Source organism: Amphibalanus amphitrite, unplaced genomic scaffold (genome assembly GCF_019059575.1).
Source record: "Amphibalanus amphitrite isolate SeventyFive unplaced genomic scaffold, NRLGWU_Aamphi_draft 000020F_arrow, whole genome shotgun sequence".
Lineage (NCBI taxonomy): Eukaryota > Metazoa > Arthropoda > Thecostraca > Balanomorpha > Balanidae > Amphibalanus > Amphibalanus amphitrite.
The window spans coordinates 261,977-404,120 of record NW_024881516.1 but is presented as its reverse complement, the minus strand read 5'-3'; the positions used below and the strand labels follow the sequence as shown (position 1 = coordinate 404,120).

The 142,144-nt window shown below is 53.1% G+C and overlaps 6 protein-coding genes across 7 annotated transcripts; 3 read left to right on the top strand and 3 right to left on the bottom strand.

The window, feature by feature from the left end:
• Nucleotides 1-10,862: 10,862 nt before the first annotated feature.
• On the top strand, nt 10,863-18,105 carry LOC122390120 (drebrin-like protein B). Its single transcript, XM_043382787.1, has 10 exons — nt 10,863-11,315; nt 11,708-11,876; nt 12,838-13,053; nt 13,358-13,522; nt 14,356-14,502; nt 14,757-14,921; nt 15,125-15,331; nt 15,646-15,796; nt 16,459-17,097; nt 17,559-18,105. Exons 1-10 carry the CDS (start codon nt 11,233-11,235, stop codon nt 17,699-17,701), a joined length of 2,085 nt encoding a protein of 694 aa, XP_043238722.1. The 5' UTR covers nt 10,863-11,232; the 3' UTR covers nt 17,702-18,105.
• Nucleotides 18,106-18,285: 180 nt separating this feature from the next.
• LOC122390098 (FYVE, RhoGEF and PH domain-containing protein 4-like) lies at nt 18,286-68,148 on the bottom strand. Its single transcript, XM_043382759.1, has 11 exons — nt 66,625-68,148; nt 49,745-50,081; nt 47,460-47,628; nt 36,274-36,410; nt 35,571-35,709; nt 34,405-34,610; nt 23,211-23,395; nt 20,265-20,484; nt 19,775-19,972; nt 19,225-19,520; nt 18,286-18,949 (listed from the first exon to the last, which is right to left on the bottom strand). Exons 1-11 carry the CDS (start codon nt 67,983-67,985, stop codon nt 18,883-18,885), a joined length of 3,315 nt encoding a protein of 1,104 aa, XP_043238694.1. The 5' UTR covers nt 67,986-68,148; the 3' UTR covers nt 18,286-18,882.
• A 2,240-nt stretch (nt 68,149-70,388) lies between these two features.
• Nucleotides 70,389-97,977, top strand: LOC122390086 (mitochondrial carnitine/acylcarnitine carrier protein-like). Of its 2 annotated transcripts, none has more exons than XM_043382747.1 (6): nt 70,389-70,929; nt 82,289-82,403; nt 83,600-83,796; nt 84,023-84,143; nt 95,555-95,737; nt 96,075-97,977. In XM_043382747.1, exons 1-6 carry the CDS (start codon nt 70,831-70,833, stop codon nt 96,260-96,262), a joined length of 903 nt encoding a protein of 300 aa, XP_043238682.1. In that variant the 5' UTR covers nt 70,389-70,830; the 3' UTR covers nt 96,263-97,977. The 2 variants fall into 2 exon arrangements, with proteins under 2 accessions (XP_043238682.1, XP_043238686.1); XM_043382751.1 differs by lacking the exon at nt 70,389-70,929 and adding an exon at nt 79,534-80,003.
• LOC122390083 (protein artichoke-like) lies at nt 84,678-92,043 on the bottom strand. The gene is made up of 5 exons (XM_043382735.1): nt 91,923-92,043; nt 91,555-91,719; nt 88,519-88,659; nt 86,409-87,770; nt 84,678-85,661 (listed from the first exon to the last, which is right to left on the bottom strand). The coding sequence occupies exons 1-5, from the start codon at nt 91,989-91,991 to the stop codon at nt 85,086-85,088; spliced, it is 2,313 nt and encodes a 770-aa protein (XP_043238670.1). The 5' UTR covers nt 91,992-92,043; the 3' UTR covers nt 84,678-85,085.
• Nucleotides 97,978-100,985: 3,008 nt separating the features above from the next.
• On the top strand, nt 100,986-103,871 carry LOC122390079. The gene is made up of 2 exons (XM_043382724.1): nt 100,986-102,934; nt 103,215-103,871. Exons 1-2 carry the CDS (start codon nt 102,129-102,131, stop codon nt 103,681-103,683), a joined length of 1,275 nt encoding a protein of 424 aa, XP_043238659.1. The 5' UTR covers nt 100,986-102,128; the 3' UTR covers nt 103,684-103,871.
• On the bottom strand, nt 103,762-141,817 carry LOC122390076 (semaphorin-5B-like). Its single transcript, XM_043382710.1, has 12 exons — nt 141,611-141,817; nt 131,569-131,800; nt 118,796-118,895; nt 117,679-118,195; nt 115,787-115,977; nt 111,117-111,389; nt 108,744-108,939; nt 107,668-108,583; nt 106,602-106,769; nt 106,120-106,309; nt 105,326-105,456; nt 103,762-105,026 (listed from the first exon to the last, which is right to left on the bottom strand). Exons 2-12 carry the CDS (start codon nt 131,660-131,662, stop codon nt 104,551-104,553), a joined length of 3,252 nt encoding a protein of 1,083 aa, XP_043238645.1. The 5' UTR covers nt 131,663-131,800; nt 141,611-141,817; the 3' UTR covers nt 103,762-104,550.
• Nucleotides 141,818-142,144: the final 327 nt, after the last annotated feature.

The window sequence follows — 142,144 nt, the reverse complement described above, 5'->3', positions numbered from 1 at the left end:
TTTATGTATGACACATTTTTCTGTATCTCTAAAGCTGTAGGCCTGACAGCTCTTCCCGCGAAACCTTTTTTTGGGTCGAAAATGGCAAAAATGACGTCACTGTGACGTCATTAGCGGCCAACCTATCATAGCCTTTGGAAAATTTTTGGTCACCATGTGCGCTAGCTGCTCCCGGGAGGGTACTGAAAGTTTGGTGACGATCGGCGCAGCGGTTCTCGAGATATATCGAAAAAACTAAAGGGGGGGGGGGCAAAAAAATGCCCCCCCTCACCGCCTGCCGGGTTAAGAGACGGCTGTTTCATATCAATGATTTTACATAAAATCATATTTCAAACCATAAATTAATGTTCGACAGCCAAATTAAAGAAACAATACCAATACAGGCTTACAGTTAAAGTTCGACATTGTGTTGTCTACGATTAGACAGCTGATAACTCATTCCCGTACGTCGTAACCGTAACTCTATAATGACCTTTGCTTATTGTCACATGTGCGCCGCATTCGCGATTGTTGCCGGCGCCTGTTTGCAGGTCAGCCCACTACAGTTGTTATACATATCGAAAAACCGATAAACTTTTAGGCGAAAAAGGCACTATTCCAGGCCCATTTTTGATTTTTTTGCGATATTAGGTAAAAACAGAAGCTTCTTATCCTAGGAAAAATAAAATGGGAAATCATTGGAAGGTGGCACACTACCTTTAAGTTTCAAAGCAATCGGTCACTCGGTGAAGCTATGTCAGAGATTGAAACTTTTTATGAGGTGCGGTCACTTGAAGTGACCTAGTGACCTGACCTTGAACGACCTTGGTCTGAACTTTTCACATGTGTGGAATTGATGTAGGTACAGGTCTCGCGGGTTTTAGCGGTAGGTCGCTCGGCGAGCGGGAGGGCAACCAGTTCCGCCTCTGTATCGGTGACCATTTGCTCCGCCCAGTTACTCGCGAGCGCGTACTACGGCACATAGTAAAGTGGGGAGGGAATGGTTAGAGTGGCAGCCTGCGTAGAGGCTAAAACCGGTTTCTATCGCCTGGGCCGGCGACACGGCATGCCGTCAGGGGACGGGGAAAGGTCAGAGGTCACTCACAATGTGCAGTACCGCGTCCCGTCCTCTCGATCTGCCTGCTGACCAGCGCACGACCTCGGCCGTTGGCCAATCGGCATTGAACGGTCAAGGCCACCCGTAGGGGCGGGGTGAGCCGGCAGCGTGCCGATTCATAGGTAGTCGTCCAAAGTTTTAGCGGAAGCCGGGAGACGACTGTAATGTTATTTCTTGGGAACAGTTCTGTCATTTAACCCGCGCCCCGTTATGGTCTCCCGAGCATCGGTCCCATGGGGGGGAGCATTTTGCCCCCCCCCCCAAGATCTCGAGAACCACGCAAAATAACGACAAGCAGCAAACGGTGTTGGATGGCTTTTTGGCTCAATTTCATTGACCTAGGTCAAACCGATGACGTCACAGTTCAGGTCAAATGTCGAATTTTCACCGTTTACAGGCATTTCAAGAAATGTGTTGTAAAATCGAGTAAAATGCATGTCATTCATCGATAAGGAATCGATGAATAACAATTATTTTCGATGGGGAACAATTGATTTCGTTCGTCAAACACATATTTTGCTATTTGGGGTCACTGATACCAGGTCAGGTCACAGAGGCCAGGTCACTGAGAGTCACAATATGAAGATAACTATTATGTGATGCATGTTGTCTGGTCCATTTTACATGAAAAATGCGATTATGTGGGTCAGGCAACCCTTGGGGGCCAGTTTGGGTTATGTTCTGGTGAAGGTCAGGTAAAGGTCAGGTCAAATCAGGGCAAATTTCTAATTTGACATTTTTGCTTAAGAAGGGTGTCGTTTCGATGCAGCTCGTCACGGGGAGTCTAATGCTGGTCTTTGTTTTGCGCTACGTAGTCTAGAATTGTTAAAATTGAGTTAAAAATTGACGTCATCAATTTTGAACAGTTTTTCGCTATAACTTGGCCAAAAAAAGGAGGCATCGATCTACAATTTTGTTATGTAGATCACCGAGAGCAGGGACTATCATATATATTCCGTTTTTTTAAACTCGAAAAAAAACTTTTTTTAAATTTTATAACAGACCAATTTTTCAATTTGGGGGTCAAAAGCTCAAAAGTTTTAAAATCACAGATAGCGGTTTTGTAGCGCCGTTTTTTCTCTACACGACCAGATATAGAGCTTCGAAATTGCTTGTTAACTGTAGCTTTTGTCATGTGAGCGTTTCAAGATTTAATGTTTTTTGCTCATTTTTGCTCGAACATGACCTCAGTTTGACCTCAATAACCCCTGACCTTGGGTAACCTAAGACTTGAAGTTTTGTGTGAAGGTGTCAAATTGATGCCCGGGTAGCTATTGAAAATTTGGCGGGGCTGCGCGCAGCCGTTTTCTTGCTATTCAGGAAAATACACGCTATATTGCGCTATATTGCCCACCCCCCAACGGGGCGAGGGTTAACCGTGACCTGCTGAGGCTGGAGGTCGTTTCACAACAAAGTTTTGCTTTCTGCCGCACTATATTTCCAAAACTTTGTCACAAAACTGACCAAGAAATATGTTGCATGAATGCAATCGCAGCATTATTAAAAAGGAAACTAGGCGTAAAAGTTTAAGTAACATCACTGTATGCTGATTTTTTTGCGTTATTTTTAGAACAAAATGGATGTAAGCCACTAAAAAAGCAAAACATAACATTGTTTATATAGGAATATGCCATAACTTGCACCCATCGTCGTTTTCGCAGGCGCTAACGTTTGGGCGGGGATGGATCAGACCTCACAGTTGATCGGCTTTTGATCAAACCAGAGCTTCTTGAAAAGAAGGAGCATGTTGCACGTGACGAGAGGAAACCGATGATACCCAATTTATAGATTATATAGGCCAATCGTTGATCATAGGTCATACGTTGACCTTCCAAGTCAGTTTAATGACCCAATAGTCGGAAGAGTCTAGACCTGCCTAGAAGTTATTGTCGTTTGTCGTGAGAGAGAGAGAGAGAGAGAGAGAGAGAGAGAGAGAGAGAGAGAGAGAGAGAGAGAGAGAGAGAGAGAGAGAGAAATTAGCCTTTTTAGAAAACGGTCGGTATAGGTATTAAGCGACAATGCACGGATTTAAAATGAACGTTAATCCTTCTCACAGCTAGCCTGCCCAACGTGTTTCCATTTCCATCGCTAGTGACTTAGGCCATGTGACCGGAAACCGGCAGCTAAACAGCAGATATTTTAGGGGCGCGGAAAGCTTGAAGATTGGCTGTGCTACAATGCTATTCCTAGTGGTTTTGATGCTTTTAAACCTGGCTAGATTGGCTCCATACGCTCCGCAGATCGGCAAATTTGTAGTTAAGCAGCCCTGAAGGCACCGCCCAAGTTCCACCGCTGGTCCCGGCTAAATAAGACACAAGGGACCAAACACAATTTCACATGTTGGAACGTTTCTAATCTTAAGTCTAGAAACGAACGGTTAATGAGACATGACACGCCGAATTCTGGCCTATAATGGGCTCTAGAAACTGGTCACAGACCAGAGGTCATTTTGGTCAGGTTCATGAAATTTTCAGGGTAGGTGTGAGCTTTCAATTGCAGATGGCCTGAAGTCCAAACTTATCCTGACTCCTGACCGCATGGGCATTTATTTACTTATGGGGAGAAAAATAACTTACGGCACAGAAAGCTTCGCTGCTATCCGCCACTATTTACAAGAGTTACTCAGGAAAAAACAAGGAGAGGGGTTCATTTTATCACCCCTAATAAAAAGTAGGGTTTCCATTAAAAGTAAACGGTAACATCGATAAATAACATCTGTATGTTTCTCAATTCAATATGGTGAGTTCTTTCGTAAGGTTAATAAATGCATATTAGGTAAACAATATTGTAAGTTGACATTAGCACGAAATTTCCATTCTATTTTATCCCGTTCGTTCTAGCCCCTCTCGCCTGCCCCCCCCCCCCACACCACCACCACTACCACCAAACCGGCTGAGTTGGCTGAGGCGAGGCTGGCTAAGGCGAGCGCCTCCCCTCCCTTCATGCCAAACAGCGCCTGGCTGTCGTGACCTCTGGCCTCACCGCCCGAAGGCTCGCCCGCTGTCCAAGGACGCCCTGCGCGGGCCGCAGTGATAGCCTCTGCCGAGTCCCGCCTCTATCCACCGTTCACCACGCGCTGGATTCATTCATGCCTCTGTGTTTCAGCGTCCTACCCGTTGGGTGGCACCACTGTAGTCATAGGCGACTGCAGGGAAGCCGCGGTCAGAATGCCCCAAACGGCGGATTTTGAGGTTTTCTTTTAATTTCTCCGAAACTAGCCGGCATACGATCAAACCTTTTTCCATGCTCATGGGAGGGAGCCATACGAATAAATCGGTCACATCTTCAAGCCTACAAAGCGGAAGACGAAAAAGATATAGCCGGAAAGGCAAAACCTACGCTTAAAACCCGCGGGACCTGTACCTATCAGGGGCGGATCCAGCCATTTTCAAAGGGAGGGGCCAAAACCGGCCACTTTCCGAGTCCATTCAAAACTCCATACTGAGGCTTAGGGTGCACCGATTACCCACCCCACCCCGAAAAACATGCTACATGGTAAGTTTAACCCGCGCCCTGCTGGAGCGCGGGTTATTTCTGGCATTCCTGGTATTTCTGGCAAATTTGATCATACATCTTGTCTGCATATGTGTAAACTTCAGATCGAGGGCACTCAGGTCAGGTCGCCAAGTCACGTGAAGTGACCTCACCTCATAAAAAGTTTCGATGTCTGCTATAGCTACACCGAGTGAAAGATCGCTTTGAAACTTTCAGCGATTGATAAGAGCAGCCGTATGTACCAAATTTTCATCTCGAAATTCTGACATCGGTGACCTAAGGTCAGGTCAATTTTGCGACCTCTCCATTATAAGTCCATGGAAGAAAATGAAAGGCGCCTCTTTTGGACGAACGCCATTCAAAATACTTTAAAACACCGAATTACAAGTAAACATGCCACGATGAACTGGAAAATGGCTCCCATGACCCCTCTTTATGTCCCATAGGTCATCTCACGTCACGAAAGGTATCTAACAGTTCTTCGCGAATAACTTTTCATAGAGGCATACTAGAGCGATGAAAACGCCTTAGGTGTATTCAGCTCGACGATACGGATCGACTGAAGGCAGCATGACCTTCTCCGGTCAGGTCATGGCCTTAACCTGAGGTCAAATTTTCAGGTTGGCTTTACGAGGTCAAATTATAGTTCATTCGATGTTTCTTGACGAGAGGAACACGATGCCGGTAAAAGTGGTGGACGGTAAAAACAGGGCGCCTGGGGCGATTTGATCAAGACTATTGAAATTCACTTGGATAGAGCACGTGACAAGTGGCGTGTGGAAGGAATAGGGAGGGGGAGAACTTCTTGATGGTCAATTGACTGTAGGTATATACCCTACGGCGTCCTGTTTTCACCGTCCACCGTAAAAGTGACCTCGTGCAAAGTTTGAGTCAAAAGTTATTGCAGAAAAACTGTTTCCGCAAAAATCGTCTATTTTACCAGTTTTTTCCCCTGCAGGTAAAACCGTTGTCCTTGGGTCAAATCTGAAAGAATTTTCCAGAAAGAGCGCCAATAGGGCTTTAAAATACGCTTTTCCGGGGCACTGTAACTCTATTGGTTTCCGAGTTATGCGCCGGTTTGTTGAAACTTGTTGACGTTCAGCCTGAAAATTTGGCCTTCGATGACCTCTTGGCTCTAGTGATCTGACCTTTGACCTGACCAAAATGTGACCAGATTAATTTCGTCATTATTTTGACACTCCTTCGAACGCTGCCTTCCCCGTATCGCTACATGGCCCAGGAGCCGAGTTAGAAGGGGGGGGGGGGGTGTTCAAACACCCCCGCCCCCCAGCATGGCGTGGAAATCCAGGAGCCCCAGCAGGGCGCGGGTTGATATTCGCCCTGATGGAAAGGGCCGGGTGGGATCTGCTGGCTACACTCCAGGTTTTTGCGTGAGTCAAGAAAACAACGACATGCAGCGCCGCGAAACTTAGCACAGCTAATTATATATTTTGCATCGGGCATAAGATTTTGACCCTAGGTCACCCAAGGGCAGGTCACCAGATCAAGTATAAGTAATCACGCCTCTAAGAAATTTGTGATTCTGTCATTCCTACCGAAACGTCCACCTCTTGACTCAACCGTCAACGTGCTACGATAGGGCCACCACCCTATTTGTCACATGTTGCCGATCGCGTCCCAGATGCGATTTTACAGGGGTGAAATCAGTTGCAGAAAGGGGGGGGGGCAAATCCCATTTTGGCCCCCCCTAAACCTGATTTTGGCCCGGTTGCCTCCCCCCCCTTGGATCCGCCAGTGGTACCTATATGCTAAGGTGTACAAAAACGGCGGCGCTCCGCGCCTATTCGCGAAAAAAAAACACAGGAGGAGGGGGTGTTTAGAGTGACCATCCCACCTTAACATTAGTTTTGAGTTGAGATAGCCAAATTGGTGGCCATGGCCTGAAAATACCGGTTTGGGCACTCACAACATCGAAAAATGCTTTAATTCGGAGATACGGAATTTCAAAATTGCAGTTTTCGGATTCTAAGGGGTTAATGCATTGGTATGCCCCCTTAGAATTTGTGACGTCAGCGGAGGTCTAACGATTTTGAAATCTTTTACTAAAACGTTTGGTAGCACGCGGTGGTATATGCTGCTTTGCGCGCAACAAATGCCGCACTTTCAAATAAAGTCGCTAGGAACAGCGGATATCCCAAAAAGTAAACAATAGTAAAAGTCTAATACCTATCTTGAAAACCGGTGAATATTTTTCGATGAAATTTGGTAGATATTCGTTTTCGCTCTTCCTGAACCGAGCGACATCACTTTCATGCCAATTCATTAACTTTTTTGAAGGTGGGAGGGCCCCTTTAAACACCCCCGCCCCCCCCCCCCCCCCCCCCCCAGCAGGGCGTGGGCTAACAAATTCGTCAGATTCGGGCTGATTAGTTTTTTAGGGATTATGTTATGTTTGATACTTTTGGTAAACCGTAGGAAAATTCTAAAAGAACGTCAATAGCTGCAGCACGATGTTAGTGGCCGTGGAGAGGTATCGTGTCCCTGGTAGCTAATGCAGCTGAAATGTGTCGACACCCGGCGTCCGCACCATTCGGTGGTTCTGGCACGTCAGTGCTGTCTCACATTCATTAACCATGAGCATCTGTCTCATACGGGATTCGGGAACGAGGGGGGGGGGGGGATTAGCTCGCGCAGCATCTCTCACACATGGCCGGCCATTTCTCTCTGGACTCCGGAGCACTTTTCCTATGGGTGGATTCACTCGTGAATAGCATGATGTGAAAAATGAAGCGGGAGTCCCAGGGACTTGTAAACTCCTGCAGAGATCAGTTAGAGGTGTCGCACTCCCATCTCTGCAGGCACGTGCCCGAATACAGGGCCCAGGGGACCATTTCTTGCGCCGAGCCATGAGTCGCCCAGTAAACATGCCGACGTCGGCCCGACGTCGATCCAACCTCGGCACGACGTCGGCTGGATGTCGGATATGCCCGCATGTACCGACGTCCAGCCGAGGTCCAGCCGACGTCGGGGCGACGTCGGACCGACATCGGCCGCTGTTTTGACCGTTAAAATAATATAAAATACATGTTTCATGTTTCATAAAGAGCTTCTGTATTCAAAATATCCTCAGGAAACTCAAATCTTCCTCCACGCCGCAACCCCCTGATCCGGACTGGACGGGAAACTTTATCCCATTTGGGATTGCCCGTAAGCTGAGCTCGCCCGTAGCCGGGTGCGGTGAGTGCTTGGGGGCTGCTCGGCCTATCCTTTGGTCAGGCTCAGCCCCGGCAACTCACCAGGGCCGGGCCCAGTTCATATAGAAAGGCCAGTCGACAAGTGTCACTTTGCCAAAGTGCCACTTATCAAAGGGACACTTTGGGAAACGTTGGTGCAGGTGTGTAAGAGTGGCTATATGAATCCATTGTGGGGTCGCTCTTTCCAATGAGTGTCACGTAACAGCAGTGGGACTCTATATGAACTGGACCGAGGGTGCTCGCCAAGAAGACCAATGTCTCCATCCTATCATCCTTCCGGCTCTGAAATGGTCTTGTCAGACCGAAAGGGCATAACCCAACAAAACAAACTAAATTCGATATCTGGCTGCGTGGTGTAGTGGTTAGCATGGGTGGAGAACCTGCCCCGGCCACCCCGGCCGTGGCCGGGGTAACTTTCAGCCGACCCCGGCGCGGCCGGGGTAACTTTTTCCACTTTTGTAAATCCTAAAAGCTGTCTCCATACGAAAAAAACTGCCATCTATAAAAGCGTCGCTCATTATTCTCATCTACCTTGAAAAGTTCTTGAAAATTTACTTTATTTTCATTTTGGAGCTTCTATATTTTTAAGTCTTTTCATCGCGGAGCCCGACGTGTTTCATCAAACAGAAAAAACATCATATTTAACGGCAGTTATCGTAAGATGGCACTGTAATAACATCACAAGACAGGACGAGGGTAATATCAGTGAGATAGAAGAACGAGCTGCTGGGGCTCGGGGCTCCCCCAACTTAACCCGCGCCAGGGCGGTGGCCTTATCGTAACACGTTGAGTCGAGAGGTGGGCTTTTCACGCTCCTTCTAACTCGGCTACTGGGCTACGAGGCGAGAAGCGGAACGACGTTTGAAAGAGCGACAAACGTGATCAGAAAAATCTGGTCATGTTTTAGGCAAGCTCAATAATAAAATCACCATAGATCATCAAAAGCCAAAGTTCTCTGATTTTAGCGTTCTCCGACAACTTTTCTCACAGTTCATGAACATAACGGAGCTTAAACACTGCAAACAAAACATTCGATTACTCGTTTAACCCTCGCCGGACCTATTGGTTTTCTACATACGCGCCGGCCGAGGGGGGGGGGGGGTACGACCCCCCCCCTCGCCGTTTCGCCCCTGGTGGAGCTAGCGCGTCGCGGAAAAAACGAGCGTGTGCGCCATTACGAGACGCAGAGATTGGTACCCGATTTTAAGGTCCTAGGTCAACCGGTGACCTCTGAGGTCAGGTCAAGTGCCCCAAGGTACGGTTCAGTTTTTGGTGAATAACTTCGCAAAAAACGGCCGCAGAGCCGCGATTTTGGCAGCATTGTGTTTGCCTCGCTCAGGCGCGTCGAATGATATACTTTTTGTTCGGGTCAGGTCAACTTGGGGTGTTGACCTCAGGTCAAGGTCAGGTCAGCACCCCCAGGTCACGAACTTGGTTGAAAGAGGCCATGTTGCATAACATTCGATTCGGCAGGTCTTCCTGAGTCCATTGGTGGCTTTCCCGACTCGCTAGCTCAATTTGATCAAGAGTTATTGACGAAAAACCAATATGACCTTGATGACGTCATAAATGACGTCACGCAAGGTCAACATTGCAAAAGTGACGCATCTAACCTTGCAAGGAGTGCATCAAATCACGATTCTGTGTGCTTGAGATAGTTGGAGATCGTTCCCGGCGCCAGAATAGCAGTTCTCATTTTTCCCCATTGACTTATAATGGTGAGGTCACGAAAATGACCTGACCTCATATGACCTTTAGGAAAAATCCGAGATATACAAGTTGTGGGACTCATAATGGATACTAGATCCTGCAAGTTTCATTTCCCTGTGACATCTACTCTGGCAGTGAGGGCGTTGCGAAGTTGTGACATCTGAAGACCGTGCAGAGGTTCACTTATGACGTCATAGGTCAGTGACCTGACCTGACCCAAAAATGCGGTTGGTGTCAAAAGATGCGGCTTGAATCAAAGGTCAGGTATGCCAAGTTTTAGCTCTCTATCGCCAGCGTGTTTGGAGCTATCGCGAAAAAACCTATGGGGGGGCGGCACCCGCCCCCCCCTCTCGGCCGGCGAGGGTTAAGGCTCGGTCGCGAATAATATTTTAGGTGCGAGCTCAAATCAATAAGAGGGTCAAAACGGTCAAATTTGACATTTTGTTTTATGTGGGAAGGTTGCAACTTCCACGGAATAAGCTTTGCAAAGGGCATGATGGCATTTTTAGCACGATCATCCAGCAAATTTGACCCTGACCTAGCACTAGGTGGCATGCGTCCGAAATTCTAAGGCGCGTTGCAAAATTGTTGTTACAATTACGAAATCTTCCGCACCTGTGTGCAGCAGTTTTCCTAAAAGCGTACAAACGGCAGACATCCATTATTCTATGCCACAGAATAGGGGTTTGTTGATAACCGTTGACAGATATTTGAGCATCATCGTCTTTCTGACTTTCGGTCGCCGGCCGGGGTAACTTTTTCAAACATTCTCCACCCGTGGTGGTTAGCGCACTACCCTCCCGTTCAAATGACACGGGGTTCGAATCCCATCGCCGGCTGATGCTTTTGGCGTGTTGTCCCAGTAAACATGCCGACGTCGGCGACTGGGGGGCTCGAATCCCGCCGCCGGTTGATATTTTTGGCGTGTTGTCCCAATAAACATGCCGACGTCGGCCCCGTCGGTCCAACGACAAACGATCTCGTCAACCTCGGCAAACGACCTCGGCCCGACGTCGGCTCGACGTCGAAACATGCGGGCATACCCGACGTCCAGCCGATGTCGGGCCGAGGTTGAACCGACGTTGGGCCGACGTCGGCATGTTTACTGGGCGGGCATTGCCCGAAAAAACTCACGTTTTGCAAAATACGCTGTGTTGCAAACAGAAAAGATATGTTCTCAAAATATGTCAATAGAAATATTTTGAAGAATCTTGAATAAAAACATAGGCTTCTCTAAGGCTGTACATAGAAACCTACTCATATAGGTAATCGTCGTGCTGGGGGGGGGGGTGGGCAATGAAGTTTTCTCGTAATTCGAAGCATAATATCAGTGTTTGTGAACATCCGTGAACATCCCATATAATTATAGGTAATGATAGGTACCACAATATTTTATTTAGTCACCGATCCGACCCTTTCCATCCTCACACAGTCAAATCCTTACGCCGGGTGCCACGTCAATGAGTGAAATATTTTTGACTTATTTATATGTCTGTAGTTTAGGCGATGCCGGTGAAATAATTTGAGCTACCTTGACAAGCTTGCCGTTTGTGAATTGTGATTATGGCGCGGTTGTTTGTGTTGGAGGGATAAATTCATGTTTTTTGAATTATTGTATTTTTGTTTCATTGTTAAGTGCTGAGTATAAAGCTAACATGTGAAAGACTGAATTTATCTGGTCTTAATTCTTTTCTGTCACAACCCAATTATCAAACAATGGCTGTTGATTTGAAGACTAATGAAACCAAGCTCCTCGCCGCGTGGAAAGATGTCACTGACGATAAAAGTGAAACAGACTGGTAAATGTATTTTTTGTTTACTGTGTTTGCATTTTTGTACTTCTCAAACATTCACTGTCATCGCGGTATTCAAGCTGATGTATAAATTAGTCATTTAGTTTGAGCAGCTAACATTTTTACCTTGTTCCCTAAATCGGACACCGGTGAAAACAGGGAGCCGAAGGGCATATTAGTCACGTGACATTTGGAACTTTTCCCCCTTTGTCGGCCTTCTACATGCTAAACGTCACGTGTGAATTTCACGAACCTTGATCAAATAGCCCCAGGCGCCCTGTTTTCACTGTTGTCCCCTAAATCCATTTTGTGGTAGTGGCATAATTGTGACAGGATAATGAGCATGTGACATCTGAATTTTAACCATGTTCACATTTTACAGCTATTTTTATTCACAGGGCATTATATGGCTATGATGGGAACACCAACACTTTGAAGGTGGTTTCATCTGGAGATGGTGGGCTCACAGAATTGAGTGAAGACCTGAACAGCAACAAAATAATGTATGCTTTCTGCAGACTGCTTGATCCGAAGACTAGCCTACCAAAATATGTGCTGATCAACTGGGTAGGTTGAAGATATTTACTTTTTATGTTTGTTATGAAGACAAAAAGTTAAAACACTTCATTTTTATCATAGACAAATTATGCACTTGTAACTGCAATTAGTAACAAATATACTACTAGTATATGCATTATGCATACCAAAAAGATTATTTGAGCAATATACAAGCCTTTAGCTCCCTCTTAGAACTGCAGGAATTCACAAAATAAAAACATGAGACACAGTACACATGAAGTACCCAATTCTTGACCCAATTACCAGAGATCAATTACCAGAGTACCTAAGTGATTGTATAAAGCTAATTGTGTGGACAACTTTCTAGGTTGATATTTGCTTTGTGGAAATATGGTATGGTTTTTATTCAATTTTAAGCCCAGGTAGCAAACAGATTTTCAACTGTGTGCCATTATAAATATTATATTGATGCTTTGTAGTGTAGGTATCTGACTAGGAAGGTAGTAGTACTGGTAGTATTGACAGTAGGTAGTGCTAGTATTGATGCCCTTTATTTTATATTTGTGGTCCACTCTGCCTCAACAGATTGAGATGTCCAACTTATTACCAATTCGATCTACAAATAAAATAAAGCAGTCAGCACGGTGACACAGTCGAGCAGATTGGTAATTCCAAAACAAATTTTTGTCGGCATCCGGACAAATCCTCTTATGGCATTTCTTCGTAGTGCATTCATTCGTCCGCAAATCTTCGCCGGCGCATTTATTCGTGTCGCATTACTTCGTGAACGCAAATAGTCGTAGCGCGTTTCTTTGTAACCTCATTTCTTCGTCGGCGTATTTCTTCGTCTCAGATAGACAAATATTGCAGTTATGAATAAATGTAGTGCACGGTGGGGGTGGGTGGGGGCGAATAAATGGGAATGGGGCTTGGCCTGGTATTGCACACAGCCCTCTGTTCCTATAGGCCATCGATAACTGATCCCCTGTATTGCCGGGCCATCCCACAGCAAGGCGAGGGCGCTCCGATGAGCCGGAAGGGCTCGTGCACGAACCACATGCGGGACGTGGCGGCGCTGCTGCACGGCCACCACCTGACGGTGCACGCGCGAGACGAGGACGAGGTCGACGAGCAGGCCATCCTGGAGAAACTGGTGCGCGCCGGCTCGTCGGCCTACAACTTCAAGCAGCGCTCCACAGAGACCAGCCCCCAGAGCAAGCCGGTGGTGAGTGCTGATGCTGAGGGGGGATGCTGCACTTATCTGGGCTTTGACCCAGGGGCGATCATTTCTTCTGTGGTCAACTTGGGAGGTTTTCGTAGGAACTGAAGTGGAGTAAAGCTTGAAATCAACCAGTACCCAATTTATATAGCTTCCTATGAAATAATATATTAGGGATTGAAACTGGGTAGGTTTTTTGTCATTTGTTGGTCTTAGTGAATTACATTTAAGCTATTAAAACGTCATTTTGCTAAGTGTTGAACCAGCGCGTCTTTCGTTACTATCAAGTGACGTGTTTTTTTTGTGGCAGGGCACCAACTACCACCGCATCGTTCCGACGGCGGAGATCAACCTGTCTGAGCGGGACAAGTTCTGGGAGCGTCAGGAGCAGGAGGAGAAACAGCGCCAGCAGGAGGAGCTCACACGGGTCGCCGAGGAGAAGGCGCGACTCGAGACAGAGAGGAACAGAAGAGAGGTGAGGGGAGGGGAGCGGAGAGGTTCTGGGGCGGATGAGCGAGGGAAGGGGGGGATGATGAAGGATGGGGATAGGCGAGGGAGGAGAAAAGATGCAGAAAGTGGTGGCAGAAAGATAAGGAATGGGGGAAGGACTGACGTGAGCTGTGAGGATGAAATGGTAGATGGTAGGCTAAATAAAGGTGTGCAGGATTGAAAGCCTGAAAACTGGAGAGATTAGAATAAATGCGTAGACAGTAAGTTACAGAAAAGGCAAGTGTAAGTGCACAAAAAGTTAAGTGTGGTATTACAAAGTTCGTGCATTTTTTATAGATAAACTGTGCCACGCATAGAAATAGTGCTTTTGTACCCGGCCCAACTCTTAACATCAGGCATGAAATAATGAATGGGCTGTCATGTGCCACCTTTTTGCAGTTTGACTTGAAGTGTTTCGTTACTATTCATATCATGGTTGATGACGATCTGAGGGCTTGTCGATGGTGCAATGTATTTGACGTCGACATTCCACAGTGACTGATTCTGAACACTGAAGCGTGCATTACTTTCTTATCTCGTCATACAGTGTGTGCCGGAACTGTGATAGCGGCATCGCTATCTTTATTACACACGGCATGTTTCTGAGGTCGTTTGTTGCCGCTGCGCGCTGCCTTTTTCACTGTGTATCTCACGCCATGTCGCTCTGATAGGAACCTGTTTCCGCAGGCTCTGATAGGGATCCGTTTCCGCGCTGATAATGGCCTGTTTCCGCCCCGGTAGGGTCCTGTTTCCGTCCCGATAGGGACCTGTTTCCGTCATGATAGGAACCTGTTTCTGACGCGGCGAGTTCTTACGCAGCTGGCCGACGCCAAAAGTCGAGCCAACCAGGAGCGGGAGCGGTCCAGGAACATCGCGGAGGTCCGGCAGGCTGAGCAGAAGGCGGAGCGGGCGGCGCCCAAACCGGCCGCCGCTTCCGCCGCCAGGAGCGCCGACAGCGCTCCAGTGGTACGTACGCTGACGCGACCGAGGGGCGGTGTGTGTGGGGGGAGCGGGAAGGGGAGGAGGAACGAGGGCAGCAGGAACCGGTCGTAGTAATTGTGTTGAAGGGGGACTAATTGACCAAATCATCATCGATAGTATTCATCAAAGCAATGTTCACTGATCTTTTGTCGGCTTTATGTATTGTTCCTATTACGATTGGGGCAATAATCTTGCTGAGTGTTTATGGGCTGACGCTGACCGGTTTCTGGTCGTGGCAGGGCACCAACTACCACCGCATCGTTCCGACGGCGGAGATCAACCTGTCTGAGCGGGACAAGTTCTGGGAGCGTCAGGAGCAGGAGGAGAAACAGCGCCAGCAGGAGGAGCTCACACGGGTCGCCGAGGAGAAGGCGCGACTCGAGACAGAGAGGAACAGGAGAGAGGTGAGGAAAGAAGAGAGATGGAAAAAGGGACGAGAATTGAGGCGAGTAAGGACGGAGGGCCATAATAGCATTGTTTGAAGGGTAAGGGAGACACAAAACATATTCTGGCTAAGCGCCACTGACCGTAGTAGTCTGCGTGCCATTTGAACTCTGACAGATCACGTCCCTGCCGCCGCTCATTCCCGGTCGTCGCCGCCGCGCAGGTGGAGGCGGCCAAGCTGCGAGAGCGACACGAGCTGGAGCGCAGCCGCACTATTAACGAGGCGCGCCAGGCCGAGCGCAAGGCCGATCGGGTGCTCTCCCAGGACGGCGAGCAGACGGCGCGCTGGCAGCAGAGTCTGGCTGAGGACCAGCGTGCTGAGGAGGAGCGGCGCCACCGCGCCGACCGGCTGCGGGCCGAGCGGAAACAGGTGCGGCACAGAGAGTCTCAGAGGGGTCTGAGGGGTCCTAGTGATAGTAGTTAGGATAGGGGCTTCGCCACCGCGCCGACCGGCTGCGGGCCGAGCGGAAACAGGTGCGGCACACTAGGGTCCCAGTCCAGGAGGAGGAATAGTTAGATAATGCAGCTGTAATAGTTCCTTGCATAATAGGTTAGGGCTGGACAGGTGGCTCTTATACATACCGTTAGCCCTGTTCGTGAGTTGGTCCGGCTGTCGTCCCGGGTGCAGCGTGGAGCACCCCGGGTACCGCCGTGGCCGACGTCCCTTCCGTCTGTTGCCCTCAGGAGGCGGAGAAGCTGATCGGCCACCGGACCGGCGAGGCGCGCGCCGTGTTCGCGCGCGGTACCGCCTCTGGCCAGCTCAGCTCGGGCCCCGCCAGCCCGGTGGGCCGGCCGGGCGGCGTGGCGAGACGCTGGCCGCCGGCAGCTGCACAACGTGAGTCAGCGCCCCAGCTGCCACGCGCCGCCACGCCGTGGCCGCTGCGCTGCGGCTGGGCGGAGGATCTAACTGCCGTGCTTTCGCTCTGATATATTTTTTCTTTCACGTGCTTTTTTGTTTTTTGGCGTAACAAAATATAATTATTAAGTGCAATTATAAAATACGCTTATATAAGCTTTGATTCTACTCGACAGATTGAAGCACTCGCTCTCTCCCATTCAAAAGAAGCCATGTTTTGATTTTATTACTTCGCCGTGTCAGACTTTAAACATTTTCTTAGGCAACTCATTTTCGTCTAACTCGCTCAGTGTTCCTCGGTTCGAGTTGGCACTCCTCCACTGCCAAATAAACAATATCCTGTCGAACCGTTGCCAGTTTTCCAATGCACAGCCGCTGCAGTCATGCTCTGAGAATGCCGGCTATTGTTTGTTTTCGTGGAATGTCGCGGGCGCTGTCGTGACTCAACCCGTTCGATGGATGTTTATTTGCGGCTCCTGTCGTGCTGAGCGGAGGCGAAGCTTGCTTTCCCTTCCCAGTCGAGCGTCCAGCGATAACATTGGTGTTGGCCGGTCTGGGGTCTGTCGAATGAATGGTGAGTGGGAGGGTTACCCCGGCCACCGCGTCTCACCTGTGTCCCCCGGGGTCGGCTCTGTCGGCAGATTCCACGGGTCAGCAGGAGCCGGCGGCGGCGGCCCGACCGGCGGGGCGGCTGAACGGATCGGCAGTGCCCGCAGGCGGCGCTCCGAACGGCCACAGAGACCCCGCTCCAGCCGCCCGGGAATCGGCCCCGGCGCCGACACCGGCTGCCGCTCCCAAGGAGCCGGCTCCCACGGCCACCTTCACCCAGCGGGAGCCGTCGCCCCCTCCGGTTCCTGCCCACGCACCTAAGGAGCCATCCCCGTCCCCCGGCCCGGTCAGCGCACAGCGGGAGCCGTCCCCTCCCCCCGTACCGGCTCACGCACAGGAGCCAGCCCCGGCGCCGGAGCCGGCCTCTGCCAGACAGCCGGAGCCGGCTCCCGCGGCGGCCTACAGTCAGCCGGAGCCGGCTCCCGCGGCGGCCTACACCCAGCCGGAGCCGGCTGCCGCCCCGGCGGCGGCCTACACAGCTCCGGAGCCGGCTGCCGCTGCAGCGTACACCCAGCCGGAGCCGGAGCCGGAGCGGGGCCACGCGGACGGCGCCGGCCCGGCGGTGATCACTGGCGAGGTGCAGATCACCACGGTGACCGGCGAGCTGGCCTCGGTCTCGATCGCGCCCGAGCACGGCCTGTGCGCCCAGGCGCTTTACGACTACCAGGCCGGTGAGTGCTGCGCCCCCAGTGCCACTTCGGGAGGGAGAACCGCGGGCTGCATCCGGGGGATGTGATCCGAGTGGTGCGGCCTAGGGGAGCGAGGCTAGTGGTCCGTCCGTTGGGACTATCGTCGTCTTGTCAGACTCTTGGTTTCAGATAGACACATCTGAGTCTCAACTTAAATTCAAGTTCTTTTGTAACTCACCGCTGGGTACCACTTTGCAGCAGCAGCTAGGGTTGGAAGACTTTTACTAACGTTGTCATTGCTGGCATTGGTTATGGCTCATCGCAATTACTTTAGTTGTCATTCACACTTTGTGCCGAATCTGAATGCCCGCGTCATCACCAGTTCTGACTGAGCGATGCTTGCTACGGAGGTCGAGTTTCTCGAGTTTATGCTGTGTAGCGCTGTGTTTGCCTGGCGTTCTGTGAAGTCTGTCGCTGAACCTGACCGCCAGTCTGCCCGGCAGTGGACGACACGGAGATCACGTTCGATCCGGGAGACATCATCACAAACATCGAGCAGATCGACGAGGGCTGGTGGCAGGGCGTGTCGCCGGCCGGCCAGTTCGGCCTCTTCCCGGCCAACTACGTGCAGCTCATCAACGCCTGACAGACCAGCAGCTGAGTGCCGACTGGGCGCGCCGCCGCTGCTCGCAACTCTCGACCTTAGCGCGTGCCACGTGCGCGGTACTTACGGGCCACTTCAGTACCCGCAATAGCTCTCCTAGTTTACTCGCGCGCTTGCGCACTAACCGTTACTGCTGAATCATGTGATAGAGTTTATATGTGTTTTCGGAAGCGCGCCGCGTTTCGGCTCCCCCTGCGCGCGCGAACGCCAAGCGTTCGGGGCGTCTCACCGCCTGCTGGGTGGCATGTGGATGTGGTGTTACGGGCGCCTCCGCGAGCTTGCCGCTGCATATCTGTCGTTTACGAAAAGCTTCCAGTTGTAAGTTTCCACATATTGTGAGCTGTTTCACCTATAACTCGTTGGAATAGAATGGCTGTTTCTTATAATGACCTGTTGATGGGGATAAAGTAAAAGAAACCATCAAATAAGCTAAGCGCACGCACCAGTGTTGTTCAAAGAGATACTGGCCCCATGATACTGCAGGTCGGCTTTGCAAAACCTGCTGGAATGCCTCGAAAAGTTGCAGCGCCAGCACAGAGTTGATGTTTTGTGTGTACACAACACCATCCAGCACGGCATCGGGCCAGGGCCTTCTTGTATTGGGTCTGTCGTGTACGACACCGCGCTAACAACTACTTGAAAGTCATCTCACGCCATCCGCGCCACACGGCGCCGGACCTAAAACATGTTTGTCACTTCTCACAACGCAATACACTCTTACCGAAAATCACAGAATAGCGTGTCAAACGCGACAGGGGAGCTGGCGGCAGCTGCCTCAGTGCTAGGCGGCGTCCGTCGTCATTCCGATCCCTGCACTTTCTGGGCGCACACCGGACCATACACTCGCCAGTCTTCAGAACAAACCAAAACGTCACAAGGGCCGCAGCCCCCAGTGTCACACTGCGCAGATCTCACACCATTTGTAACACAACACCGTAACGTAGACGTGCCTTCCTGAACGCGGGCCGACGCCTCCAGCCACAAACCCATTTCGCCTCCACAGAGTGAGGGGCGCGGCTCACTCGAATAACAGCAGCGGTCCGTCTCAGAGTCCTGGTGACCTGACCGGAGGTTACACATCACTGTCACGTGACCGCGGGTCACCGCTGCGCGCAGGCCGGCTGGGCCGGGAGGGAGGACGGCGGGCCCTCGGGAGCCGCGGGTCAGACTTCCGAGGGCGTCCGGGGCAGCGCCTCGGCGCGGGAGGCCTTCTGGAGCGCCGCCACCCACCTGCGGGAGGGGGAGGGGGATCAGTGAGCGGCCCGCCAGTGTGTGTGTGTGGTCCAAAAAGGCTGCCACTGCACTGCGATGAATAGACCAATGAATGAATGCTCTAATTCACCTTCAATATATGTCAAAATATCTCAAGTCAAGCAATTAATGAATGCCAACCAATGAAAGCCCTATGAACGGATAACGAAATGAATTTTCTGCAATGGCTTTAATAGTTGAGCTGACCGCCCCAGCCAGCTGTGTGACGGCTCGGCTGGGCAGTGGGCACCCACCTGGCCACGTCCTCCTTGCTCTCGCCGAGGAATACGTAGCTCTTGCGTGCGTGGCTGAGCTTGAAGGTGCGCTCGCGGTCCTTGTCGACCACGGCCTGTTCGGGTTTGCCGCCGGCGCCGCTCCAGGTGACGCAGAAGCCCGGCACCGGGGTGGCCGTCAGCGCCCGGTCCGACTCGCCGCTCGGGTACGAGTAGAGCACGAAGTCGGCGCGCAGGCAGAACCAGCGCCGCCACCAGGCCTTGCGGCCGCGCAGCAGCAGGAAGCCGCTCAGCAGGCTGTCGGCGCTGGCCGGCACCTGGGAGCGCGGGACGGCGCCGAGTCAGACGGGTCCGAGATGGCGGGACTGGGAGAGATGGTGTTGTGATGCACCGAGTCGAGAACAGTAGTGAATATCGTCATATTTGATTGGAATGAACACACTGTGAAGAGGCCTGGTTCGTTATCAACGGCCACAAGTTTAACAGTATCAGGCCGGCTTACAATCCATTGCTACCACATCGAGAGAACTCCTATTGCAATAACAGCCCAGAGTCGCAGCGCACCACTCACGTCGAGCACGCCCTTTCCGCGGGTGTAGGTGACGTCGAGCACACTGGCGCGCCGGTCGGCCACCTTGGGCGAGGCAGTGCCGCCGTCGCCGGACGCACGCTCCGTCAGGATGCCGTGGCACCGGTTACAGACGCGCGCCGGCTTGTTCTGTTCGCACGCCAGCGGCACTTTGTTGGGCGAGCACTTGCTGCAGACCACCTGTTGGAGAGGTCAGAGGGTTCAGTGGAGTGGTCAGGGAAACGGCCACGGACTGTGGTGGTAGGTGGCGCTGGTAGGCAATGTCAGACCGCGAGTCTGGTGCTGGCGTTAGGGGATAATGAATGAAGTTATGGGAGTTCGAAGCGGGTCTTCAATATATGATATGACGGCTCCGGATTATAAAGACATTTCGCCAAACAGCTAAGCCGTGATGCCCAAGCTGTGAGTTGCTAGCACACCCAGCCTCCTGAAGTGCCTAGCACCACCTCGGTTCCCCGCGTCCCGGACTCACAATGCCGCAGGCGTGGCAGCCGTGCTTGCGGCGCATCATGCCGAACTGGCTCTCGCAGTCCATGCAGCGCGAGACGCCCTCCTGACGCAGCATCACGGGCGCCTTGCGGCCCAGCTCCTCGAAGCCCTGTGGCTCGGCTTTGAGCGAGGCGCGCCGCTGATAGAAGCTGGTCACTACCGAGCAGAGCGCCTCCAGCCACTCGGCCTTCTCGTCTGCCGTCCTGCGCGAGGGAGGGGAGAGGTCAGCGCGGCGGTGACAGTGGGCAGTAGGCGGCCAGTCTGGACCGGTACCACGGCGGCTGGCCTGCTGCTGTTGCCACCGAGATGGTTAGGGTCATGTGTGACAACTGACACATTCGAGCCTGCCGCAATACGAGTCGCCTTAAATCCACCACGACTGACGCAGCATATTGATGTCACAGGAAAGACATTCACTGACAAAGCTCCCGACAGCTGAAAAATCGGGCATTTGGCTGCTGGACAGACGTCATTCGTCATCAGGGGACAGCTCGCGGGCGTGAGGCGAAGACCGATCGCTGGGTAAACACCGTTCACGACGGTTCGACACGGCTCCATCCATCGGGGAGCGATGACTCGACGGGCCGGTGCGCCCTGAGCCGCGCCCCTGCGGAGCGGCGGCCCGGCCTGGCGGCGCTCTCCGACAGGAGCTAGCCCGAGTCCCTGGGCGTGGGACGGGCGTGGGATGATGGAACGTGTGTGACGCGTGTCGCGCCCCGTCGGGTGATCAGTTATGTGGAGGGATTCTATGTCTCGTGCAGATGAATTCACGTGTTTGACAGACATCACACATGGATAGCCCAGTTCACGCACTCCGGCCAGGGAACCGTTATGGTGCGTGTCCTGTATTCATTTCACGGACGTGACCCCTTTGAATTCGGTTTCACAGTGCGTGCAGGCCTGCCAACGTGACTGAGCGCAGCGTACTCGACTCTAATAGAAACGTAAAGAACCATGCTTTGGTTCAGGTGGTAGGGGAAGTTATGGTTCCGCAATTAATGGATCACATGTGCAAGGGCCTGGAATTATTTGAAATGTTTTCGTGTCGACAATATTTTTCGAGGTTGAACCGTTCATCTGGTGATTATCTACAAACGTGCGGCTTATCCAGCTCATGAAGCCTGCTTTACGTGTTCTACAATTTCTACAATGAACAATTTCTAGCTCATGGATTTTTGTTCTGCAGAATAAAAAGGCGATAATAAGGGAGCTGACCGGCCGCGCTCGCCAGCTGGAGTCGATCAGTGGCCCGTTCCGGAGGCGGTGCCACTATCGGGGGCCGTCAGCACCTGTCCCCGCCTCTCACATCATCGGCGGCATGACGCCACAGTCCCACTGTCCCCTCATCCCCTCCCCCCCCCCCCCGCGGGTGACGACTAGCGGTTGACAGCCGGTGATAACGGGTGACAGCCGGCCACACCCTGGTTAAGGCCGCCCCACACTGGACCCCGCATGCGGGTTGCGAGTTTTTGGGTTTTGCGGTTTCTTCAAAATCAGATAATACAATCTAGGCTGAGTGACCCACACTACCATCTAACAAGCGAGTCTGCATGTTTTTTGCTTGCGAGCGAACTTGCATCGCGTTCCAAAAGTTAGTTTTGAGTCAACTTTCGAATTTCCTCGCTGCGAGGTCTGCGAGTTCTGCGAGGTTTGCGGGTTTTTCCTTGGAGTCGAATTTGGGTTCGTAGCGCTGGTATTGCGACTATATGTAAGTTTTTGAAGGTGCACCGGCTTCACTGCATTCATGAAGTTACCATAAGGGAACGGTCTAATCACTTTATGAATTAGTATTATGCCTGCAAACTCAAAACCCGCAAACTCGCAACCCGCATGCGAGTTCGAGTGTGGGGCGTTAGACGCGCGGCTACATAGGATAAAACGGGCAGCTGCTGCGGCACCTCACAGGACGGACGCCCACCGCAATGGTCACTGGTCAGGCCGGGTCAGGCTTCGAGTCAGCCGGGAACGTTTTGTTCATCCATTGTAGCGTTCCTGTGATATTCCGCCCTAGCCCACCCACTCCCTCCGTTTACGTGTCAGTGTGTGGATGGTACGGCGCGGCAGAGCTGATCGACACCAATTTCGCCCCCAGGCACACCGACAGGCGTATTGTCCATGCCAGGGGCCACTGGCGACACGCCCATTCTGTAGAACAGTGTGACTGAGAGCTGGTAAAACACGTCCCTGATGAACAGAGAGAGCGTGTAATCGGAACGGCGTTATGGGACTGGAAGTATGATAGGTACAGCAAATAACTGTCACCAGACTCTGCGTTGGCTCTCTCGGACATCATGACTGGACTGGACTCATTCCCAGCCTCTCCAGTGTGTCAGATATGTGCACATTGTGCAGCGCGGCGGCACGGTCGGCAAAAACGGACTGCGGGCGGTCCGCGGTCCGCGGTCCGTGGCGGGGAGGAGGGTGAGAGAGCGTCTGAAGGCGAGAGGAGGGTGGTGGGGAACGAGCCCGCGACGAGGGGAGAGGGTGGGAGGCCAGAGGGAGGCACGTGACCGGACTGGGAAGGAGGGGTGGACGGGGTGCTGGGGACAGGGGAGGGAGAAAAGCGAACGGAACGAGTAGACGGAGAGGGTGCCGGTGAGGACTGAGGGACTTTGTGGAACCCTCGGACATTACCGTTCAGCCTATGCTAAAACCAAGTAGTTCCGACACCGTACCTACTATCTGCCTTGACGTTACGGGCAATGAGGCATATTCACACCGCCAATGGAGAGGGTCTGGTGAACGGAGACCGCGACCACTCACTGTATGTACAGCTCGACGTTACAGGCACTGATTGGCTGGTACCAATGGAGAGGGTCTGGTGAACGGAGACCGCGACCACTCACTGTATGTACAGCTCGACGTTACAGGCACTGATTGGCTGGTACCAATGGAGAGGGTCTGGTGAACAGAGACCGCGACCACTCACTGTGTGTACAGCTCGACGTTCTTCTGGCCGCCGTGGACGTAGAAGGTGTTGCCCGTCTCCAGGTTGTCTCCCTCGAGCACCTCGAGTCCCTCGATGGCGAACTTGGCGCGCAGCCGGTACGCCGGTCCGGAGATGATGCGGTTGTTGATGAGACGCGGCGAGCAGAGCAGCAGCAGGTCCGAGAACTGGAGACACAGACAGGGCGGGGACGGGGGTGAGCTGGGGGACAACAGGGTCGGTCGGTGAGGGGAACGGTTCTGCCGAACAGCCGTATGTGGTTTCGACTAAATGTGTGAAGGGTATAAGTGCAGGCTGCAGCGCTTGGTAATCGCCATAGAATGGTGTAGTGATGCTCCGTGGTTTCACACCGGCCGCAACGGCTGTAAGAATGATGTGATGTGGTTACGAGACGTGAACCGGAAGCCATAGTTTATGCTCTATTTAGAGGCATAGCTCCATCAATTGTTATCGCAGTCTGCGGCAGCGGCAAATGGATTCAGCTTCCGTATGCCTGTTCAGCCGTGACACAGCGGCATTACTGATGCGTGGGTCATATAAGGGTATACCACCGAGGGAAAACCAGCGCGGTATGAATCAAAGTGACGTCGGAAAGCCGGAAATACGATGGGCGTTCAAAAAGTTCCGGGCTCGACCATGAAGGAACAGAGATGGACTTATTAGACCAAAAATGTTCATGTGGTTCATGTATTCAAATAACCACCGTTAACCCTATTAGTGGCAGGCTCCTGGCTACCCCTATTAGTGGCAGGGGGGGCTGTTTACGACCCCCCCTTGATATCTCGAGATCTAACGGGCCGATTTTCAAAATTCAAACGGTATTCGATTTGGCTCAACGTGATCTACATTTCTAAAAAATAAAAATTAAAAATGTCAATAGGGGGGTAGAGGGGGGTAAAAACGGGCAAATTGCAGATACATTTTAGACTGTTTATCGCGGCCAGGTTTCTGAACCAATCTTAACGCAACTTTTGCCGATCGATAGAGAATGAACCAGGAATTCACATGGATCCTAAAAATATGCATTTTCAAAAATCATAGGCGGATAAAGATCATTGAGATTGGGGGTACACAAAAAGTATAGTAAATAAGGTTTTTGTTGGTACTGTTTCTAAAAAGGGTGGTAATGGTCTTGTTATGTTACAATTTTCTTATGAGAGAACGACTACAATTGTATTGGTCATGCATAGGCGGTGTCAGGGCACCTATGTTGGGAGGTAAAACATAACCCCCCTTTTTGGACGCCTGGATCCGCCTATTATAGCAAAAACGTGTCAAAAGAGGATGCACAATAACTGTATATGTTATCACATGATACCTTTCATTCACTGTTCGTAAAACTGGTGCAGCATCGTGATCTTCGCCCAAATGACTCGCTTCACGAATAGGACCCCCCAATTCCCAGTGCTCTGGAGCCGCCCCTGGTAAAGTCATGAACTTGAAATTTTCAGGGAATGTGCCCAATTTAGTTTTAGGAAAAGTCAGAAAATTTCAGCATCGTAGCTTCAGCGGTTTCGGAGATATTCCCGAAAAACCTGAGGGGTGGATGAAAACAACCCCCCCCCCCCTGCCACTAATAGGGTCCAGACAAACACATTTCGCGCAGCGCTTCGTAAAAGCCCTCAGGGCCTCCATAACCAAGTAGGGTTTCGACCCATCCGGCACGTCTAAGACGGCTGCTTTCGTCTCCCTGCTGTCAGAGAAGTTACAATTGCTAAGCGATTTCCTTATGTTGGGAGGTGGCAAATGGCAAGAGTGTGCAAGGTTAAAAAAAAGTGGATGCGACACCAACTCGAAGCCACAGCTCAACGTTTCGCAAATCGTCATCCCGCTCATGGACGGCTATCGGCGTATGCACGGCTATCTGTCCGTACCTACGACCTTGCCTACGACTTTCTGTCCGAATTTACGTCCTCTATCCGTATCTACGGCTGCCTGTGGTCCGGCAGAAGTGGAGGGTAGACAGTGGACCGCGGCGGTGACCGGCCCTGTCTGTTTATATCCGCCGCCGGCCGGGTGAGGAGTAAACTGTGGTCGTGTCCGCTCGGAAGGCGACTCAGTTGACCTGATGGGATTTGAAACGCCGCCGCCAACGGCATGTCACAACACATGGCTCGTACTTCGAACCAGAACATGCAGGCTCATGACACACACGTTTTTACGAGTATGGATCACAAAATAGCAACAGCTACAGTAGATCACAATGCTGAAAAACTTCAGCCACGCTTGATCTAGGAATAACGAACCGTTGCTTTAGTTTTAATTGAAAGATCAGACACACCCAATGTCACTTTTTGCTCAACTTCGCGTAGTTTTGATGGTTTGATGCAGCCTAAATAAAGCATTGATGTTCGCCGTTTCGAGGGAACACGTAAATGTCGTACAGTTGACACTGAATAAAAATTAATAATCAACACTTGCGGACAATAAACATGCACTAATTTAGGCGTACATTGTATCCGGGTTTTCGAAATGTTCCCAAGACCCATTGTGTTGATTTACGGGCGATGTGTCAGGTTTATGGCAGTTGGAAAGCAAAATAAGCAGCCATGCATTTGAAAGATTTGTGATTCCGCCTTGAACTTTTTTTCTTGGCGCGGCTAAAAAACCTAAACAACAACACTGGCACAGCATCCGTTAAGATTCAACCGAACAGGCAGTTGATCTCACTGAGGTGTTGCAACACGAGTGAATGAGGGTACCGGTAACGACTATAGATATATATGGTGACTGGCTTAAATACGACGGTGGTTGAGCAGATTATGGTGTTCGGTCTCCACTCATCCGTTTAGAAGTACAAGATCTCACCCTAATGATATGTTCTTGCATCGATAATCGGGCAGATAAGAAGGAACTGCCTGCTCTCCGCCCAGCTGTGGCCCACATTTGCGTGCCGTATACCATAATTTACGGCCTTCCTGAAACGCCCTTCAGCCGGAGCTATAACAACAAGTCGTAAACCCGTCCCGACTCGGCCTCAGACTGCTCCGTCCCGACCCTCGGCCCATTAGCACCCGACTCGGAGGCTGCGGCGAGCTCGCCTTCCGCCGCGCGGCGACCTCCCCACCTTGACCTGACCCCGCCCGCGCGCGAGTCGCATCTCCCGCCCGCTCACCGCGCGCCGTCACTGAGCGGTGTTTTTAGTGGCCGTGTTCCTGACGTGCCGCGCCGCGACGGACGCCCAGTCAGTGCCGCCAGCGTTTTTACGCTGTCTGGCTCACGCCCCATTACACAGAGGCAATGGGTGCTGGTATGGAACGGACGAGCCCGTCCAATATACCGCAGAGAGCAGCCTGAGAGGCGCGATGGGACGCAATGGGTCGACCCGGGCAGTGGGCGGACATTGGGCACGGAAGGACGAGCAAAAACGGCGCGCTGCCTGCCTGCCAGGCGGCAGGACGGGTCAGCCTCGGGAAGCTGACAATGGGAGCCGCTCATCAAAGGAGCCGCCCAGCCCGACAGCGGGCGGCGCCGTGACCTGGGAGGGACGGAGGGCGCCGGGCCGATCTGCATGCGGAGAGAAGCTCGAGTGGCGGCGATATCGGACCACCAGGGCGAGAAGGGCAGACCGGCCGCTTTTGATGTCGGTGACGGCCGGTCCCGGCCGTTCTGAATCTAGTTCTGTCGGCGGGTTATTGATGTGTCCATTGTGGCCGTTGAACGTCAAGGAGGTCGAGTTAGTGATCAAAGCTGACTGTGTCAGCAGCCGAGTAACCCGTTTTGATGAATTGCTTCAGGTGAATGGAACGGTGCCTGGTTCCTAGGCTATTTTGGATTTGGATGGACCAGTTGCCTAATGTGGTGATCTAACAACGCCGCCAAACAGTATCAAGTGGCTGTCAGTCTCTTCAGTTTCCACTAATGTGACGCCGTCCCGCCTTGAACTTCCCGCAAGCAAACTGTCACTAGGTTATCTCTGGGAGATCACTCACTCTCCTCTCTCTCCTCTCTTCCGTCCCATCCTCAGTCCTCTGCTCTGCTCTCTTCGCGGCTACGCAGGGCGGCCACCGTGACCCGCTCTGCAGCGCTGCTCTGACGGACAGACAAAAAGCCTGATCGCTCGATAGGCCGGCGGCCCAGGGGTCACGGGCCGGAGAGGATGCCATCAGCCGGCGGCGCGTCAACGACCGCCGGCCACCCTGGCGATGTGTGCCCGGCGGCCAATCGTCGGCCGACGGCAAACACGGCGCGTCCGACTGAGCCGGATCCGCCGCCAGATTACCGGCAGACAATACAGACCGACCGAGCCGTGCGGGGATGGACTCCGGCACCAGACAGCCGCAATATAACGCAACGCAGGGCCAGGATCGGCCGCCGGCAGCAAATGGACGGGATGGCATAGAGAACGGTTCGGCGCCATGGCTGAAAACTTGGCTACAAGTTCATTGCCGCGAACCAGAATCATGGAGATTCGTTTTAGTGGAAGGAATTCGCGAATCACGTGTCAGAGAATTCTTCTTTGATATGAAAATTGTACCTATGGCCATAGATAACATAAGGTAGTTCATGCTACCAGTTCAGGTAGGTAGTCCATGTTATCTATGCTATGACGAATGCCCAGCTGTACAAAATGTACATTACTCTGATTTTATAATCAGACCTTTTTTGCTTATTAAACGAAATTCTGACCGTGTCCATTACTTCGGGGGTTTAACCCGGCAGTTGCTGGGGTATTTCGCCACCCACCGTTTGCTGGGGGGGGGGGGGCGTTAAACGCCCCCAGCCGATAACTCGAGAACCAATAGGCGCAGCGAAGCGCACGAGGCGGCAAACGAAAGAACGCGACGAGACGCTTCAGATGAGTACTTTAAAGTTGAATTTTGAGGTCACAGGTCGGGTCAAGGTCAGGTCAAACACCTGAAATCGGGCTTTCAGTAGCATGGACTTCAGGACTTCGCAATGGGCGCCTCTCGTCATAAACTCTGTCAAAACGGTGCACAATCCATCATATAAGGCCTACAAGAGTGTCAGCTCCATGTAGGGGTCAGTCAAGCATAGGTCAGGGTCAAGGTCAGGTCAACCGGGTAGGCACATATCCCCAAAAATCAAAACTGATATTCGCAGCCTGTGACACATGCTTTATGGGTAATTTGGGGCACATGCGGAACTTTATATACCGTGGCGGTTGTAGCTACAACCCCAATTTTTAAAAGTACAACCCCAATGGCAAAACTACAACCCCAACATTGGAAAATTAAGAATTAGCCTGAAACACATGAAAATGAACAAAATATGTATCCCTACAGAAGCAGATAATTGAGATATATCAAGAAAGTGAAGATATCAATAAATTAGGACATCTTTTTGAATTCCAGATGCTAAAAACATTGAAAGTGCTCTGTTAAGAACATATTATTCCGCTGAGACAGTGAGCAGAGCATGATATGAAAGTCAATCACTTCACACTTCTTAAGCATACTAAGTGAATCATATTGAAAGTGTTCCAAAAAATCTTAACATGTAACATGAAAGTGTGAAGCAAAAAAAAAATCATAACATTCATCATACTTTTGCAGTGGCGAATCCAGCTCAGAGTTTGGGGGGGGGGGGGCAAACCATAACAATTTATCGATTCTTTCCATGCCTCGTCCATAGGCGTAATATTAAAATTATGCCGTTTGGGAGGGGCAAATGCCCATTTTGCCCCCCCCCCCACCTGGATCCTGATCCGCCACTGTACTTTTGGGTTTTCTCACTAAATATTTCATACCTGTGGGCTGTGCTTATCAAAGAGATAAGCATAGATGAAAAGTTTGACACAAAACAGTAAGCTTCAGAAATAAATTAACCTAACCTAAGCCTCCACCCTATGTAGCATTCAATCACCATAATCATAATATCAAATACATTTCTTAACCCTATTAGTGGCAGGGGGGGGGTTGTTTTTATCCACCCCTCAGGTTTTTCGGGAATATCTCCGAAACCGCTGAAGCTACGATGCTGAAATTTTCTGAATTTTCCTAAAACTAAATTGGGCACATTCCCTGAAAATTTCAAGTTCATAACTTTACCAGGGGCGGCTCCAGAGCACTGGGAATTGGGGGGTCCTATTCGTGAAGCGAGTCATTTGGGCGAAGATCACGATGCTGCACCAGTTTTACGAACAGTGAATGAAAGGTATCATGTGATAACATATACAAAGTTATTGTGCATCCTCTTTTGACACGTTTTTGCTATAATAGGCGGATCCAGGCGTCCAAAAAGGGGGGTTATTTTTTACCTCCCAACATAGGTGCCCTGACACCGCCTATGCATGACCAATACAATTTTAGTCGTTCTCTCATAAGAAAATTGTAACATAACAAGACCATTGCCACCCTTTTTAGAAACAGTACCAACAAAAACCTTATTTACTATACTTTTTGTGTACCCCCAATCTCAATGATCTGTATCCGCCTATGATTTTTGAAAATGCATATTTTTAGGATCCATGTGAATTCCTGGTTCATTCTCTATCGATCGGCAAAAGTTGCGTTAAGATTGGTTCAGAAACCTGGCCGTGATAAACAGTCTAAAATGTATCTGCAATTTGCCCTTTTTTACCCCCCTCTACCCCCCTATTGACATTTTTTAATTTTATTTTTTTTAGAAATGTAGATCTCGTTGAGCCAAATCGAATGCCGTTTGAATTTTGAAAATCGGCCCATTAGATCTCGAGATATCAAGGGGGGTCGTAAACAGCCCCCCCTGCCACTAATATGGGGTAGCCAGGAGCCTGCCACTAATAGGGTTAAGTGAAATATCACTCTGTTCGCAATTTTGTCAGTTGGCACAATACCACCAATCAGCACGAATATTTGGCTAAAATGACGACACTTGAAATCAACGTTGACGACCATAAAAAGTAAAAACCAATCCTGTGCGATAATTAGTGCTGATAATCTTACTGACAGGTTCGCGAACAGAATGCAAACGATGCAAACTAAGTCACATGTAAGCCAGCATGACGCATTTGATACAAATGCAAGGTTTTGGCGACGTCTGTCAAATCAGCAGCAACGAATATCAGCCTCACAGCAGCATATTTCGGGGTCTTTCGATTTGGCTGAAAATCGGTATCCAGGGCCTCCTCGATGCGCTGATTCCGAAAATATGCCTCTTTGGGGTGGTATTTTGCACCGTTAACGAGTTAATGACCAATTAACATTTTAACGGGAAACGGCGGGGTCTTTCGATTTAGCTGAAAATCGGTGTACAGGGCCTCCTCGATGCGCTGATTCCGAAAATGTACCTTTTTGGGGTGGTATTTTGCACCGTAACCGAGTTAACGACCAATTAACATTTTAATGGGAAACGGCGGGTTCTTTCGATTTAGCTGAAAATCGGTATACAGGGCCTCCTTGATGCGCTGATTCCGAAAATGTACCTCTTTGGGGCAGTATTTTGCACCGTTAACGAGTTAACGGCTAATTAACATTTTAACCGGAAACGGCGGGGTCTTTCGATTTAGCTGAAAATTGGTATACAGGGCCTGTTTGATGCGCTGATTCCGAAAATGTACTTCTTTGAGGTAGTATTTTGCACCGTTAACGAGTTGACGACCGTTTCCCGTTTAACGGGAAACGGCGGCGTCTTTCGATTTGGCTGAAAATCGGTATACAGGGCCTCCTCGATGCGCTGATTCCGAAAATGTACCTCTTTGTGGTGGTATTTTGCACCGGAGTTAACGACCAATTAACATTTTAATGGGAAACGGCGGGGTCTTTCGATTTAGCTGAAAATCGGTATACAGGGCCTCCTCAATGCGCTGATTCCGAAAATGTACCTCTTTGGGGTGGTATTTTGCACCGTTAACGAGTAAACGGCCAATCAACATTTTAACGGGAAACGACGGGGTCTTTCGATTTGGCTGAAAATCGGTGTACAGGGCCTCCTCGATGCGCTTATTCCGAAAAAGTACCTCTTTGGGGTGGTATTTTGCACCGTTAACGAATTAACGGCCAACTAACATTTTAACGGTAGACGGCGGGGTCTTTCGATTTAGCTGAAAATCGGTGTACGTTCAGTGTCTCAGGGGCAGACAAACAAGCCGCTATGTGTTCCTAGCCATCGTGGCTGTGAAGAGTATGCGTTTTGTTTACGATTCGCCAAACAATGCATAGTACATTTGCTCGTTGAAAAAAAGAAGATCATCTAGTTAATTGAAGTATTCGGTGATATGAAAAGGCTGTGGCATTTCTTATTTAGTTTCCTCAGGTTGAGATAATTTAGATCCAGTGTTATGTTCCTTTGCGGCATTGTGTTCGGTATGTTGTCCTCGTTTGCAAAATATCTCATGTCTGATCAGTCACTATTCCGGTTTATATTACCCGTTGCCGTAATAGACGTATTCCAGACGACAGTGGCATTAATATACAAAGATGGACTCGTTTTAAGTTTTTTAGTCTAAAAATAACGTATTCCTGTTTAGGTCTTCGTTGTCAATTGCCACGAGTGGCTTAAATTGTTACTCGTAGGGAAAGAGCCCTGCTCCAATACTGAGTAATGTTTGTGTCAAATGTGGAAAGAAACAAGTATTCATAGGGACTGTGATTTTGGGCGTTTACCTACCGTTTCCGAATCGCCACGACCAGTACCTAGCGGCGGAACACCCTCAATTAAGGGGGGCACTGTCGACTTTTGATCCCATTCTTTCCATGCAACGCCCATAGGGCTAATGTTAAAATGCCAAAATCAAAGGGGGCACGGTTCCCCGGTGCCCTCCCCGTTCCGCCGCCTATGGCCACGACCATGGTGGCGACTGGCGATACCCGAGTGCCTACAACCAGGCACATAGCCAATGGAGGGACGACAGGGTCAGCCGTCTCTCCCTGGAGATGGACCACTTTTATTTTTTTTTATTTTTTTTTTTGTAAATGAAAATGTGGGCCCCTCCCGAAAAATAGTGGGCCGAATCCGGGGACTTTTCGGGTTTTGGTGGGGGTATACCCTGGGCTCCGGCAAACTACAACCCCAATGAAAAACAAAAAGTTCCACCTCTGATTTGGGGCGTAGAACACGATGGTGACATTCATTTTATCATCTGTGTACGTGTTTGGCTCAAAAAGTTCAATTTAAGAAATGCATGTATCATGGTCGTGAAGTAGTCACGAGAAATTGCCAAGATTCAGTTCAAGATTTTGGAAAATTCGGAACGATAATCAACAATCGAAGATAGCCATTTGATTGTTCATGGTATTGGCAGTCTAATGGCGTTTACCGCATGTCTGTATGTCTATTCTGTGATTTTATATGATTTTTTCAACAAATGCCGTTTTTGGTCGAAAACACAGAAATCATGACGTCACTAAAACCTCGATATCTCAAAAATTTTCCGACGGATTTTTTTGAAACTTTGTCACAATAAACTTCAATCAATTCCCTACAGGTACCCAGAATTTGGCGCGCCTGCGGCGCGCCGTTTTTATGCTATGGCCCGGCGAAAAAAGTGGGGGCGTTTAACGCTCCCCCCCAGCAACTCGCGGGTTAACCCGCGCCCCACTGGGGTCTGCGTATAACACGCCCTACTGGGGGGGGGGGGGGGGGGGCTATTCATAGCCCCCCCTCCTAACTCCGAAACTACTGGGCCGATCGTCAAAATTCAAACGGCGTCTGATAGCCCCGGAAAAACTGTCGAGCGAAACCTAATTTCATTGACCTCGAGGTCACCGATGACGTCACAGGTCAGGTCAAAGTGAAAATTATTAGCATTTTGGCTTCTTCACGTTTTGGGCTCTGGCCGCCGTCTTACAAGTCAGATCAGGCTCATTTTTGGTTCACACACTCGTGAACAGATGCTCTAGATACTCTGAGGGTACCAAACTTGTACTTTGATTTTCAGGTCAAGGTCAGGTCATCACAGGTCACGAAAATATTATATCATCCGTCGGTCACGTGACACATGTTTTATGGTCCATTTAGGCCAAGCATTTCGAATTTGATGTCGTCTGTGTCATTCGAGGTCATTTTGAGTCAAATTTAGCTTAGGTCAGGTCACTTTCAGGTCAAAAAAGGTCAAATTTTGAAGTTAAAATTTATCAACAAAAAATGTGTCTATTGGATGCAGTTTGAGCTCAGGAACACGATGGTGCTATTTATATTGGCGTACAATGTCAAATTCGTGCTGAAAAATTGATTTGAAAAATTAATAATTGTTAATTTTTTGCAATAATGCGTATAACTTGGCCATTTTTGAAGATATTTAGCTAAAACTTGCTAGAGATAGTCATAATAATGCGTTTTATCACATATATTCCGGTTTATTCGAAAAGTCAAAATTTTTTTGAAAAAAATGTAAAAATATAAATTTTGAATTTTATTATATAAAATTTTTGAAATTTTCAAAATTTCGAAAATCCGAGATAGCAGTTTTGATAGCACAGTCTATTCTGAGTCCTCTCATGCAAAGAAATTGGATCTAGCTTAAAAACTGAGCTCTTGGGAGCGATTGCCGTGGTTCAACGTTTTGCGTCGAAATCGGCCGAACATGACGTCACTCTGACGTCATTTCCGGCCGACCTATGGTAGGTACGAAGTTCAAATTTTGACACAAGGTGTCAAATTGATGCAGCCGAAGGTACTGAAAGTTTGGCGTCGATACGTCAAGCAGTTTGGAAGTTATTGCAGAAAAACGGGAGGGGGCTATAAATAGCCCCCCCCCCCCCCCCCAGTGGGGCGCGGGTTAAGGATGCTCTGATGGTACTGCGATGAAAATGCATTGAACGTGACAGGACATTAGGCCAAAATCGCAATAATTGAGATTTACGGTTTAACGGTACTCCAAGAATACACATTCTCGCGTGCAATGTTTTGTAAAAAAAAAGTATCAACAACTGTAAGCGGGGCCCACGCATCTGCTAATACGGAACACAGTCGCAATAAAACGGCCCGTTTCCCCGCAGCCAGCTGCAGAGAATGCTCGTGGGAGGCCACTAGAGGCGACTGGTGCGACAACACGCGATGCTGATAGCAATAACACGGTATACGTTCGTGACGTTGATGAACCATGTCCTGCAAATTGCTTTGACGCCATGCAAAATTGAACCACTAATTGGTGTAAAAGAATGGTCAGTGGTCACCCGGGAAATCTCCCCGTCGCGTCGACTAGCTACCGCTCCTGCAAGAAATAAATGTCCCCGAAACAGGTACATACAAAGCTGAGACATTGGAAATGAAAATAGATTTAAATCTCACTCACGAGGAAGAGGTAGCGCTCCTGGTGGTCGCCGCCGCGCGCAGAGATTTTGCTGATCTTGCCCTGTTTGACGAGCTGCCGGGTCGGCGAGACCAGGTCGGGCCCGCCGCTGATGTTCTCCTGAATCTCCAGCAGCTGCTTGAACTTGTCGACCCGCTTCATCGTCTCGTTACTGTGTGTGGCCGCGTGCGTCACCAGCTCCAGCGCCTCTGTGGAAGGGGATGCCCCGGTCAGGTCAAATCAGCGTGCCGGCCAGATCAGGTAGGTAGCGAGAGCGGAGGGTTGGCCACTGCCCGAGCTATGATACATGTCCGTGGTATTTACATGATAAATGTAAATGTGAAAGGACTGACACCGCGTTACAAACTGCCCTAGGCTCCGGAACGCATAAGGATCGGCCGAACTGATGCTCGGAATACCGCGTATCGCAAAGTGTGTAGTTACGATCGGATCATGACCGGACATCTATCTGTCGGACGTTCGTGCACCAGAGACGCATACCAAGACACGCACTGCACATACCAGAATTAATGGCCGTGCACCGGCAGCTCCTGACGACTATCCGCCCGCCCTCACTACGTGTGGCGCCCGGGGCTGTTGCTAAGTGGTCACCCGAGGGTGCGATGAAGGATTGGCACGCTGCCAACTGCCGCCGGCTAATTTCCGTGTCGGTGCGGTGCGCTGATCGGCGGTGATGGCGGCAGTAACAGAGCGGTGGAATAATCCGTCGGCCGGCCAGCACTCGCCGCCGCTCCGGCGAAAGCGTGTGATGAGCGGATGCATTGTGCAGGCAGGTGGAAAGTGCCAGTCACATCGTCCGCCGCTCTGCCGTGTGATTACGAGTGCTTATGTGGGAATCCCGAGCGAGCAAAGACTAGCAGTTGGACGGGTACGAACAGGGTCGGGTGTGAAGTGGGCAAACACCTGCCTCTGCTACTCAATATAACTGCTACGGGTGCCACGACCGAGGGCTGCAAGTGATCAACGCTGGTACAGCAGAGAAAACGCGAGTGTATTGAAATGCGAGAGTCGTGAAACATGTCACTACAAAATCACTATAAAATTGTAAAAGCACGGTGACCTCGACTCTCGTCCTCGTTTCGGTCGCATGCGTTACGCGGAAACCCACCACCGTTTTACCATTCACAGCTAGCGTCCCGTTCACGTACTTTTGGTGTCGTCGTAGTCGGGCGAGTCCTCAGGCAGCCGTTTCAGGTAGTCCTTGAGCAGCAGCTCGTAGCGCGGCACCCTCTGGATGGGCACGATCATGTGGTGCTGCAGGGGGAGGTTTCCGCACTCCTCCATCTCCTGTGAGACGAGGAGGACAGGTGCGGTCAGCTCCGGCCCCATCCGCTGCAGTATCCCCGGCGACCCATCAGTGTCGGCTGCTGACCCACTGACCCGGGAGACTGATGGAGTGACCCGCCAGCCCCGCCAGCTGGCCGGCAGAGACCGAGGGTATCGCCCATCGAGCGGGACGCACCGCCGATAGTGCGTGATCAGCGCGCGGGCTCCCTAAACCTGCCACCGACGAGTGCAGTGCACACCTCGGTAAGTGACAGAGGCACACACGCACTGGTCACTGTCTACCTCACTAGCCGTCGCAGGCACGCCATACGCAGACACACAGGTCCGGACAGTGATAGTTCAGAGAGGAGAAAGCCATCCAATGATGAGGTTACGTAAATGTGTTTGGTCCGTAATTTTTACAAACCAAGGTGATACAGCAGGTATCACGTTTCATCTTTGGCTTCATTCCATCGACCCAATCGTATGTAGATCGAGCAATTAAAACCATACTTAAATTTCTTATCTGCTCTGTCCATTGCCTAAGATTGAATAAAACATAACCGCAAACGCATAAGAACTCACGTGTATCTCGTTCATGATGGCCGCGAACCGTGAGGACTTGGCCGCGAACGCGTTGATCAGGTTCATGGCGTTGTCGAAGTTCTTAACGAACTCGGTGTACATCTTGAGGAACGGCGCGCACGACTTCATGATATCACCTGCAAACGGTCACACGGACATGTCAGTCGCCGTTTAAAAGCAGGCACAGGGACTGGTAACAAGTGAACAAGTAAACCAGCAATCTGCATCATTCCCTCGTCATGCCACAAGTCGAGACTCCCCTTCGATACGATAGCTACCGCCTCCCGACGCCGCTGCCGACTCATTGTTTGAGTTTCGACCGGTGCCGACTGTGACCGACCATTTATAAACGGTCCTGAGGCCAGTTTTACCAACAGAAAAATAGCAGCCCGGCGCAATTTTTCTGTCAAAAACCAGCCGACGAGTTTCACCAACCAGGCGAAAAAATATCCGCCGGCGTGAAAAAATATCAGCCAGAAAAATAGCCAATGAGTTTCACCAACGGCAAATGCGGCATTAATGGAGTGTTATTTTGCGCCATTATTTGTAGAAAAACAGCCCAAAAAATAGACGGGCGACCCCGTCTATTTTTTTTGATGTCGTGTTGGAACAATTGGCCTCATTTGTTACTTATTATCGTGATTTGCGCTTCCCAGTTGATATAATAATTTAGTATCATTCATGGCCAATTTGTAAAGCATCTGGGCTTCAAGATTAGAAGAGGAATACCAGATGATATTGCGTAAAGAAAGAGCCTTTGTCACCAGGCAGGAGTCAGGACCAAAAGGAACCAACAAGACTGGTGTTTGGTGTTGTGGTGTTAGTTTTTTCGTTTATATTATCTTTTTGCTACAAGCACCCAACAGCAAGATGATAGCGCATTAACTAGTGGTCAGCTTACAAGTTCATTGCTCGCACGGAAGTGGAAAATAATGATGGAAGGTCATTTTCGAAAATTGAAGGTGCTTGAAGAAATGCTGGAAGGAGAGGCAGAGAGGGTAGGCTCATTGGACTCAAGATTTTAAATAAATATGTCACTGTTTTCACATATTCAGCTTCATTTTACATGGCAAGGCGCCAGCTACTGATACCACTACTACTTTTGGGTGGAACTTACTTGAGCTGTGCGGAATAGGGAAGGTGCATTGACATTGCTAATGCTAAGACCGAAATGGCAAGATTTTCAAGATAAATGACAATAAATTTTTAAGAAGAAATTGAATAGCATGAAAGAAATGTATAAAGGCTTGTTTGTGAAGCAAAACGTGCAAAGTTTGCATGGTTGCGAACCCGAACAAACTTGCTGTCATAAGATTGTGCCACTGAACTCAGCAAGTCATGCTGCCAATATTGAAGGAAAAGAAAATAATAGTAATGTTGTAAAATGTAAATGAATCCATAACTGTTGTGTGTGCACTGTGCTGATATTGAATGCATGTGTATCTTGCATGCTTGAGTCATGCAGGGATCATGTTAAAACTGGCTGTAAGTATTGTGAGTTACCTAGTTTTGGAAAATTGTGGAGGCACCAGGCAAATTGCGGCCAAAATGTTATTTGATCACCTCAGCGCTGAAATTTCTGCACACAGAGTTTTCAGATCATGCGCCGAAATGTTCATGCAGCCCGTCCGTTACACTGGTCATGCTGACATTGACAAGGATTTTTTCCCAGTCTCATGTTGAAATACAATAATAATTCACTTAGCTTGATTTAGCTTATGTTTTTCATGCCAGTTCCTAGAATAAAGCAACAAATATTTTCTGTCATGTGAGAAATACAATGACAATATGCACAATTGCAGGCTGTGGCATGTTGTGAGGTTTTTCCTTGTTTATTGCTGAGGTTTTTCCAGTCTCTGCTGCAAAAACGGTGGTGAATCCACCGCCGTCCGACGGTTCCGATGACGCTAATCATCGGCGAGTGTTGCTGTGATGGCCGACCTGACTGAGCGCACAGCGGCAGCCGCCGTCGCCAATAACGACAGTGAGGACACCTCCGAGTCGGACGGAGACGCCGCCGCTGACGATTTCACCGTGCTGGACGAGGTGGAGCGCTCGAGCCGACAGGCCGTGCACCGCGTGCGCTGCCCGACTGGCTGGCGCACCCGCAGCCGATTGGCGACCGGCGGCCGGCGCCGGCCAATCTGCCGGCGCTCTGCCCCGAGATGCGCGCCCGGATGGCCGCCGAGGGCATCGAACAGGTGTTCCTGGTGCATGTGAACGTGCTGCCCGAGCTGCTGGCGGCCGCAGAGTCGCCGCTGCCACCGGCCGACCTCTGCATCTCGGCGCCGGCCGGCCGCGGTACGACGCTGGCGTTTGTGCTGCCGCTGGTGCAGGCGCGGCGCCGGCCGCCGGGTGCGCGCGCTAGCTGTGCTACCCACACAGGCGCTGCCCGCTCAGGTGCCCGCCGTGTTCCGCCAGTACGACGCCGACACGCCGCTCTGTGTCCGGCTGCTTGGTGGAGACACAGTGGCACGAGGGGGCGCCAACTGGTGGCGGTGGGGCCCCGCGGCCCGGTCTCCCTGGCTGATCGTGGTGAGCACTCCCGGCTGGCTGATGGATCACATAACCAGCGCCGAGGGCTTCTCGCTAGCGCACCTGCGCTACCTGGTGGAAGCCGACCGGGTGATCGAGATGGCCGAGACGGGCTGGCTGAAAGCGGTGGAGCGGGTGGCGGCGGCCACGTCCCGCCGCCCTGCATCGCCGGCCGGCTGACGGCCGCCGCCGTCTGCGCGCCTCACCTGCCGCTGCAGAAGCTGCCGTTCTTGGCCACCCTGTCACAGAACCCGGAGGCCGGAGAAGCTGGAGCGAATGTCGCTGTTCCAGCCGCGACTGCTGGCGGCCGACACGGCGGCCGCCGCCGTCGCACTGCCCGGTCAGTTCGTCGGCAGGTTCACCACGCCGGCCGAGCTGAGCGAGTCGTTCAACGTGGTGGCGCCGCAGCCGCTGAAGCCGCTGCTGATGCACCATTTGCTCCGACAGCCCGACTGGCGACGCTCGCTCGTGTTGGTCAACTGGAACGAGGTGGCGCACCAGCTGGAGCTACCGCTGTCTGTGCTGGGCGCGACGTGGACGTGGACGCCGTGGACGCGGTCGTGTCGTACGACATCCCGGCGCTGTTGAAGACGCACACTGCGTGCGTCGGACGGCGCGCATCTGCCGGGCCGGCCAGGCGGTCAAGCTAATGTTGGAGCGGCAGCGCAGCCATTTCCAGCGGCTGATGGTGCAGGCGGGCAAGGCGGGCGGCCGGATGCGGGAGACGCTGGCGCTGCTGGACGAGCTACGAGCTGCGCCAGTACGAGGCGACCTACGTCAGTGGATTTCCACACTAGCTTCTAGTGGATCGCTGTTGTTTTTTTATGCTCATTGCTCATGATTTGTGTACATTTTAGAAATATTGCAATGAATAGGTGTATGCCTTGTCATCAGCCTAGAAAAGTTAAAGTAAGTAAAGCGTTTTAGTTGCATAATGTATATTTGTTCATGAACACGGATTTAACATGCCCTAACTCCCAAACATTTCGATATTAGACCCGAGTTACAAACCAATCGAAAGGCTTAGACGATCATTTGGGGCGTAGCCAGACGGCTCGGCTGGGTGTGAAAGCCGGCGACCAAGGTGGTGACCACCCGATCATAATGCAGAGCGGTCTCCGTCGGACGATTGTGTCCGCGCAACGAATGATCTCGGCACACGCGGAGGAGTTCGGCAGGACTCTCCACTGAGCGGTACTGGGCGCAGTCGAACGGCGGTCGACGACGCTAGCGCAGGTATTGTTAATTTGTTACGACTTACGAGCCGGACCAGTGTAGCGGGCCCGGAGCGAATATTCTTTGCTGTGTGGCGTTCCTTCTTCTCGACCGGGCGCGGCAAACGGGGCCTGCATATCGGCTAAAACCACCTAGCCGGGCAGTCTGACCTCCACCTCGCCGAAGCGGAGCGAGCGACCACCCTCAGCTCTGCAATGACCGCGGTGCAGCAGTTAATCTGGGTAGGTATTTTCCTAAGGTAAGACACTCTCCTTGGCACAATGCTTTATATAGGCCTTGGCGAGTTCGTTAGCCCTCTTACTCCCGCTAGAAGGTGCTAATGCAGTGCACGCGAAGCCGCCTCGTAGCACCGCAGTTCAATCGCTCGGCTGCGGAACTGTCCGTCGTCCGTCCAGCTTCAGGTGGCGTCTCTGGGAGCAATGTTGGCCGCTTCTTTGCCGCTCTTTTGAAAGCTAGGAAAGAGGTGCGGCTCCCGGATCTGTCGGGAGCGGGACTCATAGGCGGCGGAACGGGTAGGGCACCGGAGCACCGTGCCCCCTTTGATTTTGACATTTTAATATTAGCCCTATGGGCGTTGCATGGAAAGAAAGGGACCAAAAGTCGGCAGTGCCCCCTTAATTGAAGGTGTTCCGCTGCCACTGGAGTGGGTCCCATCTAATCCCCACCTCATAGCTGGAGGTCCACACATTGCGTTCTCGGTCTACACGATGAATTTCTACAAGGTGCGACTAAAAACAGACAAAAAGGTACATAGCAAGTTCAAAGTTGAAGGTATTGTAAAAATTAATATAATAGGCTGACAGCAAAAAAGATCCATCTTAAATTTGCCTTAAATGCAAGCTTCCTTACGTCACCTTTATGAATGACGCACCTACGTTTACAATTTGGTAGTTTCGTATTGTATTGGCTTTTGCTGGTCACCAGAATGTTAATATAGATATGAAAGTTTATAATGCTCTACTTTGTTGTTTTTACTCTTGAAAATAATGTAATAATTTACGATAATAATATTTCGAAATGTATATAGCATTTGCATTAGAAATCACGCTTCAAATTGATTGAAAACATGCTTTAAATGATTTATTAACCTCCTTGACATATCGTAATTTGATATCGTAACAGAATATCAGCTGACTACCGGCGACAAATAATTTCCGTCCGAAGTCGGCTGGAATTTTTTTGTTGGTGAAACTCGTGGCTGTGTGGCGTCTATTTTTTCGGCTGGATATTTTATTTCGGCGGCCGGCTGGTATTTTTTGGTAAAACTGGCCTCTGATCGGCTGTAATGACAGCCTCCTCTTAACGGGCGGCGAATGAGAGCAGCGCTAACCGCTGAGCCCAGCCTTGGAGTCTACCCGGGACGCTACGTGGTTATTCGCCAGCAGCGACCCGGAATCGTTACAGACAGAAAAATAGTGTGCATAATAGCACAGTAGCATCATCAATGTGCCACCCAGAAAATCCCGCAGAGAACAGTAAGTAGGTACCCAACGTCAGGGATAGTGGCAAAAGGCTCCAGCTCGTAAATGCAATCAAAGGGCAAGAGTCAGGAACAATAGCAGCACAGCTCCCGTATGTATGTATGTATGTATGTATTTACGTCATGGGGCACATCCACATAGTTCAGTGGCTATTCCGCACCCTGCAGTCGTAAAGATAAAAAAAAAACGGTCATTTAGGTCAACATGCACACATGCACACGCACTAACCCACACACGCATGCTCTTTACAGCACACCTAGCCGACGCCGCCCCGCTGCTTCATAAGCAGGTGTCGCCTGAGTTCTTTCTTAAAGCCTCCAGTAAAGTTTCGCAACTCACGTGGCAAAGCATTATAGGCGGTAACGATCGAGTGCTTAAAACGACGCCTGCCCGACTCCGATCGACTCGCCGGCATGACTAAATGGTCGGCGTTCCGTGTGGTACGATGGTGAACATCACCACGAGTGACTAGGTCGCCGGCGATCGACTCGGGCTCCGATGTCATTAACATGCGCTTCAGTAGGATAAGACCGCGGTATAGGTACAGGTGCTCTGCAGTAAGCCAGTCACTTACTGCAGTCCGTACTGAACAGCCCACCTGTTCAACCCCCGCCCCCCTCCACCAGACGAGCTGCATGCCGCCAGAAGGCTGTGCATTGCCTGCACTGTACCGTGTGTACTGTGCCCCCCCCCCCCCCAGCTCAAACGCCTTCCTGCAGCCCCACCACCACCCACCCAGCCCCAGCCCATTGTGCACACACCCACACATACACCCGCCGCGCCGCGCCGCTGCTGTTGGTGGCAGCCCGTCGCCACTGTTTTCGGTCGGGGTCAAATATTTGCCCCGAGGCGGAGAGGTGGAGGAAAACGGCGCTGGTTATGTGAAGGGAGGCACAGAGAGCCACAACAGACTGCCTGGTGGCCGGTGGGATATCGTGGCGGCGGAGTTTCATTATAATCAGAGACTATAATAGAACCAGTATAACGCCCAGGGGGGCGACACGGCTATTCGCGCAATGTATTCATTTTTGGGCCTCGCGGGGCCTCGCGATGACGCGGCTGGAGGCAACCACTCAGCGCGCTAGGATCTTTCTGGCAGGGCCGGGCGCCGTACGGTGTGCACTGTGCACTGTGCAATGAATGGGCGGGCAGACAGAGATGAGGGATTGAATTTGAATTGACATCATGAGCGATCGGGTGGGGAGAGAGAACGTTTCTTACCGAGCTTGGGATGGGGAAAAACGAAGATGTCACGGTCGGCTCAGAGCTCCGACAGGGCCGGGCACCGTACGGTGTGTAGTAGGCATATTTAGGCGGGCAGACAGAGATAAGTTATCTGATTTGAATTGACCTTACCATCGGCTCTCTGGTGGGATTTTAAGACGTTTCTAGTTAAGCTCAGGGTGGGGCAGCCCACTGGCGGACCCAGGGAAAGGCATTTGAGGTGAATGAACCCCCCACAGGCCCACACCCGGTGCAGCGTCCGAAATCGGTTTTCGAGAATAAAACGAAAATTTTACAACTTAACTGAGGAAAAGTTTTTAATCAAACTGCACAGTGGTGCGCAAGGAATCGTAATCCGACTTTTTTAATATAGAGAAACCTTTTAAGGGTAGGTATGCCCCCCGCAGTGTCCAAAACGGCTTCCTGGATCCGCCAGTTAAGAATATGTCACGGCCGATTACCGAGCTCCCGCGGGACCGGGCGCTGTATACTAGAGATGCACCAAATTTGCAATTTCATTACCCGCCCCGCCCCGCAGCTACCCCTTGCCCAACCACAACTACCCGCAAGCTGATTTTGGCTGAGCCGAACCCGCAAAAAACCCGCAATTTTAAAAACCTGCCTTTGCAAGGAAAAAATACAGCTGGGTCAATGCTAGAGCTAAATAAACCTTACTTGCTTCATTGTTGTGCAGAAAAAGACAGCCAAACAAATAGTAAGGACTTGAAATTGCTATGCTAAGTCCTCAGGAAGTGCACACTGGATAATGGAAAACGAATAATGCATCAATACATTTGAAATTCCTTTCTGAAAAGAATTCAGTAAAATCTTTCTCTCACCTTACCCTTCAGCATTGGCTGAGGATCAAAATTTCACTCTGGTTCCTCTCAATGTTAGGCTTCTGGAATGATACTGTTATCAAAATGAATGTTGATATAAAAAGATATGCGATTTCCAGTTAAAAATAAATAGTGACACGGTGAATAATGCGTATCCAGTCGATCTACACATAAAACAAATCATGCAAAAGCCCAGCAAAAACCAACTAACCAATGAACATTATATAGTTCAGTGCCAAGGTTCAGTGCCAATGAACCACGCATTTTTGGAAACATGCGTCAGAAGCGTCACCAACAGCTGATTGCAAGGAATGTCACAGCGACTAAATTATTGCAGCCGTAGTTAGTGCGAACTTGTTGCGAAAACACCGTTGTATAATGCATATTAATGTGCCATACTGATAATATTATTTTACACAACAGCTAAAGTTTTACAATTCAGAGGTTAATCACCGGTTAGGAAATAAAGAGACAGTAAATACTAAATAAAATGTAATAATTTTATAGTTGGTCTTGGTAATGCTCTCCGACTGATCCTCTCTCGGCAATCGGCATACAAATGATAAGGACGTAAAAAGACAAAAGAAATAAATGCGACCAGCTACATGGTTTTGTAACATGTATAACTGCTATTTTGAGGTATTCAAAAACCATGACAGAAAAATTGATTGTAAAATTATTATTGCGTCATCAATGACAGATTTCCTTCGCCTCAGAGACCAAAATTGACGCAGTCAAATACCAATCCTTGTCAGAATGTCGAAAGTGCGCCAGTATTGTATTGCGTTATGTTTGGGCCGCATGCCAGTCAATATTTTGATTTTTTGTAAGGGTAATTGCAGGTAATTGGTGTGTTATTTTCGTAATATAGGGTGGGACAGAACATAGAGTAGGATAGGTAATCAATGAATTTGCATCAAATTTTGTTTAACTCTTTTTTATGCCGACCAGACGCAAATAAAGTAACATGTGGCATTTGCTCTGATTTTCAACATCAACATCTCATTTTAGTCTGGGTTCTTCCATAATGTATATCTAGTGCACACTGCACATAGACTTCAGTTCAGCTTCCTATAAGTTTGCTTTCAGGTTCTTTTATGTTTTATGGAATGCTTTCATCAGCATTTATTTATGCTTTGTAGTTTGTTGTTTGTACCTACCCTGGTTTGGTCATTGCTAGACTGTGGATGCTATTGCTGGTTGTTATCAGTTTTGCATTTGAAATGTGCTTCCTTGATATATTTTTATATTTGGTTCTGTTTTAAAAGTTGTTTTGATGAATATTGTATTGTTAACCTGAGCAAATCCACTTGGCATTGTGTTTTGCATCTAAAAAAAAAAAAAAAAATATAAAAATTATAGGTTCTGAAGTCTGACCGCCAAATACCCGCCACACGACAAGTTTTGCTTCTCGAACCCGCCAAAAACCCTGCGGGTTTTGAAAACCCGCAGAAAGCGGGTTTGCGGGTTCAAAAAGGGCATCTCTACTGTATACGTTGTAACAACGAAGAGGCATACAGACACCTTACCCCACATCCTACTGCTCTACCCGTGCGGCTTCGGTGAAGCACTGAAGAGTGAAGCATCACTGGAAGCCCACAGGACCTGCGAGTCGACGAGGTGGCCGCCGGGTACTGCAGCTCCCCGGAGTTGCCCGGGACCGAGGGTTTAAGTAGTAATTTAACTGGTGCAGTGAATCCTCGCAATGATTGCATATCCTCATGAAGGACCTCCAATACGATTTTATATTCCTAATCAATATGGCAGGCCAATTATGCTCGCCTACGTTCAGGCATTATCCCTGTTGGTTATCCGCCCACTGCATCATGTGTTGTCTGTCAAACAACCATCGCTCGACGACGTGATAAACTCGTAAACCATCGGTTGTCAATTCACTCACCCTGTTTCCATAAAAATAGATTCGGCCTGGGTCCTAACGACCCCTCTAGAATCGCCAGACGGGATCGGGTCGCTGTTGTTAGTTAATACACCCGTCTTAGCCTCTAAGTTTAAAGACAGCTTCAACCACGGACGTCGAACCGTTCTACGAATGTACGCACCATCCAGGCCTAAGATGCATCGAGGCTTATAAGAATGCAGGCTAGATCAACCAATATAACAATGGTGGTATGCAAACGCACTAAAATCGCTCACCGGCTCCCGCAACGATCCAAAGCTCCTTCGTTATGCGTTCGCGCCATGCGTCCACCGAGCCGGCTTGCCTCCGATGACGTCATCGGCCGGCCGGCGGCGTTCAAGGTCAAACGGCTGGTGTCCTTACCTGGAGTTCTATAGCCTTGATAACGCCTTTTGGGGCGACTAACGGAGCGAGCGAGAGGGTCGGCCTTGCACGTGCGAACTTGCGAGGGGGTACCTCCAACTGACTTGTGCACGGCACCCTACTAACCGGTCTCTAGCGATGTGCCAAATTTGAGCACAATCGGCCCAGCCGTTCTCGAGATCTGGAAGCGGCACCCTGCACGTGCGCACGTGCAAAATGGGTCCCGACTGACTTTTGCACGGCACCCTACTAACCGGTCCCTAACTGTGTACCAAATTTGAGCGCAATCGGTCGAGCCGTTCTCGAGATCTGGAAACGACCCCTGCACGTGCGCACGTGCAGCAGCACCCCAACTCTGGCACATGGATATGCAGTGCCTAGTGGGTGCCTACCTACATGCCAAATTTCAGCGCAATCGGCCAAGTAGTTACCGAGATATTGCAACAATTACAAAACTGACACCTCTTCGTTTTGCACGTGGCACGTGCATTAGGGGTCACTCACATGCATCGGGAATAGTCCAATACTTGGTAGAAGGAATGAAGCTACCCTACAAAAATTACCGCGTGCAAATCGGTCAAGTGGTTGCTGAGATATAAGCCTCGCAAAAGCGTCCGCACGGCCGGCCGGCCGGCCGCTCATACTCAGAAATTTCCGTTAATCTAAGGAAAGACTACGCTCGCTTCGCTCGCTCCGTACTAAACGTTAGTCAAAGTTGGTTAACGCGTATAACTGGCCAAGTGAATGAGCATGCATAAAGGTGAATTATCATATCCGGCTCTTCATTCAGCTAAAAACGATTTATCATACACTTCAGCCCATCCTCCCACCTCAGCCAGCCCATCCAGACCAGGTGGGCCCCGGGTCGGCGCGGCCGTTACGCTGGCCGAGCAGGGACAAAGGATGGCCGGGTCGGTGGCGACCACCACACGACTCCCGGCGCAGGACGGGACCCGGCTAGCTGTTCAGATCCTCGATCCGCGACACGAAACACCGATAGCGTTCGGGGCCTTTGGATTATATATTTTGAAGTGAACGCATATTCCCGGAGAGACAAAAAAGAATAAGGTCCAATAATCAGGTTGATCAGATCTTACCGAGATTTAGAGGCCGACCAAGAGTTATGGAGCTTTGTTTTTGAAACAAAGGTCTCACACGGGCGATTCAGAGCTTTGGGACGCTCCAGGTGCGAGCCCACGGGCGCCGGTTTGTTTAAACAGCTGCAGCTGTGAGCTGGCCAAGCCGGAGCTGCAGCCGTTATCTATGTTTGGCAAGCGCCGGCGCCGATCCGCCACCCGATTTATACAGCGCGGAGAAGAGACGTCACATTGTTTGGAACAGAGCGGAGGGGCCGGACGCCCACCTTTCACCAGCCGGGGCTTACACAGAATCTGCTGACTCGGTGAAATACCCCGCGGGCCAGTGTCATCTGTCATCTCCCTGTACTGATACCATCTGAGGCCGCCCATGATCGCGGACGGATGAAGGGCCGCAGTGGACAGTCGGGTGCCGCCCAGCTCAGTGAGGCGGCGCGCGCCGGTAACGAGCTGCCGTAAATTATCAGCCGCCACTTGGGCAGCGCGCCCTTACCGATCCGCGGGTCGTCCTCCCAGCTCTCCAGCCGCGCCTCCAGCTGCGGCAGCATGTGGTCCTTGTGGAACTGGTAGATGGACTTGACGTTGGAGAACATCTGCGCCGTGATCTCGTTGTTGAACATGTGGTGCGCCCGGTTCTCCTGGTCCACGCGGAAGTGGAAGATCTGGGCGGAGGAGCGGAGCGTGTCAGCGGGCCGTCGGCGACACGGATCGTTCTCAGAGGCAGTCATGACATATCTACTCGGTACTCAGAAACGATGACTGAACACCGTCTTTTTAAGGCGACAACAGAGGGCGTGGGCACAGCTAAACGGTCCAACTGGAATTATAGCGTTCAGCTAATGCGGTTCACATCACCACTAATTAGCTACGTAATACCGGTCTCGCCCGAATACTTATTACTAAGTCGCTTTCTAATAGCTGAATCAGTGCCTAAAACACCAATAACCGGCCGCGCTGTCCCCCTGTGTGACGGTGAGCCTGCCCCGGTGCAAAGTATCGGAGCAGGCCCAGCGCCGGTCTGACCGAACCCCAGCTGCACCAGTTGAGCGTACGGAGCCGAGTGCCGGTCCAGCCCAAACGTGCAGGGGCGGCACGCCTCAGCCCTCGCGGCGTGCACGGGTACCTACAGGAAGTTTGTCGGCACCGAGGTTCGCCGAACGGCACTGAATTCATTCAATTCATTTCAAACCGACTCGGCGGTGCCAGGGCCGTATTTCACACCGCTCAGAGATGCCGGGTTTTTCAACACTCCAGCATAGAAAACAACAGTCTCATTCTGCATCTAAAAAATATATATCGAAGTAGGTAGGCGGTAATTGTATTTGAGTACTGCAAAATCTTAATGCGATAGATTGCAAACAAGACGTTAGATGTAATCCGACTGGGGTTACGGAACATCTGCTTTTAAAAAGACTGAATGGAGCAAATTTCTCCAAATGATATAAATATTGTTGCTAAATACGAAGGGCAACTATATTGAGACACGAACAAAATCAAACAACGTCAGACATTGACAGCTACACGTGGCTTCAGGCGCGTAACCACGAGTCTGAAGTTACTGGGGACCACATGGAGGGCCGTGAAGACCAAATATTATATTTCAGGATCAGCATTCGCCTGAGGGGGAGAGGGGGGGGGGGGCGTTTTGGCCAGACCTGCCAGTTTTTTTGCGCGTGTAAGGAAAACCGCGACGCACACCGCCACGAAACTTGGTAGGTACCTATAGGTTATGATACCTCAATTTCGCATCATCTGTGAAAATTTTTACCCCAGGTCACCTATACGGTCAGGTCACCAGAGGTCAGCTATACCTACCAACAGAAAAATAGCCGCCTGACGCAATTTTTCTATAAAAAAAAACGCTGACGAGTTTCACCAATCAGGCGAAAAATATCCGCCGGCGTGAAAAAATATCAGCCAGAAAAATAGCCAACGAGTTTCACCAACGGCAAATGCGGCATTAATGAAACGCTAGCCTGGAAGCTAAGCCGTTGACCTTAGGTCAAAGCTAAGAGCATTACTCAGATAGGCATTTGAAAAAGCTATCGAATGCGCTTTCCCGCAGCACTGCAGCTCTATTGGTTCCTGACTTATGCGCCGATTTGTGTGAACAGTTGTCAAAGTTGGGAACAAAAGTTCGTGAAAATTTTACCTTTAGTGACCTCCAGTGACCTCAGCAATGACCTGATAAAACATGACATAGGTAATTCTGGAAAGATACTGTAGTGAGCTCTCTGTTGCTTTTTACCGCGTCTTTCTAGCTTGCTTACTTTCCGAGATAATCTGGTGTGGCCAAAAGCCCCCAAGCCCCATGGCGAAATTGGCTGAGGGGCCCACCCGGGCGTTGGCTAAACAAAGCATCCATTGTTCTGTCTTCCGTTGACTACATATTACTCTTCACGTCGATTTAGAGACAATATTTGGCTATTTAAACAAACTGAGGAGGTCATCGGTTTTACTGGGGACGGTCCCCAGTAACCCAAAAGTTACTGGGGACCGGTCCCCAGTGTCCCCAGTGGTGGTTACGCGCCTGCGTGGCTTTGGAGCGTGACGCGACGGTCTATTTCTGCAAACACTACAGATGCCTATCCAATCTCATATTCGTGGGATTACCTCAGCGATTACACGCCATTCCAAAGTGTAATCTTTTAAGCCTCCGAACAAACTTTCGACATAGCGTTGTTTGAGTGGTACACACCCAAGTTGTCAGAAGCACCTCACTGTCCCCTCCCTCCCCACTGACCCCCACTGCACCGCCAGCGGCGCCGACCGTCTCACCTGGTCGATGAGGTGCAGCTCCTGGACGTACTTCCGCTCCGTCACCATCAGCTCCTGGGCGATCTTGTGGAGCCGCTCGCGGCGCCGGCGGGCCTCCTCCTCGGCCTCGGCCACGTCGTCCCCGAGCTCGGCGAACCGCTCGGCGGCCGGCTCAGAGGCCGCCTCCGACGGCGCCTCGGACGCGCCGTCGTCGGCCGCCTCGAGCGTGAGCGCCGGCTTGTGCCGCCACTGCAGGTGGCGGCGGCGCGCCGGCGCCGGCAGGTAGAACTCGTCGTCATCCGACTCCGACTCGGAGACCTCGAACGTGTCGGCGAACGAGTACTGGGCGCCGCTGAACCTGCAGGAACGGACAGGGACGGGTCAGCAGGGGTGGACGGTCGGCGCACTGCAGGCGGAGAAAAGATCAGTCACGAACGGACGATGCTCGTCGGGTTGTTGTGTCAAAAGTACAACCGGCGAGGGTAATCTTAAGATATCCGCGCTTGGTGTAAATCCGCATATGTTTGGTTTGAGGGTAAACTGCCTGGAGCTTCGTGTCGATACCTCAGATTTTATCTCGCGTCGATAATCTCGTGTTTGCAAAAGCGGCCACCGGTGGCTGTTATTTTCCAGTTTGGTTTCATTCGACGATAAATTTATCCAATCGTAAGAAAGCACCTATACGCAACCTGAAATAAAGGTGTTGGCATAGTGAGGAAACGCTATATATGCGCAACACAAAAGAAAACGGAAGAACGAGTAAATGTATCAATGTACCGAGGTATGAGTGGATGAATTGATAAACCGAATGAACGGCGATGATGGTTCACGAAGTAGCCGTTTTCTTGCAGTGTGTCGACTGCGCCGTCCTTCCACAATCCACAGTCGGCTGCCATTGTCCCCGGGGTGTGAATCCGCTGCCGGTGCTGACTCGATGTTTGTTTACCAGTCCGGTAAGAACCGTCCGAACGACCCGGCCGACGCTCCGACCCGCCCCGCGCCCGACCGTGCTCGTGTGTCCCTGTGTGTATGTGAGTATTTGAGTGCGCAGGTGTGTTTTGGTCCGCGTCAGAACGTCGGCAAACACATTTATGGGTATTTGTTTTCCCTTTTGCGCGTGCTGAGAGGCTCCTTTGAAGACTTATTCGACTTTCTGGAGAGCCAGGCGCGGGCGGAGTGACAAACGTGCAGCGGGCGACCATTACGCCGGGCGGGGGCGGCACTCGGCACCATATGCATGCAGCATGCACATTGCACACTGCAGCTGCACAGTGACGTCATCTGCACTTCCTGTGTTCCTCGAACTGGCCACGCAGTGCCCGCACAGCGCGTGACGTCAGCCCCGTCCGATCAGCGCGGCGGCGGCCGCGGCGCAGTCAGCGGCGCCGACATTCAGCGCGCTCCGTGACCTCAGCGGTGAGCAGAGTGGGCGGCGGCGCCCGGCGGCCCCCGTCCGCAGGTCCTCCGCGCAGCGGCCGCCCCGGGAGCCGCCACCCCCGCGCCAGCGCGTCACAAGGCTCTTACGCGACCTCCACGTAACCGGCGCCGTCTGCCGCCGTCCGCCAGCTAGCGGGGAGCTGACTCAGCCGGGCGTTCTGGATCGCTCGGAGACGCGGAGAGCTGTGGCTGGCCGTATATAGGTAGCTGCCGCAGCCAGCCCGAGCGACGTCAGCCTATCAATGCAACAGTGAATGTGCTGCTCCCTCGCAATCAATGCATTGCTGAAGAGCCTCAGAACTCAGAAGGCCGAACTGGTCTGGAGACGAGAAAGAGACACATACGTAAGAGCCAGGGGAAGAGAGCTGTCCGTTGTGTTTGAGATGCTGCACAAGCACTTAATTGTGATCAACTGGAACTAAAGGAGGCATGGTCGAGACGAATCGTCGTTCCACGACGATCACCATTCGTTAGGTAGGTAAAACAATGTATCCATTGCAGCAAGAATAGTTGTGCCTCGCAATTCACATCTATGACGTTACTTCGGTGCGAAATATGAATTCTAACCACGGCGTATGATTTCTGTTTGCCCCAGTTCCACGTCCACATTAAGTGTTTATGAAACATAGCGGTGACACGGTAAAAATTGCTTCTTTCGCTCGATCCACATCACAGTCGGTATGTCCGGCCTGATGGGACTCGTTCCGTTTTGAGGAAACCATAAATCACTCCTCGAAACCTTATTACTGCGATACCACAACTGGCGTCAAGGAATACGAACCGTGGACTGGGCCTCTTCATGCCAATTTACCAGACTGGAATTCGCCTCAAGAGCGTGCAAGCAGCCTTATCAGTGTCGGCGCCCCGGGGTCGCACAATAGGTCAACCCGATACATTTGGTTTAATTTGAGCCGCACGTAGGTATTTTGTAGAGGGATAATTGCCCAAAGTTGTGTGCTTACATTCGTACACACTATTGAACTGTCTTGTGTTTATCGTCGACAGCTTTATCAACGTTGTCGTGAGCAATATCCCATACCTGCTACATTGCATGATTAAATCGAGACATCCAGGCATTTAAACGGCACGTGCACTGTACCACACTTTTCAAAGTTTAATGCAATGCTTTAATATTACAAGCCGTGTGGTTCAAGGGGTGTGGTTAAACACGTTGAACCACACGGCTGCTGACGTCACTATCATATAGTTGTGAGCTTTTTGGCAGGTATGGGAAACACCTTCCAGCCCTAAGGCCGGGAATTCAATAAATGTCACCTCGCTTTTTTTTAGCAAAATCACCTCGGGCCTAACGGCCCTCGGAGTTTTCGCTAAAAAACCTCGGTGACATTTATTGAATCATCCCGGCCCCGGGCAGGAATATATTAAGACGGGACATTATGCCGACATGGAGGGTTCTGTGTCTTAGGCGATTGTATCAGCCGCCTCTCCGTTCCGACTGAGTCTCATATTCGACCGTCGTTCTCAGTTATTCGGCCAAGTCGAAAAACTAGCGGTCCGTCAACTCGATATGTCTACCTATTTCATGGACTGGAACGTGTTTGATTGAGCGTCGTATAATAGATACCTATCGTGATCGTCATAGGCGTTTTATACACCTCTCATTAGCCGACAGATATGACCCACACACCTCAGCGCCGATCGCAGTTCAGTACGCCGGTCTCACCAACGTCCACCATGTGTCGCGTTGGACGCTCGACCGCCAGCAGTGGAGCTGCCTAGTGCCTAGCCCGGGACGCGCGGTGCCGTGCCTGCGGTGACATCACACCTCTGTGCCACCGCTGCACCTGACGGATCGGCCGCCCCGTCCGGCACGAAACAACAGCCGTCAACCAACACCTGCAGGCTGCCGAGTCCCCGACCCGCCCCGGACAGACCCAGCCTGGCAGCATTCATCTCAGTCCGCGCTTCCGGGATGGTCCACAGACGGCTCTTGGCGGGCCTCCGCGGCCCTCGGAACATTCCAGGCGGAGCGCTGAATGGCCCCGGGGCGCCATCGACGGCCCACGCAGGCCGCCGCGGTGGGCGGCGGCGGCCCGCGGCGCGGCTGGCGTCACCAGCGTGACGTCACACAGGGGGTCACCAGGGGGGGGGGGGTACGGCGGAGACAGGTCGGCTGAGCCGGCAGACACCGGCCGGCACGCCGAGCACGGCAAACGGGGCCGGCGCCGGGTTATTTCTGCCCGGCGCCGCACAGAGCGGCCAGGTGACTCAGCCGACGGGAGCCGGCACACCGCACAGTGGGCCGATATGCCATTCTAGCGCGACAGGGCCTGAATCTTCGAACGGAACCCTTGGTTTTTCGCGAGAAATTCGCGTAAAAAGCGGCCGATCGCAACGAAGCTTTCAGTACCCTCGCGATAACTACTTTTACAGCTAACCTGAAAATTTCATGACCCTGACTTTAATGATCTTTGACCTGTGACCTTCTTTCGAGACCATGTTTGGCCGGAATCGCAATTCAGCGTATGTTGGCTCACATTAGCCGCGGGTTTGCAGTCTTTTCTTGGTTTAAAGCGTCCAAACATGGGATATTATGTTGCTCCCATGCATTAGGGTGGGTGTCAAAGTCACCAGAAGGTCAGGTAAGGTCATTGACCTTTGATGACCTTGGTTCACTTTTTCGAGTTTTACATGTTTCTAGGCTAGTTTTTGGAGCTGAATTCGAATCTAGCAACCATTTGAACATTTACTATGTAGCTTTGGTGCCTTCGTAACATGTTACAAAGCTGTCAGAGGCGGTTGCCACCTACTGCAAATACCCGGCAAACCCCTTACTGGTTGACCTGACCTGACCTGACCCGACCTGGCCTAAATGTATGAAGACATCATCTATGATCGTAAATAACATTATATTCGTGATCAGCACCCAAAAAACCCATAGCAGCCACCCTTTACGACGTTCTAACAGGTCCCAATTTTCCCGACTTTTGGGTCATTGACCTGACCTGGAAGGTCAACCGATGACCTAGGACCTTACAATTGGGCATTATCAGCTTCCTCTTGTCACGGGCAACGCGCTCGTCTTTTCCGCGAAGCTCTAGCTCGATCAGGGGCGAAACGACGGGGGGGTCCAACGGACCCCTTCTATACGTTCGCGGCTAAAAAAAACACCACTAGGGGCGAGGGTTAAGCCAAATCTGAGGGCTCATTTCAGAAAGACCGCTAAAAGAGCAGTTGAATGCACTTTTCCGCGACGATGTAGCTCTATTGGTCCCCGAGGTAAGGGCCGGTTTTCGAGAAATGTTGATATATGCAACATTTTACCTTTGATGACCTCTGGTGACGTGACCTTTGACCTGACCTAGAAATGACTAATTACTCCATCTGGAATTTCGGGCGCTCTTTCGAATGCCACTTACTAGGTACGTGTCGCTATGTGGCCCAAGAGCCGAGTTAGAAGGGGAGTGTTCAATCAACACCTCCCGGCCCGGCGCGTTTGACGCCGAGCACCGGTCCGGCGCGGGTTGATGTTTGGCTGCTACATCCAAAGTCGCAAAAAGTCGCAAAAAATGACTGTTGGATCTTGTAGTGCAATGAATCATTGACATGTAGCGAGATTTTCGAAGCGGTACTCTGCGGTACTTTTTTTAAAAGTCTATTTGTGTGTGACATCAATTATGTGAAATTCTATTTTCGTCTTTAAATCTTTGCGGTGCCAATACATCATAACCAAGTAAGAGTTCGCCATTTTCATGTGGTTATGTGTGTTCTGCAGACCCGGAGCTATCGTTTGATGTATATAAATGTGGAATTCCTCCTCAAATTGTGATTGTTTTCGTGGATCAAAGATACGTTGTCGAAGAGTGCGGGGGACGAGTTCGGTCCAAACGATTCCGAAGTTCGTGTTTAAGCTGAGTTTTCGCCATGAAATAGCAATTGTGTTGGAAAACAAAGACCACAGCAATGTAGTATGATCATTTTTGAAGAAATTGGTATAGGTTTCATTGCACATCCACAAAGTTCGATTTTTTTACCCATGTCGTGCTAGACCTGGCGACCGGCCCAGTGTGCACCGGCGGGCCGTCTGACCACACCGGTCATCTGCCACAGGTCACCGCCGGCTACCGGTCGCCGGTCACTGGTTACAGGGCACCGGCCATGGCAGGTGCGCCGTCTGTCCTACCGGCCGAGACCCATAAAATCTCACGGTAAGTCCTTCTAATCTCCGTGCGGTTCCTCGTATACCGTCAGGAGCGAGCGCTGGGGCAGTCCGGTCTAGCCCGATCCGACGCCGCTCTGCATCTGTCCATCACTTAGCAGATCATGACGCGTCTCGTAGGTCGTCATATCAATATACGAGGGGGCGTGACACAGCAAAAAGCCGACTGAACCTCGTCATTTTCCGCCTCCTCACACCAGCCATACAGTAGCTTCTACAAGCACATGTAATTGGTTGGCAGCTCATTGTGCCGTTTTCACCGTGTTACACATGGATAGCTGTGTCCGTTCACTGTGCAGTGTGCAATGGATGGGTATCTCCACCCCCACCCCTGACCGGCGCGGGCGCTGCATTGTGACTGCGCGCTGAGCTGACGGCCGGTGTTTAGACGTGTTGCGGTTTGAACTGCTGACACCGTCCGTCCGCGGTGTAACGTTAGCCGCGATCAATGGTCTGCCAGCCGGCGTGCACCTCCACGGGGCCGGCCGGGTCCCGAGGGGAGCGTGGAGCACCCGCGCCGCCCCTCCGCGCGACCCTGCAGATCGATCGGAACACTTCCGGGAGCGGCCGACACCCGCCGCGCCGGCTGCCTAGTCGAAACGCTCAGGTAAAGGCGCCATAGGTGCATTCGTGAATGGTGATAGGCAGCCAGACGTGTTTTCCAGTAGCCATTTTGGCTTCAAACTTGCATGAAAACTGCATATGAAAAAGGAACTGCAGGAGAACGGGCAAAAGTCAGTGCAAACTGCAAGGTAACTCGGGCATGATGCTTTATCGTTGAATCTGCTAGGCTTCTATCGTCGACATTAATTCGATGTGCGGGGTGCACGCTAAAGGAGCAGATAATTTTTTTCAGATCGTGACAGCCAGGGCTGGTCCATTTCAAACTCCCTTATGACATGAATTCAAGTCGATACTCGATCAGTAGTCGATACTTGGAATACAAGACGAGGCAATGAATATGCCGTTTCAGGGATAGTGAGATGACAAGATTCATATATTCCGGTATAACGTGAATCACCATTCATTTATAAGGGCCCGTTGCTGCGGACAGCGGAATTCTAGAACCGGTCGGTGACAAAAACTGCCGACAGTTATCCGTCTGACCGCGCCGGCCGGCGGTCGGCGTCTCTCGACGACATTGTAATTCTCGACCAATCCTGGAGAGCGGACGGCATAGTTCTGGTTGTGTCCCAAGAACCGTTTAAATCATGCAAATCGTTCAAATCATAAAAGAATGTGTGCAAAGATCGGCATTGACATATATTCCTATCCGGGAATCGGGATTCGGTCGTCCGTGCCAATGCAAATATATGCAACTCCTGTCATGTCTGGTCAATGACCATTTTACTTCATTTCATCAAGGGGAACACCGCCGCTGTTTCGCTTTGCTCTAGTCGACGCCTCCAATGCGTCTAATGAAAGTCTGGAATAAATACCGCTACAAAGTTTTCATCAAACCTCAAAAAGACGCCTTTGTAAAGAATGTCTTATCCGATGCCACCGGATTAACTCATCCCGTTACTGGTCTATCCCGTCGTCTGAGCTAGCGTGGCTGGTGGAACACGACAGACTCCGAAATATCACTGAAATCGGTCCGTGCAGCTCTCTGCGCCACAATGCAGCGGATCAGGCGTGTTAACACCGCACTTGGGCCGGCGGCGGCGCTCTGACTGTGGTATTCCTTGGCCAGGGGCATCGATAGGTAGGTATGAGGTCCCCGTATCGAGGCATCGCACCGCGTCGTCCACCTGACTGAGATGCGACCGTCTGAAGCGCAAACAGCAGGCCCCGTTCGGAGAGACGGTGGCAACCGTCTCCGATGGGGGTAGAGAGGGTGAGGTGGTGTGGTGAGCGAGCACCGAGCGGGTCCGAGGGTTCCAAAGCCATGAACGGTTGGTGGGCCCAAATATCGGCTCACCTGACGGCGGACATGCGGCCTCATAGTTAGGTCCTGGGAAAGACGAAGTCTCTACGATGCACTGGCGAGATAAAGGGTATAAAAGGCACACAGTCGTGCAAAGGTCTGATAGAAAATGGGAGGCAACAATCACCGCGGACAACCCAAGAGGAAACTGATAACAATAATTGAAGATAACGGTGTAGAATGGAGGAAAAGGAAAATAAAGACGGTCGCATTCCTCCGATCAATGCAGACAATGCGGAGTCATCATTATTTGCGCCGTAATTCACATTCTGTCCGGATCCATAGCACCCTTGAATCCCAACATACGGCACGAAGTGTAACGAGGGCGAGACTTATTGACAGTGAGGCACCTCTAACACACTAGAAATCGTGAATCGACCTTTCTCAGAGCAGCCCGGCTCTCCATAAGTGTCTGAGAGGGCCACACCTCCCAAACAGAGCTGCACTACGTCACAGGCCCAGCGTTCCTGCGCCGCTGAGTCACAGCTGACAGCGCGCCGCGCTGACCGGCGCCGCCGCCGGCTATCGCTCCGAGACGGACCAGACCACTTCCCCGACCGGCACACCGACACGGCGCGAACGGGGTGGCTGCAGGCCGCCCCGGGAAACGGCTACAGGCGCTCCAAACATTCTGATGATAGGAGAATAAAAACATGTTTGCATTGAACGATGGCATCACGCATCAATATGGATTGATACATCGAGGCGAGCTCTAATTTTCGAACCGACGCAGTCGGTCAACCCGCTGGGTCCTAGTGTGAGTGCATACCCGTTACCGTCGGGGTGTGCCGTGGAACCTTGTGACACCAACGGTTCGTGGAAAGCTCCGACCCCGGGGTGCATACCCGAGACCGGACGGCGGTTCGAGCGGACGGTATGCAGGCCGACGCGGTAGCCGCCCCATTCGTACCCGGTGGCCCGCTCCAACAGCCGCGGTTCCGAGCGGCGACGGGCCGGCCTCCGGCCTGTCGTCGCCCACGACCCGTGACCGCTCGACCGACAGCGAGTCGAGCCGTCAGTCAGCGGCGCTGGCTGCTCAGTGCTCAGTACGGCAGATATCCGAGGGGCAGACGGCAGCGCAAGGATCGGCATGGTGCCACACAGAAGCCGGCTCTCGTTAGAGCCCGGGGTCTGGCAGACTGGGGTCAGACGAGCAGCAGATTCCGCTGTGGCGGCGGCTCCGGACAGGCTGGAGGTAAACACTGGCACTGTCTGTGCATTAGCCGGGGTAAATCACCGCACGTAACGGCCGGGTGCGGCCCTGCAGCGCGCCGCCCGGCCAACACAGCGCGGCGTGGCGGTAACAAGGCCCGTTTTACACACATCACTCGGCGGCGCCGGCCGCGCTGGCAGCCGTCAGAAGCTGTCAGAGCGCCTGTCGGACTGTCAGGGCCTCTGTCAGACTGTCAGAGGCTCAGGTAGCGGCTGTTGGACCGTGGAGTGTCCGACCGTCAGAGACTGCGGTCAGAGAGGCCCAGTTTCAGGAAGGCCTGCTAATTTAACCGTTCAAACGACCTGCTCCATTCTGGTACGGTATGTTGTGTGCCCTGTTGCACTATCCTCTCACCTGCTTTCTGGCCGTCGCACCACAACTACACAGACGTGCCGCAGCGACCACAGAAGGGCGTGACACACCGGCCACGGAATAACGTGACACGGCCCAGAACACGTGCTGCGCCACGGGCCCGGGGCGTCACGTGCGGACACGGGGCGTCGGACTCTCACCGTGCTGGTCTCGAGGCCACGCTGGCGGCGCTGAGTGGCTCGGTGAAAAGGAAAGCCAGCGGTGCGCCAGTTCGAGTACTGAGCGGGTCGACAGCGAATGGCACAGAGTCTTGGGAAGACCAGCACTGGGCGCAAGGTGCAGCGATATGTATTAGAGACGGCGGCATTGCATGACATGCACGCCTATCATTCGTAAAAGTACGAGGCAGAAACACAGGGAAATGGGGTCCATTAAAGATCATGACAACGATCCATAAAATGCACATACCAATCTTCCCGTTCAGGTATATAACTCGGTTATCATTTTAATCGGTTAAATCGGTTATCAGAAGCTTCATGATGCAATACGAAAACTGAAGATTGAGACATCAGCATTGTCATCCATAACTGGACAATACAAATGTATCGTGTATGCCGTGTAATTTTACAGATAAGCACACAGGTAAAACACAGCGCTCAATTCAAAAGCAATTGCTCATCGGTTATCGATAACCATTTCGATAACGATGAACCTAACGGATCCACTTAACTAGATTACCTCCAATCATCAGAAGATTACCTCTGATGTCTGCATTGCATACCGCTCGGTTCCACTCATTCTCTCACAACGTGTCCACTGAGTGGAGGCTCCCCGAGTGACGGTCCGGGTGGACTCACTGTTCCTTCCCGCCCGCCCACGACCCGTCCCAGCCCGTCACACTCAGGGTCGAGTCATCGCGGCAGCCTCACGGTCTCACGGGCCCATCCACACACAATGGTGCGCGGAATGGCGTCCGTCCACTCAGAACCGAGAACGGCGCGTCTGTCTCGCCCCAAGGGTGCTACGAGCCCCTTGATCGCGTAATCCTCCTCATGAAGAGGGGAAGAAATACCTTTGAGAGGATGACCGTTTATAAAATGGTTATCAATTTTAATTGGCTAGGACGCTCACACTTTGGGTGCATTTTCAGATAAGAGGCGACTTGAATGAATGAGAAATGATGCATGAAACAAATAGGTATGTACAAACCAAGCCACTGGTTACACCACGGCCAATCCGCAGCGGCACCTGTGCGGTTGAGCACGGCCGTCTCTGGGTACCCGGGAGGGGCGCATCCCCGGCCGCCTCCAATCATGAATCAGACCAGCGCCGTCTGCGGGGCGCCGACGGCCGGCAGACGGCGAATCATGGCCCGTTTACGGCCCCCGAGAGCCAGCTCTGGCCGCCCCGCTGACCGAGAGCTGACGCAAGGCTTCGGAGTCCGGACACAGCCGCCGCTGGAGCAACAGTCGGCAGCTGCGGGGTTCTCTATAGAGTCTGAGAAATATTCGTGAGGGCCAGTAAACGACGCTCGCCCTGTGGACACGTCAGGGCAGCAGCGAGCGACGGCCGTGACAGACGGCCACTGGCAGTCGCATAACTCAGGTTGGTGTCGAGAAAATCGTATCGATAAGAAGTATCTGATCAACGATCGGGGTTAGTTTTGACAGATTTGACAAGATTAGCAGTATGGCTTACAGTCAGCTACCAGCTGCCAATTGGGAGATTCAGGGAATTGAGCAGAGAGCGATCGACTGTCGACAGGAGGCGGAACGATAAAATATGAAAACCGTCCGGATAGGGATGCACTAGAGCGGTTGACAGTGGTAGGACAAGAGATGGGGCGGTCCATCCGTCCCCAGTGCATCTTGCACAAGCGCCGCGGCCCCCGTTCTGCAGCAGGGGCGGGGTCCGATGGGCCGGCGAAGGGGAGGCCCGATCGGCCGGTTGTGGTAACAAATGACGCGCTGCTGAGGTGCCGGTGGGCGCGCCCCGCCGCGCCGCTGACACCGTGCGCCTGCCAGCGGCCGGCGGGGGCCGACAGCGCGCTGGGGCGCCGCCAAACACAGCCCCGGCTGTGTACCGGACACCGGGCCGACGGTAAACTGCCCTCCCCCGAGCCGCCCTCCTCTGTGAGGAGACAATGGCCGGCAGAAGCTGTGTACTCGCCGCCACGGCAGTCCCTGTCAACAGTCCCAGAGCAGTGTATACGGGGTTTGGGACAACTTTGCTCATCCAGGGAAGTACGACGCAGGAACTTCCAGGGGTGTCTTTAAACCACTGTTATCAATGATGGCCCAGGAGATAGTGAAATACATCGATTCTCCATCAGAAATACTTCCGATACGTTGCAATGGAAAACCACTGACGGCACTGTGACGCAAGCGCTATCACATGGCCCCGATAAAGCGGCTCGCCGGCCGCCGGGGTGAGTGCACAGCCGTGTTCGCGGGGGTGTCCTGACAGACGGCCGGCGCGGCGGTCCGCCCCGGCAGACGGGCACCGAGAGGCCGGCGCGGGCTTCTGGCTGGTGGACGGACCACCCCGCGCTACATGCACCTCAGTGCGGCCCAGCGCGGCGCCGCGGAGCCGCCCTCACTGCGTCACAGTCTCAGGTGCGGAGTGCCCCGATCGCGACTGGCCTCGCCTTCCAGCAGCAGGAAACGTATACAGGGACTGCAGCGACTGGACGGGCCCACCAGTCTAGTCTCGCCGACTGGGCTGAGCACCAGCGGTGGAGAATTTGGGGCCTGGGGGTGCTCGAGCACCCCCTGAAATTCAAAGGTTGCCATGAAATAATGCTCCAGTGGTTGCTTGCATTTCATCGACACAATTCATTTGCGTAAGGCGCGAGGATAGTGAGGCCGTTGGAAAAGCGTGCCTATATAGCTTAGTACACGAGCGTTTCTAAATTTTCATTTTGTGACCGAGACGCAGTCGAGGTCTAATATCAATATGTGCTTTACTACGCAAGAATTTGACGCTGACACTCAACAAGTGCTGGAAAAGCACCCCCAGGGATTATAACAATTATCCACCTCCAGGCTGAGCACAAACGAGTGGGCCCGCTGCACAACTTGGGCGGAGTGGAGGATCACATCAGCGTCGCCCCAGGGCCCAGGGAGCACCTGCACCTCGGAGAGCTGCTCGGGCACGGGCGCGGTGCGGCTGTCACCCTCTGTGTCGGCCGAGGTCGCGCACGGATCGCTGTCCGTGTGACACCGGAGTTGAACAGTGCAACAGAGGCTCAGTACCGGGACAGTATAAAGAGTCCCTGTACTGGGCCGCAGCAGATCCAGAGGGAGCTCGACAGTCACTATCCATGGCGAAGGCAATGCAGCTAACCGACCAGGGGCTACGGAGGCCCCGTGCAGCGACTGGCCAGGCATCACACAATGGACTTCAGTGGAACCACAACAGAGAACATTGCTCATTGGCGCAGTGAGCAGAAAACGGGCACGATCCTGCGGCAGCGCTGCATGCAGTGTCGCTGCTAGCTGGGGCGGCCAGCCGTGGCCAGCCGGTGCGGAGAACGAGCACAGCTCCGCGGAGGTACCGCGAACACGATCCGTCGCAGTGGGAAGCACGACTCCCATGGGGAAGGTAATGATATCGACGATAGACGACCAGGAAGGTGAAACGCCATGATGGATCGGAGAGACGATAAGATAAACGGTGACCTAAGTCTCAGCTATACGTGGGCTCGGCATTTACATAGCAATTAGCGCGCGGCACGGACGGGGATCGCTTCAAGGTCGGTTCACAATAGGATTATTTGGGGAACTTAGCATGACAGTCTCCACCTGCACCAACTCTTCTTTGCTTATTGCGAGCTGCGAAGCTTGCATTGCAGACTGATGGAAGGGGTAAATGTGGGGTGAACCAAGAAGGCCCGCAAGTTGGAGGTCAAAGCTCGTTGTGACATGCCGACTTTTGCCTATCCTTCAAAGCCATAGGCAAGTCAGATAACCAACGTCAGTACAGAAATGTAGCGACGCGACCAGCGAGCTTACAAAGCGGAAGAAGCTGTCGACAGATTTACCAAAAAAGTGGAGAAACCTTAAAAAAACATGTCCCATTTTTATCTCAAAATGTCACCAAATCAGCATAAAGTCAACGAAAACAACCTCAAAGGGAACCATTTCACCCAATTAACGATATCAATCGAAGCCTACGGTATAAAGTTGCCCTGTTTGTTCCGTCTCCCTGCTCCCCCCCCCCCCCCCCCCCCACCACCACCACCACAATCCCACCCGGACGACGCCGTTGCAAGCTGCTAGGGGCACACGCGCGTGCAGCCGAGATACACGTAAACATGCGTGCAGCCGACATGCACCCTGCACGGTAGCGATGTAGCGGCGGCTTTGAAGTTGCCAGTGTGTCGCTGGCCCCAGTCATATTGATTGAAGCATGGCAAACGTTTATCAATATCTATGTGCGAGCGTGGGTAACGTTCTGATTGGTACCACATTTACGTTTCGCAGGCTACTGCTATGCGCGGTGTAATATGGCCTCGTTTGTTCGAATTACTCGCACTGCTACACATAATCGCACATGTTACGATTGATCGAAAAGTTATGTTGAATGCAAACGAATACATTATCAAATGCATTACATTATCATGAAGAATACAAATCATGCTGCGCGCGTGTTTACCTCTACTCATGTTTCTTAGCACAGCCAACATGGCAAAAAAAAAAAACGGTGCGGGAAAAAACGGTCCATTCAAATTTCAAGGTGACTTTTGAATCCAAACAGGTAGGTATGTGCGAATTCTGCACGTTTAGTCAGGCCTGCAGTCAGCCTCCTCACGGCAGACGGCCGGTAGGTAGCGGAGTAGGGCACGCGTGTGCACCGTATCACTGCCGGCCCACCGGAGCGGACCGGTTCGTTCGGCCGACGTATGAACCACGCTCAGACCCTCGCCGCCCATATGCCGACCTTCATTGTGGATCTGGAACTGATCCAGCCGCCCCGACAGGCGCGGAACGGGGGCGCCGCGCCCCAGACCTGTTCCAGTCTATTGTTACATGCACTGGCAGGAGCTGAACACCTCTGGCGCGCCGCTCGTCGTGTTGATCCAGTACACGAGCCGCGTATTAGCACAGCCCTGAACAGGAGAGACGCGTCGAGCTGTCGCCCCAATTCATCGAGAACAGCGCGGCCGACAGCGGCGGCCGGGAGCCAGACTGCGCCTCCGCGGCGGCTACCGCCCGCATCTGGCCGCTGTTTAATATGCTGATGAGCCGGGCGGCTGGGTGCTACATCCCTCCTGGGGAGCTGTGGGCTGCGGTGGGCCGGCGAGCGCACACCTGTCCGCTGGCAGTCCGATGGCCGCACCGCGGTCCGTCCGACGCTGCCTCGCTGACCACTCGCACCTGGCCGCCACCGGAACGCGGCGCTGGCGTCACCCCATGACGTCTGACGGCGGCACGTCAACCCAAATCAGCCGCCATCAGCCGAGACCGGCCGTCAGTTCCTTCGAGACTCGTCAGCCAGTCGTGTCTATCAGCACTCTGTCTTGCACCGGGCCAAACGCGATTACGAGTCATCGGTTTTTAATGGGCGCCATCGCTCTCCACTGGGCACGCGAGTCCGTGCCTCCAGGGGCGGCCGGAGACGGAGCGTCCCCAGTCCCTCTGAACTCGCGGCCGGCCTGGCGAGGAGCAACCAAGTCGGCCGCGATGCGCCGTCACGGAGGGCGACCCTGGCCGGTGAGGCGCGGACCGTGGGCGTCCGTCGTCACGCAACGTCTGTCCGGACACGAGTTACGCCACCGGGCACCTGTCCATAGCCGGCCGCCTGACAGCGACAGTGTCAGACAGGCGTCTGTCGGTCACAGGGCCGCTCAGCTGCCAGCGCCGCTCACCGTCTCCGCTGGCACGGACAATGGGACAGCGGGCTGTTTGTGTACGGACCGGACCCACTTTCAGAGGCAGCGAGAGCGAGCGAGCCTGTCAGACCTAATTGGACGGACACGTGTCATAATGCTGCTGTGACAATCAGCGAAGCACGAAACGCGATACAACCGAAACGAAATTCCTCAGACATGGCCACATGGCGAAAAGATTCGCTGTCGCCTATTGGAAACGTAACTCACAATAATTCCTTGAGTAGAACATAACAAAACAGACGACATGCCGTCACGCTTTGACGGCTTCGTACTGTTAGTGCTGGTGAGCGGTGGGTCTCAGCGATTCTGTGTGTAACCAAGGCGACTTCGAACGTCAGTGAGTCTATGACTCGGTTGGCCCGTGAGTCAGTTAGTCCGTGACTCTCATTTGACTCTCACTGTGATTCCAGGAATCGGTAGGTTCATGACTCGGTTAGCCGTGACTCAATTGGTCCGTGACTCGGTTGGCCGCGTCGGTTCTCCGTGAGTCGTGAGCAGCCAGTGCTCGCCGTTCCGCGGAGGCTGGGGTCGGTGGCCGCACGGGGAACGACCAGCGGCACTCGCGGCAATCAATATCGACCCAGCCGTGCACGGCAGTATACTGTGCCCGGGGGCTGGCGCGTGCATGAGGGGGACGGAGGGGATGTATGGGGGAGTGGGCTAGGGTACGGAGCCCGTCACGGGCGTCGTAGTTGGCTTACTATGCCATTTTGAATTACAATGGATGTCGATTGACGATTGATACGAGGAATTCGAATATACATAGCTAGGCGTACGACGCACATACATACATAAGTTAGAGATATAAGAAAATGTGGATAAGTGAATAAAATGGGAACATGTTATAGTATCTAAATGTGTAGATAATCGTCTTTACAAACGATTTAGGATATCTATATTATGATTTATAAGTCGTGTTACATAAAAGTAATGTCTATACAGCTGTCTGTAGTTTTAGTTCTGTAGTTTTCTGTCCAGAGACAGAAACATAACGCTAGCCGGTCAGGCACCTACTCCTTATCACGGTGACTATACTCCTTACAAGATCATTGACTGTTACAACCACGTAATTGAAGCCATGGAACACAAACTTTCTCATGGCTTTATGGACTGTTTATTTGCGGGAACAACGAGCCCAGCTTTACAACTATGCCTATGGAGGAGCATTTTCTGCCGTTCGGCGCGGCTGGGGAGCAGGGGAGACCGGACACAATGAGCCCTAATGGACCCGTGCCTCCGCTGATGCTCGTTCGCGGCTGCCTCCGGGCGTGAAAGCAGCGCCCAAATGCAATCATCGCAGACAGTGAGCCGATTCAATTAGCAGCCGCGGAAAAGGCCGTCCAACTCAATCTGCTTATGCCCTAATTCAAGCGGCGGTGACCCAATTTGATTCGCTGGGTGGTGAGAAACATGACGACTCAATTCGTTTTCAATTTCATTTACTTTATGCTGAGTATTGTCGAATACTTCGAAGCACTGTATAAATACGTGCTTATGTTTCGTTTATCTGACCCCATCCATAGGTACTATGTATTTTTATGCTCAAGACCGTACTGTATACCTACACATGAGACTTCGTTATAAGCGTGGCAAGTCCAGAGCTGATGTTTTAGATAACGACAAGGGACTCTATTCCATAGCGCCAAAACTGGTTGGCCCAATCGCAGCATGAGTAGCAAATACTGCTCCAATATGGTCCCATGCAAATCAAACCACAGCTGAGCCACAGTCAGAAGCGGCGACTATCCCTCTCCGGTGGAGTTCACTTCATGCTGAGCCCCACCAGGTCCCGACCGGCATACCGGCCGTTCCCTTTGAAATGGCCGACCAGCCGTCTATTTCAGCCCCGACAGCGCCGGTAGGGGCGCGCCCCAACGACAGGTGCGGGGCGTGAGAGAGCGCACGAGAGGGAGGGAGAGCGGAGAGAGCGGGCACTGACCTGGGCAGGGCGCCGGCCTGGCAGCTGAACATGCTGTGCGACGTCTGCATGGACACCTGGCCGCGGATCTTGCCGCTGGGCGGCTGGATCAGCGGCCCGAACGCCGAGAACCGCCAGAGCGGGGGCGGCCGGCCGGCGGGACCGTCCGCGCCGCCGCCGCCCGCCGCCGGGCCGCTATTGATCTTGAACTGGCCGCTGCCACCCTCGGCCGCCTCGTGCGTGTACTCGAGCTGGGCGCGCGCCTCAAAGTCCTTTCCGGAACTGGTGACGGGCTGGGCCACGCCGTCCTGGTCGTGCTCGAAGGTGGCCTGGCGGACGCCGCCGCGTGCCTCCATTTCCTCCTGGACCTCGGTGACGCCGTCGGCGCCCGTGTGCGCGGCCATCTTCTGGTCCAGCTCGGCGCGCTCGGCCTCCAGCCGCGTCTGGCCGTTGTGCGCCGTCAGAGTGGCCGCCTCGTGCTGCTGGCGCCGCTGCTGGGCCACGCTGGTGGCGCCGTTCTCGGTGGTCGAGTGCGTCTCCTGCTGCTCCGAGTGGCGCACCACGTTCGACTGCGCCGGACCGCCGTCCATCGACTGGCTGAACGTCGTGTTGGAGGCCGTGCGCGACTGCTGGAACGTCTGCTGACGCTTGGACGTGACGTTGGGCAGCGGCGCCACCGCGTCCGCGCCGGCGGCCATCACGGCCCGGCCGTCGCCGGACGAGCTCAGCAGCTCGCTGGACGAGGACGACTTGGACACGACGGCGCTGGACGAGTTCACCACAGAGCTGGACGAGCTGACCGCGGCGCACGAGGACGACGAGGACGAGTTGACGACGGCACTGGAGGAGGCCGAGCTGAGCACGCCGCCGGCCGCGGTACGTCCAGCCAGGCTGCCGTTCAGCCGGCCCGGCTGGCCGAGCAGCCCGCCCGACCTGCCGGCCAGCAGGGACCGATCGGCCAGCAGCGGCGAGCGGCTGGCCAGCAGCGAGGGCCGCGGCCTGCCCAGCAGCAGCTCGGGCTCCGGGGTGGCGTCCGCCGGCTCCCGGGGCGACTGGAGGCCGTCGGCGGGCGGGCCGCCCGGCCCGGGGCCCGTAGTACCCATCAGCTGTGCCAATCGATCGTCCCCCGAGCGTCGCCTCGCGCCCAGTTTGCCGCCGTCCAGCAGCTGCTGAAACCGCAGCCGGCTGTCGCCGAAAAAGTCCTCACCCGGCTCACCGTCCGCGGCGCTCCGGCGGTGGAGCTCGGAGCGCAACTGGTCCAAGTCCATGCTGGCACGGGCGGCGCCGAGCACGGTGCGGCTGCGCGGCGACGTCGGCAGCGCGCCAAAATCACCGCCATCCTCAGCGAACAGCGAGAAACGGCCGGCGCCGCGGCGAGACATAACGGACGCGCCGCACACGGTCACGGCTCGGCGGCGGCACACCTCCCCACTCACGAACCGCCGCGCACTGACTGGAGCGGCGGCGACGGCCGGCTGCCGAGCCGCCGGCGAACGGCGCGCCGCCCATAAACAGTGGCCGCCAGACGGCGCCGCGCGCAGCGGCACAGGTGGGCACCGCGGGCCGACCTTGGCCGCGCCGTGACGTCACCACAGAGTTTGTGTGACGTGACGTCACACTGTCACGGCCGTCCCCGTGAGCAGACCAGCGAGCCGGGGTCACGGGCCGGTGTCTGGCTCCTTCCCGCCCTGCTCAGACAGTCGTCCGTTACGGCGTCGGTTCCGCTCTGTTGTTGTTTCGTCGACGGTCTGGATCCGAGCCAAGAGATGCGGTCTCACTCAGGGTTACGCAACAGGACCACAGGATCTTCACTTCGCTGCATGCCGCTGCCAGTGCAGGTATATGAGCCCGGATCGCTTCTGACCCCCGGCCCTAAAAACAGAACCGTTTCAGTTACCTACTATCTCTGACTAAGCGTTCCATCATTTCGACGTTCCATCCTTGCTCAAGATGCTAAGGCCATAACTTCATATTCAAGATCTCGTAAGTGACGCCAGGTTTTTTAAAATTAGATTTGGTCATATGAAGTTGTAACGCGTGTTAAGTGTCTTATCTTTTGGGGATGCTGGCGATAGCGATCATGGTTATTCTCCCTTGTCCCTACTCCCTACACCTGAGTAAATGCCACCGACCTTTGTCACAAGGCAGCGCGGCGAGCTAAAATGCGGCACGGTGCCGAGAAGCACGGGTTGAAGCGGTGAGTCAAACGTGTCGTCTGAGTCATCTCAGAGAGATTGGCAAACATTGGCCATCTCAGTCAGCCAGCAGTGACTCAGACGCGTCAACACCGGGCTCCAGGTAACCCAGCCAATGCCGCTGGGCCGGCGTTGGCGCATGAAACATTGCGGCACAGTATACCTTCAGGCGTTGGCTACTGCTGCCATCTATTGAGAACATTTGCGGTAAACCAGCAGCACAGCGAAAACATGACAGGCAGGTGGCGGACAGAAATTAATGTGTTTGTTTCTGAGCTGATGGATCAGGGATGGCAACAGAAATAAATATGACCGCTGCTTGTTGGGGTGGCTGTGGCGCTTTGCAATGCAACATTTAGTGAAACCTACAGCCTTCAGCACACGCCAATAAACGAGGGCCTGCCACAAAGAGGGTCGTATTTATCGTAACAAACTCGTTTGGTCAAAGTGATACAATGATACTGATCAGCGGGACCAGCATCCAGCGGTCTGCTACACCGAAACCGTCTCCAATATTAACTGATAGAAGACACTTGTCACTCCGTCTCAGTTCCATTCTTCTCAACTATATAGCTCTCTGTCCGAGCCGATAGCCGACTATAGCCGTACAAGACACAGCATGGGCTTTTTGCAGTGGCCAAGCATGACACCCTGGAGGCTGGAGAGGCGGGGATCGGGGTACTCGGCGACACCAGCCTGTCATGTCACGTCCGTCGGACAACCGCAGCCGGTCAGGTCGAGCTAACGTGACGGCGACAGCCCCGTCGGCATTCGACAGACAGGCGGGCGACAATCAGCTATAAACAAAAGAATCGGCTACATACTCGCATACTCTTGCTCAAAACGAGTACAGCTGAACGCCTCGCTGTGGACCTCCACAAACCGAGCAGTAAATCCAGGCTATCTTCACACACTACCGCCGTCTCGTTGCAGCTCTCGTGCTGCCACCTTCCGAAGGAACATTCGACACTATAGTTCCAGCTCCGCCGCTGTGGCGCTGGACTTCGACCTCCCAAGGAGAAATGTAGCCCATACTCGTCTTCCTCCAATTGAGGCACTGACATATGTTTGAATGAGTGGCACTTTAAAAAACAATGCTGCCAGATGTTCGTTGATTTAGCACATTGACCGTGCAAAATGTACCAAGTTCAAAGCTCAAAAGCCTTCCGTTGTCCTCTACAGTTTGAGAACAATCGGTATTACGTGGGTTACGAAACGCCTCAGCTGGCATTTCAATGGCTTCGTTGTTCTAATGCTTCGCTGCGATCATCTTGAGTCAATAGTTTGCTGTCAAGTCAAGCGGATGTGAAGAATAATTACTTACACAAAGAAGTGGGCTAAAACGCTTAAACGTTCCAGGCGTGTCTACTGAACAGTTGTGATGAAGGCCACGTGGCCCCGTATATAACCCCGCGTTCGATGTCTCTCGGACGGCGAAGATTCTACGCCGTCCGGCCAATCACGTTCCATAACCGCAGCCGAGCCCCCGCTGACCTTGGACGGGATTGGCCGGACGACGTAGAATCTTTGTCGTCCGAGAGACATCGAACGCGGGGTAACATACACAATCACCCGGGCGGCCGGTAGGAAAGCGTGAGGGGAATTTCCATCTACCAGGCTCCGTGTCCAGCTGGCGCACTCAGCACCGGGCGTGTCTGGGGTCTGGGGCCACCAAACAAACTGGGGTGGGCGGCCCGGTGTCTGGCGGCGCCCGGCTGAGTTACAGTGTCATGCCCAGTGTCGTACAGTGGTCTGCCGCCGGTCGGGGAGGACTGCCGCTCCGCACACAGTGCCCGTCGCGACCCGCACCGCCCCACGGACCGAGGGACGACCCGCGGCACCGAGTGGCCCGACCGACCAGTGCAGCCTGCAGAGGACGGACGGCAGCGGCACACCGTGGTGTGGTGGACGCTCAGGGAGAGCGCACGGGCCCCAGGACGTCTCGGTCGTCAGAGCCGACTACGGCAGCGAGCGGAGACCTCAGCGGCGCGCAGTCTACTGACCGTCTCCGTCAGCCACACAGCCGGACAACATGACGAAGGAGCAGACAGGGTTCCTGTCCAACTTCCTGGCGGGCGGCGTGGGCGGCGCCTGCGCCATCGTCTCCGGCTTCCCGCTGGACACCATCAAGGTAGGAATGTGTGACTGTGACTGCTGAACGTCTGCCGGTCACTTCATGGTCCTCTATCATCAGTACGACCCCATCCTCCTCCCGGATCGCAGTGTGTACTGTCCAAGCTGACAGTCGAACCACCAGCCAGCCGGTGGAGGGCCAATCTGAGAGGGGCCTACGCCTCCGAGGTGACGGTTCGACTGTCCGCTGCTGGTCCAATACATATACCTACCCTGGCCGGCCCGTCCTGCACCGGAACGCTCCAGTCAAAACGGCAGATAAGACTGCTCTGCCACCGCGGTACGCTAGTCGGTCGATAGGTCCCTTATTATTTCAGGCATGCCGCTGAACTCACATGGCTAGTAAGATCGAAAGGGTTTACTACCCAATAAAACTGACAAAACAAACATCACTCGGCACTGTCAGGGGTCAGCGGCCTTTGATGTAGACAAACGTGGAGAGGACCTCGCCAGCAGGACCGCATCGGATGTGACATGTCCAATTCCATTGTCTATGGTAGCGAGAATCGAGATACAGGAAAACACCGTTGAGATGACGTAACCGACAGGCAAAATAGACGGTGATACAGACTCGTGGTATACGGCGACTGAAATATCGCTTTAACCTGCGCCGGGAACTCGTGGAAGTCGGCGCTGTTATTCGCAACCGTAGCCTCTGAAATCAAAGCCGGGCCCGCTGAAGTATAAGGTCAAAGTCGACAAAATAGAAATGAGCCGCTAGACCACAAAGGATCCGAGCCCAGTTCTGAGCCAGTTCACTGTGATGCGTCGACTACCACTGCTCGCGGAAGCAGGACATCCATAAGCTTCAAAGCCAGGCTGAAACGGGAGTGGGACTTCAAAGCTCCACGCAACCCGACTAAACTAACATCCTTCCCTTATTCCCTGCGCGGCCGGTAACCGAGCAAAAACACGGTTCAGTCACGATTTTACAGAGTTCGGACTCGGAGAGTAGTCCGTTGGGGAGTGGGGATGGGGTCCGGTTCGGCTCCGGGATCATATGGAACCGTCAGCGTCAATTCATCCTCTTTAGTCATTGAGATCACTGAGATGTCGGGGACATTTGACGCAGCCCCAGAACGCCTAACCTGACCTAACCTAATCTACAACCTACAAACCTTGACCTACAACCTATACCTAAAAACATACAAACCTACCCTGCAACCCAAGGCCCTAAATACATGCAACCTTCAAACCTACAGCGCCTCTCCTCGGTTGGAAAACCTTTGTGTGACGTCTGCTCTACTAATGCCAAAACTAATATGTTGGGTCAGGTCAGGTCATATTGGGTCAGAAGTTAGGTGACCCAACATAGTAGTTTTTGTCTTTGCACGGCAGCAAGCCTTGGCAGCATGGAACTTACTACTTAGCCGCCCTCTTACCTCCTGAACGCCGGACGACTGCCTCATTCTATTGAGATTTCATTATTCATTATTGTCTATCTGACTACGACACGGTAAATAAAACTCAATTTGCTCAAAATTGTAACAGTTTTCACTTTTCACCGTTTATTGACTTCAAGTACACTCTGCACTTACTCTGCACGTTTTAGGGCCTTGCTCTGCACTGGCACGGTCATAGGAATACTGGAGTTCTATCGGCCCCCGCCGAAGTTAGTTGGTAGCACTGCTGCTCCACGGCGTACATTTCCTACCAGCCCATAGGGTTTACATGTTAAATGGCCTGTTTTCGGCGAGCGATATCTCGGTCAACCTTTGAAGGAATCAATGGTTCTTAGTCTCAAATGATAGATCGATGAATTTTCTTTCGACAATTCCTCTACCATTTTTCACGAAACCCAGCCGATCTTCTACGGCGTACAGGGTAAAGATTTCTCTGCACGCCAGCACCCGCGATCCGCCTCTCCGATCATCGGAGCGCGATCCTCGGTAGCGCAGTCGGTAGCGTATCGGGCTACGGATCCGAGGGTCGTGAGTTCGAATCCTGGGAGCACCGCGTGATTTTGGCTAGAATTGAATGATGTAGATTCTTGAACGTTTGCATAATCAATTATTAATAGCTAATTGAATGTATCTGCCCACTAATCGACCCCTAAAACCTGTTATTTAAGAAATTTAAGAAATGAATGTCACGTGCGCGTCACGACTGCCAACCATAAGCGCTACCATATTCTAGTTTGAACTAACTTTTTGCTAGTCCCGACCACATATAGTAGGTTTTCTAGTAGTTATACTAGAAATTCCTACCAAAGTTCGTCCTACCCTTCACTCAATATACCCTGGAGTTCTATAGCCTTGACTGGCAATGCCAAGCAGTGTTGCCGTTGGGAATCTTCGACACGTACCAGATTCTGAATGAAAATGTACCAAAACGAACCTATTTCGTACCATATGGGGTATGCCAATGTACCAAGTTATGTACCATTGTATAAAATACACCAAAACGTCATAGATCAGCAAGATTATACATCAATTCCGGTCAATTCCTGTGTTTGGTGCTTATATTTGGATTTATGCGACATCTGCTGTCCGTATCCACTTCATAATATGATTTGCTTTAACCGCATTGATGTTACGTAAGTCAGGCTAACAATAATTGTAACTTCTCATACCTACTATATTGCTAAGGAATATAGTTATAGTTCGTTTTTTTCAACATCGGTTTGGCTCCAAGTTTATTATCGAAGCTCTCACGTTAGTTTTGGCAACTTCAGCGTCTGGCCAATAATTTATTACCGGTAAAATATTCAATTTCAAATTATGCTCGTCAAATACATGCAAACTGTATCTTCAAAAATTGTCATACTATGATGACGTCACTGGTGGCAGCTGGCAGCTAATATTCCTACGGTGGCTTTAAGTGACCATCCCACCTTAACATTAGTTTTGAGTTGAGATAGCCAAATTGGTGGCCATGGCCTGAAAATACCGGTTTGGGCACTCATAACATCGAAAAATGCTTTAATTCGGAGATATGGAATTTCAAAATTGCAGTTTTCGGATTCTAAGGGGCTAATGCATTGGTGTGCCCCCTTAGAATTTGTGACGTCAGCGGAGATATAACGATTTTTAAATCTTTTACTAAAACGTTTGGTAGCACGCGGTGGTATATGCTGCTTTGCGCGCAACAAATGCCGCACTTTCAAATAAAGTCGCTAGGAACAGCGGAGATCCCAAAAAGTAAACAATAGTAAAAGTCTAATATCTTGAAAACCGGTGAATATTTTGGGTGAGACTAAGTGCTTACTTCGAAATCTAAGCGGCGTTGCGGCATTGGCGGTTATGTGCGGCGTGTATGCCGCATGATTAGTAAGCGGCGACCACTAAATTAAAGACTCAAACGCTCCGACCGGTTTTCAATGAATAACACTGCATGCCAAAAATGTCGATCGCTCTCGTTATAAGATATTTACATGTAGATTTATGTAGATTTATGTAGATATTATGATGTAGATTTAAATAACTAAGTTATCTACATCAACATTTTGGACCAAATTAATACTTTCAATTTAACTCACTCATTCCTTCCTTTGTTGGCTCCAAAGTCCAAACAGTCTCTCGATTGTCTGGAAATCGTATGCTAAGTCCCGTACTTGTAGGTATACGACTGGTGCATATAAAGGCCGATGTAAGAATTTGAATAGGCTCTCGCATGCGATTTCCTGGCTACCCAAAAAAGTCTGTTTCAGTCATGCTATCAAAACATGGTATGTCAGCCCGGTCACCGGCTTATGGTGCTCTGCTTGTAGTGCCCCTGACCGTCACCGACTCTCTTTCCTCCTGAACACTCGCCCGTATTGGTGTTTTTCCAGCCGCGAACGTATAAGGGGGGGGGGTCCGTTGGACCCCTCCTTGCCGTTTGGCCCATGATCGAGCTAGAGCAGTAGAGCTTCGCAGAAAAAAAACGAGCGTGTTGCCCGTGACGAAAGGAAGCCGATGATACCCAATTTTAACCCTCGCCGGCACAGGCCATTTTGCGTCCTTCGACGGCACAAGGGGGGGGGGTACGACCCCCCTCGCGTTTGGCCCCTGATCGAGCTAGAGCTTCGCGGAAAAAACGAGCGTGCTGCCCGTCATGAGAGGAAGCCGATGATATCCAATTTTAAGGTCTTTGGTCATCGGGTGACCTTCCAGGTCAGGTCAATGACCCGAAAATCGGGAAAATCGGGACCTGTTACCCAGTAAACATGCCGACGTCGGCCCGACGTCGGCCGACGTCGGGGTGACGTCGGCAACTCGGCATCGGCATGCCGACGTCGGCCCGACGTCGGTTCAACCTCGGCACGACGTCGGCTGGATGTCGGATATGCCCGCATGTTCCGACGTCCAGCCGAGATCCAGCCGACGTCGGGCCGACGTCGGACCGAGATCAATTGCTGAGGTCCAGCCGACGTCGGGCCGACGTCGGGGCGACGTCGGACCGACATCGGCCGCTGTTTTGACCGTTAAAATAATATAAAATACATGTTTCATGTTTCATAAAGAGCTTCTGTATTCAAAATATCCTCAGGAAACTCAAATCTTCCTCCACGCCGCAACCCCCTGATCCGGACTGGACGGGAAACTTTATCCCATTTGGGATTGCCCGTAAGCCGAGCTCGCCCGTAGCCGGGTGCGGTGAGTGCTTGGGGGCTGCTCGGCCTATCCTTTGGTCAGGCTCAGCCCCGGCAACTCACCAGGGCCGGGCCCAGTTCATATAGAAAGGCCAGTCGGCAAGTGTCACTTTGCCAAAGTGCCACTTATCAAAGGGACACTTTGGGAAACGTTGGTGCAGGTGTGTAAGAGTGGCTATATGAATCAATTGTGGGGTCGCCCTTTCCAATAAGTGTCACGTAACAGCAATGGGACCAGGGACTCTATATGAACTGGACCCAGGGTGCTCGCCAAGAAGACCAATGTCTCCATCCTATGATCCTTCCGGCTCTGAAATGGTCTTGTCAGACCGAAAGGGCATAACCCAACAAAACAAACCAGTTTCGTTAGCTGGCTGCGTGGTGTAGTCGTTAGCGCACTAACCTCGCGTTCGGATGACACGGGGCTCGAATCCCATCGCCGGCTGATGCTTTTGGCGTGTTGTCCCAGTAAACATGCCGACGTCGGCGACTGGGGGGCTCGAATCCCGCCGCCGGTTGATATTTTTGGCGCGTTGTCCCAATAAACATGCCGACGTCGGCCCCGTCGGTCCAACGACGAACGATCTCGTCAACCTCGGCAAACGATCTCGGCCCGACGTCGGCTCGACGTCGGCTGGACTTCGGCTGGACGTCGGAACATGCGGGCATATCCGACGTCCAGCCGACGTCGGGCCGAGGTTGAACCGACGTTGGGCCGACGTCGGGCCGAGCCTCGGCCCGACGTCGTGCCGACGTCGGCATGTTTACTGGGTAGAAAGTCGCAAAGTGTGGCTGCCATGGGGGTTTCCCGGGGTGCTGATCACGAATATCGTGTTAGTTTTGATCAGAGATGATGTCTTTAAGCATTTAGACCAGGTCGGGTCAGGTCGACCTGGTCGACGCCGAATCGCGATTCCGGCCAAACATGGTCACGGAAAGTAGGTCACAGGTCAAAGGTCATTTGGGTCAGGGTCATGAAATTTTTAGAGTGGGTGAGAAATTGATCAATGCGAGGGTACTGAAAGTTTCGTCACGATCGGCCGCTTTTTACGCGAGTTATTCGCGAAAAACCTTAGGGGGATGCATCAACGGGATGTCCCCTGTGCCAGCGATGGTTAAGTTGAAGATATTAATTTGGTTTAAAATGATGATGTAGATAACCTAGTTATTTAAATCTAGATATCTTATGATGAGAGCGATTGACATTTTTGGTATGCAGTGTTATTCATTGAAAACCAGTCGGAGCGTTTCTGTCTTTAATTTAGTGGTCGCCGCTTGCTAATCATGCTGCATACACGCCGCACACAACCGCCAATGACGCAGCTTAGATTTCGAAGTAAGCATTTAGTCTCACCCAATATTTTTCGATGAAATTTGGTAGATATTCGTTTTCGCTCTTTCTGAACCGAGCGACATCACTTTCATGCCAATTCATTAACATTTTTGAAGGTGGGAGGGTCCCTTTAACACACAAACTAGTCATTTTTCTAACCCGTTTTTCGGCTTAATGAAGACAAAATTCATCATATATTGGATCCAAACGTTCGGCCGTTTCATTTTGTATGTGAGAATGGCCATCGATAAGGACCGATGGGAATATAAGTACATGAAATCGGCGTTGGAAGCTGATGCTGTTTAACCCTCGCCGGCGGAGGGGGGGGGGGGGGGGCGTTTGCCGCCCTCCCCATAGGTCTTTTTACGTCTGTGGTTTTTGGTCGTTTCGCTGGATAAAACGCGTGCTTAGTCGAAAAATGTACTTGGATTCAAACCGGTTTTGAAAAAAAAAACGAACTATAGGAATATGCTTAGGAAGATGCTTATTTAAGTGGTCTTCCTGTTACAGCATATTCGTTTTAATGTTGATTCTGATTGATTTTTGGAGGCAGAAATATATAAATTTAACGTAAAAAAAAATGCCTGCGCAAAACCGTGAAATGTACCAGATTTGGGGTGAGACTAAATGCTTACTTCGAAATCTAAGCTGCGTCATTGGCGGTTGTGTGCGGCGTGTATGCAGCATGATTAGCAAGCGGCGACCACTAAATTAAAGACAGAAACGCTCCGACTGGTTTTCAATGAATGACACTGCATACCAAAAATGTCAATCGCTCTCATCATAAGATATCTAGATTTAAATAACTAGGTTATCTACATCATCATTTTAAACCAAATTAATATCTTCAACTTAACCATCGCTGGCACAGGGGACATCCCGTTGATGCATCCCCCTAAGGTTTTTCGCGAATAACTCGCGTAAAAAGCGGCCGATCGTGACGAAACTTTCAGTACCCTCGCATTGATCAATTTCTCACCCACTCTAAAAATTTCATGACCCTGACCCAAATGACCTTTGACCTGTGACCTACTTTCCGTGACCATGTTTGGCCGGAATCGCGATTCGGCGTCAGAATCAGAATCAGAATCAGAATGTTTATTAACGAATGATCCACTTCAAGCTGTGGCTTTTCACATCATCACCCTCCCCCCGTCGACCAGGTCGACCTGACCCGACCTTAAATGCTTAAAGACATCATCTCTGATCAAAACTAACACGATATTCGTGATCAGCAGTACACCGGGAAACCCCCATGGCAGCCACACTTTGCGACTTTCTAACAGGTCCCGATTTTCCCGATTTTCGGGTCATTGACCTGACCTGGAAGGTCACCCGATGACCAAAGACCTTAAAATTGGATATCATCGGCTTCCTCTCATGACGGGCAGCACGCTCGTTTTTTTCCGCGAAGCTCTAGCTCGATCAGGGGCCAAACGCGAGGGGGGTCGTACCCTCCCCCCCCTTGTGCCGTCGAAGGACGCAAAATGGCCTGTGCCGGCGAGGGTTAAAGGGACCCTCCCACCTTAACATTAGTTTTGAGTTGAGATAGCCAAGTTTGCGGCCAGGCTCAGAAACCACCATTTATCCTGGTCGCAACCCCCGCAGCTTTATGGTGTTCAAGAAATTTCTTCCCTTTACTTGCAGGGTGGGACCAGCGTGGTCCCTATCTCTTAACCATTACGGGAATCTGATGACGTCATCAGGCTTTCGAACGTCCGTTAAATGTTTGACTAAAACGTTTTGTAGCACGCGGTGGTATATGCTGCGTTGCGCGCAACAAATGCCGCACTTTTAAATAAAGTCGCTAGGAACAGCGGAGATCCCAAAAAGTAAACAAAAGTAAAAGTCTAATATCTTGAAAACCGGTGAATATTTTTCGGTGAAATTTGGTAGATATTCGTTTTCGCTCTTTCTGAACCGAGCGACATCACTTTCATGCCAATTCATAAACTTTTTTGAAGGTGGGAGGGTCCCTTTAAAATTGGGTATCATCGGCTTCCTTTCGTCACGGGCAACACGCTCGTTTTTTTCTGCGAAGCTCTACTGCTCTAGCTCGATCATGGGCCAAACGGCAAGGAGGGGTCCAACGGACCCCCCCCCCCCCTTATACGTTCGCGGCTGGAAAAACACCAATACGGGCGAGTGTTCAGGAGGGAAGAGAGTCGGTGACGGTCAGGGGCACTACAAGCAGAGCACCATAAGCCGGTGACCGGGCTGACATACCATGTTTTGATAGCATGACTGAAACAGACTTTTTTGGGTAGCCAGGAAATCGCATGCGAGAGCCTATTCAAATTCTTACATCGGCCTTTATATGCACCAGTCGCATACCTACAAGTACGGGACTTAGCATACGATTTCCAGACAATCGAGAGACTGTTTGGACTTTGGAGCCAACAAAGGAAGGAATGAGTGAGTTAAATTGAAAGTATTAATTTGGTCCAAAATGATGATGTAGATAACTTAGTTATTTAAATCTACATCATAATATCTACATAAATCTACATAAATCTACATGTAAATATCTTATAACGAGAGCGATCGACATTTTTGGCATGCAGTGTTATTCATTGAAAACCGGTCGGAGCGTTTGAGTCTTTAATTTAGTGGTCGCCGCTTACTAATCATGCGGCATACACGCCGCACATAACCGCCAATGCCGCAACGCCGCTTAGATTTCGAAGTAAGCACTTAGTCTCACCCCCAGATTTGGGCCTCAGTGTACCAGCGTACCAGAAAGTGTTGAAATGTACCAGATCTGGTACAATCGTACCATAGCGGCAGCACTGCTGCCAAGATTCTTACGGCACTGCAGCGTGTAAAAATCAGTAAAAAAAGCACATAAATAAAAAGTTTTTAAAATCCGCTGATTATCAAGAACTTTAGAAAGATATGTTATAATATCTGGCGCAGATACGTTTGATGGCGCATTTGACTGTGGTTGACTTTCATTTATTTGCTTGAGCTTGAAGAGTGTGGTCGTGATCCACGGACTGCTGTTTTTGTTTTATTGATCTATTTCTACCAAATATTTCTCATCAATAAGTCTCCTACATAGTGTAAAATCATGGCGAGGAAAGTTAGCCCTGCTAAGGACTTCATCGCGGGTGGATTCGGCGGATCATGCCTGGTCGTCACTGGACACCCTCTCGATACCATAAAGGTGTGCTATTTTAGAATAGTTCCGATGTTTTTGGGTTTTTTTACTTGAGACATGCATTATTTATTCATTAATCTTGTTATATGAACCTAATACCTACTCTTTGTAATGTAATTGAAATATCATGATCAGTAACACTTGCTGTTTTTTGCATTGCTAATCATAATTGCATTGCAGACTCCGCATTTGTTCATTCGTTACAGTTTGTCTGATGGGTAGTATTTCTGAGCATGCCTATGAAACATAGGTTACTTGTATATAGGTTACTTGTATGTTAAAAAGTTTAATATTAGCAGAGTGCTGTTCACGGGCACCTGCGGTAGCTGCGGTAGCTGCGGCTCGGCGGTCAGCCGGGTAATGACGTCACAGAAAGTGGGGATGGGGCGGGTGGTGTGACGTCATACGGCTGCGGTCGGCTGCGGTCGCCTGCGTCTCCTGCGGTCGGAACGATCCGACCGCAGCGGCCGCAGGAACCATTTGTCATACAAAGTGGCGCGGCAGTTGCGCATTCGTGTTACTTGGGCGCAAAATTGACACAGCCGCCGCAGACGAACGCGTGATGACGTATACACAAGTGGGCGGGACTTTCAGCCTGCGATCTACCGCAGCTACCGCAGTCACCGCAGGTGCCCGTGAACAGCACTCAGGGCAATAGATAAGATTATGGGCATTAGTAGAGCACACGTCACACGAAGGTTTTCCAACCAAGGAGAGGTGCTGTAGGTTTGTAGGTTGTAGGTTGTAGGTTTTTATGTTGTAGGTTTGTAGGTTAGGTTAGGTCAGGTTAGTTTGTTTGTTTATTTATTTCATAACAACCACAGGCCGAGGCCCACATTAAGGCTGCAGTCGCAATAAAATTTCCCATCCCACCCCCTCAGGCATTCAACCCGCTCTGCCCTCCCCCTACACACATACAATCCCCTCCCAGCATACATACACATACACCAGACACGATCACAGAAAGTAAATAGCAAAGAGTGCTGGCTGACATCAGTCGATATCACTCATTAAAAGTGCCCTGACTACTAGCAAAGCGGAGCAGTAGTGCTCTCCAATGACATGACGGCTGGAAGAAGTCTGCCTCCGAATGCTCGTGTAAGAATTTGTTTAGTTGGTTGGGTAGTCGAATAAACAAGCCACACTTCACAGCGTTAACTCTGCCAAATGGGACATGAAAAAGGCCTGTGTGCCGAGAACGCCTAACCTGAGTGACAAGGCTGAATTTCGCCACCAGCTCGTGACAGTCAATCCGGCCGCTAAAGATAGAACGCATAAAAGTTATATCGGCCTGTGTCATGCGTGCCTTAATTGACTGACATCTAAAGTGATTTAAAAGGGATTGGTAGTCCAGAGAAGGACACCTACCCTGTGTTTTTGCAGCTAGCCACATAAGAAAGCGGTGATTGAGACGCTCTAGGCGGGCCATGTGGGTTACAGCAGCCCCTGACCATATGACGCTGGCATACTCAATCACCGACCGGACGTGGGCGATATAGGCAGTCATCACGGGGCGATGGTCGAACCTAGTTCCGCGCATACATGGCGCGGTCTGCATGCTCCGAATGAGCTAGCCAAGCATGCGGTTAGCCTTCCTGGTCACCTCGTCAACTTGCTGGGCAAAGGTGAGCTTACTGTCTAAAATCACTCCAAGGTCACGGATATGCTCACAACGCTCAAGTCGGTGACTGTCCAGAATATACGAGTGTATGAATGGAGACTTTCGTAGAGTAAACGTGATGACCTTGCATTTGGATGGATTGAGTTTCAAGCGCCAGAATTTTGACCACTCGCAAAGGCGGTCCAGATCAGCCTGAAGAGAATCAATGTCTTTGTGATTTTTGACGCGGTGAAAAATCTTGACGTCATCAGCGTAGGCAAGACAACCATTGCTGATACATCTCGGAATATCTGCAACATAGCAGCTAAACAGAATCGGGCCCAAAATACTGCCTTCCGGCACTCCGGAGAGCACCGGCAGCCAGTCAGAGCGCTTCCCATCGATAATGACTCGCTGGGAGCGCTGGTGCAGGTAGGACTCAATCCAGCCAAGGGCGGGTCCAGTGATTTTAAAAGAGTGACGAAGCTTGTATAAAAGCAGCCTGTGGTTGACACTGGTAAAAGCGGATGAAAAGTCGTTTTGTCGGTTTGTTAGGTTAGGTTTGTTTAGGTTTTGTTAGAAAGAAGTACCTCCAGGCATAGCGCCTCTCCTTGGTTGGAAAACCTTCGTGTGACGTCTGCTCTACTAATACCAGATTATGTAGCAGCTAAATGTTATTCCTCTTTCCCAGGTGCGGCTCCAGACCATGCCAAATCCAGCCCCTGGGGAGAAGCCTCTCTACACTGGCACATTTGACTGTGCCAAGCAGACAGTTGCCAAAGAAGGCTTTAAGGGTCTCTACAAAGGTGAGGACTAAAATGTTAGCCCATTCTTGAGAAACCAATGCAAGTAATCTTGTTTGCATTCCTTGGCGATTGTTCACATTGTAGTTGTTCTGAGGCAACTGAGGCGAGGCATGTCTGTTGGAGACTGAGGTTTTTTTGTGTGTGCCTGCCTATGCTAGGACCAGGAGGAAGGCAAAGTGTTTCTCCTTCCCCACTCCCGAGTGACTGGAGTGACCATAACTGCTGTAATTTCTACCATTGCTGCAGGAGACAAGTTGTTTGTTTTCAAGCTGCCCCATGGCACATTCGATGTGTTTCCATGAACTACATTCTTCATCAAGAATGATACCAAGCCAACAAGGCTGAAACTCCTTAAACGCTGAGCAGTGACAATTGCATGTTGTAATAGCTCCAGCATCCAAACCATTGATGAATGGAGTGGTTACCTGCTGAAGTTGTATGCCAGGTAACAGTGGAGTCAGAATTAGAGTTGACAGTTGTGGAATGAGTTAGAGTTGACAAAATGTACACATTTTTGCTTTAGAGTCAGAGTTGCCATCCCTTGGTCATGTTATCAACTTTCATATTATCAAGGCTATGTTTGCATAAATATTTGTATCCTGCTTCTGAACAGTCCTGTTATATGGCACATTTATTGCAATATTAGAAAAAACCAGCAGCTCCCCAAAGGTGGGTCAGGTCAGATCAGAGCAGGAGTTTCTGTAGGCCCTGTTGGTCATTGGGGTCATACCACTCTGAGTATTACAGCCTCCAGGATCCTCTCAGACTGGGCTGAGGTCCTCACATACCAGCATCAGACCCTCAGGAGTCATTGTGAGGTCCTTCGACTGTCTGGTGACCTTACAGAGGAGCGAGATGGCAGTTTGGCGGGGATTGAGGGCCTTGTTGAGTATTGTTATTTGTGAGTCCCCTGAAATGTGGGGTCTCTGCAAGATGTCACCCCACTCATGAGAGTCTGAGACTTTGAGACCAATATTCAGCCTTTGTTGGATGCGGTCACTCTTACTGAAGCTTTGGCTTCCTATCGAGAATCTGGGTGGGACAGTTCAGAGCCGCACCTCAGTGTAATGTAATGATCTTTGTAATGTGCTGGACTTTTTGCCATCAATGCCGACCCACCACTGAGTCTTGGCACAGACTGGCGATGGCAGACTGTTGTCCATGGTTTTACCGCTGTCCCCTTCGCCTCTCCTCAGGCATGGCGGCGCCGCTGGTGGGCGTCACACCCATGTTCGCCGTCTGCTTCCTCGGAAACAGCATCGGCAAGCGGCTGCAGCAGAAGAGCCCGGACCAGGAGCTGACCGTGCTGCAGCTCTTCAACGCCGGCATGGTGGCCGGCGTCTTCACCACCGGCATCATGGCGCCCGGAGAGCGCATCAAGTGCCTCCTCCAGGTAGGAAGGTGCCGCAGGCACTGCGCTGGGAGTGTTGGGAGGAGAGGTACCGTGTCGGAGGGCACGGCATTAATTCGGAGACGGACTTGTGAAACGTGTGTGCAAATAGTAAGTACCTTTTTATCTTTTTTCATGCAACCCAAGATAACCCAAGCGTAGGCTCAGTTTACGTCGACGTCCCCAAATGTGTGCGAGTCGGCCGCTGATCGGTCGTTCGATCCTGCAGATCCAGGCGGCTGGCACCGGGCCGGCCAAGTACGCGGGTCCCCTGGACTGTGCCAAGCAGCTGTTCCGCGAGGGCGGCATCCGCAGCATCTACAAGGGCACCTGCGCCACCCTTCTCAGAGGTACGGGGCTGCACAGTCGGGAAGAGGTGAACGGGCTGTAGCATTCACAGTTGGAGTAGACTAGCGGTGGTTCTTCCGCCCATCATTTCAAAAATTATTATATTTTACTCCATTTTCTGACGATAAAACAAAAAGCTCAAATTGAAATGTTTGCGTCACTTGAATCGTCACTACAGGCTTAATTATTGATAACGATGAATTTAATGAGAACTGATGATCTTTAAATGATAGCAGCCATTGAAAATTACGCCTGAGGGATGCCAAGCTGTCCTGTTTTACATCAGCACCCGAAAAAACAAAGATGCGTTCAAATGCGTCCGCAGAGCAGAGAACCAGTTACTATCCTGTTGGGAACCGGATGGATCAGTGGGTTGCGTAAGCCACATTGTCATTCTGTTTGTGTTTGCTTACTCATCACGCCTAATCTTTGGAGAACGACTAGACCCATCTCTCTAACATTACATGCAGTTAAAGGATGAAGATTAAAATAAAACGGTTGTGGGTCATTATTTCTTCTCGTTTCTGGCCGATTCGTTTGGAGTTATGACATTTTATTGTACTGCGTGATGGGCATCATCCAATATCATTGCCTCGCGCTTGGTTGATCCCAAGAATAGCAAATGCAAACACGTCTGCTGATCATTGGCACTGAGTTTGGCATCCTAATCGTCACAAACAACATACACGGTGGAAACACACGCTGAAGCGGACGAAAAATATTCGTCCAAGTAAAACCTGACAAAGATATGAGACACCTGCAGAGTAAGGAATGATCGCGAAGTTTGGAGGCTGCCGCACGCCAACAGCTCAGTGGGGAGGGGCTGCTGTGTGCGGTGGCACACACTGAACACACTATACGGCGCTGTGATCAGTCACCGCTCGTCGAAGGCACCACGCTAACTTTTTATCGGTCTTCTGGTGCCTATCAGGTCTGCCGCGACGTCACAGGTTATATAACTTGCGGAATTTCGGGTTCATTCGCTCGCGCTCCAGCTTCTGTGCCTTCTTGGAGAGTTTGGCGAACAGCTCCGGCGGTATGGTGGCATACTCCGGCTCCGGCTCCGGCTGCAGTACGTTCGCTGGCTTCTGCTGCTGCACCGGCTCCGGGTCCGACTCCGGCTCCGGCTCCGGCTCGTAGTCGTCGGCAGAATACTCGGCCATGGCCAGCTCCTGGTCGGCGATGGCGGCCGCCGAGTAGTCGTCGTACTCGTCGTCCTCGGTCGGCTGCCGGTCGTCGAGCAGCACGACGTCGGCGTCGGGCGCGGCCAGGTAGTCGACGTCCTCGGCCTCCGGGTGGAGCTGGGCGCGCGCGCGGCCGCCGGCGGCGGGCCGGCGCCGACAGCGCAGCTGCTGCTGCAGCACCTCGTACAGGCCCCAGTGGCGGAACTGCTCCGGCTGGTGACAGCGCGGCTCCAGCCGGGCGTCGTAGTGCAGGTGCGCCCGGTGCTCGTGGTGGCACGATCGGCCGCCCGGTGCGCTGTTGTCCCACTCGCAGACGGTCCTGTGCTCGCTGCGTGCCTGTCGCCGTACGGAGGGCGTCAGTAGGGGGTAGGGGTGGCGGCAGGGACTTCTGCTGCTGCATGTCGTTGGAAGGTGCGCTGGAAGTTGCGCCCTATTCGTTGAAGTATCCACCTGTTTTGGCTGCGGGGCGGGGGGCATATGGGCATTCCTTGCCGAGCAGCGACCCTGTGTTTATGAACATCTGTTCAAGATGGATATATACCAGGAATGGTTTTTGCTTATATGTCTAGTAGATCGGCCTGGTAGAATATTGTTTGGACGCATCCCCATAAATTATCAGGGCTATCCATTCCGTTGTAGTCCAAAGTTCGCGTGTGGCAATTGTTTATCTACGATAGATGGTGCTGTCCTTTGGAGTTTGCCAGAGGGCGCCCTGTTACTAGGCAGCGTTTGGGCTGCCGCGCCGGGCGACACTGACCGTCACACTGTCAGTGGATAAGACCCGCCGGTCCAAAGTCAGTGGAGCCGGCTGGGCGGAGAACGGACTACTGATTGCTCAATCAATCTAATGTTCTTTCAATCGATATCTAGCTAGTGTCTTCGCTGATTCAATTACTGGGACAGGCGAAGCGCTACAAATGATCGATAGATACTTATTGATGGTTTCTAGCCGGGACGACATAGCATACTACCTTTGTGACTTTGTTGCTTCTTCTGCCGGGTCTTTCTTTTTTTTTGTGCCTATCTGATAAGTCGAAATGAGTTGCCGCTGCTCTAATATTGGATGTGGCGGCGTCGGCTCACCTTGTTGGTCATGGCGGCGCTGAGGAATGCCAGCTGGCAGGTACACTCCCACGGGTTGTGTTGCAGCTGCAGCAGCTTGGGCCGGATCCCGCTCAGGACCTCGGGGCTCAGCCAGCTCAGGTGGTTGTGGTGCAGGTACAGTTCGCGCAGCGAGGACAGCGGACTGAACGTCTCGGCGGCCAGCTCGGTGAGCGCGTTGTGCGACAGGTCGAGCACGGTGAGCCGGCCGAGGCCGAGGAACGCGTCCTGAGAGACGTCCTCCAGTCGGCAGCGCGACACGTCGAGCCGCTCCAGCCGCGGCACGCCCGAGAAGGCGTCGAACCGCAGCTCGCCCAGGTCGCCGTGCAGCTCTAGCCGGCGCAGCTGCGGCAGCTCGGCCAGCAGCTCGCCGCGCAGCCCCGGCGCCGTCAGGTTGGCCACGCTGAGCTCGCGCAGCTCGCTGAGGTGTCGGAGCGCGCGCGGCCGCACCGTGAGCGGCGTGTCGGCGGCGCCCAGTCGCAGCACCTCGGTGCCGTTCATCATGTCGAGCGCGCCCTCGAGCACGGCGCTCATCGGGTTGCCGGCCAGCGAGAGCTCGCGCAGCCGCGGGAACGGCGCGAACGTGACGTAGCTCAGCTCCGAGATCAGGTTGTCGGAGAGGTCGAGCGTCTCCAGGTCGAGCAGGCCGGCGAAGCCCTTCATGTTGACGGTGAGCAGACGGTTTCCGGCGAGCGACAGCTGCTGCAGCGCCGGGCACCCGAAGAAGGCGAAGTCGGGCAGCGTGCGCACCAGCTGGTGCTCGAGCCTCAGGTGTTTGAGCTCGGAGAGACCCTCGAACAGCTGCCACTGCAGCTCCTCCAGGCCGGAGTGCGCCAGCCGCAGGAACTCGAGCGACGTCAGGTTGGCGAAGCTGGAGTACTGCGGCGCCGCGTGCAGCCGGAATTCGTTGTAGGGTACCACCTCGAGCTGTTCGGCGACCACCAGCTGCACCTGGGGCCCGGCCGCGCCGCCGTCCCCGCCGGCGGCGCTCACCACCTGGTACTGGGCCGCCGCCGGGCCGCCGCTGGCCTCCGGGCTCAGCAGCACGTGCTCCAGGTTCAGCAGGGTGAGCCGCGACAGGGGCCGCAGCGCGTCCGGGCTGAGCGCGATGCGCGCGCTGGCCGGCTGCGCGGGCTCCAGCAGACCGCGGTGACGGCCGGCGCGCGCCAACATCGACGCAAAGTCGTTGCCATGGAGACCGGCGGCGGCGGCGTGGTCGTGGCTGTAGTCGTCGTGCGCGTGGAAGCCGTGGATCTCGAGTCCCTCGAGCTGAGTGAGCGCTGAGAAGTGCTCGGCACGGATGAAGGTGGCCGGGAGGTCGGGCGCCTGCAGCAGTGACAGAAACTGCCGGCGGACGGGCCGGGGTCAGTGTCCGGCGCTGGTTCGCTGGGGAGGGGGCACTACTGGTGCCCTATGACGCTGAACACGGTGTCAAGATGATAGAAAAGTGTATATCCTGTGTTTTGTTTTACATTCCATTCTTCAGGTGCATTTGTAATATCGACGGCGCAAAGCCGTACACCGAATTATGATTTTCTCGCTAGATGGCACTGCTAGTGGACGCCTGCGGGTATGCTGTGCCGCACGGTCCGGACCGGCGGCAGCGCTGGCAAATAGTTGTGACTTTACCAATAGATGGCAGCAGTGCTACGCACGGGAAGCAGTACTGTTTTGCAAGACGAATAGGCGGAAACGGAAAACTTTGTAAAGATTAAACTGAATAACTCTCACAGTGACAGGCCAACACAAATCATACCGTTCCAAAGAACATTCCAAATAGGCAAATGGCAGTTTCGAGCACAATATTGCGATGACTGGTGCTACAATTTGTTTTGGGTTCCCTCAGAATACCGACCAGCCTATCGTCGACGAAGTTCCAGCATGCCTTCGACCATTTCAATTGCGTCATATTGTCCTAGGTAATTAACATTAACCGGCATCCCGTCTACGATGTGGAGCTGAACTACTTTATCCAACTAGTCACTGTATTGTGGTGAGAGGAAGTGAGCCATTTGGGCTCATCCTCTGTAACCCTGTGCAGTGTGCACCGACCTGCGGTGGGCGGGCGGCCTCACACCGGGTGTACACCGACCTTAGTGTCGACCGGCAGCTGCTGCAGCAGGGCGGCCGTGTCCGTGTCAAACTGCAGCGCGCAGACCACAGAGACCACCAGGTCCGCGGTCTCGGCAGGCTGCCCGTCGGCGCCGGCCGCCGCCGAGCTGCCATTCAGGGTCTGCGACACAGGAGGAGCAGCCGGTCAGTGGGCTCTGGGAGTGTGGAGGCACGGAGCGAAACACAGCCGGTCAGCGGGCTATGGGCGCATGGAGGCACAGAGGAGTCGGCAGATACGAGATCGATACGTCAAACGAATGGCTTAAAGGAAATAAATCACTTTTAGCATGGGGTTCTGAACTGTAATAACAGTTTTGTAGCTTGAACCATGGATGAGATAATAATGGATTGGTGTCTTCGCAGTTTTTGGCGACATTGAGCTCAGGCCTGCCATCTAGCGGGAGAATTGTCGTAAGTTAGGAGCAAGCCGAGTGAACGCCGCTGATTAGCATTGTGACACACGGGAGTGTAGTGTAGTAGCAGGCTTGTTGTGCAATTTTTCAAAAGGTTATTTCTTTATATGTCAGTAAAAGCGAAGAAATTAATAGATTTATGTGCAGGGTCAGTAAGAAGATAAGCAGTTCCATGTTATTTCCTCATTAAATCGGGAAACAGGGAGTTATTGGAGACTTCGCCAGCACGTGTCGTTTTCGCTATTTTTCAAACGAGTCTTTACTTGGCCTAAATCAAACAAATTGTCCGATCAAAGAACAAAACGAACGTAAGTAGTGTACTATCTATAAGTCTAATGAAAGACTTAAACGGAATTGCTAACGTCATTGCCGCTCAATATGTCATTCAAAACGCTCTATGAAAAGGACCCAACCGGTGGTGCGTAGTCGATGAAATTTCAGTAACTTTGGCTCCAACTCCGATTCCGGTATCCAAATATCGACTCCGACTCCTTCGGGCAGAACTGTCAATTCACACAGACTCCGACTCTGACACCGACTCTGCAGCCCTGGTAAGTCTGTGGAGTGATGACTTTTCGGTGACGTTCGACTCATACTCGGGCTACAGCTTTTAAAAATCAACCGACTCCGAGTCGGAACAGAACCGCTGGCTCTGACTACAACTTCGCAGCCCTGGCCCAAGATAGCCGCCTAAAACAACTTGTATGTGTGATCTTCTTCGTACATTGTTAATGTTATTTTAAACAAGGGGTGGAAAAGGGAGACGAAGCCTTCGCAAACAAGGATCTCCTGTTGCGAATCAATCAGCTGCTGGAAAAGAAAGGCATACCTAAACACCACGCATCTCATTTCATCGTTTTCCTAACAGCTCTGCACCAATGTATAGCACTGATCAATGCAGTGCGAGCATCGATGTGACATTTGTGTACCAAGTTTGAGTGTACCATTGTGAGTAAATGACCATATAAAAGGTCGTACAAGCCGATGGAACTGGGCGTTTCAATACACACCGTCTCACGCATTTTATTTTCGTTATTACCTAAAGGCTGCTTGACGTTTTTGGCTTTCAAGCATTTAAGACGTTTTTTGTCGTCTCAGGTCCAGTAAGATTACCTACAACTCGTGGGAATATGCACTTCAAGCCAACTAACACACCACACCCACGTGTGTCATAATGCTGAGAGATGGCGTTCACTCGGCTTGCTCCTAACTTACGATAATTCTCTCGCTAGATGGCAGGCCTGATCCCAATGTCGCGGATCCCAATGTTAATTTCCACGAGACACCAATCCAGTGTTATATCATCCATGCTTGAACTGAGACCAACAAATCAGGAGCTTTTACGCCACAGCGATCACCCTAGGCAAGGATACTCCATTTCTCGTTCCGAAAAGATTGCCTTGTAGAGGAATGTGTTCCTTGTAGAAGAATGCAGCCACCTCAGGCTGCAACCAGCTGCCAATCAGCATGCAGCTGGTTTTTGAACTACACAGTATGGTTGGCCAACGCGTAACAAACAAGCTTTCGCGGCAAACACTTCTTTATAAAGTAAATCGTTTTTCCCATATGAAAATAATTAAAAAAAGATCCTTTGGTAAATATTAGTTCTTTTCTTTTCTGATCATTTTAGGCATAAATATAAAAATGGAGCAAAATACTAATTTCAGGAAAGTGGTATATTTCCTTTACCTGATCTGAGGCGCTATTGAACACTTCATAGCGGGGCGATGGAACCGGCGGTCATGACAGCGGCGGCAAGCTGTGGATTGTATCGGACTGACCTCCCGCTGGTGGTAGCACTGCCATTGGTGGGTATGCTAACTGACCTCCCGCTGGTGGTAGTCTTACCCCAGTGGTGGGTATGCTAACTGACCTCCCGCTGGTGGTAGCACTGCCAGTGGTGGGTATGCTAACTCACCTCCCGCTGGTGGTAGCACTGCCAGTGGTGGGTATGCTAACTGACCTCCCGCTGGTGGTAGTCTTACCCCAGTGGTGGGTATGCTAACTCACCTCCCGCTGGTGGTAGTCTTACCCCAGTGGTGGGTATGCTAACTGACCTCCCGCTGGTGGTAGTCTTACCCCAGTGGTGGGTATGCTAACTCACCTCCCGCTGGTGGTAGTACTGCCAGTGGTGGGTATGCTAACTCACCTCCCGCTGGTGGTAGTACTGCCAGTGGTGGGTATGCTAACTCACCTCCCGCTGGTGATAGTACTGCCAGTGGTGGGTATGCTAACTGACCTCCCGCTGGTGGTAGTACTGCCAGTGGTGGGTATGCTGACTGACCTCCCGCTGGTGGTAGTACTGCCAGTGGTGGGTATGCTGACTGACCTCCCGCTGGTGGTAGTACTGCCAGTGGTGGGTATGCTAACTCACCTCCCGCTGGTGGTAGTCTTACCCCAGTGGTGGGTATGCTAACTCACCTCCCGCTGGTGGTAGTACTGCCAGTGGTGGGTATGCTAACTCACCTCCCGCTGGTGGTAGTACTGCCAGTGGTGGGTATGCTAACTCACCTCCCGCTGGTGGTAGTACTGCCAGTGGTGGGTATGCTAACTCACCTCCCGCTGGTGGTAGTCTTACCCCAGTGGTGGGTATGCTAACTCACCTCCCGCTGGTGGTAGTACTGCCAGTGGTGCTCAGAGTCGTGGTCTCGGTCGCCCGTCTCGGAGAAGCGCACCAGCGGCACCAGGCTGCGCTCGGTCAGGTGGCACGTGCAGACGGCCGGGCACGAGCCGCCGGGGGACGCCGTCTGACTCTCATCTGGCTCACTCTGTCAGTCACAGGGTGCGAGTGGACGGTGGGAACTCACTGTTCATTGCACGGGGCAGGTCAACAGTGGAGAATGAACATCTAACGGGATCTCTACATATTAGAGAAGAGCAGCTGTCTTTATTTGGCGTATAGCTTTAATGCTTTAGAAAAGCTGATTAAATTGTTAAAAGGAAGATGGTGCGGTGGCGCCCGCCAGCTTACCGATGCAGCACCGCTGAGCGTCAGAAGCAGGCAGAGGGCGATGACGGCGGTGGTGGCGGCGCGGGCCATGGCGCTGCCGTGCGGTCCCGGCGGCGGGCGGCTCCGCTCTGCGGCCCGACCCCCGCCGCAGGATGGACTCGGCGCCGACACTCCGGATGTTCTCCCGCCTCCCTCCTCTCCCTGCCCCACACAGTATCGGCCGCTGTGCAGCTTTGGGCGGATATACCTCGACTGGGCCCCCAGTCTCGAGCTTGGCAGGGGAGGTAATTCGATAACTGACCCAGTGATGCGTCAGTGTGACTATGCGGACTTACCCCGTGAGGACCAGGAAACTGGTCCGTTATTTGGACGCTCCTTCCTTTGGAATTCCCGACTTCTTTCCGGTTGGATCTTTCCCCACCAGATTCCGATAGTGGTTTTAGACCAGATCCTTCCAATCTGCGACCTCTTCACCAAGGGGCTTCATGTTAGTCTCTAGGCTCTCTCCCTCAATGATTCATTTTGTCAACTGTTTGCACAATCTACAATTACGTTCTATGCTCTTTTCGATAATGTTACTTTATTTGGAAGCCATTCGTCCTCAGTGTCCTTCCACGGGTGCACCGGGTCCTGTGCTATCTCCGTACGTCGACCTCTACTGGGTTCTCGGAGTTGGTTCGTTTTACCGCTCCTGTCCAGGTTCGTTGGGTCTGCGTGTACGTGCACACAGCTGCGCCGGCCGCGCTGGGCTGCAGCCCGGCGCCGCTGGCCTCCTATCTGTCCCGCTTCCTTCCTGGTCGGCCGGCGCACAGTGTGGCCAAACACCAGTTTAGCGCGAATTTAATCCCAGCGCTGCTCAGATCCGTTGAAAATAGTCCCCTGGTTTCAAATTTGACACTTAAACCTATGTGAGACCTTTTACGATGCATTGTAAATGCTTGCTGACATATTATGGCATAGTTCCGCCTCTAAAAGTAAGGAGAACTAGCTTACGACGGGTGATGTGCTTACCAGGGCTGTGAAGTCGATGGAGTTACTCCGACTCCGACTACGGCTTTCAAAAGTCAATTTCAACTCTGACTCCGGGCAAAATTGTCGACTTATGCGATCAACTCGGACTCTGACTCCGCAGCCATGGCAAGTCCACGCAGTCGATGGATTTTCGGTGACTCAGACTACGAGTCTTGGTCCGGATTCCAAAATCGATTACGATTCCGATTCTGACTGGGGTCAGAACTCCGAACTAGCTGAATAAGCATTTCAAACATTCGAATTTGTTGTTTATTGAATGAGGCAACTCTCTGCAATAAACGAACAGACCATTATGTTGAGTGCACAGTAGGTACATACGGTCATGCTCAGGTATGCCCCCACGGAAACGAGTGGATGCGAAACGCAGGCACGAGATCTTGTTGCGGAAGCTAGAAATGAAAATGAACGTGGTAACTTCCCCAGTAAGCAACATGATGGTCAAAAGAGACATGGCATAATCCGCATTACAGGAAGGTCTGGAACGCATGTGAAAGAAACACTGGATGAATCGTAAAACACACGCAGTTACGACGAACACACGAGTGCGCACATGACTCGTAAAGCACACGCAGTGACGACGAACAACAGACCATTATGTTGAGTGCACAGTAGGTACATGCGGTCATGCTCAGGTACGAACGACTCCGACTCCGGGTTGACTCCGAACGACTCCGACTCTGATTACGAAATCCTGGAATTTAACCGCAAATAAGAGGCATAAAATTGTGGGTCCCAGCAATGATGGGCATGTTAGGAGGAGGAATCGTTTAAGAAATTCCCATCAATTCTCTGGTAAATTCTTATGATTGTCCAAAGTTTGCTTGAAAAAAAAAATCAACACCTAATTATGTTTCTGTGTGAATGTTCCTGGTGAAGCACATAAATCGGTAGACAGTTGCAGAAATACACGCACCGATAGGACCGAACCTCAGCAAGGGGAGTAAAAACAAAGACTTATACCATAAGCACCTTCATGTCATTAACACTCGCCCGTATTGGTGTTTTGCTAGCCGCGAACGTAGGTCGGGTCAGGTCAGGTCAGGCCAACCAGTAGGCGTCCTGCCGGGTATTCATAACTAATAGGTGTCAACCGCCAGTGACAGCTTCGTTGCATGTTACGAAGGCACCAGAACTTCTTCCTAAATGTTCAAATGGTTACTAAATTCGAAATAAGCTCCAAAAACTAGCCTGAAAGCATGTAAAACTAAAAAAGGTGAACCGAGGTCATCAAAGGTCATTAAACTGACCTGACCTTCAAGTGATCTTGACATCGACCATAACGCATGGGACCAACATCATAATATCACATATTTAGACGCTGGAAGCCACGAAAAGACTGCAAACGCGCGGCTAATGCAAGCAAACATATGCCCAATCGCGATTCCGGCCAAACATGGTCTCGAGAAATAGGTCACAGGTCAAAGGTCATTGGGGTCAGGGTCGCGAAATTTAAAGGGTAGGTGTAAAATTGATAAACTCGAGGGTAGGTACTGAAAGTTTCGTCGCGATCGGCCGCTTTTTATATGCGCTTTTTGCGAGAAACCGAGAGGGGTCCTTTCGACCCCCACCCTCACCCCCTATATGGGCGAGGGTTAAAAAATTGCCAAGATTTAGTCATTGGCGACCGTATTCTGCAATATAACAAGTTAGAAATACAGCGGTTGAGCCATCAACGTAACGTGAGGAGCCGCCGCCGCGCCCACTCTGTAGCCGGACCTCCCCGGGCGGGCCAACCCGATACGTTCAAAGCTGAGCCAAAGGCCGGGGGCAGGTTGGGGCAGGGTTTCTTGAATGGATCATGTCCAGAAAAGTGTGGCGAATCTTCTCATGGTAGATTTGGCGTGGAGTTTTTTTGGCCATTTTCTTATATCTCTACGTTTTTAAGATGGACAGTGTTTTCAGGGGATGTCTGAAAAGGTCATTTTCAAATGAGCATAACTCATCGGTTAGTCCAAGGATACCTATAGAATTCGGGTATACTATCAAATAGAGGCTCAGTAATCATATGCCTTTCTAATTATTTCCAAACCTCTCCGACAATTACGCCGAAATGTGTTGTAATCGTGACGCGGGTTTTCGACGATTTCAGCACTGCCGGGACCGGCATTGCGTATGTCCACTTAAGCTAGCGTTTTGGACACCAAAAGGAAGACATTGAACCAAAGTATTATGATATTGACATACTTTGGACAATTTCCTATCGACTGATAGGTATAAAAAGTCAAAATTCCAAAATTCGTTTTTGATTAAATTCGCGCTAATCTGGCGTTTGGCCACACTGTGCGGCGGCCGGGCGCGGCGGAAACGGCAGCGCGCTGACCGGACGTCCGGTGCGGGCGGCGCCGGCTGGCAGCCCTGGTCTTCAAGGCTGGCTGGCGGGCCGTGGTACGCCTGTTTCTGAGCTGTAGACTTTCGGATGGGATGTTATCTATGAACGTTTCAGGTTGCGAGCGCATTTTGACTCCCGTCGCCTTCAAGCATATTGCATGCTAATTTTTCGGAGACACTGTCCCTTTTTTGTACTGCCCCCTTTTTCGGGTAATTGTGCCCCTTGTCTTGCAAAGTGACCCTGCTGCACGCGTTCAGCGCGTCTGTCTGAGTGACTCTGACGTCCCGTGCAGATGTGCCGGCCTCGGGCATGTATTTCGGCTCGTACGAGGTGCTGCAGCGGCTGCTGACGCCTGCCAACCAGTCGCGCTCGGACCTGGGTCCGATGCGCACCCTGCTCGCCGGCGGCGTGGCCGGCATGCTCAACTGGGCGGTGGCCATCGCGCCCGACGTGCTCAAGAGCCGCCTTCAGACCGGTCAGTAATGCCGCTGCGTGGGCAGCGCAGTGAATCGGGGGGACGGGGGGAGGGAAATGGCGGCGGGGGTTTGTGCTTCCCAGTGGGTGATATTTGATTCACGATTGATATGATATTTGATTCACGATTGATAGGCTAACTGCGTGTTTTTGAATGCAGCTACTTCGCCTCTGTTTAATTGCACTACGAGGCGTCGTTTTTATGTGCTATGGCTTCATATTTAAAATTAAGTCAACTTATTGAAATTCCCCACCACTCCCTCCCGCCCCCTCTCCCCCCCCCCCCCCCCGCCTGAGTCTGGCGGCGCACCTGACCCGCTGTCCCGCTCTGCCTCCAGCCCCGGAGGGCGCCTACCCGCGCGGCATCCGGGACGTGTTCATCGAACTGATGCGCAAGGAGGGGCCAAGCGCGCTGTTCCGCGGCCTCACGCCGGTCATGCTGCGCGCGTTCCCGGCCAACGCCGCCTGCTTCCTGGGCTACGAGGTGGCGCTGAAGGGCCTGAACGCGGTGCTGCCCGGGCTGTGAGCGGCGCCCGCCGGCCGGCCGGACTGGTCTGTAGTACCGAGCTGAGGCTGGCCGCCGCAGCCGGCCGAGCTGTGAGTGTTCCCCGAGCTGTACCCGCCGGGTGGTGACCTCCCAGAGGTGCCCGGGCCGGCCGGGGCTCCGTCCGCCGGGCACGGGACCCCTCTCCGAGGGGACTGAACGAGCTGGCCCCGGGTCCGGTGTCGGTGTGGGCCGGTGGATGGATGGATGATGTAGCCGGAATGGTTATTCTACTCCTAGTTTTAGACGGCCTTAGAGGGTTGTGTACCCTCTGTATGAAAAGTTCAGGCCTTTATTGGCAGATTGACTAATTTGCTGGTCATCTCTGGCTCCTTAATCGTTTGTAAAATGGTCGGGATGATCCGGGACACCGTTGAATATTGCAGTTAAGTACGCTTCTCCTCTGTTGCGAACATTTTCATTTAGCTTGCTTGCTACGCATCTACCCAATATGCTAAATGACGGAAATGTCGAAGCGTCCTAAGTTTGTGGCTCGCCAGTAGCCGATTCGTCAGCCCTGGGCTCGTTTTATGTTTCTGTAACCGTTGGCCGCTACCAGGGTAACAAAACGTTCACCATGCCCTACCTGTGAACATAAGGCGGGTTTTGAGCCCGCAGCTGTGGCGATTGGAGCATGGTGTATGTGTGACGGCGCGGTTGGCACCTCTGCACTGCACGCACTGTATGCACTGCACGGCACCTCGCACAATGTAACGCACTCGTCGGCCGCTGCCTTAGCTGTTCGGTCGCCACCCAGCCGTGGGGCCCGCGATCGAACCAATGCAATGTTCGCTAGGAAAGAGGGTAGGTGGCTGTCAGAAGGGCTTTCTGCGCAAATGTACTACGAAATCTATCGGAAGCGGCTGTGGCATCGTTGCAAGACGATTTAATTCTCGTTTGCTAGATAAGCGGCCAATTTATGCCCAAGCACGTGGCGAAAAATTTCGTTGGGCCGTTCCTCAGTTGCAATATGTATTATTGGGAAAGTCTTGGTGAGCAAACAAGAACTGGCTCGTTAGAGGCACGACAAAATATCTGTAACTGAAGCGATTGTTTTATTAGTAGTCCGCCATCAACTAAAGCGTCACTAGGCCTATCCGATATACGGTGGTAGGAAACATGCCTGTTTTTCCTTGACTTTACACAGAGATTGTTATTGTCATTATGCCATAGATTGACATGGCATTGGCCAGTGTCAACGTACCGCACTATGTGCGACTTACAAGGTGCTGATCCCATCAAAAGTCGGCGGTTCAGGTGGAAATGATGTTTGTATCAGTGTGCTAAGCGTGTAATGCTACATCCACAGAGCTTACTCACGTGCTATGTTATAGATCCTTGTACCGCCTACTTTTAAATAAGCGCCGGCCTCTCTATCCCTGCCGGCGCTGGGCGCCGCGCGGTGGCGGCAGCACGGTAGTGCGCTGGCCGTCCCGGCTATCTGTTCCTCTGGTCCCGTCTGTCTGTCCCTCGGGGCTGTGCCGTCTGGACGCGAGTACAGCCATCTGTCGGGCCATGTACAAACCACGGCCGACCCAGGGGCGGCGGGCGACTGCTCGCCGGCCCCCGCCCCCGGGACCCGGCCCCAAACAATGCAATGCGGGGATCGTGAGTGTCAGCCCGAGCGAGTGAGCGTCAGTGTACGTTTGAGGAGTGTTTGGGTGCTGGTGTCCAATATACAGGTAGCTGCACTTCCAGGTTATTCTTTGTGTTGGCAAGAGATTTAAGTATAATGAGAAGGTAGAACTATATGGAACTGATGGCCGTTTTTTTGTGCGGTTAGTGATTACTTTTTGTGCGGTACGTGGTTACTTAGTTTCAAGTAGCAACCATATCAGTCGAAACGCGAGATATTGACACACATCTTTGTTTTCTGGTGACTCACATTCGTGTCTGCACACCGCATCCGCACGGAATTCAAGATTTTTCCGAAACTGGCCCACATTTGGCATTATTGCCTGTAGCTTGTTTAGCACGACTCCTATATAGATCTGATAGTGCTCATGAGTCATGACCGTCGATATCGGCTTACTATCCCTCCACCGTCGTGCGACTACGTGCTTGTGGAGCCTGGTGCGCTTCTCACTGAGCCCGACCAATCTAATCTCCTGCACATATCATTTCTGCTGTATTTACCGGAATTTAACATCACTAATCCGAACCACGGGAACTGCGAGCGCATTTAGTATCCCACCGGGCATTAGCGCCTGCGTTGCTGTTTCCTGTGCGCCGGCAACGCCTTCGGGTGGGACCAGCGTCAGCGTCAGCGGGCGGTGGGCTGTGCGTGCCAGTCCATCGACATACCTAATAGCTGACGGCTCTGCGACCGCCTCTGACGACTCTACATTGGGAGATATTGATGACTAATTCAAGAGAACATGTCTCCGGCGCAGGGTATTCAGTTTTACATCGGAATACGGAAATTAAATGCTGACTGCTGATTTACGCGTGTCATCTTTGCAAATGACCCCGAAGTCGATACGCGCTCCCGTAATTTAATGCATTAGAGCATATTAGCGTCGCCACGGGGGGGGCAAGCGGGGCAGCTTGCCCCCCCCCCCCAACCTCGGACCGGGCACGCCCTGAGATCGATACAGATCCGATGAGATTTTGGAGTCGGGGAAAAATGGGGGTACCTTTCGGAGAATGCCTGTGAGGTCAGACTCTGTTGGAGCGTGCAGTTCAAACCAAAGTCAGAGTCGCAGTCGCCAAAATCTTCAAGACTCCGACTCCAGACTCGGAAATGTCAATGCCATGATTCATGCCATGTTCCTTGTTGGTTCTGTATTACATTTTGTAGCTGATTTTCATAAATTTTGGAGTGCTGACACATAATTTTCGTTCAAAGCGTGACACGAAATCTTCGGGGCCTTTCTCAACTCTCGTCAAATGTCTGCGACAGGCACAAGTACCGTTCAAGTGCCGCAGGGCTCATGAGCCTGCTTTTCACACAGGCTCCTAAGGAGCTCCACTGAGCTCTAAGAATTTTTCGGAGGGCCCAAACCGGCCTCTGAGAGTCCCACTGGTGTCCATGTTCTCTAGAGGGCCCATACAGGGATCTTTGAGAATGAGGACATTATACATACGTAGACCTCTGAAGGGCCACACGAATCTTTGAGGATGCCTTCGAAAATTTCTGAAAACCTCAACTGGCCTAATGATAGTTCAGCCGAACTTTTGAGGCGACAGACTTTACTAACCCCAACCCGGCATCTGAGGGGTCACAACTCACGTGTCCCTCTGAGGGCCGCAACACATGTTTCTTATGTCCCTACCAACGTAGGGTCCTTAAGGATTCGACACAGACCCCGACGGTTCACACTGTTATTCGAGGGCTCCAGGCTCACCCTGGGCCTAGTCTCTTAGCGCCCGCCGCCCACACTGGCTTCTGAAAGCTCGTCATCGTGTGCCCTAAAGGCCTTTCCGGGCCCACCTTAGGCTCGGAAAGCCCTAAAGCACCACATACACGTAAATGTTTGGGGTGACTCACGCCGATCTCCGGGATCCTAAGCAGGCTTCTGAGAGTCCACACTGACCCTGAGTGGCCTGAAATGGCCTGGAAGTCGCAATCCTATCTCTAAGGGATCCCTTGCCGCTATGCCGTGCGTAACTTTTGGTTCCGTTAAATATTTTTGGTCGCGTTTGCAGCGCTTCCCTTCACTCGAAAAACCAGAAACTTTTTGTTCACACTCGAGTGAACAAAACACTTCTTCTCACTGCAGCAAGGATGAATGATGTACTTCCGATTCACACTTCCGACATTCTCTCTCAGTCTCCGTTAAACCTCACCCCTCCCCAGCCCCCTCCCATTTCAGTGGTGCTATGGCCGGATCCATGAATTGAAATCAGCGGCGCTGTGGGATGGGTGTGGGACCGGGGGGCGCCGGGGGCCGCTGTGGGGCGCGGTCCGCCAGGTTCCGGTCGGTTCCGCTCCGCCGTGGCATCACTTCCGTTCCCACGCCCCGCTCGGCGCCGGCGGCGGCCCGGGTCGGGTCAGGCTGACACTGGGACACGGCCAGCCACGCCGCCCGCTGTCACATTTCTGAATGGCTCGGTAAAAGTGAGAGCCATTCACAGCAACAGCCGCTCATTCAGCGCTGTTGGATGCGAGGTCCCGCCGGCCGCTGATGCTGCGTGTTGGTCTGACGGCTGGTTCAGAGCGCCGTACGGCACTCGACAGTGATTCGACGAATCAGACGAGTACATTCACCATTCAACGATGCGGTCAGCGGAAAATAAATGGTGCACTGTGACGAGCATTACCGTAACGAAATTCATCGTTAATCATTTTGATTGATCGTTACCGCATGTGTGAATGGAGGTTTTAGCGAGGTGATCCGATTCAAATGGAGCGTTTTTCACCTTCTGGGTAATGATCATGAGCGACGAGAGTCTGCACAGGGGCCCTCTGCAGTGCGTCGGCAATCGCAGCCACTGTAATTCTAACGGTCGTTTTTGTCCAGAAATATCAAAATTTTGATTTTTTTTTGTAAAAAAATACATGCTATAGCTAGAAGGAAAACTTTGTCACCATCGGATTCCTCGCACCATTGCGCGTCGAATGATATGTAAAACGAGTGAGTAACGGCTGGGGAAAGGCAAGATTTAACACAAAACTTGATTTTGCCCCCCCAACCGAAAATGTCTGGCGACGCCTATGAGAGCATATTAGATCTACGCGTGTAGGGTAACGCCCAAGACCCACCCACGAAGGCATGTCAAAATATTGCGGAATGACTTCTTTTCTTCTCACTGGTCCGGTATGGGTATGAGATGAAATTTATTGTCCGCAATGAAAGATCCATGCAGTTATCCGCTGAGTGGCAAAAATAAAACTTCTCACCTTGTGCCATGGGAAAGTCAGAATGTCAAACATCTTTCTATATCATGCATGCATGTTTGTTCACCTGCTAACGTTAAAAAACAGAGTCGTGAAGCTGACTGTGTGATGTGATCTCAAACTTGATTTCTACATATCCATTCATTATTGGCGTGTCTTCGATAGAGAAACTGATTGCCTCACAGCATAAGACTCAATGGAATCCGCGACTCTGTCAACCTGTCTGTCGTGAAAGCAGCGCTAATGCTTTTTGCTTCGCACTCTGTCACGGCATTATTGATGCAAATCCGCATGCAAAACCTCTGTGGTCGCCGGCCGTGTCGTACGGTCCGGCGTCCGACTGTTGACAGTGGCCAACCGTTGACGGGTCGCGGCGCCGGTCTAAAAAGCGGACTGCACCGCCGCGCCGGCCGGACCCCGATAAGATAGTGCCGGACTGCCGGCGGTGCGGCAGTGTGGCCAGTGGCGGCCGGCACAGGAGGGCCCCGGTGGAGAGCACGCCGCGCGGGGCTGTTGGACGCTTCTGACTAGGCATTGGGAGATATCTTTGCCCGTGAACGCGCCTACCTGACAGTGTTTGTGGTGTTCGCCTGAACTATACCTTGTATACCCAACCATGTGTCATTTGACGGTGAAGCCTCTGTAGCATTCATCCCTCCCTCCCTTACGTCGCCCTGTCCGAGCGTCCATTCCGTGTCTGTTATAATACTGACTCCCCCCCCCCCACCAGCCGCTCCCCTCGCCCCCCCCTGTCCCCCTCCCCTCCGGGTGCCGACCCGTATCGTGGCCGTCGGCGCTGGCCGCTGGCCCAGTCCGTAAATCGATCGCCGTTCGGCCGGACGGTGTGGGAGTGCGTGGCTCGACCGTAGTGCATGGTATCGTACAGTTGGTGTGAGTCGGAGCTCGAGTCGCAGTGGTGTGGCGGACACAGTGACCTGCTGATGGTGTGGTGGCAGTAACCGGGGAAGGCTGGAGGGTAGTGCGGTGCGCCCACTGCCGCTCAGTACCATGTCGGCCGGTCTGGGCGGCGCCGTCGACCGCACCGCCGCCGCCCTCCGCCACACGCTGCAGGTCTGCGTCGAGACCGACGGAACCGTCGCCGCCGCCGCGCTGTCCGCCGCCTGCGCCGTCAGCCTGCTGTGCGGCCTGTGCCGGTCTCGGATTGGCGGCGCCCGGCTGCGCGCCACCCTGCCGGCGCTGGTGGCGGCGCTGCTGCTGAGGAGGCGCTGGCCGGCGCTGGTCCGGCTGCTGGCCGTCCAGCTGCTGCTGTCGGCGGCTGCCGGACGGTCGGCGCGGCGCCCGCTGCTCTGGACGCTGCTCAGCCTGCTGCTGGCCGCGGCCGAGGTGTGCTGGCTGGCTGCGCGCGCGCCGCTGTTGCCGGCGCTGGTGTTCGCCACTGCGGCGGCGGCTGTGGTGGAGAGGTGCGCCCAGTGGCGGCGGGCGGCCCCCGCCGACAGCCGCGGGCCGCTGCCGCCTCCGACTCCGGCCGCGGCGGCTCCCCAGCGACCGGTCAGTCTGTGGCGGTTCGTCCTCCGCCCGATGGGGAGCCCGGTGGACGGCACCGGTCTGCCGGTGACGGCCGGCGGCGACCAGCCGGGCGCCGCGCTGCGCGCCTGCCTCTGGCTGCCAGCCGTGCCGCCGCTGCTGCTCCTCGCTGTACTCTGCGAGTGGGCGTTCCCGTGGGACGCGCTGGCCTTCCACGGTCGCTCGAAGCCCGTCCAGCTTCTGCAGCTGATCGCCATGTGGACGGGCCAGCAGGCGCTCTGGCTGTGCCCTCTGATCGTGCTCCAGGCGGCCACAGACATCATCCTAAGGTGAGGTGAACTTCGTGTTACTGATATTTGCTTAGCGCGTAGTAAAGCGTTGTGCCTTACAGCTTTGGTGAGATGCTGATTGTTGAGTGTCGTAAGTGCTCAAGCGTTTTGCATTCTTAGCACAACTTTCGGTTACTCGTAAGGCGATTTTCAAGTTGCATATGATCGATGTTCGTTCTGAATCATAGGCGCTGATTTTCATAGGATCAAATAAGTCTTCCTATGCGGACTCTCCTATACGAAGCGTCCGGCCTCTGTGACGCCCTCTCTCCCCCCGCAGTGGCTCGGCGCCGCGGCTGGCCTGGTGGCCGGCCATCCGCTCCGGCAGCGTCTCCAGCCTGGTGGCGGCGCTGACCGCGCCCGTCTCCGAGTGGCTGCGGCGGCTACTCGGCGCCGGCCGGCTCACCGCCTGGCTGCTGTGTGCGCTGTGCGGGGCCGCGGCGGCGGCGGCCGGCGGCGCGCGCCTGCTGCTCTGGGCCGCCCTGCTGACCGTCTGCGAGCAGCTGGAGCGGCTGAGCGGTCTGCCGCGGCCGGCGGCGGCGCTGGCCGGCCGGCTGCAGCTGGCCAGCTGCGCGCCGCTGCTGCAGCCGCAGCTGACCTCGCTGGACGTGTACCGCACCTGGGAGGAGCTGCAGTTCGTGCCGGTGCTGCTGCCGGCCGTGGGCGCGCTCTCCTGGATCATGGAGACGGCCGCCAGCGGCTCAGGGCGCGGCCACAGGTGGGCAGGCGCCGCCGAGAAGGCTGTGTGATTCACTGTGATAATTTCGTCGGGCTACCTAGAACGGATTTGTGTGTATCACGTACCTATGTATCGTAAAATCACAACATAAAATCACTCATAGTTTTTATTCACAAATCATTGCTTAAGTAGTTGTATTCTCATCTCTATATAGTGTCTATCCTGTGATCATGATCAATACAGTACAACAATCTCCAATAATGGAGAATGGCGCTGACATGGTCTGCGACGTATCAATTAATTGCTGATTCTCCAGTACAAAATCACTGGTGGGACGGTCACAACAAGCAGTCCCAAACTCTACTACACACGCTAAAATCCAGCCTGTTTGGTCCCGATGTCGCGCCTCGTCCTGTGGACCCAAATACTGCAGCTGACGCTGTACAAAAAGCACCGACGAGGCATCGTCTCCACCCATCCCATTGGTCAGGTGGGGTTAGTTGATGGCACACTCCTACACATATCACAGGCCACGCATCGTCACACAAACCACCCCGCACTACAGCGTACGAAAACGACAAGAGCTGGCATTTGTTCGTAAAAAGGGCGTATAATTTCAATAACATGATTTTGACCTCCTTTCGTCGACGCTTGTGACCTCGTGGCACATTTAGCACCAAATATTTCATCACGCATGGCACAAGGCATGAGCAATCATAGCACAACAGCCGACCCAATAGCACCAAGTGGGCCAGCAGCAAGCAATGGTAAAACTTGGCAATATTCACAAACAATTGCAATCATACTCGGCTTCATCAACGGCTTCACGACAATGGTCACTACCACTGCCGCACACAGTTCCCCACAGTTGGGCGGGTCCCTCACACATCTTATCACATGTTTGTACTGAGTCTGGGGGCGCGGCCGGCCGGTGCCGCTAGTACATGTTGTCCGAGTCGAGGCCCAGGTCGAAGTGCAGCTCCTGCGTGCTGAGCGGGTCGTAGCGGTTGCCGCCGCTGCGCCGGATCGTGGACGCGCTGCCGAGCACCTTGGGTGTCAGCGGCGCCATCGGCGGCGGCATCACCGTCTTGGTCGGGCTGCCCGGCCGCCGGTAGCCGTTCTTCAGCTCCGCCAGCTCGTGCACGCCGGGCGCGCCGCGCCGAGCGCCAGGCAGCGTCACGTATTGGTTGGCCACGGCCGTCTTGGCCGCCGCCGTCTTGGGCGGCGTCGGCTTGGAGAACAGCTGGGCCGCCTTGTCGAAGCGCCGCCGCCGCCTAGCCATGAAGTAGTACATGGCGCCGGCCGCCAGCCCGGCTCCCAGCAGGAAGCTCAGCACGCAGCCCATGACCAGTATGCCGGGGCCGATGGCGCCCTCGGTCGAGCCGCCGCCGGTGGCCGCCAGCTGAAGCCGATCTGCGGGGAGAGGGGACCGGTCAGCACCCGGCTGAGCCCCACCGTCAGCTCCACAGGGCGGTCACAGGCGTCACCCCAGACCCAGCCGGGAGTTCACCCACCGCCGGTGTCAGTGTCGCCCGGGCAGAGCGGCGGTAACGCTCCGTGCTTACCGCCGGCCCCTGACCGGACTGAACGGTAAAGTCCATAGAGGTGCGGACACACCTAACTCATTGGTCATGCATAATGCGGACGGCGTATGCGGACGGCGTATGCGGCGGCAAAAACGCGCGGCTGGCGGAGCGCTGCCGTAGACCCACCTCGGCTGTTGTGCACGCACATCCTTGTCTCGCGGTCGTGGCCCTGGCACAGTCTCGGGCCCGGCTCCGAGGTGTTACAGCGCCGCAGTCGGTGCTGCTCGTCGTTTTCGTCGCACTGACTCCACACCGTCCTGTAAACAGAGCCGTCCGTCAGATAAAGTACACCACGGCCGGATTTGATGAAACTGAATGTCGTTTTGTTATGCACACAAAGGATACGTGACAAGACGAATCACTGTATTATGGTGCCCCAACCCAAATATTTACTGCATTCAGATAATATTTCAAAATGAATATTTCAGAGAATAAGACGTCAGTCAGTGACGCTGAAGTCTTGGGATGTTGAGCATTTACAAGTCAATGTATGTATAATTTGCTCGGATAGACAGGGTGGTGCAACATGTTTACGTCAAGAATACGATTGTTGCTTGTTGCATTGCCTGTGGTTGTACGGCTGTCGATACTGCTAAACCCATCCATGTAGGAGTGATGAACCAAGTGACTTGCGGCCAGTCGAGCGAGTCCTTTACCTGCCCTCCCTCACCCGCTTCCCGGCCCCCTGACATTGGACCAGTCGAGTCAGCCCTCCATCTGCGGCCCTCTGCACTGCCTAGTGGAGTCAGCCGTCCATATAGGGCCTACTGATCACTGACGAGTGCAGCCAGCCGCCGTCCAATGTGTCCATAAAGTCCAATGTCTGACCTTTCGAGCCAGCCGTCTACCTACTGACCATTCGAGCCGGTCGTCTAACTACGGACCATTGGAGCCAGCCGTATTGCCACTGAGCTACTGACCATTCGAGCCAGCCGTCCATGCTGGTGCAGCTGGGCATCTCGCACGCCTCCTGCGCGACGTCGTGGCCCTCGCAGATGGCGCCCGCGTCGCTGGACGCGGGCCGGTTGCGGCAGACGCGCGAGCGGCGCCGGTGGCCGACGCCGCAGGAGACCGAGCACTGGGACCACTCGGACCAGCAGCTCCACTCGCCTGCAGAGCGGGTCAGACACGGTCAGACGAACACCGGGAGAGGCGGTCCTTCAGGACAACGGGCGAGACGAACGGACGGAACGGTCAGACAACGGGGTCACGATCAGCTCGGCAAGGTTACGCTCTGAGAACGGCTCGCCCGAGCTCCATGGCTTGCTCATTTATGGGTCAGTGAAAGACATGTCACTGCTCATGGATATGCACCGTTGTTTATGTTGAAGAATGTCCGAGACTGTTAAATACCACAAATTTACTAGATTTCAAGAGAGCTGCCGGCTCCGCTGACACTGACCTTCGCAGGAGTGTGCGTTACACTCGCGCTCCATGCGGTGCGGCCCGGAGCGGCACAGTGCGGCGTCACCCTCGCACACCCGGGAGCGCACCTGGACGCCGCCGCCGCAGGGCACAGAACACTCGGACCAGGCGCTCCACTCGCCCCAGCCAAGGCTGACAGAATTGGCTGCAAGACAGAAGCAAACACAGACGTTAGAGAGGGCAACACGGCGCCGAGAGTGGTGTTACATTCAGAGCGCTGCAGTTTGAATTGGAAAGACAGACACTAACTTCTGTTCTGGTTCTCGTTTTATCTCCTGACTGTCTATGTCCTTTTGTCGTTCAATAAGATTTATAAAGTATTTGGTGAAGTTCTCATTAACTTTGAATGTAACATATTCAGCAAGCAATAAAGAGCAAGGCTGAATAAACATGTGATCATCACAAACATGAGCGTCCGAACATTCCCAGACGACGGAACAGGAGCCTCAACTGGCCGTCATTGAACACCGTCACCATCCTTCAGTTACTGCTCTTGTACTCAGCATAACACCCGTGACCCCAACTCAGGACAGCGCCCCAGTCTGCTGGCAGAGCAGTTTGAACGATCTCCGGCGGAACCCCGGGCTCGGGCGGGCGGACCGAACACTACACCAGCCGGCACGGCACCGGCACCTGGTGATCTCTGGTGGCCTCTGGTGACGGACCCTGACCCGAGCCACCCCGGCGATCAGCGCCACCCGACACTGACGCCACCTGGCGCGGCCGAGCCTGCCAGGGTCTTTTGTAACCCAACGACATCCGCCCAAACGCTGACATCATGGCAACGTGATCCAAAAACGACACATTTCGAAGACTTTAAGAGCAAGATTATGAGATAAACCAACGGTGTCCAAGGTGACACCGTGACGCCCTTCGAAACATCAGGCATCGAGTCGCAACTGTCGACCACCGGAGGCACTTAGCAGGGAAGGAACACGACCCCTCCTTCGCCAATCGATGGTTCTCACCGGGGGAGTAGTGCCCGTCACTGGTCAGTACCCACCGGGAGGGGGGAGCAGTGTCCGTCACTGGTCAGTACTCACCGGGGGAGCAGTGTCCGTCGGGCCGGCAGTAGCGTTCGTCCACCTTGACCTGACTGACACGGATCAGGTCAGGGTCGGCCACCGCTGCGCGGCACGCGAACCGGAAGCGCTGCTGTTTTCGGCCGGCCGTGTCGTTGGCCGCCAGCCAGGGCGTCCAGTCGGTGAGCCGGCGCACCGTCGGACAGCTCGACTCGCACTCGCCGTACTCGACGTCGCAGCCGAGGCAGGGCCGGCCGCCGTTGACGGGGCGCGGGCTGTCGCAGGCGCGGCTGCGGCGCCGGAAGCCGCCGCCGCAGCCGGCCGAGCAGGCGCTCCAGGCGCTCCAGGCGCCCCAGCCGCCGTCCACGGGCAGCGCCGTGCGGCTGGGGCACGGCGGGTTCGAGTGGCACATGATCTCCTGCGACTCCTCGCCGACGCAGGGCCGGCCGCCGTACGCCGGCGCCGGGTTGGTGCACGAGCGGCGGCGCGACTTGACGGCCACGCCGCACGGGTGAGAGCAGGCCGACCAGGCCGACCAGCCGGTCCAGCCGCCGTGGCGCGTGCAGTTGGCCACCTGGGTGGTCAGGCCGCGGCAGGGCGCGCCGCCGTTGGCCGGCGCCGGCTGGCTGCACGTGCGCCGACGGCACTGGCACATGTCCGAGTCGGCGCCGTCGGCCTGCTGGCAGCTCTGCCAGTCGGACCAGTGCGTCCAGGCGCCGTCCACGGGCCGGCTCTGGTCCGGACACTGGGTCACCAGCTGCCTCCACGAGACCACGTCCGGGTTACGGGAGGGCGGCGGGCTGCAGAGCTGGCGCAGCGCATCCCAGCCGCAGTACGGGTCCTGCGCCGCCAGACAGGCCGCCTCGGAGGTGTAGCGGTCGCAGCGCTGCACGGGGACACGCACCAGACCGGAGTCGGTGCCCAGGTACAGCGAGCCCTGGGGACAGACGGGGTCGGTCATACAGCGGCAGGGGGCACCGGGACACATGGAACCAGAACAGACACACCCCCATCCCTTCCTCCCTTCCTCCATCCTTCAGCCACGCGTCAGCCATTACCCACACCCTTGACCTCGACGCCAATCCCCCACGGCTCACCTCCTCTCTGAGCAGCTTCATGGCGAGGACGGTGGTGGGCCGCTCGAACGGCTGCAGCACCTCCACCAGACACGTCTTCTGGCTGCGCGGCACCACGCTCAGCTTACGGATGGTGCCCGCTCGGTCGGTGACAAATATCACGTGCACGGCCATGTGGTGCTTAGTGGTGATCACGTCTGTGGCGACCGCCGACAGGCTGAAACAGAATCGATGAATGCTGTTACACAAGGATCAAACAGTTCGGAACAAGGTGGCACTGCAGACGATTCAGCTCTACATTGTTGCACTGTTAACGCTAAAATGAGACGAGTGAATGAGGCCCGTGCTGGCCTTATGGTCTGGTACCCCATAATAGACCGTGCATCGTACAAAGGCATGATGATATAGAGCACAACTACTTGGATGGAATATCGATGGAGGTAGTAGGTTACGTACATTCTAAGCCACCGTCGTCTTGTCGGTGCAAAAGACCGTAAACGTATCACAAAGCGCGTAACTCGGACACCCTTGAAGCTTAAAATCGCGAATCCACCATAAATCAAATGTAGCTCCTCAGCGTCCTCGCCCCCAAACGGCTTAGTGGCTCGCTCGGTGACCGATTTAGCGGGCTGTGCCCAAATTTGGCGATGGTGCCGACTGCAGCTGGTCGGTGGGCCGTGATGTAACACTAACCGGCAGCCGCTCCGGCCGGCTCGATATGTTGTCACGATAAGCCGCGGAGGGCTTCCAACGGCGGCCGGCGAGCGGGGGAGCGCTGTGCACGCCGTGAGTTGGATCTCGGCGATTATCTCATTACCGGGCTGTTCACGCGGCATTACAGCGCAGTAAACATGATAGTGGACGGCGACCGACGCGGAGCATCACCCCTATCGGCGATAGCGGGCGATAGCGGCTCCCGATAGACGGCCAGCTGGGGCCGACGGGATATTGAATCATCGGTATCTCAACTGCGCTAACCCAATAGCACATGGGGTTTGGTAATGTCGTAGCCTAATTCTCTCCCGCACGGAACAGTGCCGCCTAATTCCGATAATCAAAGCGGTCCGTTACTCATATGCAGTTACGCAAATTGAGATTCCTGAGTCGACCGGGAGCTATGCGGCACAGTCTAGTTTCAGGCGCTTACCACTAGTGCCATCTAGGAGCAGAAATGTAAACAGGTGACGGGCGGCAGATGCGGCAGTTTGCAGCGGCCGCTACTGGTCTGGTTAAAAGTGCCGCTAATGTCATTTCATTGCAGGCCATGAAATAAGCCATGTGATGCTTGCATCAGCAGACAATAAGTCGTTTGTGTCGATCGCCGGCAATGTTTATGATCAGTTCATGCATGTCTCGGCACAGAATGCGGAGCATAGACTTGGTTCTGGGAAGCGGACGTCACGCTCGCTCGCCGACCGGCCTGACGGGTGACCGGTCGGCAGCGGAATGTCTCCGGGAAGTGATCGGCCGGCGTCGTCCGTCACTGACCCCGGCATAGCCCGTCCGTCTCGCTGCCTTTTTGGGTGACGCCCGATCGAGATAAGCGCTGCCAAATCCGGGGCTGCCAACACCGGAGCTCTCGGAACCATGAGGCGGTATAAAACGCGTCTGATTTATTTCAGTGTCACCACCAGCACAACCTCTTCTCTGTTAGTGCGAGGACCTCTTCTGTTCTCTGCGTCTCCTCCCGTCCCCTTGGAGACGTGGGTGCAGCACATAAAGATAGCACCGGCCCGCGGCGGCGGCCCGTTGGAGCAGGGCGGGCTGCCGGGACGGGCGGGGGCGGCCGCCGAGGGCCGCAGAGAGTACGGGCCGAGCAGGAAGCGGCCGCCCAGTGTCGGCGCCGCTCTCCTCACTATGTGCCGTGACCGTGAGCCGGCCGTGCACGGTAACAGGCGCCGCCTTTGGCCGGGCCGGCCGGCGGGCGCCGCTCGTTTTGGGCGAGATTAATGGGGGCGGGTCGCCGCCGGGGTCCATGATCTATGCGGCGGCGTCGCCGGGCCGGCCGCGGGGGTGGCACAATGCCCTGTTGTGGCTGGCAGAGGGGCGGAGACGCCGCTGCACAGCCGGTCAACACGGTAACCCAGCGTGACCCGGCCGTAAGGAAGAGCCGCGAGCGGCCCGGAGAGATACAAACTACCGCCGCCCGGCTATGGACAAACAGAGGAGAAAGAGAACAACGACTGGAACCAGCTGGGACCACCCAGGAGCTAATAAGTCGGACACAGCTAGGAATGTGGAGATACAATGGAACCATGGATACCATGGAAAGATACAATTAAATAAAAAAAAATGAACTTTACGACCAGTCACCGGCCAGCACCTCTTTCCGTCACCGTCACCGTCATCCTCCCGTCACCGTCCCCGTGACCAGACACGACCGACATCGCCCACCTGACGCCGTCGAGCAGCAGCAGCGGGTCCAGCTTGTTGGGCTGAACGGCGTGGAAGGCCAGCGCCTGGTCGATGGCGTCGGCGGTGGGCGGTCGGCGGCGCGTCTCGCTGACGGCCGCGTCGTCCGAGCCGCACTGGAAGTGGCGGCGCTCCTCGGGCGTGCGCTGCTGCGGCCCGGACGGCTGGTCCTCCAGCTGGCGGTATGGCCCGTCAAAGGCCTGCTGGATGTCCTGCAGACGGAAGGCGCACACCGCCGAGCCGGCCAGGCCGTTCCTGGGGGCGGAGCGGTCAGTGTCAGAGACTGCGGATGTCAGAGACCACGGTCAGGTGTCAGAGACATCCGGAGATGAAGCTGCGAGACCGGCAAGGCAGTTATTCAGATAACTGTGAGATGGTTTCTGCATGGACGTGAGGCTTGAAACGGAATGTGACATTGAATCTATATGAATAGGGAAGGGAAGATCAACGTCATACTTGGTAAGCTGAATGGAGCTGGGAACAATAAAGGTGAATACACTATGGCTGAAATTCATTGGTCGGTCATCTCGCTCAAATTTCACCGTCTCAGCGCTGCATGCAAATTACGAATTGTTTTGAAACTGCAAATCACCGATATGCATCGATAGCCAGACAAAAGCTGCCGAGAACAATGCTCGACGATAGTTTGATTGACGATGTGTTACGCAGATAGAGTGGGCTTTCAGCGGCTGTTACACCAAACAAAGGATCTACGCACTGCGCAGCACGCAACTCGTTTTCAGCAAAACATGTAGCGCATAACAAAAACAGGCAAAAACGATCGATCCAAAGCACAGACTCAATAGAAATCCATTGCTGTTATTGATGATCGCCCTTGATGATTAAAGATTATTGTCTTTTTTGTCAGAAAAGCCGTTGTCAAAACACTCAGATGTGTAACATGTTCAATAAACAAACAAGAGTGTGGCTGTGGGTCACGTGCTCGTCTGAAATACTGTCTGGTGCGGCGTACGGGCCATGAATAAAACATGTCCTACCACCCGTCACGCTCGCGACCGCACGTCTCCCAGAAGGTGAGCGTCAGACAAATCTTGACAAAGCTGTCGGCCGCCGCGGGTCGACAGGTAGCCGGCCGGCACCCAGACACCAGGATATGCCGCGGCGCCGGGCCGGCACCGCATACGAGCGAAGGCCATCAGCGGGGGGTGCTGACAAACAGAACCGATACCGACATAACTGCGGCGCCAGGTCTCGGGCGGGTCTCGTCTTGGCACTCCCAGCGGACGCCCCTGACCGGCCAGACTGACCCACCCCGGGCGGGGAGAGGGGAGGGAACCGCAGATCAGACGCCGCGGGACGCCCTGGTGAGAGGTGCGATGGACGGTGGTGGTGAATAGTGACATCACCAGACCGGTGCCGGGGTTGACACCGATCGACGGGCGGACGCTCTTGCCGGGGCGGTGTCGCCGGGCTCGGCGTGACGCGGTCACTCAGGAGGAGCGGGGTCCGGGAGACACGATCAGCCGGCCGCACACAGCCGCGGTGAGGCGCGCAGCCGATACCGCGGCCGCCCGCGGGCACCGAGCAGATACCGATCTGTGCTCCATCCGGGTGAGAGTCGGCAGCCGATGATTGGGTACCGTGGGCTACAGCTAGGTATTCGGGCCGCAGAGAGACCAGCCAGCGACCACACCGGCTCGGACTTTCCCATGAATTTGTATAAGGTTAGCACTGCAGTGCCTATCTGTATGGGCACCAACCGTGCAACCGTGTTTGTCCGACGGGGGCCATGTTTACAATGCGGAATGCATGGCTAAGCTGTTCAGCCGCGCCAAGTGCTAAACATGCAGCCACGGCTACATCTGAGTCTAATCGGTGAGGCCCGTCCGGACCCCAATCAAAGTGCAGATCTATGTGAAGCCCAAGAGATAGGCTCGTGCAAATTCCTGGCCATCAAATTGAGTACAAACACTTCACGGCACTGATAATGACGGCGTCGGTCCGGGGTCAAGCTCGCCAGGGCTATAAGGAAAGCCAACACTAATGCAGCCGGCAATCGGGAAACCATGATTGTGTGAACACCTGCACGGCTTGAGCAGTAATCAACGGCTCATAAGCACCCACTTCGACTGTGCAGTAGTGTGATATGATGGCTCAGCTCGTATCAGGATTGACACACAGTTCTTGAGTTATGATGGACGCTACATCGCAACGGCTTTTGCAGCGTGACATGGATTTGAAAAGTTGACAGCACATATATATGCAAGTGTGGGCGATGTTGATACTAATGCAGGTTGATAGTGTGTGTTAGGCGCACGGCCTTCTAATAGCCAAGGGGTTTAAACGCGTTTACAAGCTCCATGTGAACGAAACTGGCGATCCGACTCCCCGTCCATATCAACTACTGTTAATCTTTAATCCAGTCCATCCACCGTCCGTACGTCCCCACCACTCGTCCACCGTCCGTCCACCGTCCGTCCACCGTCCGTCCACGGCTGCGCCTGGCGGCGATGCGCGATAACCGGCTGACCGGTCGGCTCGGCGACTTTCACTCGGCCGGCGCTAATTGACCGGCTGCGAGGTCGCGGCCGGCCCGGCCGGTCGAGTCGCCGTCGGGCCGCGGTCAGCACTCGGCCTCTGCCGCTCACAGCCGATCGCTGATGCCGGGCACGTGTCGCCGATAGATAGCCCCATCAACCATCGCACGGCCGACCAACAATGGCCGGGCGGCGCCGATCGTCAGGGGCGCCGCTGGAGAAATTCACTGACGGAATGCCGAGCAGAGCGGGCCGTGGCAGGCGGCAAAGGGGCGCAGACTGGCGCTGCACGAAACCTCGTTCATGGGGCACAGGAATCATGGGTGGAAATAATGTGGTGTTAGGAAACGGGTGCCGTAACTCAGAGTCTTGCCATCCCGACTGCCTATCGACTAAATACAAAGTCTGATTTGAAAGCTATGGAAACTTCCTGCAAATTAAACATTGAATTTGCTAATATGAATGAACAAACTTATTCAAAGCACTTCCCAACTAGGATGGGTTGTTGGTTGTAGGTCGTTGACCTAAATGGAAGCAATGTCCACCGTAGGTAGGTAGCTAGTTCGCAATGAAGGCAACAGCATGCCCGGAGCCCTGCAATTGGCCGCCAGTTAGCACCCCCGTGTCGCTCGCCTGGAATGCACTGGTGCAGCGTCCCCTCGCACGCACGGCCGAGTAGCACTTTGTTAGATCGCCCGTGTTTGGCGCCCGAGGTGCGACTCGCAGCGCCATTTAAATTTTAAATGCCCACCTAACGGCCGAGCTGCGTCCTCCCCCCACTGCTGGAGCGCGGCCCGGGCCGGCCGGTCCCAGCTGGACGGGCACTATCGGTCAGCCATCGGGCCGCTCCGCCCGCCGCCAGACACGTGGCCGTGCGGCCTTATACGGCACGGGACCGCCGCGCGACGGGGGCGTGGCGCCTAAAACCAGTCGCCCTCAAATGACCGGCCATTGGCGACTGTAGACTCTGAAGACCGCTCAGTGGTGACAAATGACAGTGAATTCGGGATGGCTGATGTCCAGTGAGCCCTTCATGGTGAAATGTGACAGCCCATCTCTTTGTCTTCATGGGGGAAAAGTCTGAACTATCATAAAACCCAACACAACATTCGCTGGCAGGTCAAGAGGTCCAGCATGTGTCATCCCAGCCACATACCTGGCCTCACTCTCGACCTGACCAAGCCATTTGAGGAGGGTCCAACCGGTCCACCACGGTCCACTACACGGTGACTCGGCAGTATCTGAGACGGACAGAGATCACCGCCCGGCAGCACTTCCCCTCCAAACATCAATCATTGCATCATATCCACCGCCCGCCTGATGCAACCCTCCCGGCCCACCGCGGAGGCACAGAGGTGGGGCCAGACACCGTCTCAAGGTGAGAAGAGCTCAGCGACCGCCAGCCAGGTAAACACGCCACATTACTCAGGAAGGCCGGTCGATTTACCGCGAGCTGAGGATGATGATATTACCACCATCATCATTCCCTACTCCACATGACCGCGGCGCCAGACGACGAGCCGGCCTATTTTCTGTGGTGGTTCAACTCATATATCCCGGATAAGAAGTCTGACACCAAGCATGATATAATAAATCCCATGAGTAAGAACTGAGCTGCGGCTATCGCTGCATACACGCCGGCACGCTGCTCGAAAAGCTGCCGGACAGTGACGAACAAGTGTCAGGTTCTGGGACCGCCGGTGGTAGCGCCCATAAGAAACTGGTCTCCGTGACAATGTCCCAATCAGGTCAACGCGAACACGATAGTGGTCACGGTAAAAACTGGCAGACCGGCCGCCCAAGCGGGTGGCAACATAGCCACCGACTAGCCGAGGTGTCGAACAGTCCGGAGGGCTCTGGCTCTCTTCGGCCGGGGTCAAGGAGACTGCAGGGATGCGTCTGTAACAGCTCCGAGCGATGAAGGGAGACGACCGTCGGCAGTAGGGTTTCACCGTCAGCTATGTGGTCGTGGGTAAGATCCTGCAGCGTTAGGTAGGCATACCATTTAAATCTAGATTGATGTTTCATCAGGGAGCACTTTACACCGCCGCCTGATAAACTCAACAGGATGCCTACCGACGACACCAATACCGTGCCCTCTGCCAGTGCCGGCTGGTCCGTCCGGTCCGTCCGACCGATCGGCTCTGAACTCACTCTGGCGCGCTGAAGGTGGCGTAGAGGACCTCGTGCCGGTCCAGATAGTGGATGCTCTGCACCTCGTCCAGGTAGAACGGGTACTCGCCGGCCACCGAGCAGTTGAGGCGCGCCTTCAGAAACGTGGTCCACACGCCGCGCCGGTCGCCCGAGTCGTTCTTGCAAATCCGCCCGATTCGGGAGACCACACGCTGCCGGGTGAAATACGAGGTCAGAGGAGGGCTTTGGCTTGAGGATAGACTGCAGATGATGGGAGAGAGAGAGAGAGTGAGAGAGAGAGAGAGAGAAGAAATAGAAGAGTAGAGTGGGGAGAGAGGGGACGGAGAGTGAGAGAGAAGTGAGATGCAGAGGGAGGGAACGGAGCAGACGAGGGGACAGTGTAAACGGATGTAGCGCTGGAGCACTGATGGCGAGACAGCACGTGTGCATTAACAAGAAATACCTGATTCGGCCATCGGCCATCCCGCTGCAAACAGGATACCCGTTTCGGGATTTCCGGATTACACGCCAGAATGTGGTGTACTTAGGTATGATAATTTTGTTGATTCGGCATTCCAAGAGGGCTTGCCAAATAGCATATACATCGATGTTGACTCAATACTGAGACAACCGTTCATTTTTATAGCCTCATCAAATGTTACGTAATGATGAAAATCAAATTAGTCGAAATAACTTTATTTACTCAAACTTATTTATTCCAATCCTGTCACAACAGCTAAAAATATCCCGTACCTGTTCTTATAACAAGAAAGGACTATTGGGATTCCACAAGATAAGCATTCGGGAGTGTATGGCCTTACACTCACTGTACACTGTATGGCCTTGTGGTGTATGCGTAGTACGAATGCATGGGTTTCGGGATTCGGGGGAGGATTTAAAGCATTTGATGACATGGTAAATGTCCAAAATTATAAATGCATGCTCCTCTTTTTATAAAGCATCCCTATCTTCCTGGTCTGACCCAAAGTGGCGTGTGGCGTTCATCAATGTGTCTGACCCGTTCCAAGTCCATTTGCAGATGGCCAGCACCGGACACACTGGGCAAAAGAAGCCAGGCGAGACATTTCAAAAGGACATGATCCAATAGTCGCATTAAGATGTAAGTACCGGCGATGACACGCACACGAAGTGAAACAGTTGTGCGCCATTTAACGTGCGTGTAAATGCTAATGATACAAGGGTTCTGGGTAACCGTCTCTTTCCCTGCAAAGGTCTTGCGATGTAGCTTCGCCTTAACGTCAATTTTAACGGTTCTGACTTAAATCGAGTTGGAATTAGTGTTAATGACAGGTCTAACACGAGGACAATATAGACCGGAGTGACATTGCTGATTGATGATGGAAAACATACAAAGAAAGGTGTGGCATCATTGTGCTAACGCGATCGACAAGTCAAATGTCCATAGCCAACAGCTGCCGGGCGCTGAAGATCTCGATGACCAGGATTACTGCTAAGGCGACTAGTGGTATCACTGCAGCTTTTATCAAGTTATCTGTGACAGGACGAGTGTCGCGTCTCGTCTGCTGAAAATGGGCGACACGGCCTCCTAATTTGGCCGGCCCGTATAACGGAGGGCCTCTCTGGTTGAACAGGTGTTACAGAAGAGAGCCGCTACTTAGCGAGAGATAAGAGACCGGTGCATCCAGGATTTGAAAACAGTGTAACATCCCGACACCCGGGCGACAATCCAGAGATGTAATGCGATTAGAGTAGACGTTGAAATATGAGAGCATGGACTTGTCATTTACTGTAAATGGGCACTGACGCCATGCTCATAAAAAGTGAATTACGTTACAGTTCATAACATTCTGCCTGCTGCTATCACTGTTTCACAGGGAGGGCAGATAAGTTACAGCCCCGGCGGAGAACAGGAGTCCCATTCCGCAGCTCACCTTTCCACAGTTGAGCAGCTCGAACGCCTCCTCCCTAAAGACGAAGTAGACGAAGTCGGCCGTCTCGAACGAGCCGACGAACTGGGGCTCCCGCAGCAGGCGGGTGTCGTACTTGCTGGTGCGCAGGGCGGCGCGGCCGCTAACGCCGGCGCCCCGGTACACGGCCGGGTCCAGGCCAGAGAAGTCGGTCGGCGTGGCGGCCACGATGTCGCCGTCGGCCGTCAGCACGGAGGTGACGTTGAAGCGCGGCGAGTAGGGCGCCACGGCCACGCCCGACTCGGAGGCCAGTACGGTGCGCAGCGACTCCAGCACGCGCCACGTGCACTGCGGCTGGAACGCGTTGGTGCCGCAGGCCAGCAGCCGGTCGCCGCGGCTGTGCAGCGCGCGGATGTAGTTTCGGCAGTCGCCGGCCGCCTGGCCCTTGATCTCGCAGAGTGTGGCGTCGCGCGGCGTCGGCGGCCAGTGGACCGACTCCAGCTCCTGCAGGCCGCGCACACTGAGACGGTACAGCTGGTCCCTGGAGAGAGACAGACACGCGGCGCCCACTCAGACACCCAGCTGAGTATCCTGGGGCGGCCAGACACCTGACTCAGACTCCTAACAGAAGTGGGGTAAACCAACATCGAAGCCTCTGGAAGTACTTCGAAAGCCGCGGTCTACATCAGCTCTGCCCCGGACTCGAGTGACGTTATCCACGTGTTATCCAGTGTGGTGGCTAGCTGCACATCGTAAAATGGTGTAAATAAATTACCAGGATTATCACGAAAATGCAAAAAATGACATCGTTAGCATTCCAACAAATAAATATAAAGCGACTCAAACATAATTGATATCTATGCCTGAAATCAAACTTTTAAGACGTTTGAACTTACAACCTTAAGATGTCTAATCAAAACAAGGACTGCTTTGACGTAGCTAACGGCAATCCTGGCATCATTTGTGGTATTTGAATTTTTAAACAAACTACTTCCATTAACTATCGACAGGTATTCGCTTCTTTTTGGATTCAACTTCCCATGATGATAACATTTTTCGCATTTTTCCTCTGTTGCGATCTCGATCAGGATTAGCTGTGACAGCCAGCAATTAGGCCCGACAAGTCACTGCAAACTCTTACCTGGCTCCCACGATCATCTGGTACTTCTGAATGTCGAACAAGATCTCGGAGAAGGCCGTGACTCCGGGCGGCGCGAACCTGTCCAGTGACTCCCTCAGCTCTGGAAAGGAGCGGCGCAGGTCAGCAAGGCCGAGCTCCCCCGAGGGTTACAGCGACACACCGCACACACCGCCCCAGGTCTGTCAACACTAGGGGCTCCAACTCCGCTCCGCCAGTGGAGGACATCCCTAACAGCGCCGCCCTGGACCCCGGCGGTGGGGCAGCAACATTAATTATTGGTGCTAAAAGGGATGCATTAAACAAATGTTTCATCATAGACCTCTGTATACCGCGGTATACAGTCTATGGTTAAAAACCATATAAGTCTATGGTTTCATTGATAGTGCATAAGTAAGTTTAAACGGTCACTTTTATCTTAATTTTGCATGTTTTGTATACCTATACATGCATCTATATTTGCGAAACCGGAGCCGGCAACCAATTTTTCATTAAAGAACGAGTTGCTCAACTATCGTTATAATTAAATTCACATCATACGTGTAAGTTGTAACCGCGGCCAATCTTATTTTAAACTGCATTCCAAGAACATCGGGTTTGCACGTTTGGCACGAAAATATGTGCTCTACGCAATGCATATTAAGATCAGTTCCAATTAAACCATTGGGTAACATCGGCTGGTCGATCTTGAATTAACGACTCAGTAGAACGTGGATGGTGACACACCTATCAATGCACGCAGCTTTGTTGAATTATGCGCATATAAACCGACCAATAGTCTTGTCTGAGCGAGAGGATGGTCATGCATACATGCATCGGACACATATTTGGCTTTTGGGTCTGGTTGGGTATATTGATGCCTTAGTCGTGGAGGAACATCTCCCACCACCAGTTGGGCCTAAAAGTGCCATCTCTTCTTCTCGTGCCGCATGAACATTCATAATCTAGACACATATCTTACTGTCAACTTATTCATCAAGGTAAAACATTAAGACGCAAGCAAGGCAATAAATTCTGACGTAAGCGTGGAAGTTAAATGTGTTCCGCGGAAATTAGAAGGGTGCCGCGTGCTAAGTGGTACGATTGGAAGCTCGCAATTAAACCAAACATGAATTACAAAATCAGCCGTTCAAATGTATATAGACGTCAACATTTTGATTGTTAAACCGACAATTCGATGTTAATATGTTCGAAATATCATAATTCCAAAGTCTTACCGGTATCGTATACTCAGCACGGTGTAAGTACGCCCCCTCAGCCCAGTGAGCCAAGTGAACAGTAAACGCTACGCAATTTGGAATGTGCATCGCTCTGAAATGTACAATACAATTACAATACGATACCTGCCTACTATTTATTCCTGCATACTTACTTGCAATAAATCTTAACGATTTGATTATGCAATGCTGTATTACTGCTTTGTGTTAAATGCTTTCTTGAATACATACGCAAAAATAGAGCTAACCGTTTAACAGATAAACACTAGAAAAAAACTGGAATAAATCAAAATCGTGGAACACCAACCATGTTCTGCAGATTTGCAGGCGGGCATGTCGAAAACACACAACGCACCAGACATAAAAATGTGATTAGGTGCTGGCGTTCGTCCGACATGCAAATGCCTTAAAAGCTAACACGTAGATCGTACACGCTACTCGGCTAGCTTCCTGAGAATCGTCTCCGCCGATGGAAACTCGGCCAGTTGTGCCTCTGAAGCGTGATGCAATGAAACAATGCCGCGATTGTCCGATAGAGCCGGCAGTATCAGCACTCCCGAGTATGGACGTGTCTGTTTCACAGGGCTGTGCTCGACGCCGGCTGCGCCCGCTCCCAGCCAGCCTTACCCACTGACCGCGCCACCGGCACGCGTGCATGCTCGAATCGCGTTCAAGAATCTCTCTATCCCGGCGCGGATGTAGGGTGGATGCCCAAACCGGGCAGCGTGCGGTTAGACTAGCCACTGCGGCTCCCCAAGCAGCCGCGTGTTTTACAGAAGCATGACTTCTTCGAATCCTGGAAAGGTATTATAAAAGTACACCATCAGATATCGTACATGTAACTGATCACCGTATCCACACAAACGTGGAGCAATGTTGCCAATGCCGAGAAACTATTGATGTTATGATATGATAGAGAGCTTATATATGGGAAGGCTTAGCTCCTAACGCTGCAGCACGAGTTGGCATATTTAAATAAGACTCGCATGTCTGGAAATCAATATGCACAAGTGCTAGGTATAAACTGCGAACAGTGAGCAATTAAACAATTACGTATGGTTAGCTGTGAAGTAAAAAGGTTGCCACCACCAATCGCCTCATTAGGCCACGGTGACCCGCCTGAGAAAACCACTGGTCCCACCAAGACCACCATTAGCGATAAGAAGCTTTAGCAGGGTAATACAAATTGTCCCCAACAGCTCACCAGGCAATCGGCTGACACTGCACGCAGACCGCAGTCGGCTGGCCGCGCAATCAGTCACACCCAAATCAGCCCATCGGCGGCTGGGAATTTAACGACCGCTGCACTACCATTAGTTTGTGGTTTTCGAGCACATGCACGCCTGGCGTATACGCGAAAGAAACGTGCACGGCTGGCCACAAAGCGTGCTGGGAGGCAGCCGCACCGCCAGCGCAGCTCGAGTGTGTTCAGTTCAGTGTCCAACCGCGGCATGCGGACCATCGGCACACACTAACGGCGGTAAAACGAAATAACAGCTTACTAATACGGACGTTATGTAAATAAACGTTTATTTATACGTCCGTGCTTGCTAAGTGCCATCCAATGATATTCAAGTAGAAATCAAGAACAAATATAAATTTGAGATACATTTAGTTGAGGGACTAAATGCATAAAAATATTCATGTTGGCACGTATAATAATTTGCCTAGGAATTAAAAAGAAGGTAATACATAAATAAATAAATATTACGTCGCGCTAAATCAAAATCACGAAACATGATTCGACGAAAACTAAAGCGGCGTAATAATCCGCTGATAGCTTGAGGTGAACGATAGATCAGTAGCCACCACCTGCACACCTGGTGCAGTTATCACTTCAGACTCAATTTAATTACTGTAGTTGAAGTCGCCCAACAACAAAAATGACCAGCCCCGGTCGCCTATAACGGTCGGCTCGCCCCTATGGTGGTAGGAAGTTCCGAAACCGCTACACGAGCTCTGTACCAGCGCTGTCGAACATATCCGTGATTTTCCTGTTAGATGGACCGACGATAGTGAGTAATCCTGCATTTCCTATGAATCTGTTCACTGTCGCTTCTCATGACACGCGACGGTTGTATTTCCTGGCGAGACTAATCCACGGCGCGGCGGGAGGGAGGACCACAGCCACCCCCTCTAGGCCGGAGGCCCGACCTTTCCCCGGGCGGATCAACTCGGACACACATATCGGACGCAGTCGGCGAGAGCACAGCCTCAGCAGCTGGCCGGGACGCATGCCTGTTACCACGGTCGAACGGGAGGGGCGGACGGACCCCTCGGCCGCGGCCGGCGCGGAGCTGCGTCCGAGCTGGGTTATGGCCGACCCTCGCGGTCATTGCAGTCGCTCAGCCCGAGCTGAGAGGCTAGAGCCGACCCCTGCGGCTCTATAGCTGCCCAGCACCGGCCGAAAACCGCGGATGGTATCTGCGTGTCCCGGCTGCAGGCCGACCTCGACTTTCACACGATTTGCGGTACCTGCAGTCACACATACCAGAAAAGGCATTCCACTGGTCCTATGACGATCGTAATGTTCGCGAGTTCTCTCCGCTCTGAGACATTCCGAATGAATGTGCCTAACTAACAAATGCTTACTTATGTTATCAAGCTCGACATTCTTTGAATTCGTCTCGTCCAATTTCATAACTTTTTTATAAAAAGCACCAATGACGTATTCTACTAACTCTCACAGTTTCCAATTCTTCTATTTACACCAAGTGGGTGATAAAACGTAAGATACAGACATTGAAGATAGCAGCCGTGCGTCGCAGGGCCGCTGCGCCCGGTACCGTCCGGTCCTCTGCCGCATCTGAAGGCGGACGTTTGGAGTGGTCAATCTGTCAGAAGGGGACGGAGCGCGGCACGGCGACGGGCGCAGCAGCCGCGCCGAGTCCAGCTCCGATGCATTATGGAAGGCAGTTCACGGAGTCCGGCGCTCGGTTAGGATGCATGCCAGCGCGTCAGATAAGTCCGGGTATCAGTCAGGACCAGGCACAGCCAACACCGTCCGCTCCATGTTGTACGAGGCTTCCCGGATCGGGTAGTACTCAATGCATCATGCCTTCAACTCAGGTACGTCCAGTGGTGCTCGAGAATCGAGATCTCAGAAATTTCCTAAAAATACAAACCACAACACAGCCTCGTTCGTTATCCTACAGCTGCGTCAGTTAGCGGCTGGCGACCGGTCGCTTCGCTCGATGAGCGGTACCCAGATCAGGACAGTGCCATATGCTGCCGTGTCGGGCCGGGTCTCTGTCCCCGAGGCCCATTAGCATACTCGTGCGCGTCGCGCGCGCAGCAGATCGGTCGCTCGACGCTGTGTTGATTTAGCATTTGTTTGAACGCATGCTGCTCGGCTGTCGGCGCTGTCTGGCCAGCCATCATGACTCCACAGCGGCCCACTGTCCGGGAGGGCCGCAACTGAGGCCGCCAGGAGGTGAGGTGGCGGAGCTCACAACAGTGAGACAAGGTCACCACACGGGACGGCGGGCCACGGCACCATAGACGGGCCACGTCCTCTTACCCCAGTGGCTCCTGAGCTCTGAGAGCTAAATTAAGAAAACAAAAATTATTTGGCTCGATATGCGAATCTAAAACCAACCCTGCCGGTGACAGCAGACCTTGACCCTGGACGGATTTATGTCAACATGGAGAAGTGAATCGACTGCCAACAAGACAGTGGTCTGCTGAAACTATTCCAGATTTGACGCGCTCGTCTTTTTCTGCTCCTCCTCCATTGACGGTCGGCCATGGCCCGGCCCTCACGCACCACTAAGCCGTCTCCGTGTCTGTCGCCTGCAGAGCGCGGCAGATCACGGCAGCCATTTAGTCGCATTACAGGTATCTGATTAGAGGACATGTGTCGCCACCGTGCCGCTCCTCTCAATCTGCAGGAGTCCGCGGCTGCAGCTGCGGATGACGCCGGTTCCAGGGACGGCGCGGCGGTGTGCCCGGCGGGGACGGTTCGCCAGCAGCGGCCGACCTCCCACGTCTCCGCCGTGTGTACACAGTGCACACACCGACCGCCGCTGACAGAGTGAGCAGGAGGGAGGGGAGGGATCCACCGGGACAAAGGTCGGCGCCGAGCTCTGGCTACCACCCGCGCATCTGTCGTACTCCGGCCTAAACTCCAGCATCTACGACTGCTCGACTAAGTAATCCTACCTGTGTCGGTAACTATAGCCAGCTCCAAATACAACTCCACCTCGCACCAACCGCAGCCTCCTTAGCAAAAAGCCGTCTCCCGTCTCCTCTCCCAGCTACCATCCCCGACACTCTAGCTGAGGTCGCGGTTTGATGGCTGAACGACCTTGCGTGACCCGGCAGGGATGACCTCTCTCGCCGTCACGATCCCGACCCTGCTCATCGGCCTCCGACCACCCATGGCCTCCCCTCCCTCCGACTGCACAGGTCAGCCCACTCAGCTAGTGTGCTGTCAATAGGTCGAGAACTGGGAGCAAAAACAACTTAAGGATGCATATGGATGTCATCACCAAACTAAACGGCGTGTCGGCGCATTCCAGACTTTGTGCCGAGCGCTGACACCGCCCACTTAGCACGCACCTGCTCTGCATTTCATCATCCAGTCGAGGCTCTCCTCACACCGACTGAGAGCGTCTCGGCGCCTCGATATTCAGACATCTCACCACTTGACACGGCACAGTCCGCCCGAGCCAGCGCCGCCGGCCGCCGCTCAGGTCGCTTTCTCTGCATGCCGCGCTCGCCGCTCAAGTGGGCTCTTCAAGCGGAGGCCGTCGTCTGCGAGCGACCCTCTCACACCGGCTAATGAATTTAACGGCCACCACTACAAATGGTGCAATTTCCACCAGAACCGGCGCGGCGGCGGCGCGTGATAGCTCCAATCACCGCGCTGACTAATGACGCCGTGTAATGGCCAGCGGCGGACAGCGCGGCCACGGCGACCTGACGAGACTCTCAGGCGGCGCACCGACCGGCCGGCGGTGCGGCGGCGGGTTCGCGGCGCACCGCTGACAGAACTGGCGCGCGGAGGAGGACGCCAACCGGGTGGAGAGACGTCTGGTGCAGGGGCAAGTCTTCTTGACTAGCCATCTCGGCAGGGAAAGTGACCTTGTCTATCTGGACACTTAGACTTTGTCATTCGAGACATGGTTCGCAGAATTTAGTGCTTGCAGCTTGATTGCTCCATTATAACCAGACCACTAACCTACCGGGATGACATGGACATCATGATCCCGGAAGCAACCGATTTGACATAATTCGTTTGGCTGTGCTAAGGCGAGGCTGTACCAGGGCCAATGTGCGTGCCACCGTGTTCGACAGCACCGCTCGGGTATCCACCGAGGGCGCTGCCTTTATGCGGTGTTGCCGCACACCGATCGATCACAGCTTTACTGGGATAAGCAGCGAGTTATGCTGCTACATCAGACCGTCAAATTTGTCCTCCAGATCGGGCCGGTGACCTTCCACTCTGCAGCTGCCGGTGCACCGGCCGGTCCGGTGCGGGCGGCGGCGGCGGGTGGCGCCACGCGCCGCGGAATGCCGGCGCCAGACTGCCGCCACCGTCCGCCCCACCTGGTGACCGAACAGCCAGCAGGTCAGCCCCCGAGCACCCGACGGACACCTGTCGTGAACGAGTGAATAGACGACGGAAAAACTCACCAGCTCCGTGTTAAAATCACCGCCCTGGCCCGGTGAAGGGGCAGCGGGAGGGAGTCAAGCTGAGCACAACAGTCCACGGAGGAGCGGTCGGCTGACCATGAGCCTGGCGAGGACGGCCCGCCGCAGACGACGCTGCCACGAGTCCGCTCGGCAGACCGAGCGGGCCGTGCACCCGGCAACGGCACGGCAGGGCACGCGGCCGCGAGGGGACATTCCGCGGAGATCTCCCGGATTTGTGGGTGCGGGGACCGGACGAAGACCAGCCGGCTGCCGAGCGGTGGGCCGCCGGCCGCGCGGCGCCGAGATGTCTGTACAGATTGCGACCGACGCTTCCGTGCCGACATGGTATTGACGCCAAATGCACAACGCCCATCGCTTGCAGGGCTAAGACGGCGTTACCGGGCTGGCTGCGCCGGGTGGAGAGCGGATATTTAAGGGCTTAATCCGAGGCTCATGGACGCGAGTAAATACGAGGCTGCCTTAAACGGAACGGCCTTCGAGTGAAAATAAAGAGGCCTGTTTCTTGCTTATCTAAGTACGCTAAAAGCTAATACTTGGCCAATCACTCCCAGTCGAAATGCAGCCACCAGAGAAGAGCAGCAAAGGGCGGCGGGCATTTATCAAGCCATACAGCTTGGCAAAGTTAAATGTAAAAGTTGGACCGAGCGATGCATGGATGACTTGTGTAGGTACCCAATACGGGTCTGTTTGCTATCTGTGGGTGACTGACAAAGAGCAAACCATTTTAAACCAGAGCAGGACCGATTTATCAAATTTATAGCCCTGACTTTGCCTACATGACGAATATAAATATGCTGAATAATGTATTTCTTATGCATTATACATGACACGCATTTATTTCATAGCCTTTACCAGCAGTAGTAAAAGAGTATACGCATGAAATTCATGAATACCGACAAAGAACATAAATCGTTACATGGCTCATTATAAGCAATTCCGTGATTTATATAAGCTCGAAGTATGACAAAGTCACGCCGTGCGCTAAAAAAGCGATGTCTTCATAAAATTACATTGCACTTTCATACGTACGACTACATTGACCAGCAATGTGATAAAAGGACGTTAACCGTAAAGCGGCATTGTGAGCCATTAAAACGCCCAGGAACGCCGCAGATGTGACTATAACAGCCAAACGAGCTACCGATAGGGATTGATGTGAGCGAGCCCCGAACAATGGCTCCACAAACGCGTGCTCGGCAGCGCGATGGAATGAGGATGGACTTAACCCTATTAGTGGCAGGGGGGTTGTTTTTATCCACCCCTCAGGTTTTTCGGGAATATCTCCGAAACCGCTGAAGCTACGATGCTGAAATTTTCTGACTTTTCCTAAAACTAAATTGGGCACATTTCCTGAAAATTTCAAGTTCATAACTTTACCAGGGGCGGCTCCAGAGCACTGGGAATTGGGGGGTCCTATTCGTGAAGCGAGTCATTTGGGCGAAGATCACGATGCTGCACCAGTTTTACGAACAGTGAATGAAAGGTATTATGTGATAACATATACAGTTATTGTGCATCCTCTTTTGACACGTTTTTGCTATAATAGGCGGATCCAGGCGTCCAAAAAGGGGGGTTATGTTTTACCTCCCAACATAGGTGCCCTGACACCGCCTATGCATGACCAATACAATTGTAGTCGTTCTCTCATAAGAAAATTGTAACATAACAAGACCGTTACCACCCTTTTTAGAAACAGTACCAACAAAAACCTTATTTACTATACTTTTTGTGTACCCCCAATCTCAATGATCTGTATCCGCCTATGATTTTTGAAAATGCATATTTTTAGGATCCATGTGAATTCCTGGTTCATTCTCTATCGATCGGCAAAAGTTGCGTTAAGATTGGTTCAGAAACCTGGCCGTGATAAACAGTCTAAAATGTATCTGCAATTTGCCCGTTTTTACCCCCCTCTACCCCCCTATTGACATTTTTAATTTTTATTTTTTAGAAATGTAGATCACGTTGAGCGAAATCGAATGCCGTTTGAATTTTGAAAATCGGCCCGTTAGATCTCGAGATATCAAGGGGGGGTCGTAAACAGCCCCCCCCCCCTGCCACTAATAGGGGTAGCCAGGAGCCTGCCACTAATAGGGTTAAAGAATCGTCATTTAAGACATTCCAGACAGTGCAGATTTCCAATTCTGGATAATAGGTTTTGTCAGAATGTACAGTGTTGAGCAGCGTCTCGGCGCGCAGCATTGTATGCAGCGCAGCGGTAGCATTTATTGGCAATAAATCATCGAACAGAGTTTTAGTCTGTCCGGCAGCGGTGTCCGTCATCACAGACGGCGTCCCTCGAGCGACTATAGCGGCACAGCGGTCACACGTGCACTCAAAAGGATCTGCGGGGTGATTTAATGACCATAAGGTCAGTAAAACGGGCCGTGGCAGAAGGTGATATAAAAAGAGGAGAATCATCAAAAATCCTCCCGTTATTTTTCATTCGCATCATGTGTGTGCAGCAGTGGGATCACGAAGCACACACCAAAGTGCTTACGGGTACATCGTATATCATATTGGCTTTGGGTAAACATTCTAACGCTATCATAACTTATGCTTTTTAATTCTTATCACTTTTCACTTCTCAGACAATACACTTAACGGATAAATTGAAAGCATAATAACGAATGAGATGACATAATTAATAACAAAATTGGCCTATTACTCAAGAAAATGTGTCTACGTTTTCCTTGTCACCGTGTCACTGGCGAAGGGGTTTGGTCCGTTGAGTCACTCCCGGCCAAACCGTCGTAAAGATCTGACAGCGGCTCTGGCTCCGCGACTGAACCATGGACATCGGGCATCGCCATTCACCTCTGTGTTAGTGGAATCAGCCAAAGCACCTCTCGGTCATGGGGTCAGAAGTACGCGGCCTCGCCTGCAACGGCCACGTGCTCTGTGTTTTAATCACGAGGGCGCCGCCGCCGCCCACTTTCACCTTTTGCCCGTCTTCAGCGCCGTCAAGGTTGGCCTGGGACCGGGCGCGCCGGCTCGGCCGCAGACCGGGATAGCCGGCTCGGCCGCTCGCGCCGCGCTGGTGCGGGTGGCGCGGGGTGCGGCCGTTAGCATGTCATCTCGGGTCAGTGATCGTGAGCTCTGATCAGTCGACGCGCTGGAGGGGGCCGGCTGATCTGGCCTCGTCTGTTCGTGACGGGTAGATTACACATGCCCATTGCAGGGGTCACGGGCTCACAGCTGTGGAAGCCACACAGACAGACACCGATGAACTTCATTAGCACAGAGTGCAAAGGTTTCACCAAGATGTAATGACTCATTGGCTTACTTCGGAAGATCGTGATCGTGTTTGAACAACACAATTTTACTTTGCTTTCAAACATCCTCTAATTTCTCATCATAATGTCGATGTAAGATAAATGTAGCTTATTAAAGACGCCTGTATAGCAAATTTTAGATCTAAAGATTAAAATCACACAGTTGCCAAGCTGATCCGTCTTCCAGTGAACTGCAGCATTTCATCAGAAAGCTGCACTGCCAGTCCACAGCCCATGTCCAGGATGCGTGGTAAGGCACCTCGAATGAACCGCCTCGCCCGATAAGGCTGTCATCACGCTATCGAAATGCTGGAGGGGCGCATCGCTGCCGAGCGCGCTGCGGCCGGTCACGATCCGGGCCGCGCCGCGACGGCCGCTGCTCGGCGCGCTGCTGACCATGCAGACACGTGTCACCGGTGACGGGTCAGCGTCCCACGGCGGCCGAGCGGCCGCACCGTCTCACCAGCCCCGCGACACCCGACTATTAGGAGCGCTCGGACAAGCGATGCGTCGGATAGGGGCGCCGTCTACCTGGAAGGCGGCGGCGGCCCCCGAGAGGGTCGGCAGGCCCGGCCGGCGAGGGAGCGTGACGCTGTTGTCGGCCGGTCGAGCGAGCTCTGACGGCCCGGTGACGCCGCCCGGTCGCCACGTCGTGCCGGGAGTGTTGTGACATCAGCCAGGTGACAGAACGCTCTGCCTTCCGGGTAAATCACTCCGAACGGGGTATGTGTGGAGGGGGGGGGGGCTTAAGCCGGAAGACATCGCATTGCGCACGTAGCCCGACATTTACCTGTATGATGTTGAACCACGTTATGACGCAGCGCAGTTTTAAACTATTTCAATAGCTGACGATAGTTAATGACCGGTCCATTTAACACGAAATAAGTTATTTTGACCGTTATTTTTGTCAGCGAACATAAATTAACTGTATACCTATAACATATGTACCTCTGGCGTATAATACTGTAAAGTAGCACTCTTAGTTGACAGGGACACCAAGGGAAGCTAATCCGAACTTCTGACATCACCTGGCGTAGCCAAACAATGCAAAACAATGCCTGTTCGGAAATCACTTACGGTCATTACCAGACAGCCGCAAATTTACGACAATGTCGCGCATCAAACTCGCCCATAAAACGGAGAGCGTCACAGCCGATAGCCATCACTGAGCGGAGTTCCCTTCAGGAAAACATCCCGGAGCGGAGTTCGTATAGACTTACAACGCTCTTACACATTAACCTGCTCATTATTCCCGCGTCTTTGTTATTTATTATTTCTTTCCGTGGCACTTCTCATCCTTTTCAATGCAATCTCATATCAATTACGTAGGTATTTTCCCCTGCATTCTCTGAAGAGGGCGAGGAAAAATAAATGGGGTCAAGCGGAAACGAAATAGTATAAAATCTAACTGCGGTAATAATGTTATGAGGTAACTAACGATGAACTAACGAATGCTACATATATCCGTCAAAATTTCGGCAAAACTTAATTTTAGCATAAGTGGTACAAATGGAGCATTCACTGCCTCATCAAGCTTCACTTTTAGTGAATGTTTGATAGCTGAATAGGTGTTGACTTTTTCGATAATATATATATAAAGGAAAATAAAAAGCAATGGTTAGGGTATAAGATGAAATAAAGTATAAAGAATGGTTTTAGTTTGTCAAAAGTACCTGCCTATATGCTAGTTATGCCATTTCAAAACATGTGTCAACATTGTATCATAATCCGCCACGAAACTTCGCTCAGAAAAAAATCAGTTCGATTTCCCAGATAGCTGAATGTTTACTGATTGGCACTGGTCGTGACCTGCCGCTCCCACTCCCCGTCTTTCCCATGCCGTGTCCCCTGGGCGCGCCTCCTTCCAGGGCAGGGGGTGATTCCGAGGAGCATGTTCCGCCGCCGGATAAGGAGGCGCGGCACGCGAACAGGGCTGTTAACGCGACCTGACACAGAAATAATGCACACTTTTCTCGTCCGCCACCGCAGACTTGACGTCAGAGAGTCGCCGAGCGGCGCCCAACAGGCGCAACCAGGCACAAAGTGTCACTTCAGCCGTCGTGAGTGGTGAAAATAATCAGCGAGGCATTCGATCAGGCACACCTGTGGACTGGAACTTCTAAAGAAAGTTAAGCTAATAAACGAGTTTAAGTTGTTGCCCACGAAGCTCAGTATCGCCGTCCAGCCGGAGCGCGGCGGTGAGCTGACGGTCGTGGCTCGGTGATTGAGGGAGCTGTGCAGACAAAGGGCTTTCTCGGGGCGCAGTCAGGAGGCGCCGGTGCCCAATTTGGACGGGCGGAGCTGGGGCGGCCCCAGTGATGGCTGCCAGCTCTGCAGGTATTCGTTCCGCCCCGTTTGCCGCCCCCGCTGGCCCGTTCCGAATGGCCTGCTGGCGCCTCGTGGCATACACCACTGCCGCTCCCTCACCGCCCTGTTGAGCGGCTGCTAGCGGTTCAATGTTATTCTTTTGACGGAAGACTTACTAGTCAACCGGTGCTAAAATCGCCAAGCCTTTAGCGTTTAGAGAGCTTCTGAGTGCAATAGCCAAATAACACTGAACGCCAATTTATACTAAGCACTACTGGCTGAACGTAAAACCGGTCTAGCGGTCTGAGGCGTTCCTCACCTGAGAAGGGGACCAGTCGGCGGTCTGTGATGTTGATCTCCTGAGCCAGGCCGGCGCCCGTCAGCATCAGCAGCAGCAGCATCGTCAGCTTCATGGCTGACGTCCGAGTCCGAACCGTAGACGCAAAGAGTTCAGAAGGCCGTGGAGATCGAAGAGGGCTTCAGAGGACAGAGAGCAGATATAGCAAGCGGTTCCCGTCCTTCAGCGCAGCATGATCACCGTCGGAGGGCCCCTGAAACACAGAGATACGAATTAGTGTGTGACGACAATGCACACCTTCATACACGTCAGTAACTGGTCGGAGATGCGCCGACCCCCCCCCCCCCCCCCAGAAACAGACGGGTCGCCGCACCAGCGCACGGTCGGCGTAATGCCTACAGCACTGATTGAGGACGTATCCTCGCCCTGAGGTCCGGGTTCGGCACTGTCATGTCGGAGATAGGAGCGGGTCTTCACGCGGGGTTTCTGGTAAGGGTGGTTGTCGGTCGGCGCCAGCCAGCGTGTAAGGACCTTCTGAACCGCGACGCGGCATGCATTATAAACGCCGATAGCTTTATTGGATCCTGCTTCCAGCTATTTATGCATACAATCGCACACTGTAGCTCAAGCAACCCTGAAGACCTTGCCTTACAGCAAGCACCACTGAAAAGTACATTAGTTAAACAGACGAGGTCGGGAACATGGGCTCGTGCCTCTTTGTCACGAACGTCAAACAGTGCCCGCTTTCCGACGAATGCTGTCATTGCGTCAGTGGTGACCAAGGGCTTCAGAATTGCGCTGTGTCAAACATTTTAATAAGCTTATAATGAAGCATAAGAAAACAATATAAAAAAATGTACAGATAAATGCGACTCTATCCCCCGTAACTGCGACTACTGCGCGCTGGGCGCAGCTGATGCCAGTGGATCTGCAGGGTCAGGCCGGCCGCAGACTGAGGACGGCGCGGCGCCTGCTCGACCTCCGGCCGCAGGAGGGCACCGCCGCCGACGGAGGACGGCGCGGCGTCTGCTCGACCTCCGGCCGCAGGAGGGCACCGCCGCAGCGGGAGGCGAGCGCGTGTCATCGGCACTGCCGGCGGCACTATTTCCACCGACCCCCGCCGCATGGCACGCGTCCAGAGGGAACCGGGCCGTCTCGGGGGCTGCAGTACGCCGCGGGAGGGAGGGAGGCGGAGGGCCGGTCGGCGCGAGCCGGCCACCGTGGGAGGCGCTCCCAGCACTCAGTACCCACCCGGTGCGGGCCGCGTGCCAACTGCTCTTTAAAGAGACGCCTTTGAACGGCTGCCAAGCCGTATACCAGGGGCGTCGGAGGCGTTCCTCACCATGTGACGTGTGTAGTTGCTCCGCACGGTATACTGCGCTATACGGTGATCCATTCCCATGTCCCAATGCAGATGTATGAATCGCTCAGGGCGAGCAATTGCGTCTGACAGTGGATGGCAATAATTGCTCCGTTCAATATCACCGCACGTGCTCGGGGAATCGAATCAGCGCTGAAAGGTGGCTGCCAAGTCGAACAAATGACGTGTCCAGTTATTGCATCACATCACAACCCCATGACCATATTTCAGCGAACGTTAGTAGCATTCAGGCATATCAAATACGACTAAACGAACAATGTGCATGTCGTATTGTGTCCTGTATTTGACCGACCTTTGACGAACAAAATGAAAATAATTTGTCGATGAAACAATCAGTCCTTAATTGATATGTTTGTTTTTGCTGTAATAGGTAGGTGTTGACTGTTACCTTTTGCACCAATGCTGACAGGGAAGGGGCTAAACTGTCTAGAATTATAAGCAAAAGTGGCGTGGATAATAGGCATACATATGTATCAATGCAAGCACCAGAAAATCTCGTACGATTGTGACAACTGGCCAAGTGAGTCAAACCGTGGTAGCATTTCAGGCTTATTGACTGGATAACGTTTGAAAATGAAAAGCAAAGAAAAGTGAATAAGATGTAACCGCGGCCATATGCGGCGTTAAATAATACGGACAGAGCCAGAGACGAAGACTTTCTGCGAAGTCCACTATATCAGTTACTGGCCACACCGGTTTACATGTCCCGTTTGCCACTACAGGACTGGAATTGAGTGGAACAACAGTACCGAATAGATTCGGTGCAGGACATCACCATGCGATCTGGGTCCTCGGCCGCTCCGTTATGTGACGGCACGCGAATTCCCTGCCTGCGGCCATACGCTATACAGAAACGAAGGAGGTGGTGGGCAGAGACGGGCCACAGAAGTGTGTCGCTATCATGTCAGGAAGACATGCAAGTGGAATTCCCTGGCCGACATGGCAAGCATACCACAGTTGTCCCCGGCTTGTAAAGTACGGCCGAGTACTTCGCGGTCTGATCCCGGTGCCTGTACGGGCGGCGCGCGAGGCGCCGGGGGTCGCGTGCCGTCCCCGTCCCACGCCCCCGGACCCCGTTTGTCAATCAGGCGTCGCGTGTGTCGACAAAGATAGTGCCGTTCTGGACAGCGCCCGCTGATATATGTCATATCACCACGAAAGCATCACAGTCTTGCTGTTGTCAGCAGCATGCATGGCCATGAGCTCGCCGGAAACGGAAACTGCACAAACCCGAACAAAGCAATGGGCGAGTCCTGCGGAATGTCCTGCGGAACATTTGCAACATTTTGATACAGGTGTGGCCTCGAATTGAGCCGGGCACATTGATCGATAAGGTGCGCAAAATGCGATATAGATCGTGCAAACATCTGAAAGCTAATCAGTCATCACCTAAAAAATAAACAGGGCTCCGCCTCGAAACTGCTGCTATAACTCACTCAAAACTTTCTGGGCTCGTAAACGTCCGCTCACGCCGGGTGATTCCGCTCAGTGCAGTGCAGTCAGTGTCAGAGCTAGAAGGCCTGGTTATGTCAGGGGCGGCAGCGTCCAGCGCAGAAGGACCGTGGCAGCGGTTGGATCCCGGGGAGGGAGCGGCCGTCTCGCGCGCGACACTGGTGCACCGCCTCACCGCCCCAGCGCAGGACCACCGAGTGGTGCGGCACTGAGCAGAGGGCGGCCAGGTCTCAGAGCCGAGCATAGGGCGCGCCAGCCAGTCTGTCATGCAGCCTCCACTAAATGTGTGAAAACTATGTGCACGAAAATCGACACTGGAAATGTAACTGCAAAGCCAGAGCTGACTTTGATCGTGATAAGATTGATGGAGAAGTAGATAATCCGCGCCTGGCGTGCCGCTCTGCAGTAAGCTCACGTGCTTTGCTGACAGCGCTGGCTGCTCAGCGCCACAGGTGCTGGCAGCCCGGCCGTGGTCCGCGGCCGAGCTCGCCGTGCCGGGTGCCCGGTATGGCGGTACTGGCATTCCGTGACCACACCGTCCGACCGGGCGTGTCTGACGATCACGGCTGCCGGCACTCGTCTGTCACCGCGGCCCAGGCCGTGGGGAGCCGAGTGTAGCAGCGGCGGCACTGCCGGAGGCACTGCCGGCTTGCCTTTCCGGCGGGTCACGCGGTGCGGCCCGGTCACCGCCCCTCGCAGGTCACAGTGTATGACCAGGTCACCGTATATAGATCACAGTACCTATATGGTCAGGTCATCGCCCTCGGCCGGTCACGGTCCGGCCGGGTCACCCGGCGGGTCACGGAGCAGCCGTCCCGCAGCTGGAGGCGCCACGCTCCGGTCGGACCACCGGCGAGAGGTCGGCCACGGGACGGCCGGCCGAGGGCAGTGGCGCCGGGACCACAGCACACCACCGCCGTCCGGCGCCGTGGGAAACAGGAACCAGGAGATCGGAAGGGCTCCACTTCCCAGTGGCAGACAATGGCCATTACGGAGCAAAACAGACGGAAAACAGTCAGATACGAGTTACGACCTATTTCCTAACGTCAGTGGTCAACAAGCACCTTCCAGTTTTATTCATTCAGCACATAGCGTGCGTAAGAAAGCAGCAAATCAAATGGATTCTGCATTTAGGATTATTTGTGTTAAGGCTGAAACAGACTCTTTCCGCGTTCAGGAAATCGCATGCGAGAGCCTATTCAAATACATTGTAATTCTTCTCGCATCAGTCGCATCCGGGAGGTGCGTGCGATTGATGCGAGCGTGCTTCCATGTATTTGAATAGGCTCTCGCATGCGATTTCCTGACTGCGGAAAGAGTCTGTTTCAGGCTTTAGAGAGCTCCAGCAAAATGCACCAATCAGTAGCCATTCCAAGCTGAAGAATATCTCTGAAATCGCTTCAAAACTTATTCCTATAACTCGCAGTTATCATTATATGTTTTGTGATTTGTTACAACAAGTAGACAAAATTCTGATTGTCTATAATCTAATTCGGGTATACTATAAAGATTACACATTAGATTAAACATTATAAAGCGAATAGCATCACGCAACAGCCGAAGACAAGATGAGATTTGAACGTTCAAGACCTTGATGAAAGGTCAATTACAAGGTTCACAAGTATGTAGAAGCGCAAAAATAAGATCGTTATACCATACTTAACCATACCACAACATAAAGATTACTTCCCACTCAAGCCATCTCGCGTACTCTACCTGAGGAACAGCAAATATAAAGCTAGTATTTCCAATAAATCCGGCGCGCCGGTTTAATTACCGGGTAATCTGAGTGTCGGCTGATTTACCGGCTGCTCGGGCGGACAGCGGCTCCGGTAACGCAGCCGGGTCGTTACGCCCCGCGCCGCCAGCAGCTCCACTTTACTGCGGTGCCGAGTCCGGCTGGACAGGTGAGGAGGCCGTATATACCCGGCAGGCGGTGCAGCGTCCGCCGCCGCTCTCCGCTGCTGCTCTCCGCCGCGCGCCCAGACCGGTACGAGCCGGCCCGAGTCGGCGCACTAACCCGTCATTAGGGCCCGCCAGAGCGACCAGCGAGGATCGCCAACCGGCAGACATACAGACCAGTGAATCTGATCAGCTATTGTGAGAGATGAATCCGCCGTTTAAGTCCCAGTATCGCTATAATTCGATTGGCTAAGTGTTACCTTGCCCATCGAGTTTCGGTCGTAACCACGCGAGCTAACATGCCTATGAAGCTGTTCTTGTATTCTAAGAGACCACAACGAACTGGCTATCTAACTCACCAGGCTCCCAGATCACAGTATTCCGAATAGCTAGGAAATATATCCCCTCCTACCTGCTTCAAAATGACTTTTAGAAATCAATCATCCCCAGAACGCCCAGACTGTAAGCGTAGAGCCGCCGACCGAGCCGTGCAGCCTCCGGCTCCCCAGCTGTTGGCTCCAATTCCGGCTGAAATCTGACCCCGCACCCCGGCCCCGTGCAGCAGAGGGCTGTGTCAGCGGCGCCGGCACCGCCCGGTGATCGGCCGCCGGGTCACACCGGCAGCTCAGGTGACCGGCGCGAGACGCAGCGCTCCGTGTACCCTCGCACCGCCGGCGGCACGGCCCCCTGCGGCCTGCACACTCAAACAACTACAAGATCCGGCAGCCATGCAAACAGCTACAAATCCAGCTATGGCCGTGCAGTGCAAAAACTAATATTCGGGGCCTAGCCTACAAACTTGAAACCCTATGGCGTCTTGTTTCTCCCTTTACCATAGCAATGTTATGATATGGCAAAAAAGGCTCGAGAGACGCATTAACGGTTCTCGTCATGAAGCCATGGGGTGTCGATCCTCTTCACATGAAAGTCAGTCGTTAAACAAGATAATTCAAACGGTGACTACTTTCACAACAGGAAAACAAAAATAGTACCAACCAAATGTTACTCAATAGTTGCAATTGTATCATTTCATGGCTAAGGCCTTCTCAATTCAAAAGAAATGAAATGAAAGTTTTTTCTCATTGAAGTATAACATGAGCCTTTGCAACACTTTGTCACAACCCAACCAAAATCATCGTATGGGTTTTCACGCCACAAAAAGACGCAATCGTTCACGCAACCGGCGATACGGATAAACCCGAAGGCACTCTAGGAAATGCGCAGTAATCCGTATACGCAATGCGCAATAATACACCTTATCTCGCGAGCCATCCCGAGGATGTGCACTTGCAGCAGGCGCGTGGCGCGGCGCCTCAGCGCGGTCACCCCGTCGGACAACGATAGCGGTTCCTCTGCACGTGACCCGTGCAGAGTTGTCAATTGGGGGCGGGCCGATGGAGATGCATTATGAATCCGCCACATCTCCGGATCGGTCCCATCTGGTTTGAGCGGCAGCGTCACTCATACGGCGCGCGCTGTGGCTGACCACGCGAGCGATACCCAGGTGACGGGCGTTAGTCACGCGGGCTGCGAGAAGGCGCCGTTTTCCCCGTCTGGCCACTGACAGGGTCTGCGGTATCAGATGATGTTTGGCCGCCGCGAATGGCTCGGTTACCCGGGAGGCGCCGTGTTACGCCCACAGTGTACTCGGAATAACGCAAACAAATAGGGGACGGTAGCTGGACGTTCGGTTCGGCTCAGAACACCGGCGATAAATGAGCAGCTCGCCTCACACTGTGTGTGATGTGAGCCGAGCAAACTTCTATGACTCCGTCCATTTCCAACTCAACATAACCGTGCATTTGTAACGGTTTATCCATTAGTAAATGTTTCAGCATAATCGTGTTATATTGTGCTGTCAGATCCGCCTAACCACGGCCACAGCACGGCTTCCGTGACTGGAAAACGGCCAGCTTGTCCTCTAAATGACTCGAGGACCTTAATTATAGAGAAGGAAAGTGAACGCAGCGATACGTCCAGCCACGAACCGACACCGAATCGCGATAACAGATCTGTAGATAACTGGTCGCCATTTCAGAAAGCCACCTGTCCCTGCGACGTCAGCCCTTTGTCAGTTGCTAATTTCATGTAGCCTCCATCCACCCCGTTCAGCACACCCATTAGCGGGACAGTGCAGCGGTCCGTTGTGACGGGGCGCCCATTCAGCTGATCCGGTGACACAGCCGGCCGGTCAGGTGACACAGCCAGCTGACACCGCCGCCCCACCCGGCTGACACGGTGACACCGTCCGGCTGACACGGCGACACCGCTGGGACACGCCGGCGACACTGCCTCGGAGTCAGATCAGGTACCGGAACCCCGTCACGACACGGCCTGGCGGCCGGAAACACGGCCGCGCCACACGGTCTCGCACGTACCGTTCGGTTGGCACCCCGGCGCGCCGCCGTCGTCCCGCTGCACGGTCTCCCGGGAGGGGAGGGGAGGGGAGGGGAGGGGAGGGGTCAGAGCGGACACTGCACGCTCGCTAGCCGTCACAGCGCCGGCGCACTGACCGACGCCCGCTGACAGCCGCCTATTTGAACGGGATCAACAGGCTGTCGAGATAGAGCGCTGATAGTTGGTCGCGTCTCTCGACCTGCGGACGACAGGCGCCCGTGTACTGCGCCTCAGCGCTGCTATCAGCGAGCAGTTGTAGACTGCTGATAGTGCACGACTGAGCGCTGAGCAGCTGAGCCGCCGCCACCCGATCTGCTGAGCTGCTTCCTCCGTGGGCTGAGACGCGGTCGGTCGGCAGGGCTGTCAGGACGTGACGCCCGCTTCCAATAGGTTGTCAATGGAATACACGCTAGCTCTGCAACCGCCCCGGTGGCAGGCAGGAATGGCATGCACCGTGGTGTATTCATCTCCGCTGCACGGCCTGGCGACGTGGCCAGCGGGGACGCGGTCCTGGTCCTCTGTCGCCACCACCAAGCGGGATCGGGTGTCTGGCGTCCGGCGCCGGCTGGCTCCCGACCTATCCATCCGCGTCTATACTTGTATGCAGTTGCACACTGCCGAGGCGGGCGGGACATCGAGATGGCGGGCCGCCACCCAGTAGCCGATAGTCCGATTGGCACTGTTCAGACCGCTTCCGCTGCAGCGACCGGCCTGCATGAACCGCAGAGAGGGCGGCGACAGCAATCAAGACATTACCACGTCAGTCGGGACGCAGTGTAAACCAGTCATTAGCCTCTGCTACGGCCGCCTGCGACCGATAGTACTATATGGCATTTAGATAGCACCTGGACAGCCGATGTCGAGTGATAGCACGGCTGAGAGGGAGGAAACACTTAAACGTATAGGACCACGGCAGCGACTGTTTGTATCGTCCGACCGGGAGACACCCGAGGAAAATGAGTCACGAATACAGCAGGCGTTACCGACAGTCCACTAAAGATAAAGCCTAAAGGTGTTTTGAACGGTGAAAAATAAAAACACTTCTTACTAAACTGTGGAAGACGGCAATTATAAAGCGATACCTATGCAGCATGCTTATTAGGTATCAGTTGACGATATCTCACCTGTGCGTTAACTTTGATGAGAAGAGAATTGAACGAAATATGCACACTTGCATTGCGGTGCGTTGGAGATGGGAGTAAAATAAAATCATGCCGGTTCCGGTGTTATCCAATTAAGCCTCCTCGCGTCGCCAATTATTGAGAATATCGAATAAGAGAATGATGCAGGTAAAGTACCCCATAACCGCAATGTGATGTCTCCATGAGACCCTCCCGTTATGTTTGTTGCAGAGGCCAGTAGACCCCATCTCGAGTGTTTGAACGGCCGCTCTGACGGCTGCACCCGTATCATCCTCGGGCGCGGGTTCGCTGCTCCGCACCCGGACCTGGCCCGCCGCCCGGCCGGCCACCGTTCGCCCGTTTGTTTCCCCGGCCGGTGACAGTATAACGAGAGAGGTCATGCAATGCTGCAGCGCCGTGCCGCCCTGTTGGGCCGGCGGCGGCGGCTCTCCTGCCGTCTCACGGAGCGGCGGCCATTCTTACACCGGCCGCCTGATGAGCGCCGTGCGACAGGTAGCGCGTCGGCTGGAGAGGAGAGAGCTCAGCGCTCCATGCCTCTACTTCGTGTAGGCATCACGATAAAATTGGGCTTGACACACGCCTGTGAAGCATGCAATGTCTGCAGAAATAAGATAAGAAGGACTCAACTGCTTTGGTATGCATACCGATGCGGTTGTTCCGGCTCAAAGACTGACTTTTCTCGGTGTCTGTGGATACTGGATGGGATCGTCGAACATCGAACAATGTTAACGAGCTAAATGTGATCATAAATGCATAAACACCGAAGTTCCGTACATACCTACGCGCAGGACCTTCAATTTGACGAGTACGTAGGTACATAACTGTGTGTATATAACTTAAGTGTATATAACTATTAATGACGTTGACGCTGCAAAGTTTATGCTTGTTTCGGTTTTGAGTGACCACTTGGCTCGGTGACAACAAGTGAAGTGACATTGAATGAAGATGAAAATACGAAATAAGGGGGATAAGAAAAGCCAAATAAAATATTTGAATGAAGGCGATCGAAGTATTTTAATCAGCGACGTTGACCGAACGGATAGACACAAACAAACTACGCCGTGTTGGCGGCCGCAGCGATCAAGTGCTGCTGCAGACAGCCAGTTGAGCTCGGCCAGTCGAACTCGACTCGGTCAGTCGAACTCCGCTCGGCCAGTCGAACAACTCTGTTCGGCGGCGTGGGATGATAGCCTGTCGGGAGCAGCGGCCGGCGAAGGTCGGCAGGATCGTACGGAGCCGCCCGTACGGGACCACCGTCTCGCAGGCCCGCCCACCGCCCACCGGCGGGACCACATCGGCTGCCGTGTCACAGACCTCACCGGTCGGGACACCACGAGTAGAGCACGCCCCGCGCACCGGGGTGCCCCGTGTCACCGGCGAACGCCCCGGAGGAGCTCTCAGCGACCCAGCTGGGCCGTCACTGCTCCCGCCGCAACCAAACCGGTTCGCACGGCAGACGGACCAGTGAAGAAGGGCGAAACGAGCGGGGGAGGGACGCGCCCAGAACCAGATTAAGTGGTCCGGCAGGCGGGCTGAAGAGCTGCAGAACGAGGCCGCAGGTGGACGAAGACCGGGGACACAACATAATTGATACTAGAAATACTCAATACTTCTGCAGTTTATATGCATGGCAGTTGAGTGGGGACAAAGTAACTGTTGAATAAGCCTAAGGATTTCAATCCTCCACTTCCCCTCCAATCAGACCCTGCTGATCAGCAGCCAGCCGGTACCTGAGTCTGCTTTTATTTCGGAATATCCCCGTCTGCAAGCCGTGCTACTTGCTCCTCACCTGTGCGCCCGTATCTCCTCCGCGTCGACCTGCAGTAGACGCGGCGCAGTTCAGTGCTGGTTCAGCTCCTCTCACCGCAGTCCACACCTGAGCCACCGAGACGACCTCAGCGCGGTCTCCCTCTGTCCTCACAGTCCGGCAGTGCCCGCCTCCTCAGCTCTGACCCACCGTCCGCACCACCCTCCGCCACTGACCGCGCGGTACTGAGCGGTGAGCGGCCGGCGCGCCGCCGCCTCCCGCCCGGCCGGCCGGCCCGGCTGGAGGCGCCCCCGAGGCTGGGCACGCGCCTCGCGCCTCCCTCCCCCTCCCCCAACCCCGCTGCTCAGCCGAACTACCACAGAATCTGCAGAACGGTGCAGGAGTGAAGATGGAACGCCCGTCTTATACAAATCATCTATTGCAAGACGGTTCGGGATCAATTTCCACCCAACTTATATGCATAGCATTAGTTAATTCTACAATGTCCATTGCCTACTAATAACTAAAAGTAGGCCTAAGGATTCCGATGGTTATCATTTACGCACCGTTAAGTCT

Bases quoted from the DNA above. Each gene is read 5' to 3' on its own strand.
- LOC122390120 (XM_043382787.1), top strand. From the start codon at position 11,233: ATGGCTGTTGATTTGAAGACTAATGAAACCAAGCTCCTCGCCGCGTGG. The intron at 15,332-15,645 runs GTGCGGCACAGA...TGTTGCCCTCAG, and splicing joins TGCGGGCCGAGCGGAAACAG to GAGGCGGAGAAGCTGATCGG. The intron at 17,098-17,558 runs GTGAGTGCTGCG...TCTGCCCGGCAG, and splicing joins GCTTTACGACTACCAGGCCG to TGGACGACACGGAGATCACG.
- LOC122390098 (XM_043382759.1), bottom strand. From the start codon at position 67,985: ATGTCTCGCCGCGGCGCCGGCCGTTTCTCGCTGTTCGCTGAGGATGGC. The intron at 36,411-47,459 runs GTAAGGGCGCGC...GACCGTTTGCAG, and splicing joins GGAGGACGACCCGCGGATCG to GTGATATCATGAAGTCGTGC. The intron at 34,611-35,570 runs GTACGTGAACGG...CCCCTTCCACAG, and splicing joins CGACTACGACGACACCAAAA to AGGCGCTGGAGCTGGTGACG.
- LOC122390086 (XM_043382747.1), top strand. From the start codon at position 70,831: ATGACGAAGGAGCAGACAGGGTTCCTGTCCAACTTCCTGGCGGGCGGC. The intron at 70,930-82,288 runs GTAGGAATGTGT...CCTCTTTCCCAG, and splicing joins TCCCGCTGGACACCATCAAG to GTGCGGCTCCAGACCATGCC. The intron at 82,404-83,599 runs GTGAGGACTAAA...GCCTCTCCTCAG, and splicing joins CTTTAAGGGTCTCTACAAAG to GCATGGCGGCGCCGCTGGTG.
- LOC122390083 (XM_043382735.1), bottom strand. From the start codon at position 91,991: ATGGCCCGCGCCGCCACCACCGCCGTCATCGCCCTCTGCCTGCTTCTG. The intron at 88,660-91,554 runs GTGAGTTAGCAT...CCTGTGTCGCAG, and splicing joins AGTACTACCACCAGCGGGAG to ACCCTGAATGGCAGCTCGGC. The intron at 87,771-88,518 runs GTCGGTGTACAC...GTCCGCCGGCAG, and splicing joins AGCTGCCGGTCGACACTAAG to TTTCTGTCACTGCTGCAGGC.
- LOC122390079 (XM_043382724.1), top strand. From the start codon at position 102,129: ATGTCGGCCGGTCTGGGCGGCGCCGTCGACCGCACCGCCGCCGCCCTC. The intron at 102,935-103,214 runs GTGAGGTGAACT...CTCCCCCCGCAG, and splicing joins GCCACAGACATCATCCTAAG to TGGCTCGGCGCCGCGGCTGG.
- LOC122390076 (XM_043382710.1), bottom strand. From the start codon at position 131,662: ATGAAGCTGACGATGCTGCTGCTGCTGATGCTGACGGGCGCCGGCCTG. The intron at 118,896-131,568 runs GTGAGGAACGCC...GCTCCTTTCCAG, and splicing joins CCGACTGGTCCCCTTCTCAG to AGCTGAGGGAGTCACTGGAC. The intron at 105,027-105,325 runs GTGGGTCTACGG...CTCTCCCCGCAG, and splicing joins GTGCGTGCACAACAGCCGAG to ATCGGCTTCAGCTGGCGGCC.